At 46.8% G+C, this 132677-nt stretch overlaps 11 protein-coding genes and 4 long non-coding RNA genes across 23 annotated transcripts; 8 read left to right on the top strand and 7 right to left on the bottom strand.

The window, feature by feature from the left end:
* Positions 1-11286: 11286 nt before the first annotated feature.
* On the bottom strand, positions 11287-13363 carry LOC6896840 (transcription initiation factor TFIID subunit 5-like). 2 transcript variants are annotated; one of them, XM_015183365.2, is made up of 2 exons: positions 13206-13363; positions 11287-13150 (listed from the first exon to the last, which is right to left on the bottom strand). In XM_015183365.2, the coding sequence occupies exons 1-2, from the start codon at positions 13272-13274 to the stop codon at positions 11444-11446; spliced, it is 1776 nt and encodes a 591-aa protein (XP_015038851.2). In that variant the 5' UTR covers positions 13275-13363; the 3' UTR covers positions 11287-11443. The 2 variants fall into 2 exon arrangements, with proteins under 2 accessions (XP_015038851.2, XP_002137043.2); XM_002137007.3 differs by having other exon boundaries at positions 11287-13153; positions 13206-13359.
* Positions 13364-15004: 1641 nt separating this feature from the next.
* Positions 15005-15843, top strand: LOC6896839 (uncharacterized). Its single transcript, XM_033385974.1, has 3 exons — positions 15005-15347; positions 15411-15584; positions 15645-15843. Exons 1-3 carry the CDS (start codon positions 15078-15080, stop codon positions 15816-15818), a joined length of 618 nt encoding a protein of 205 aa, XP_033241865.1. The 5' UTR covers positions 15005-15077; the 3' UTR covers positions 15819-15843.
* Positions 15844-18780: 2937 nt separating this feature from the next.
* snu (ABC-type transporter snustorr) lies at positions 18781-41368 on the top strand. 4 transcript variants are annotated; one of them, XM_033383645.1, is made up of 11 exons: positions 26614-27326; positions 31830-32063; positions 35685-35894; positions 37856-38372; positions 38441-38589; positions 38794-38899; positions 38961-39242; positions 39300-39748; positions 39810-39870; positions 39932-40263; positions 40320-41368. In XM_033383645.1, the coding sequence occupies exons 2-11, from the start codon at positions 32050-32052 to the stop codon at positions 40492-40494; spliced, it is 2295 nt and encodes a 764-aa protein (XP_033239536.1). In that variant the 5' UTR covers positions 26614-27326; positions 31830-32049; the 3' UTR covers positions 40495-41368. The 4 variants fall into 4 exon arrangements, with proteins under 4 accessions (XP_003736278.3, XP_003736277.3, XP_033239536.1 ...); XM_033383642.1 differs by having other exon boundaries at positions 38758-38899; XM_003736230.3 differs by lacking the exons at positions 26614-27326; positions 31830-32063 and adding an exon at positions 18781-19584 and having other exon boundaries at positions 38758-38899.
* Positions 41369-41790: 422 nt separating this feature from the next.
* On the top strand, positions 41791-94527 carry htt (huntingtin). Of its 4 annotated transcripts, XM_002137004.3 has the most exons (29): positions 41791-41963; positions 42261-42518; positions 42579-42795; positions 42866-42995; positions 45818-46531; positions 47006-47602; positions 51886-52191; positions 52266-53182; positions 55323-56165; positions 57083-57727; positions 57877-58060; positions 61376-61686; positions 62115-62666; positions 62967-63124; positions 63178-63799; positions 65943-66686; positions 67213-67380; positions 67499-67794; positions 68022-68109; positions 68219-69106; positions 69176-69387; positions 71150-71401; positions 72369-72738; positions 73052-73189; positions 73255-73517; positions 74881-75055; positions 76478-76772; positions 80393-80661; positions 81530-82846. In XM_002137004.3, the coding sequence occupies exons 1-29, from the start codon at positions 41890-41892 to the stop codon at positions 81980-81982; spliced, it is 11139 nt and encodes a 3712-aa protein (XP_002137040.3). In that variant the 5' UTR covers positions 41791-41889; the 3' UTR covers positions 81983-82846. The 4 variants fall into 4 exon arrangements, with proteins under 4 accessions (XP_002137040.3, XP_033233175.1, XP_015038811.2 ...); XM_033377284.1 differs by lacking the exons at positions 80393-80661; positions 81530-82846 and adding an exon at positions 94455-94527 and having other exon boundaries at positions 76478-76773; XM_015183325.2 differs by lacking the exons at positions 71150-71401; positions 72369-72738; positions 73052-73189; ... (3 more) ...; positions 80393-80661; positions 81530-82846 and adding an exon at positions 70628-71000.
* On the bottom strand, positions 65590-66146 carry LOC117183406 (uncharacterized). The gene is made up of 2 exons (XR_004468564.1): positions 66062-66146; positions 65590-65999 (listed from the first exon to the last, which is right to left on the bottom strand). It is a non-coding gene; the product is annotated as an uncharacterized lncRNA (long non-coding RNA).
* On the bottom strand, positions 85810-94112 carry AstA-R2 (Allatostatin A receptor 2). Of its 2 annotated transcripts, XM_033377285.1 has the most exons (5): positions 92543-94112; positions 89509-89787; positions 89281-89439; positions 86937-87038; positions 85810-86183 (listed from the first exon to the last, which is right to left on the bottom strand). In XM_033377285.1, the coding sequence occupies exons 1-5, from the start codon at positions 93080-93082 to the stop codon at positions 86088-86090; spliced, it is 1176 nt and encodes a 391-aa protein (XP_033233176.1). In that variant the 5' UTR covers positions 93083-94112; the 3' UTR covers positions 85810-86087. The 2 variants fall into 2 exon arrangements, with proteins under 2 accessions (XP_033233176.1, XP_001357870.1); XM_001357833.4 differs by lacking the exon at positions 86937-87038 and having other exon boundaries at positions 92543-94111.
* A 4356-nt stretch (positions 94528-98883) lies between the features above and the next one.
* LOC6896836 (putative polypeptide N-acetylgalactosaminyltransferase 13) lies at positions 98884-101426 on the bottom strand. Its single transcript, XM_002137003.3, has 7 exons — positions 101103-101426; positions 100883-101043; positions 100646-100824; positions 100110-100573; positions 99744-99913; positions 99395-99583; positions 98884-99329 (listed from the first exon to the last, which is right to left on the bottom strand). Exons 1-7 carry the CDS (start codon positions 101232-101234, stop codon positions 98912-98914), a joined length of 1713 nt encoding a protein of 570 aa, XP_002137039.2. The 5' UTR covers positions 101235-101426; the 3' UTR covers positions 98884-98911.
* A 739-nt stretch (positions 101427-102165) lies between these two features.
* LOC26533473 (uncharacterized) lies at positions 102166-102537 on the top strand. Its single transcript, XR_001451556.2, has 2 exons — positions 102166-102321; positions 102400-102537. It is a non-coding gene; the product is annotated as an uncharacterized lncRNA (long non-coding RNA).
* A 3276-nt stretch (positions 102538-105813) lies between these two features.
* On the bottom strand, positions 105814-106548 carry LOC117183390 (uncharacterized). The gene has a single exon (XM_033377169.1). The coding sequence runs from the start codon at positions 106546-106548 to the stop codon at positions 105814-105816; it is 735 nt and encodes a 244-aa protein (XP_033233060.1).
* Positions 106549-106899: 351 nt separating this feature from the next.
* Positions 106900-107808, bottom strand: LOC4800629 (seminase-like). Its single transcript, XM_001357832.2, has one exon. The coding sequence runs from the start codon at positions 107806-107808 to the stop codon at positions 106900-106902; it is 909 nt and encodes a 302-aa protein (XP_001357869.2).
* Positions 107809-107854: 46 nt separating this feature from the next.
* aqrs (aquarius) lies at positions 107855-108963 on the bottom strand. Its single transcript, XM_002137001.3, has one exon. The coding sequence runs from the start codon at positions 108931-108933 to the stop codon at positions 107941-107943; it is 993 nt and encodes a 330-aa protein (XP_002137037.3). The 5' UTR covers positions 108934-108963; the 3' UTR covers positions 107855-107940.
* A 149-nt stretch (positions 108964-109112) lies between these two features.
* On the top strand, positions 109113-109732 carry LOC117183226 (uncharacterized). Its single transcript, XR_004468356.1, has 3 exons — positions 109113-109252; positions 109317-109396; positions 109481-109732. It is a non-coding gene; the product is annotated as an uncharacterized lncRNA (long non-coding RNA).
* Positions 109733-115359: 5627 nt separating this feature from the next.
* Positions 115360-116112, top strand: LOC26532757 (uncharacterized). The gene is made up of 2 exons (XR_001451554.2): positions 115360-115569; positions 115633-116112. It is a non-coding gene; the product is annotated as an uncharacterized lncRNA (long non-coding RNA).
* A 12064-nt stretch (positions 116113-128176) lies between these two features.
* LOC6896833 (uncharacterized) lies at positions 128177-128926 on the top strand. Its single transcript, XM_002137000.3, has one exon. It carries the CDS (start codon positions 128177-128179, stop codon positions 128924-128926), a length of 750 nt encoding a protein of 249 aa, XP_002137036.3.
* A 31-nt stretch (positions 128927-128957) lies between these two features.
* On the top strand, positions 128958-130032 carry intr (intrepid). The gene has a single exon (XM_001357831.4). It carries the CDS (start codon positions 129023-129025, stop codon positions 129968-129970), a length of 948 nt encoding a protein of 315 aa, XP_001357868.3. The 5' UTR covers positions 128958-129022; the 3' UTR covers positions 129971-130032.
* Positions 130033-132677: the final 2645 nt, after the last annotated feature.

The following is a 132677-nucleotide window of genomic DNA, read 5'->3' as shown; positions in this document are numbered from 1 at the left end:
ACTCAATAAAAGGAGATAAAAAGTTCTTCACACACAAACGAACCATATTTTTTGCCGGCAATTAAAATGCCAGTATTTCAATTTGATAGAATTAAAAAGGCTTTTGCTGTTGCATTTGTGTTGCGAAACCCCCACAGAATAAATGATTTTTACGTTGCAAAAATGCATTCTGGTTGACTTAATCGATGCGAAATCTCTTTCATGTAAAACATTTACAAATATGACCAACTTTTGGCTCATCTCGCAGTTGAATGCGCTTCTGTCTTTGTCTGTCCTTGCCAGTTGTTGCTCCCCATTCTCATTAGACAAACATGGGGCTCCCTCCACATACTCGTAATCGGAACCCCACAAATGTCAAACAATTTCTGACAAATTAGTTGAGGCGCAGCTGGCTGGCACGCACTAAAATTTATATTTCACATTTGACAGAACTTACTTACAGTCGGAGGAGAGAGCTGCTTCTGGAGCTGCTTTCTTGGGTGGCAAACAATGCGAAATGCGAATTGCGAAATGCAAATGAATATACTCTGGCAGCTGCAGCTGCAACTGGAGCTGGAGCTGATGCAAATGAAATGCAATCAGTTTGTGTATTTTTCATATGCATATCCCGTACCGTAGCTCGGCTCAAAGCAAGCTGAATTACAAAAATTCTTGTGCCATTCCATTCAAGATTCCCAAGGAACTGGCTTCAACTTTTTCGGTCAGTATTTGAATATTTAAATTCGATTAGAAGGCAGGAATTCCGTTCAGTTACGTTCACCATTTGTCCGCTGTCTGCCTTCCGCATGTCCAGCGTTTCTGGGATCCTTGTTCTTGTGGCAGCTACACACGTGTGCCCCCCCCCATATCCTTTTAGCATCGGCACCTCTTGGGCATTGCTCCGATTTGGTAATCCACTTTTGAGCTTGTTGTTTCCGTATACCAATCGACTTCTGATTTCACTTTGCTGCCATCCCTCGATGCCAGTATTCGTACCGTAAAGTGTTTCGTTTATGGCGTACAATCAACGAATACTTTTCAATATTTAACTTGTACATTTGCGGATTTCCGACCCAGAAGGCGTTCCCGACAGAGCAACTGCTTCTGTTTGACTTTTGTGCCGAAAACCCTTTGAAACTCTGGTTGAGTGGCTCTCATAAATTTCTCTTCAGCCCTCCTATTTACACGTGCCATATAATTTGGAGCCCAGGATTTATGGGCCATGTGCCACGAGTCGTTTTTCTTGCAACCATACGTACCAATTTGTTGTCATAATTCATTGACGAAATTATTAGGAAAATGCCGAACGCTTTGCATTTAATTGGCACTCTGGGCGAGTGTGGTCCCCTTGTTGGGTCTTGTTCCTGTTCCGTTCCTGTTCCCGGCCCGAGGGCTGTGTGTGGTGTGGTTCATAAGTGGCCTTTATCTTACATGCAACCAGAACTAAGGGGTGTAGTACAGAGCTTGTATAATCTGGCAAACAATAGCCAAACTTTAGCATAGAAGTCATTGGCCCGAAGGCAGTTTGCAAAAATGTTCCCCAGTCTGTGGCTGCCTCCTCTATCCAGTGCTCCAGTGCTCCAGTTCTCCATCTCTCTATCACAATTTCCGCTTCCTTTTTTTTGTGTTCCTTTAAACTGTTTTTGACTGTTGTTCTGAATAGATCAAAGACACAATGGAGGAGGACTTGAAGAATTTGGAGGACTTCTCTGCGATAAGCATTGGAACCTACTGCCGTTCCACTTGTAGATGAAATTAGTTGTCGCTGGGACGGGGACGAGGAGGGGAAAACTTTCAATTTATCAGGCTCACACAATGCTTTGAGAGATCCGAGATGGTGTCGTGTCTGTCGTAGCTGAATATTTGAGCTATTAGCCAGCTCGAGACAAGACAATGGCGGCAAGTCGGTAGAGACGTTCTGCAACTACGAGTATTTCTGCTTTACTTTTTCATAAATTATTCAAAAGGACAAAAGGACTTCCATCTACAGTCGGAATACGAACACTCGTAAATGCAAATAGTTGAGCATGTTTTATTACGACCAGCTAAAAAGATGGCGTACAAAAGAGCGCGCGAAACACGGAGACACTCCATTCGGCTGAATTCCTGCTGTTCTTTGTGGACAAACGCATCTTAAAGTGGACGAAATGGGAATCTATGTCGGGAAACTATATAAATCTTGAATGCAATCACGTAAATATAGCATTTATCCATTTGTATTCCAGTTTCGAGTCCCTTTCTGGACTTGATGCCTTGTCCACTCGTACTTATTCAAAGAATCTCATTGTGCACACCTTGCTAACCGAAGGAGTGCATTCAGGGACTCACTCACTCGCAAACATAGCTCATCCCATATGGTGCATAATGACCACAATAATGGGTGTTACACGTACCTGCCAAAGCCCACACCTGGGTTAGGGTCTGCTTCGCCACTTTGTTCCCCCACATTTTTCCCTGATAGTGTCCGCTCCCCCATTTTGCACTTATGTCTGGCATGCTTTGCTACTTTGTTGCTTCCTGGCTTATACCCTTTCAGAGGGTGCAATAAAAAGAATGGAGACACAGAAAGGAGGCGAGGATAAGGTAACCAAAATAAGTGTCCGACGGACAGCCATCTTCCTCTGTTCCTAAGATATTCTTGAGAAACTAAACGGACTATTAGTACCATTTATGACTCCACATAGGGGTGAACTATGGATCTAAAAGAGTATCAACTGTGTTTACCTGCAGATTTCCTTTCTCGTTTGGTCGGTTGCTCTGTATTTTCAAGTGGGTTAAGTGATTTTCAGCTCAATTAACAAAGAGCAGAGCTTGTCCAATGGGGCGTATGTGCACTCTTACCGTTGACCGTCAAACAAAGTTCTGTCATATTAACATACTCTAACTCGTACACCACCCCTAGTACTCTGGGCCGGGACGGACGAGGACTTAGAGGCTGACAATCTGACAGTCTGACAGGCTGTCAACCATAAAACACTAAAGGCCACTTGTGGGGTTGTTGCTGTTGCCCCGCTGCTCCGAGTCGACTCTCCTTGCAAACTTGAGCGAGAATTGCTACTAAATTGCAACATCAGAGTTAACTGCTCTAAACTTACGTGACATAATTATGCGTTTGACTAAGGAGGCACAACACAACGTAAGAGCCTAGAGGAGGTGAAGTGAAGTGAAGGCAGAGGCAAAGGCAAAGGCAGGAGCCGGGGCGGGCAGGCATATGGCCGCTTGGGAGTGTCTGTTGAGTGCTTTTGCCATCGTTGGAGTCCTGTTTACACATTTACTACGAAATGCATGCACCACGCAAAACCCAGAGCCCAGAACGTGCAGACAGTCGGCCAGACAAATAGACAAACAGTCAGTGGGGCAAACGAGGCACGCAGCAACAGCAACATCAAGAGCAGGAAATAACAAGAGAGAAGCAACCGCAACATTGAGTGACACGACAATGAGATATCCAGTATTCAAAGGAGACCATTGAATCATCTGAAATAATCGGTGTCTTCACTGACGAGAGTCTCTCAAAATTACGGATTTTTCTTCCTATCAATAGGCTGTTGATTTTAATCAAAAGTTACTTCATGGGGTCTTCTATAGGACCTAAACTGGTATACGTATACACCACACATCAGGCTAAATGCAGCCATAACATACCATACTCCATAATTACGGGGTACAAACAGCAGCAGGGCAACAGGAAAACCCCTTGGTTCGTGCCTGGCTACATTTACATAAGTGTGCGCCCTTCCTCCCCACACACACACACGCACACGCACACACACACCATACGCTCACACATGGCCAGCTGTTTGCTAGCGGAAGAAGCTTAATGAGCACACACATAGGCACAACCGTTTTGGAACCCATAAAACAGATTTTTATTGCGCTTAAATTAACTTGGGAACACGCACAGACAAATTTCAATGAACTGCTCTGCAAAACGGCCAAGCGGCAAGCGGCATGCGGCAAACGGCAAACCTTTTGACTTGGCCAAAAATCACTTCAAGGTCGCTTAAATGGGATTCCATTCCTGTACCCTGTCATATTGCCAGAGCTGTCTGGTCTGGTCCACAGCTATTCCGTTGAATCGGTGTGGGTGCAAAGTACACTGTGTGCCAGCCATCCAAGTGGGAGCCGGCGAATGTCGCCCAACCCCGCCCCGCAAACACACACAAACACACACATTGACATTAGACACATGCCAGCCAGGCATGGCTCGCTTGGACCCGAATCTGGGCCAGACCCGAAACCATTTTGATTAACGACATTGTGCACTAATGTCAAAAGTCATTCAATCAGCCTGATGCCAACAAACCAGAACAAACCAAGAGAGTAAGCCCAAGTCGACTCGAGTTCACTTGGGCGTAGTGGAGAGGAGTAGCAGCAGTAGCCGCAGGAGAACAGGAGTAAAAGGAGCCGAGTGTTAGTCCATGTTTCATTCATGGTTTCACTGGCAGCCGCATTGTATTCTGCGTTGACAGTATCGATTGATCATTGGCACGTGATTGAATTCAATTTGATGAAATACTTTAGCCAATATGTCGTTTCGTCACCGTGCTCGTAGCGGTGCTCAAATTTTTAACGATGTGAATTTTTTCGCCCTCCATAGCATAGCAAATAAATAAATAAAAGCATTCTAAACAGAAGCGATGATGTTCGGTTTTAATGGCTGACACTCTCAGCCATGATGACATTATAATAAAGCGATTTCAAAAAATTCCGCAGATGACAAATCTGTTTGCCAATTTGCACGACGATGGGTGGTGCCGTGTGGTTTAATGCCAGCAGAGAAGTTAAAATGTTGAAAGGATTTTGGGGAGGATCCCATCTAATCCTCATACGGTGCATTACCGTGCCTTCCGGCCAATCCATTCCAATTAGATGTCGTGCTCGTTATGCACCAGTTACGCGATTGATTAGAACAATGCCATCAGCTCAACTTTTCGGCTCGCTCTCATTTTGAGGTTTGCACATTCAGCAAATCAGCGAAAATGCACAGCCATCGCAAATTCAGATTGGGGGATGGGACGTGGGGCTAGCTTCAAACTAAAAACCAATGCCACAGAGCCGCACCACAGAGGCCACAGTGCCACACAGCCCACAGTCGTCCCACGCCCGCAGCCAGCCGAACCAGATGCCTTCAGAACGGTTCCATGCAAATCAATTAAAATGGACGGAGCGGAGCGGAGCGGTCGATGCTGACCAAAAGTTGACAGCCAGCCAGGACGAAATCCGCTTAAATGTTGTTACTGTTTGGCTCTCCTTGCTGCCGTTGTTGTTGTTTGTGTTTGTGTTGCTTTTGGCATTGCAAACAACCAACCAACAGACAAACAGACAAACAGACAAATGGATATTATCTTTTTATCTCCTGGGTTTGCCATTATTGTACTTCTTGTTGTTGCAAATGGGGCAAAGCTTTTAGAGGAGCAACAGCCGATAGCAAACAGAAGTAGCTGTAGATGGAGCTGGAGCTGTTAAAAATTCCCTAACTTTCGCAGAGAGCGGTGCGCGGAGAGAGGCAAGTTTTATGTTCGACCAACGTGGCGTATACGTAATGTGCTTAAGACTCGAAATTTAATTTGATTTTCCAATTAAACTTGCTCCCCGCTTTACGAGCCGGCATGTAAAATGCGAAATGTGCGAACCTGTATATCTATACTACATATATATATACAAGTGTACATCTGTCTGTGGATACATAGGATCTGTACAAAAATATGCAATTCTTAATTGAAAATTGATTTCGCCTGGAAGGCAAAGGCAGGCAGGCTGCCAGCCAGCCTCAAGTGCAAATTGCTTCATTTGTATGCAATTTGCGGGCTCTGCCAGTGCGTTTCGGTTTTGGTTTCGTTTCGGTTTGGTTTTTGGTTGCAGTTGCATTTACGGTTTGTTTGTTTTTGTCAGCCCGTCTGTCTGTCTGGCTGTGCAACATTTTTCCCGTGCTGCTCCTTCTCGCTTCCATTACCTGGCAACTGTGTTTGCCTTTGAAGTCGAGCATTTAATTTAATGAATTATTTAACTCAAACAATTTGATGCGATGAGGCATCCAGTGGGGGCCCTAATGCCCAATGACATGGCCTAATTCGGAACAGGTCCTGCTCTGCTCATGCTCCTGCCACAGCCTTGACCAACGATCATCTCCGATGGGCCTGTGCCAACAATAATATCAATCATTGCATACATTAGGGAGCATCCGCAGAATGCACGACAGGTTATGGGCTTTTAGCATTACCTATTATTATTATTGTTATTATGGGCTGTGACATGAGACCAGAGACCACCAAATGACAGGTCCCTCACTCTCTCTCTCTGTCTCTATCTCTTTCTCTATATACACATATGTATGTGCTTGTGCCGACACATCCATAGTTAAATGAGCAATGGCTGTGCATATAGAATGAGGAGAGACTCGAACTCCATGTTGACGTGGGGGATAAACATGTTGCGGCTTGTCGCATGTAATTTATTCAAGGAGCCTGTCGGGTTGGGTTGGGTCCGTATGCCCATGGACCACACCACAAAAGATGTTAATTAAGAAGCCAAAGTTAATCGATTTGCGGCCATCGCTGGCCAAACATGTTGATTGCTGCGGTCGTCTTTAATGTTGCTTGGGGCCAGGACCACTGCGGCTTTCGTTGGCTCTTTGGGGCATTCTGGGCATCCTGGGCATCCACATCCACATGGTTAGCAGATTTCTTATTTGATTGGAATAAAATGTGGCTTATCCCAGTCAAAGGAAAACTTTCTCTCCCTTCTTGTCCCTGAGCAGAGCATTGCTTTGGAAAAAAAAAAATCGAGGAAGTAAGGAAAATATCTGAAAAGACCAATGCACCGAAAGCACATGGAAAACTGCACAGTAAAAAGCAAACACTCAGGCGGATCTGCTTCTAATTTTATTCTTTTTTGGTTTTGGCAATTGTTGCATTGCATTTTCCCACAGATTGCAACAAAATTAAAACGTTTTAGTTACCGGAAATTCACTAATTCCAAGATGGCGACCTGCAAACTTTAACTTGCACTGTTTCCGCTTCCGCTGCTGCCACTGGAGGCCACCTCCGCCTCCGCCATCGCCGTCTCAGCCGCTGCTTTCTTTTCCGTTGCGCCATCGCTGTGCCATTTCTTTCGTGCCGTGCAGGGCCGTGCCGCCACTCGGGAGCTTTTAATGTTTTATGCCTGATTGAGTTTCGCTTTTGGTTTCTTTGCCTGCTTTTGTTTTGCCCGCCCGCCGCTTTTGGCTGGACATTTCTATGCGATTTCCGCCTTTGTGGTTTATGTTTTGAGCATTTCTGTTATTAAACTTTGGCAGCTCCTCCTCAGTCCTCAGTCGTCGTCCTCTCCAGCCACTTCATTTGGCTTTGTGCTCCGGCCCGTTGCTAAGTAATGAGATCGATTCGATGCTTTTTATTCCCGTTCCCACTCTGATTCTGATTCTCTTTCTCTTTTCATTTCATTTTGTTCTGCTGCCCACTTGTGCCACATTTTTAATTGTTTTTTAACGTTTGATTATTTGAAATTCAAAGTTGGTGGCTTTCGTTCAGTAATTGATTCGCGCACTTTTGTTGGTCATCGTTGGAAAGTGATTTTCCATGCCTAATGGTGGAAAATCGCATTCAATTTGCGTGAGTTTCTTTGAAGATTAATTAGTGGTTTGCAGAGAGTTCAACTTCCCCGTACATCCGTACGTCCAGTGTACATCCATACACTTGAGGTATCGCATGTGAACACATCATGTACTCAATTAGTCATTACATTAGTCGGCCACTATGTATCTAATTGATGTATTTGCCCGGCAACGTTTTGTTTTACTCCAAGTTGGACAGCTCTTCCTCCTCCGCCACCTTCCACCCACCCACCACACTAATTTGTTCGGGGCGCTCGCCTTTGGTTTATTCATGCTGCTGTGCTAAATAAATAAAGCAATTTGTAGCAGAGTCACGTAAATTGTAATCTGGCAAATAAATTGATTTGTTTGTTAAAATCGCTACCAGCGAAGCCAGCACGAAGGACTAACAATCCCGACTGCTTTGATGAAACTGGAGCACAGCCCCCGCTGGCGCATAACTGGCTCAAAAATATCATCATCCATTATGCACTGCCTGACACTGCCTTTGTATCCAAAGAGGTCATGGATTGGGGCATCACCATCGCCATCGCCATCGGCATCGGCATCGGCATAGATACTCCCTGGCTCTCTGGCCAAAGACAAACACAACAAAAGCCCCACAAAAAACTGTGCCCAGAGAAAACAAACAAACAGAGAGCTTCTCTAAGCCGCCTGTACCTCTGACACCGACATGCATGCTCGTCGGCCATACTGCCGGCGTATTGTATGGGCTTGGGGTTTTATTTTTATCGGATCTGCGGCACGAGGATGCAGCTGGAAATTGATTTGTTTGCCTCTAGACACCTGAGGGAATGCATTGGTACGAGTATGTTGCCAAAGCAAAATGCTACTCAGAATTCTCCCCAAATTGAAACTGGATTATTTATGGCCCGTACCCGCAACCGAAGTGTATTGCAATTAATATAATTTATGATTGTTAATTCGTTGCATACCATGTGCAAGCGTTTATCTCATTACGACTGCTGTCGCTTGAACTGCATTTGGATCCTGAATTATTCAATGAAAAATGCCAAGGCCTGGCAAATATTTGCCCATCAGATGTCGACGTGCCGTACGGTTGCTGCTGCCTAAAATGAAATTTATCTCGGGGAATTTGATTTTAATATTAAATGTGTCTGAGGGCAGGCATTCCTGGAGTACCTCACACAGATATAAATACATACATACATATAGCATCCATCCCATATCCCTATCCCTATTTCCGTATGGCACGGGCTGCCAGGTCGGTAATGCCCGACTGCACCGCAATCCCGGCTTTAGTTTATAATGCCTTGCTTTTGCTTACTTCTCGATGCGAACTTTTCGGTTCGGTTTGGTTTGGTTTGGTCCTGCCCAGCCCAGCCCAGCCCTTGCCTGTCTGTCTGGCTGCCTGTCTGTGGCTTGGACTGTGATTTACAAGCGTAAAATAGCAGAAGCATAAAATATTTAACTATTTTGTATCGACTATCCCGTGTCCGCCTCACTGTTTCAGTATCTGTCTGGCACATGTGTGTGTGTGTGTGTGTGTGTGTGTGTGTGTGTGTTTGAATTCTCGAAGCTGGCAGAATGTTTCTGTGGCTGTTGTGAGGAGGCTTCATGCCTGTGGGTTTGCGGGTTTTTCCATGCATACTCGTACTTTTGAGCGCTCTCCACTCCGTTTGCCTCTCAATTCGTATTTGCATAAATTGTTAATGAGTTGTTATTGTTGGTGGGCCCCAAACATCGCACGAATGTGCGTGTGTGTGTGTTCGTATCGAAAGTTTTGCTACACAAATATTATTTTAATCGAATGTCCCCCTTAAAGCCGCAACGAACCCAAACCACAGCCGTTTTCCAGTCGTCAAGTAATTACATATTTAAATTTCCACGACCATTGCAAAGGACCTGCCACAATGGCGGTGCGAACGCATTTATTAAATTTTCATTAAAATTTATAGTTACCTCATAAATCAGCAAATTAATATTAGGATGTGGGCAAAGCGCTGGAGCCGGCGAAAGGAAGGTCGCTGGCCCATTGTGCATGGCACATAGCACGTGGATAAGCATAACTCATGCTCCCCCCCCCCGTCTGGACGGGGGTCATTCATGGAGTCTGTGTAAAATTTGCGACACATTCAAACAGTCGAAAATATTTCGCCAGCCAGACCTTGGCATGTCACACATTGTACGAAATGTGCGGCATTTCGCTTTAATTTGAAGTAGACTTTTCCGCATCGACATGCGGTTTAAACTTTAAAGACCCGCCAGCTTCGGGGTTCCATTAGACGGCTGTTTCTGGTCTCTGCCCGGCCCTGGCCCTGCCCTGGATTGGCATGTAACGTGCAAATAACAAATAAATGGCCAACTAAAACCAACATCAATCAGGTCATGTTTATGCGGGCGTGCAGAGCTTGAGCCTGGACTCTCTGGACACAGACCCTGGCCCGTGTTCGGTGGCTGCCTTGGGAGACGAGTCGCCTCTCCACGCGATGCTGCGATGCTGCCACGCTGCAGAAGCCTGCGCTGTAATGCAATAAGTTTGCGTTATTGATGTCGCTGTCAAACAAACAGAACGACAACAACAACAACAACTGCAACAGCTTTAATAACATTAACACGGTCTCTACCAACACCAGACCAGACCAGACGTACTACTCGTAAGCTAAACTGACAAGTCACTCCTTTGTTAAGATTCGGAATGACCTCGTTGTGTGCGTACAGAGGAGTTGAAGGAGTACACAGTAGGAGTACGTAACTTGGCGAAATATTCCAGCTCGTATTATTTATGGTGCGACTAAGTCTAGCCAACATTCGGGAGCTATGCTACAGCTCCTTGGCGAAGACTTGAATAGCAAAAGTTCGAGTCCATTTAAGATTGTATGTATGTGTTTGTAAAAGGGCATGCATGAATCCTGCATGTCCTTAATACAAATTGAAACTTCTGCTGCTGCAGATAACTGGTATCCGAGCACCTTCACCTTCAAGATGCCAAAGCCCACAGGGTAGCAGCCGAAGAGTCACGGCGGGGGGGACATCAGCCAATGATAATGGCAACGACAATGATTCCGAACCAGAGGAGGAGGAAAATTTGGCATATTTTGCACAAGTAATCCCCATAGAGCTTGAGCAACACTTTGGGGACCAGCCTCTGCTGCCCACCCGTATCAGGTACAAAAAGAAGTGTTTAATATTGATGGAAAATATTGTAAGTCCCAGTAAGTACTCGCAGTACTCGAAGAGTTTAGGGATACTAGTTTAGTGGTGGGACCAAGAACGACTGGCCGATCCCCCCGAGTTTTCCCCATTTATTATCCGCATAATATAATATAAGCAAAATTTTCCACACAGGGCGGTATACAACCAAAGGTGACGTCTATCAAATTTCAGCTGAACTAAAGTACGGTACAATGTGCATTTATGGGTGGAAGAAAACCTCAATAGGTGGCGGCAGCGTTGTGGTGCTATCGACATTTACAGTCTTTAGATATGTAGAGTGTGAGCGAATACACTATATATACTGTGAGTGCAAGTGAATAGGCAACATTAACCATGTGAGACAACTATATGTACATGGGCGCGAACTTAGTTTTTAAAATTAGGGAAATTTTTGTATATCTGTTTTTTTAACAGAAATTCTTTTAAATTTTGCTGGCTAATGTTTTTATACACAATATACATTATAGCCGACACCCGACCTTCAGTTGCCCACAAGAAAAAAACTTATGGTAGAAGAGTTATGGGTAAATAGGTTAATTTTAATGTTTAACATCGATTTTAAGGATAGAGTTAAAGTGTCGACACAACCATCTTACTTGGCATTTAACCAAACCTTTTCTTATCGATTTCCTCGGTGACGACACCATCTTCAGCGTTCTTCTTGGCCTTCTCGTCCTACTCCGTTGGGAGTGAACAGATGGCCAATATGGAATTACGACAAACAAAGCGAAGACAGCGCAGCGATCCTTTAAAATTGTTAAATAAGCGGTAAAGCAGCTTCTTGTTGCTCGGCTTTGCAGATGACTCCTTATCGCCGGGGTTGGGGTTGTAGATTTTCACGAGGAGCTGAAGGTCCCAGAAGCTCAAATCGGTATCGTCACCCACCGCCAGAATATTGTTCTCCACGTTTACAGCAATCGAATTAATGACGGACGTGTGATATTTCAGGGTGCGGACCATCCGTCCGCTGTCCGTGTCCCACACAATTATGAGGCAATCGTGGCCCCCGGAGATCAGGTAACGGCCGCACTTTGAGAACGCCAGAGCAGTGATGTTGTACTTGTGGCCACGGAAGAGACGCACTTGAAGGCCCTTTTTAATGTCCCACATTCTCACCGTGCAGTCGGCGGAGCCTGTGACCAGGTACCGGCTGTTGGAATGGAACAGACACACCTCCATGTCTGCCAGATGACCGGCGAGCTGGAGAAAGGGCTTCTTCGTGCTGCTACCCCAGAGTCGTACAATGCCGTCGTCCGAGGTGCCGGCAAAGATGAAGCCCCGCGGGGCAAACGCCACGAAGGTGCAAAGATGGTTTGAATAGACGGTGGCACAGGTCCAGGAGATCACGCACCACAGACGCATCGTGAAGTCCCGCGAGCTGCTGAGCAGGAAGCGGTTCTGGGGAGCAAAGGCGAGGGACAAGACTGGCTCCTTGTGGCCGCTGAGTGTTTTCTCGTCCCTGCGGCAATTGGAGTCCGGACTAATCTTGTCCAAGCCTATAGTGACACGGATATTGTTGTTGCTCAAGCCAATTGCCACCATTGACAGGTCCCCCGATGGTGTGCAACAGAGAACTTTCGCATCGCCGCCGCCGGCTGCGAAGTTGAAGATCATGGGCCGATTGTCTTGATCCAGTGGAAGACAGTGCGGCAAGTCAACCGAACTGTTGACAAGTGGCTCAAGCTGAGGCAGCCCAGGCAAGGTCGACTCCTGGACCGGGTCCTCATCATTGTAGCTGCGAATGGCGAAATGGCGTAGCAGCTTCTCCTGCTGCCCACGCGTCCAGTCTGTCACGCAATTTATGTACAGAAGATAGGTCGGACGGACCATAGCGACCTCCACAGTGTCCGCACCAGCGAGCAGCTCCAGGGCCCTTCCCGGCAGGTCATCCGGCTTGCGAATCAGCTTGAGCTTGTCGATGCGCCGACTGTACGACTCGTCCAAGTACGTGGCAGCCTCCTTCAAGAAGGACGTGGCCCTCTCCAATTTTTCTCCCATAACCATTTGCAGGTACGCAAAGGTCATCATGGGATAGAGCATCAGGAATATTTCATATTTATGGTAGCTGGGAACAGCGTCGACGATCTTCTGGGTGCAAAGGAAGGCCTCTTCATATTCAAGAAGAATCTCTTCGTCCTTAATGCCGGCAAAGTATAAGAGTTCGCCTGCTGGGCGAATGACGATGGCATTGCCCTCATAGAAATCTTTGCCACGTTTGTACACTTCAATCCGCTCCATGGAAGTACCAGCATCACTATTGCCTGCGAAGCCATTGCTTGATTCTTTTTCTACGGTTGCCTTCACTGATAGTTCTACAGCGTTCTTTATATCATGGAGAACTTGGAAGAACTCCGACGAAAACACAGAAACCTGGTCGCGGTTCTGCTTAAAAAAGGTTTAATTATACATCTATGTATATTAAGCGTTAGAAACTTACTTCTGGATTGATCTTTCCTTTACCACCTATTTTTTCACTGGATGGGCGTTTCACTTTTGAATTTTTCATTTTAATTGCTTGGTTTTCAATTGTTGTTAAATTTTTCTTTAAATGCAAGCACGCTTTCTGATATTCGTGCAGGGCTGCTATGTCGATAGTAATCGAATTTGCATTCGATGTTTGCCAATTAGCACTGTTATTCATTAAATTTAATTTAAGGAATTTTATAATACAAATGGATTATTATCATTTAATACAATTTTAAAGAAATGCTGCAAAGAATGAAATTGCAAATTTTTTTCCCTCTGCTGGCATCAGTTTTTTGCGATATGCGACTAGTGTCGCAAAATCTTCGAAAACCGCGCAAGCGCAGCCAAGTTCACGTTCAGCCTCAAACATCTCAATGGCACACAATCGACTCATGAACTCGTTCCTTGCATGAGTGGTGGCCATCCGCCGAAGATGTTGCTCATATGTATAATTTAAACAGTGGCGGGAAGATAAGCAGCATGTCCCTCTGCCCACGCCCACAACCCTAACCGAAATCAGAGAGTCTATAAAGCTCAATAAAGTGTCAAATCGAAGGAAACCATCACCTGAGGATAATCATGCCGTTCTCGATATTCAGCAGCGAGTAGTTGCACGCTCGCTATGGAAGTGCCAGGCATGCACGGGGAAAGGACATCGCGCATCACATAGATCACTCCGAAGAGCTCTATCTGCAGGAAGTCCAGGTAGAAGAGCAGGAAGTCGTAGCACCCTAGATTCTTATCCAAATGTGTTATGATGCAGCCAAGAGAGCGCGCCTTGAACCATACGGCACTGCCACCGGCATTCAGTTTGTTGTCAGCCACAGATCCAGCAGAAATGTTGGCAGTTCTTAGACGATTTGATGCCTCCACATGTTGGTTGCTTAGTGATTTCATCCTTCTCTGGCATTTGGCTTCAAACTATGTGCCGCATTAGTAGAGTCGTTGGCAATGACTGCGGCGGTGCTTCTTGCAGGAGGAGATGCAACTAAAGCTGGACGATGAGCCGGAAGCAAGTAGGCGTGGCGTTATACGATGAACACGTAACTGGAGAGAGATAGAAATAGAGAGTTGGCAGCCATTAGACGGTTGTCGGTGGGCGGTGTTGACAAAATACGCCATAAAAGACCTAAGTGCTCGAGCCCGTACCAATAGGTGTACGAAGTACGGTGCACTGGAATTCCCCACTGCATTCCCTGCCGAAAAAAGTTTTGCTCATTTTCGTTGTCGCGCTTTTGTTGCCCCCCAAATGGAAAACAAAAATTGCGCCCGCGGTCAAGAGTCAGACGCCGTTTTTTTTTGTTTTCATTTTGTACCACCCTCTTTTTTATTTCATTCAACTTTTTTTTTACCAATATTTAAGTGGTGCTGGTCCCAGGTCTATGTCGGAGATCCCACCAAACGCACCGCTGCTGGACTCATCCAGTGACAGCCCAGCCCTGTGGCGCTTGTCGACAGTTGTCCAGCGCCCTGTACCCTATAGGGAGGGACATACGTACTAATGTGAGAGGGAAGTATACATCCATTCCAGCATCTAATATATAAAAAAAAAAACTTCATCTGGCTTGTGCCAGAGCCTGGAGGCCAGGCCAGACTTCTATGGTCAACTGGACAGGCGGCCAATGAGCAGTACTTAATATATATATATATATTCTTTACTAGAACATTCCCATCTGCAGTATTCTGTAAAGGGTATTATTAAAAATCTAATTGGGTGTGTTTTGTTTAAAACCCATAATTAGTACCACATGGCATTGGACATGGACACATGGACTATAAAATGCTGAATCCAGCGCTGCGACGCTTAATAAAATTATTTTAGTGATCGCGAATCGTAATTAAAATGTGCAAAAGCGAGTTTCAGCCCAGCCCCCGATTTATCAGCATCCTGTTAGTCCTGATCCTCATACTCGAAGTGAAAGGAGTAAAATATGAGTTCTTGATCGAAGATGAGAAAATATTCACTTCGTGCTCAAACCAATCACCTGGGGTATTTGGTTCGGATGGACTGTTCGATTTTTCAGAGTTCAAGGCGACCATTAATTATGATGTTATAACCATTGGAGGAAACATTACTTCAAAATGGGACATGGATCCGACGGACCTGGTCTCGGTAACTTATCCGTTGATCCAATAGCGCGGTGATCCTACAGCAATACAATACCTATGATTCCAGTTCCAAATCGCATTGTTCCACTATGATCGTGGTAATTGGCTGCCCACCATATACATCATCACCGTCAAGGACTTCTGCAAGGTCATGTACGACAAGAACTATTACTGGTACACCTATTGGACAAACTACGTGATCAATAAGAAGGATGTGGAAAGCCGTTGCTTCATGCGTGGTGTATATATATTCCTGTCGCCCTAAAACCGTAACCGCCGCTAATCCGCTTATAAATTACAGACAAAGCTACTTATGGAGGAATATAAATTGCATCTGGTGTTGAACATTGGCAGCGCCGTTTTTTCTGGACTTTATAAAGCCATATACACGATCGAGGCATACAGTGCGTTGGGCGTTAGGCGACCAACCAGTTTCTGTTTCGAGGTCAGAGGAGAATTCAAAAAGGTTAAATAAACTACAATTATTTAAAAAACTTCAACAATTGAATCATAATTTCTTTACACTTAATCAACACATTAGCGCTGTTACAAAAAATAAAAAAAATAATATGGTATCGCCTTTGAAGTGGCAGTAAATCAGCCATCGCTTTACATATTTGCACTTCCGACCGACAACCAACCAACTTCCACCATCATTAAACCTATTGCAATTTACTTATTGGCTTACTCTACATACCCTGTCTGCTCTGCCCATTTGGGCCATCTACACGCATTTTATTTTTCCCGGCCATGGCAAATTTATTCAACTAATTTTATGCTCTCGGCAACCATTTTTCCACTCGAGCGGGAGATGGAACGAACCATTTTCCTGCGACTTCCGTCAAGTCGGCTTTAAGCCAGGTTGTCTCTCGGCCGGCTCGGCCGCAGCGTAGCCTTACGTAACATTTGCAAATTGCAGTTTTACTTCTTCGCCTTTGCGGTATTGGCTTGCCTTCGCCTTCGTTGACTCGTTGCGCATACGCCGTGTGTGCAGCGCGGCTGGTTGCATAGGAGCGAGGCGAGGCGAGACAGCTCGAGAGTCGACTCTCGGGCGGCCGTTGTGCAAGCTCGTGACACAAATTCTTTGGCGCATTCGATCGTTTGGTTTTTGGTTTGGTAATTTCGGCTATTTGCTTGGTGTTGGCGCGAAAGGCAGCCGCCTGGCCAGGCAGCAGTCAGCAGTCAGCAGCCAGTGGTCGCTACCGGTTTTCTGATACATCGCGTCTATGGTACTTTTCGAATGCAGTACGAGTATTTCCATTTTGTCCAGCCCGGTCTGGGTCTGGGGCTGCTCTGGAAACAAATCAAACATCGAATTCAAAAACCGCCAACGAAACACGATCAAAGCGAAGGTGAAAAAAATGTGCTTCAAACTTTCTTTTTATGCGCCACTTTTAGCAGTCATTTCTTTGAGCAAACATTCGTAGTTGTCGCTATCGTTCCATTCCCTCCTCGTTCGTTAGCCGCTTCATTGATTTTCATTTACACCGCAGACACGCCGCTGCCGCTGCCACAGACACTGACACAGCCACAGCCACCACCACCAAAACCACCTCAGACTTCGCTGACATCCGTGCCGTGCCGCCCGTAATTGTTGCAATTTAACAACGGCCTCTCCGATGAGGTAACCCAGCAGCAGCAGCGCCCTGTCCCCAGAGTGAAAGAGCGACAGGGCGTCTGTTTTGGCCAGGAGAGTCGGTCTCTGATCGAACTTTTTTTTTGTTGCCCATTTGCATACCAATTGACTGCCACTTAAAATATATTCGATTAACCAGCCTATTGTAAATGATATAAATATTTAGATTTGCCTTTATTTCTCTATCAGCGGCATTGTCTCTGTCTCTCTCTCTCTCTGCTGCAATTTGCGCAAGACATGCAAACGCTTTCACTGACCCGAGCGGGGCCACCGGAAATTGACCTGCAACCTGGTAAATCACTTTGTTTTGATTCGACATTGATTTATTTTGATGGATCCTAATGGGATTCGATGCATGACACAAATGCATCGCCCAGCTCCGACATGTTTGGGGCAAAGTTCCAGCATTATCATGAGTAATTTTACCATTTTATCCGTATGCGATTCTCTAATTTTGCTTGATCTCTTCGCGGCACGTCACGTTGACGGAAATGTGTGAATTATACGGTGAGTAAATGGCAAAAGTTTTCACTCACCACACCACCAAGCAAAACTCTAGCTATTAACGTTAAAAGTTCATTGCGGTTTCGTTTCTAAATCTTTAGTTTCGCCGCTTTTTATTAGCTGTTCAAAATTACCATTACCTCACCTATAATATACAGGCGTACTGTACGGGGGCTTTCCTGTCGATGGGTACTCCATGCCCATGTATATGTACTTGTGTCCAACGGTCGATAATCGTCTCAAAAGTTCATCAGTCTCTCCAATAGTTCATCATTTGCTGTTGTGCTGTTGCTGGTAATGCGATTGTTAGACGTTGTTTTTGGCCTCTGTTTCGGTGTTACCCATAAGAGGCTTAGGGGACTCTTAACGGTATCGTGCAATGTCTTAATTAGGCCTCACAAAATGCCATGAAAAATTGTTAAATGAAACTCAGTGGGCGTGGCCAGAGCTACCGTAAATTAATGGTGTTTCCATTATCAAGGGGATTAGTTTGCGGGAGAAGTTTACGCTTACTAATCGATGGGGAATGCACATAAATTTGAAAAGATATTAGGCAGGTGTTGGCATCTAATATTAAGTAAAGTGGGAATTTATCAAACGATCATCAGATATTAGGAAAATTTTATAAATTATACTCCTAATTTGATAAAAATGTAATGCAGTGCCAGGAGGTCTTTAACCAGTTATTTATTCTCCTATAAACTAGGTGCGCAGTCTTAAAAATCGGTTTTTCCAAGCGAGTATTTTTAGTACGAGATGTACTTCTGTGAGAATGGAATGGATAAATGTTGAGATGGAATGAAAGTGAAAATCTTTTGGAAGTTAGTGGAAGAGAGATAGAACCGTATTATTGCACCAGCCAGAACTGTTATCCATTCTAAATGATTAAATAACCAAAACATATCCACTATTCATAGCACTGTAAAAACTTCAGCTAATTTCTGGGATATTATCAAGCCATTGCATTTATTTCCATTCCCCTTCCCCCCAACAAGTTCGTTGGCTTGGGCACTGCTTCACTTTTTTCCGACTCCAGTGCATGACTAGAGTCATGCATGTTTTTTATCTATACGAAAAATGGCAATATCAGATGGGAATACAGGCTCTCTCACAATCACCCTCTCTTTCTCGCACGCTCCCTCTCTCGCTACATATCTGCCTCTCTTTCTGTTTGTCTAACTGTCTCTTTCAGTTGAACGCTGCACAGTGCTCTCCACGCTCAGGTGTTGTCGCATTTTGGCAGCTCTTGGGCCTGCTGCGCTCGTCTTGGGGTTTCAGTTTCGTTCATGACTTCGGCGCGTTAGGAGGCAGCAGCAGCAGCAACAAAGACTGTAACATCCACATCTTTTACCACTACATCACAGCACTTTGAGGCTCGGCTCTTTTATTACGTGTGCATTATAAAAAAAGTAAAATTTATAAGTCCAATTACGTGTTTACCTGCGTGCGCTCATCGTCGTGTCGTTGGTGTTGTCGCTCTCGCCGTTGCCGTTGTCGTTGCCGTCTCAGTTGTCGTTAAAATCCACGTTTTGGTTAGCCAAAACCACAGCCAAAACCAATACCCAAAACCCGAATAAAGTTAAAACAGCTGTTTTCGCTACAGCTGGGCAAAAGGCCAGCGAAGACAAAAGCGAAGCTAAATAGCAACAATAATCGCGCGCGAGTCGCGACTAACATGAAGTTCGGTGCCTAAGTCTTTTGTTTCTCCCAGCATTGTGCACATTCGCACAAGAAGAACCAACTGACAGCAGAGCTGTACAGAAACACGAACAAATCGAATTAAACAAGACTGTTTTAGTAGCAAAGACAAAAAGCAAAAGGCCCAGTGGAAACCAGTTGTGCAACTACAAATCGCAATATTCCCAAGCCTTTTACTAGCCCGAGCCCGTGCCCGTGCCCTGCCCCCGTGCCGGATCCCCTGAATCCAGACCGCAGAATCCTGTCCCAGCAGCAGCAGCCGCCACTCTACAGAAATCGAAATGGCACCGAAGAAAGAGGTAACCTTGAGCCAACAGCAGCAGCATCAACATCAGCAGCAGCAGCCTGTCATGGACTTTGAAAGGATTAAGCGTCACTTCAGCTGGTCGGACCCCAGTGCCATGTGAGTCAGAGCTATGGGTATTATTCGTAGCTGTAGCCACAAGTTTTTACATCACCATAAACAGCTGCCTTAATGGTTCCATAAAGTAGTCGTTAAGCCGAGAAACCCCGAAACGGAACCGAGTCAACGAGTCAGCTAAAGCAATTCGTTCAAGAAGAGATCCAGCAGATCCAGCGATCGACGATAGCCATCTCTACTAATCTTATGAAGTTCGTTGCCAAAGTCTTTCGATTGTCTTTGGTTTGCTTTGTTTTAGCCTCAGGCCAGGCGGCCGAAAAGACAACAAAAACTGGTTGGCTTTGAGATCGTGTAGCTCAAGAACATTCGGTTTCCGTTTCGTTTCGATTCAATAGAGTTGTGTTTTACTGCCGATTGACCGATTTCTGAACAATACTCGTACTCAGAGCAAGCCAAACTTGTCTTGCATAACGCTAATCGCACGTGTATGCTGTCAACGGAATTGAAGTTATTTTTGGAAAACAGACAGATTTATTGATGATATTTATGTACAAAGACAGGGAGAAGGAGAAAGATGATAGCATTCATTAATTGAGGGAGCTTTAGAGAGTCCATATATATGGAGATGCAGCGACAGTGAATAACACTTGAATAGGGAGTGAAATATTCAGTGCATTGGCCAAGGGTTATATGATGATTGAGGCTGAGGCTGAGTGAAATGCAAATTTGGATAACTCATCGGTGATAATGACAATTGGAAATATTTGCACCGTCCAGCTCGGTGTGTCCTCGTGCAATTGTACTCATAAGTATTTGTTTTCGCTGTCTTACAACATTTTCTGCACAAATTCCTCGTCATGCTTATTAAGCGCTGGGCTTTAATTGCATTTACGCGGAGTATTCACATGCTAAGCAACAAAATCAGCTAAAGGTAAAAAGTGACGAGTGAAATTTGCCATTATATAAAATACGCTTACGCTAACGCTATAAAGTAACAAATTTATAACAAGTTGTGCACATGCGCTGCGCCGCTCTAGGCGAGCGATGAGCCACACCACTGAGGCCCCTACCCAAACGATTAAAAATAGAACCCCAGGGTCGCCACAAGAGGGTAGAAGGGTTCAGCTCTGCGTTGGGCAACGGCTGGCTGGCTTTCAGCACTTGGTAATTGCTAATTTCAATAATTTCCTAAAAGCAAATCCGCAGGCAGCTCACTTACCCATCATAAATAGCAAACAAATAATGGTTTTTGTGCGAATTAACATTCATCATCATCGCAATCGCATTCGGCGACAATTGGGCGCCGATCCCGGACTCCTGTTGCAGCAAAGTGGATTATAAAACATCCGGCAAGACGCACCGCTCGATTGAACACGATGTGTGAAAATCATTTGGCCATAATTCAAAATTCAATACAATTGTATTTCCTTTTTCAAATCGATGTATGCGAAACTCTCCGGTTTATGTAAATCAGATTTTTTGTCATTAATATATGCAGAGCTTCTTTTTTGATTTGGCTTAGTTTGTGAATGATATAATATTGGCAACACCCAAGATACATACGAGATATGCTGGACAAGGGTGTAGTCATGGCATTTGAGAAAGGGTGATTCGACATAGGTCGAGGCTTAGCAGAAAAGTAACCCTTAAAGTATCCATTAATAGTACTTTCCATTTCAAAGGAACCACTTTATAGCTCTTTTAACCCCCTTTTCGTACATCACTGTCAGGCATCAGAAATGTTTGCCAAAAGCCAACATCACATTAGCATCGAAATAGGGTTTTTTTTGGGTAAGGTCTTTAACCGAACGACTGCCTTGTCTAAATGAGTTAGTCTGTAGGTTTTAGCGGTTTCTCTCTTTTGATGGCCTTCATTATACAATATCCAATGCTCAATCGGCTGCGTCACTTCCGCATGAACTAGTTCAGTTGTGAATGGCAGGGAAATATTGGGAAATCACTATGGTTGTGTTGTGTTTTTCTTGAGGGACGGGACCCCCCACCGGCTGGCGTGCCATTAATTGTTATTATTGTACCTTTTGGCTGATTGCCGATGATGCATGTTGTATACCCGTATGCCAAGCACGCCCCCATACTGACCGAACGGGTGAAACTGTTTTCGCGCGCGTTTGGGATAAAAATTCTAATTGCTGTATAATTAAAATTCCACAATCATGAAACCAGAAATGAAACTGGACAACAGCGCATCTGGTGCTGGGCTGGAAGTACAATAAATTATTATTAATTAATATAGCTTTTTATTTTGTTACTTGGAAATCATTTACATATTTTTTATATCTTTTTACCATCAAAAATTTCCTGTGTTGATTGGTGTTTAAAGCTTGAAATAAAGCTTATATTAACGACGTCGATATATCACGTATACGATACGACTATGTATGTAATGTCGCAGACAACGTGTAGAGTAAAAAGCTTTTCGGCTCTGTTAACTTTGCAGCAAAGCGCGTCGTCTCTGTTATCTTAGAAGAATAGCTTTTTGAGTCTGTTAAAATTCGGCTCAAGCTTTAATTTTTTCAAATTATTTACGCACTTTGTAGACTCTACTGTCATTAGCCAAGTGAAGTGCGTCTTTGGCAAAGGAAATGGCAATTTTATTGCCCAGAGAGATCATTATACCTATAATATTTCTGCTGACTTCGGAGTACTCCGCTCTCTGTTCTGCCCTGCTCTCTAATTGACTTCAAAGTTCAAAAAGCAAATTCTGTTATTGTATGCTTTGGGGGAACACTTTTTTGATCATATTCTTGAAAAATGGTAGAATATTTTAGACAGAGCGTCTAGAACTTTTTGAACTTTAAGCGTACACATTAACGTAGGTACTATATTTAGAAATATTTGTTTGCCCGTATGTTCTGTGCCCTCAAAGGCCACAGAACTACGCGAGAAATGGCGATGTCATCCAAATAAAAAGAGACGTCTCTCGTAATGCCTGACAATGGAAGAATTTATATCCGCAATGTGAGAATGTCAGCGGCTTTTGATTTCCTGTATAATCTTTATGTTCCAGCCCTCGCCGCCGGCGGCAGACTTTAGAATGTAATTCTGAGTTATAATAAATGAACTCAATCACGTATGCTTCCCAGTTAATGTCCTGAATCGCCCCTGTCATATAAATTAATGCCGATTCTTAGGGCCTTTGTGCCGTGTTTTCTTTGGCAACTGGGGGACAATGACGTCATTTGCGGTATGAACTTTTGCCAATACTTTCACCGCTCCGCTCGGTTGCAAGAAGCCATATGCATTGTCTTAGAGCAGCAGCAGTTTTTGGAGTATTTGCTCATGGCATTAACAGCAATTTGGCCCGCCTGCTAATTGGCTCGAAATGTGGCTGGGCCACAGACCACCAGACCAACAAACAGCATTGCACAATGCGGGCCAATCAACCTGGCAGAAATCTGACTCAAATGCCGTGCATTGTGTGCCAAAAAGTTTTCCTCAGATAATTATAGACGGATACACATATATCCCAAACGTAGAGCCCACTCCGACGTTGCTCGGCCAGCTTTCGGTTTGCATTTTATTCGGCTTTAATGCTGCTTGTATCTTTTGCTCATTTGCCAGTTTACAAGAGACCTTGACACATTTGGGGCGTGTGTGTTTTTGTGGCTTTGGCCAAAAAATCTTCACAAATTATAAAAAACCAGCGACGATCTCCAGCCCAGCCTCATTCACATCAAAAGCCGAGTTCGTTTCAAATTCGAAATCTACCAAAAAGCATTACAAAAACCAAATGAAACGATTGCAGTTTCGTAGATCTCTCTCTGTTAATGGGGCGTCGACAGCGTCTAATTGTAATTAATTAAGCCAAGCCGCTTGCATTAGCAGCTCTTTTGCATTTGCCAGGCCAGACGCTAAACACCAGTCTAGAGTCTGAGCCGAGCTCCAGCTTCGTGCTGCGTTGCGTTGCAACAATTGCATAATATTTGGCGAGCACCAAAAAGAAACAACTTTTGAGTCACCGCAGCTCGGCTGCCGACCCTCCCAGCTCCAGCCCCAGAGCTGGAAACTGCAGCGGGCCCGGCACGCGAATGAATGCGCCAATCTAGAGAGGAGACAAAGTCGTGAGTGTAGTCGTGAGGAGAAGACGATCATTCGCTGGGAAAACTCAGACGTGAAACTTGATTTCTTCCTGATGTCTTTCGATTTTGGAATGATTTTCAATACTTTTTACTTCTCCTCACGACTCCATCGCCAGTTTAGGCGTAAAAGACATAAAAGAAATAGGTGATTAGGACACAGCACGAAGGCGAGACGAACCCGAGCGAGTGGCGAAAACGAGTTTCAAGCGAAAGGGAAATTTTATCGCAAAGTGCAATCCGTTTTATGAGCTTGAAATTACCGCCGCCGCCGTCTCGATGCAATTAATTTAAAGCCAGGCTGTGGCTGTGCCAGTGGCAGTAGCTTCTGTCACTCAGTCCAGGTCCAGTCCAGCGCCATTCCTCTGGCAGCTTCCCAGCCAACTTCCTCGTCCCAGTGGCGACCTTGTGCCCGTTTTCACAGCAGCATAAAAAAAAGTAAGAGAGCCGAAACAAAACCGAAATGAAATTGTCTGAATGAATGTCCATTGGCCACTGGACTGGGAATGGTTGGGGGCTATAAATGCGCAATGTAGCAGACAAAACAATACAACAAAGTGTAGATTTGAAATGTGCACATCGTGAAACAAAAGAGGCTGAAACAGAAACAGACACAGAAACGGAGACAGTAAGTGAAGCTGTCGCGAGTGAAATTGATGCCATGGCAAACCCTCAAAATGTTGTCAACCAATTTCTTTAATGCTTTTTGGACATTTGCGCTTTTTCGGGTTGTTCAGGTTCGGGCCAAATGCACTGGCCAGGCCGAGTGGAGTCAACAAACTCGTCCAAGGTATCGCTGCCGCAGCATGACTTGCCTAAATTCGACAGCCTCTGAAACAAAACAAAGACAAAGACAAAAACTTAGAAAATTGCAAGCAGACTCTTTTTGTTTGTTTGCTTTTTTATTGGTAACAAAATGTGTGTTGGCTGATCTTTGTGTCTCAAGTGCTGTTTCTCTGTGGGCGCATCAGATTAATATATGAACTAAAACATCAGCTATGTACGTTACGAAATTGGCAGACTACGTTTACAAGAGTCCCGTCTCGACTACACAAATTGGTACACCATGAGACGGCAGTTTGCTTGTAATATTAGCTGGAAAACCTATTTCAGGCATGCTTTTGATGATGAGCATTTTGAATCTTAAACTTTATCTAGACAGTTGAAAGTTGCATCATATCCAGGCCTGGTTAATGATGAGGAGCCGTCTGGCTGAATATCAGTTTTCAGGGCTCATTAGCACGTTGCCTGTCGTCTTCCGAAAACCATGTCAAGTGCGACGGCAACGCATTTTGTTTATTTTTTTATATTTATTTCTTGATACATATGCACGCGTACGGACGGATAAGCTGAATACATGCTTGTACAAATGCGTAAATTACTTGTATTTTAACAACAATTATGTCCATTGCGACGACAACGAGGATGTTTACAGGCACATCAGTCAGCCAGCCAGTCAGGTGCAAAATCGCCTTTATGCCAGCCATTAAATCTGACTGACAAGCCAGGTCGGATCAGGCCGGGCCGGGCCACGAGGCGTATGAGTAATCCCTCCCTGAAGGAAGCTCAGCAAAACAATACCCTTCATATGAAATACGTGTACTTACTGATTCGGCAGCTGGATAAGCCGCTGTTTTGGGTCTCGGGACCGCATATAGCAGGCGACCTTGTCACTTAATTGCCGTTTAATAGCACCAGGGCTATGCTCGAAGCCAGAAAAATGTAAAAATCCATACCAAATATCCAATTGGTCAGCGTATCGCGGTCTTTGCAGCATGTGCTGTGTCCATCGACCATCGACCATTGACCATTTACCATTTACCAGCTGCTTAAAATGTTCGAGCGCGTTTGGTTACAACACTCTTTCCGATCCGAACCGATGCGATCGGTAGATGGATGGATGGCACATTTGGCCAGCACTTTGGGGCCGGCAGACACCCACAGCACACAGCACGGTCGATCGGCCGATCGGTTAGCTGTGCATTTTCAATGTCAGTATTGCGCAAATGTGAATAGTTTTTTTTGGGTTTGTGGTCAGGTTTTTCGGTTTTTCTTACCCCAAACGGCAAACGCCCTTAGTCACGCCCTTAACGCCGGCTTGTTAATTTTTGGGATGACATTGAAATTGTGCAATGGGCAAACAACAACAAAATGTTTTAATATAGACATGTTTATTGATTTATTGTTGGACAGACAGCCGTCCATCACCCGTCGCGTCAATTCTTCGACCCAAAGCATTCTTTGGCACATTAATTATAGTAATTAAGGCATTTAATTTCGCCTTGAGGTAGCTGCGAAAATGTGTACGTATGTCTCCCTCTATTCGGGATGAACTTTGCTCTACTTGGGCTCTTTACATAAGCAAACCACATTTTTAATTAAAAGTGCATGGGAATTTCAATGAAATTGCAATAGCAATTACAATTTATGAAATGCGAAGCCAAATGAAGCCATTACCCCGATCCGAGAGAGTGAATGGTGAGTGGCGAGTGGCGGTGGCTGCTTTTGCAATTCTTGCCACTCACAAGAGCAAGAGCCAACAGAAGAAGAGCTTCCCCATGCGCCGCAACGCGTTGAACGATAGCCCGCCCTCAAGGTCGTCTCTCGGATTACATCAGACCCGATGCACAGAAAAACCCCAATAACCTGGGCCTGGGCCCGGGCCCGGGCCCTTTTGTGCCGCATGGTTCCCTTCCCCAAATAAACCCCTGCTCAAGCGCCGAAGGTGAACGAGCTGGAGCCAAAAAATGCTGCAGCGGAACGCCAGGAGCGAAGCCAACAAACTCTGCCTCGCCAAAAAGTCGCTCACTCGCAGTCGAGTCGCGTTGCGTCGCGTCTCGTCGCGCTCATTCCACAAGTTGCCACAAGCGACTCAATCGCGTACGAATGGAATGAGTGGAGTGGCCTTTTGAGTGGGTTTCGGCCGGGCACACAGGTGTTTTTTGCTTTTGCTTTTGCTTTGGCTTCGACTCGGGCTGAGACGTCGTCTAGCTTTCAGTTGAGTTTCTGGCAGCAAGGCAACCGCAAGTCCACAGTCTACCACGCGTCTAAAGTCGCGCATAAAACGCACGTGCAAAAGTGCAACAGCTTCGGTGTCCCCCACACGTCCGCTCTCTTTCACTCACGCTCTTGGCTGGCCTGGCCGACTGTCCGTCTCTTTCATTGGCAAAGTGTAAAGTGCAAAGCTAGCCCCCAAAGCTAGCAGCGTCGGCAGAGGCAGAGGCAGCATCAGTGAAGCGGGGCTCCAGCCACAGCTCGGCCACCGACTCGAAGTCAGTCTTAGTCGAACCTTTCAGAGCAACGCAAGTGTCTCCGAAGTCTGCTCTCTCGTTGTCGCGTGATTTTCTGTGTGTGCCCCGAAAGTGTCGGGTCCGACTAAAATATATATATATTTTGACGAGAATTGTTTAAGCGGAGGGCGCGTGTGAGCAAAAGCCAAAGGCGATCTAATCTATCATTAATTCGTGCGTTCGTGCCTTAAGTCTTTCGTTTGGCGAGAGCAATCAGCGCATCCTACGCCTTTGTGCCCACTGCTCGAAGTGGAAGAGAAGTGGATTATAGCCTCAACAAAAAACGACAAATTTTGTGCCAACATTTGCACAGTCCCCCCCCTAACCACCAAAATAAAGAGAAAAACTAAACGACGACGTTGACGAGAGCTTCGTAAATCTATTTAGAACGCGCATTGTAAGTGTAAATTTGCTCATCAAACAAATGCCTGGCACGGAGATTTGGAGTTTGTCGAGCTTGACTTGGGCACAAAGTGCTATATACACGTTTCAGGAAATCACTTCTCAAACATTCGCAAAAGGCAGGCAAACAACGGGCTGTGCCCATGGGGATAAGGCAGAATTCTATACAAAATAATACTCAAGCAAACAGAAACAGAAAAATAGAAAAACAGAAAAACAAAAATCAATTCTTCATAAAACAAATGGCTGCCGCTTTGTTGTTACTTCCACCACGATGATGATCATCATCATCAACGCTATTCGCAATCCTCAATAAGATTTCCACTCCCCCATTCCCATTCCCATTCCCATTCCCATTCCCATGCCTTCATCGGCTACTGTCCGTTTATAATGTTCAAACGCGTGCGTTCTGCGCCCGGCATACAAATGTCCGGAATGAATTGATATCGTCGTCATCGGCTACTCAAAACGCTGTTAGAATGCGGACTCCGATGAAGCCAGGGCCCAGCCAGCTATTGCTACATATTTTCGTACAGCAATTTGTGGTATCTGTGTCCATAACTTCAGTGGCATTCAGTGCATTCCACAGGGAATCGCATGGTGTGTCATTCGCTCAGTTGGCCATCAGTGCGGGTCCGTCGACTCCATCGCCGATGCACTTAGCTTAATTTTCATTTTATTGATTCAGTCCGTTGGCAGCGGCCTTAATCGGCTTAAATGCTTGCGCAGTGGGAAGCCTTTCAAATGTATCTGTTACACTTTTTGTACCCCACTTTTGTAGCTTGCGCTAAAAATAGTCAGTGCCAAGACCTAGCTTTTTTAGAGGCCTCGCACAGGCATGTAGCTATATGATTATCTTAGATAATCGCATCTATCATTCCCCATTCTGTGGCTTCAGTCTGCCCTTAGCAACACAATAAGTATCTGGACACACACACACAGAATGCAACGCAAACGTGCACTGAGAAGAGGTCATCGAGAAGCCGAGAGCCGTAAGAGAGTCTGCCAGTCTCTGTGCTAGCCAGTACTCGTATCCCTCTGTGCTGGCGTTTGCAATTTCGAGCAAAGTTCAGCGTAATTAAGTGTTGTGACTTTTTGCATTTTCATTGCACAAGTGCACAGAGAGTACAGCGATAGAGCGATACAGATAGACAGATACACAGATACTCTGATACTCTGATAGTAGTGAATCGTAATAATAACAATTATAGCAGAGCAGAGCAGAGCAGAGCAGAGCAGAGCAGAGTGGAGTGCTTATGTCTTATAATAAAATGCATTCATTGTCAGATTTTGTGCACCCCAGACCCAGAGACCTTCGCGCGGGCCCTGAAATTAGTTGTCAAGGTCTTCTCTCTTTCCACTCTTCACTCTCGCCATGTGCATTTCCGAACTGAGCCGATCCGAAACTGTGCAGCGATTTAAAGCTTAAACTTGAACTGGTATTTTTCGTCTTTGGGGGTTTTTCTGTTGTTTCTGTAGATGTGTTTTTTTTTGTTTTTTGTTTTTTTTTTTTGGGTCTTTCATTCTCTGTATATCACGTCGCGGCTATGCTTTGAGCAGAGTTCAAGGTGCCCCAACAAAAGTATGATGAAAACTGAAGTCGGATCTAGATGCGGCCATAAAAGCGGTGCGACATTTAATTAATATCAAGGCACTCGCTGCCATTAACATAAAGCTTTATATAAATGACTGTTCTGCCCAGTCTACTCTAGAAAGATCACTAAGTGATCCGATCCAATCCGATACGATACCGAGCCAAGCCGATTCGATACGATTCGATCGTGTAATGTAATGTTAGATAATTACGGACAATTTGCATTGCTTAAATCGATATTAAATGAACGGTTAATATTTCCCCCCAGTGACGGGGGGCATAACCAATTAAATTGAACTTAAACCGAACAGATCTCACGGCTGCAATGCAATTTGTTGGTCACATAACGCACTCGATAATTGAGGACTGGTCGACTGGTGGGTCACTTAATGACTAAATGCCAGGGCCTAATCGCTCAATAACGTCAACTTAGATGATTGAGCTAGCTGGTTAGACTTAGACACAGAGACCGACGACAGACAGACTTAAGAACAATGTATTTGCACTAATGGAGAGAGCACATATGTATTCATAAAGATGTCTATTAGAAAACGCCTCAGAAGGTGGCAACCTCCGGGGAAATTTGTAATTCAAACTCGTGGACATTAAATTTTCAGTTCATTTCATGACAGGCACAACATTTGTTGGGGTTCACGCGACCCAATTGGAATGCCGGCTATCACCATCATCCCCCTCGTCGTCCTACGAGTATCTGGAACTGATTGTGCAATAGCTACATGGGGGACATGGGAGGAGGAGGCAGAGGAGGAGGCATAAAACAATTGGGAAAATTAAGTATTAATTGAGGCAATCCAATCGGACATTCTCTTTCGAGTTTTGCAGGAATCGTTGTCGTGTTGTTAACTCAATTCGATTCAATTCGATTCGATCCGGCACTCCAGAGACTGGTTTATAGATTACCTAGACCAATCGATGGAATTGATTAGGTTCGGCACTGAGTGGCCTACCCTGCTGATGATTTCACACGAAACTCAAACTAATCAAACCAATCAATATCAATCCACCCATCGGGATGGGATTATCTAATGGCTGGCCATATGTGGCCGCCAGTGCGGGTGAGTGCTCGACTATTGATTTGGGCACTGAAATCAGCCAGAAAAGTCTTAAGACCTGTTGCAGAACCAGTTGCCCGACAACGGGTTTGCCATTTGCGGCACTCAACACTGGCCAAAAGACCAACTCGACTCGAAGAAGTTGCAGCCACAAAACTGTGTCGCACACAAGTGCAGCGGGCATAAACACACCGGCAGACAGACAGACAGACAGACGGACACGCAGACATGCATGCAATTATGTCATCGGAAAAGCCAGTCGAAGAAAATGAAAACGCTTCGGAAAACGCAGCACAAACTGGCCTGCTGCGATGAGATCGAAAGTACTCGGCACTCGGCCATAAAGCCGCACTTTGTACTCCCTGCCCAGACGGGAAAGGAGTTCCGTTGAGTGGCATACTGCCAAGGCAGTTCTAATGGGCTCTAGGCTTTGGGCCTACCTTTGGAGGCCGCTTTAATGTCTCGCACATGGCTGGCTTGCTTAATGCCACACACGTAGCCTAGCCATCGGCATTAAGCAGTCTCTTAAAATCACAAAACCATAATGGGTTTTCCTGTCTGCAAAAATAAAAACGAGTAATCTGTCCAGTCACAGCTGCTGCTGCTGCTGCTGAAAAGTCGTTCAGTGGTTGCATTGCCTCATTGAAATTTAAATTGTATTTAATAAATTTATTCATGCATTGTGTGTGCGACTGCCTGTCCATGCAGCTGGTGGAAGGAAGGCTTTCATGCTCAAGCGATTTGCTCATTGCTCAATATGCGGTGGAGCCTCAGAAAGATTTCAACTTGTTGATTCTGCTAATTCATTGAACCTCTTGAGACTCGCGAGTGAGTCACACCTGCCCGGTTGATGCTGGTTTTTTGTGTTTTCACAACTCAGACATTCGATGACGCACGTGGTAGAAAACTTTCCGTTGCATCGGAAAGGCCCCCGGAAAGCCATTGCATTGCATGCCACCACGACTGACCTTGTCACGGCAACGCACTCGGCATGCAAACTACAGATCAGCAAAACCTCAACGATCCGTAGTAGCGTTTTGCTAAGAACTTTGCTCGCTTTGAAAGCTGAAACTTCAACAATAAAAACCATTTGGAGAGCATCATGCAGCCAAGCAGGCAAGAGGCATAGTCAGTCATGTCCAACAGAATCAACAGAAACAACAGAATTCCAATGTCAAATGCGTACATTGCTTTTGGGCTCAATTATTATTATGATTATTATCATTGTTGTGCTGACTTAAGCGGCTTTTGGCCTGACTGACTGACTGCCCGACTGACAAAATAAATGCTCAACGTCGAGCCGTTCAAGAAATATTCACAGTTTTCTTTGAGCCATGGATCATATAATGCCGTAGTCATATAGCATGACTTGGCATAACTGCTCGCACAACAGAAGCAAACACCGCAAGGTGTTGATTGTATAATGATGTCTGGTGTATCGAATCGATATGACCGCATATCGAACGGGGACTTGGTGGGGAATTCCATTCAGTTAGTACGCGCAAAGCTACTTTTCTCTTTCCTCTTTCTAGAAGCTCGTTTCAAGGGCTTTTCTTCCCACATTCTCTCGGGTAGAATGGTAAGCGCTTTACAGAGTCATTGATGAACTCTCTACACCCTCTTACACTCTTACACCCGCCTCAACAATCATCATCTATGATGACTGATCGAAAAAATAAACAACCTGCGTACAACGTGACGTATGTGAAATGTGCGATGCGATTTGAAAGAAATTAAATGCCAGATGCCCAACTCGACAGACTCCCAGGTCCAGCCAATGCATAAATCAAACAATTTATGCTCAAACATGATTATTATTTATACATTTCAGCATTACATTGTGTGCCTGAAACACATGAAACACACAGACACCTCGCAGACACTCGAGCAACTGCAAGAGATTGGTCCGACTCTGGTGTAAAAGTAAAAGTAACTACCGGTTAAACAAAGGCAAATCAAAACATACGAAATAAAAACGTTGAACAAACGTTGGCAAATCAAACAAATAGCCACCCACCAGCAGCAGCGCACCACCAAAAACAAATACAAAAATGCTGATATCAACGTAAGTAAATCCCGCGGATGAACGTGCAGAGATTACGGCCATAAATCGCAATCAGTGTTTCAATTTTGACCCACTGATGTTGACCCACTTGGGTGCCAGTCAATCGCCCGCCGGTCTATCAGTCATTTCCAGTCTTCCCGTCGTCCAGTCATCCAGTTTCCTGCTGTCAACGCCCGATCTCTCGGCTTTAACACTTGTCGACCCATCAACATTGCATAATCCCTCAGCGAGACGGCTTTTGATTTGACTTTTCCATCGATTCGCTTTGCCCTTTTGTGTCTTTTCTGCTTTGGCCATATCTCTTGTGTTTTTTGTTTTTGTTTTGGTTTTGTAGTCGTCGTATCGTATGTATCTCCCTTTTGCATATTCGCCAGCGACCGCATTTCTCAGCGGGGCGAACAAGTTTGTAATTATGTCAAATACCAAAAGGCGTTGCTCTCATTGCATAATCCAAATAATCCCCATAGCCATCGCGAATTATGTACCTCTTCTGGCAGATACATCTTCCCATGATTTATGCTCTCATCCCATGAAGCTGAAACAATGCCCGGCCTTGGTTTTTGCACTTCTCTCCCGCTCGTTACTCAAAATAATGTGAGAGGCCATTGATTTATTTGGCAATTGACAAGTTTGCCATTTCAACGGCTGCTTCCTCGTTGGCCTGTCAGTGGGAGCTTGGGCTTAAGAATAGAAGCCCATAATTAAATGCCATTGACTGAAACACAACACTGGCGAAACAATTCGCTCAAGAGGCAGCTCAGGCCGACAACAAAAGTCAATTACACGATTTCATTTGCATCTTCCGCGTGTGGAGGCGACTTGTATGGAAATGCCTAAGAGATGTATTGCTTATCAATTCTCCGGCTTCTCCGAAGTGGATTGGAATTCCCCGCGAAGGCCCAACGAAAGAAAGAACCAATTGTACGTTCCTGTGGGATCGGCGTGCTTAAAATTCAGCTCATCATCGCAATTGCTGCGTGACAGACTCCAGAGTCAGAGCCAGAGCCATAGCATAGCCATAGCCCATAGCCAGGAACAGTTTAAATCCGAGTTTGTCTGTCTGTCTGTCTGCCTGTCTACTTTGCATGCCTCTCCATAGGCTGATTATATGCGATTACCCGGCTCAATCATCAATGAAATGGCAACACGAAAAGCCTTCTCCCTAACGTGTTATATAAGCAGAAGATTTAACAATCTTTATCTTGGGATGACCTCATTGGCACCTCTGTGGGAGTCGCACTGAACTTTGTCTGTCTGTCTCCGCTCGCGGCTCTCCTCTCTCTCTCAATTATATATGGGGTTTGAATTCTAAAGTCCGCTATTTGCTCAATGAGTAAAGTGCAAAAAAAAAATATAAAATCTGCCAGTTATGGCCCACGGAACGTTCAATTTATTGATTATTCGAGGAAATATACTCTGAGAAAATGACAACATAAAGATAATGGGTTTCATTTTTAAAAATATACTCATACATATCTTTGGGTTTGTCCCTTAAGTGCCTTTCCATGGAGATAACTCACAGATGTTGACTAATCTCTCACAAATTCTCACGCTCTATCTGTCGTCTGGGTTTGTCACAACGATGTTGCAAGCCAACGCCAACATCCACCAAAAAAAAAAAAAAAGACCAAAAATATGTGGCGACTCTGTGGACACATCGCTGCATGCATAAATAGCGCTCTAATAGTTAATTAAATTATCAATAAGCAGGCACAGACCAACAAACACTATCAACATGCCCACAAAACTCTTAGCCATAAATGTCAAACGCACCCAGCTCACAAAAAGAGAGGAGACAAAAATGTCGGTTTGTTTGTCATTATAAAAAACTACTTGGCCTGACCTTGTCCATTGTTGGCTTGACGGTGCGCGCGCACACACATTTACATTTACATTTACAGATACAGATACAGATGCAAATGCACACAGATACACTCTTGCACAGATAGACAGAAATTTACGCAACCTACGGGTGTTTGGCTTTTGGTCGCCAGTGACTAACTCCGACTACAATAGTACTCGTACGCAAATCGAAAGACTCCGACAACGAACTTGAAACACATTTCGTCAACGAAATTGCAGCATGACTATTTCTGAGTGCGCTTCGCATTCAGAATCCGTTGTGGCCCAGCCCCTCCCCAAATGTTGTCATGGGGGGACGCATTATGCAAATATTTGATAGGCCGCATAATAAAGCTGCTACTTAATTTTCACCGCAAACTCGGCATCGGTTGTCGAGGATGTTTGCTCGGCACTCGAGCGGTAGGCTGGCCATTGCCGGCCATTGGGCAACCATCATATCATCTCATCTCAGTTCGGATCGGATCGGATCGTCTGTCTCGTGCCTTATACAAAATGCAAATATTTGCGGTCGATTGAATATTTATTTTAACGAGAAGTAACGCAACGCAACGCAAGCGATTAGCAAAAATAACTTGGGGTTCGATTGTACCCAAAAATCCAAACGTTTTCGAAAGCGACAACAAAACTGATCGACTGCGCTCAATCAGTGACCTTGAACTAGTTTCCCCCCGTGTGTATTTTTTGGTGTGTGTATCTCGTTTCTCGTTTTTTTTCTTTTCTTATATGACTTGCTTTTTGGGCACTCCGAGCCCCAAAACGCCGAGAGAGTTCGTTAATGATACGAAAGGCCCGCAGTCAAAATATGTTAATGAGGTGCGAAAATGATTAATTGCAGGCAATTATGAACTTTCTTCGCGGAACCATGGCTAACAATGCAGCTAACCTTGACCCAAAAATTGGCTGAACAAAGTATTCCCCCACATGGTTCGGGCCTCCGATGTGCAGCAGTGTAATGCAGGCGAAAACTGCATGGAAAATTGCATAACGGCTCAGACCAGACCACTGCAAATGCAAACTACAAACAGTTTGCATATTTGCTTAACGGCTGGCCTGGCCAACTAGGTTCGCGGCTGTGGCTGAGGTGGTTAAGCAATCGGCCAAAGGCAGAGCTAGAGCTGGTCCGACCAGAAAGACCATTGAGGCTTTAACAAGTTTACTTTACTTACGAGTATAGCGATTTGCTTGGTAAGCATTCACTTCGGTGTCCGACTTTGTCTTGCCAACTTTGCCAAGCTTGCAAGCGATCACACACTGACCACCACTGAGCACTGGCCAAGTGGCCAAAAAGCGCGTTGGGCAAGAGAGACGAGTGTATCTGTTGGACCAACTATATGCTCGTAAATATTGAAATGAAAAGTGTTGCCAAGCCGGGCCCCATTGTTGCTACTTCTCTCTCTCGTTTCATGCTTTTTTGCAATGTGTGCCGCTGACATAGTTTTCAAAGCGCCAAACCACTGAAGCATACACCAGATACACGAGCTGATACACACTGAGATACTGAGATACAGATACTACTCATATGCGACCCCCCGATCGTTATGCAAATGCAAAAACCAGCAGCAGCAGCAGCAGCAGCAGGAAGCAGTCAATAGCCAATATAGAGAGACACAAATAACTAATAAAATATTCTAAAATACCGAAACGAATGACCTGAACGTAGAGTCGGAACAAGTTTGTAGTTTCGATGGTTATTATTAGAAACTATTTTGAGTAATATATAGCTGCAATTACTAATTACAACGATTTGTCTCCTTGCAGCATTCCCACAGACTCCGCGATGGCGGCCACAAACAACGATGGTGGCACACAGCCGCAGAATGCTGTTTCGGCCTGGGGCCAGCCCGCTGCCGGGCCACGCAACACACAGGCCGCCGTGTCCGTGCGACATGCCTTCAAGGCCTATGGCAAAAAGAAGAACGCCAACCAGGTGCTGAATAACCTGAATATGACAGTCCCCAAGGGAACAATGTAAGTAGCAGTCGTCAGTCCTCTGTCTCTGTCTTCTATAAAAGTGAAATGTTGACAGCTTCATTTAGCAACTAAATAAAATAGAAACGGCGAAAGTAATTAACACATCAGAGCATCTAAACATCACAGCATCAGAGCAGTGCCCATGGGATCCCGAATATATACTGTATACTGTATATTTGATCGACTCGAATTAGACGATCGAAGCAGACGATTTCCTTGTAACTAAGATTTGATTGCATGCCACGAGATTTTAGAGTCTCCGTCAGAGGTCATTTGGTTACGCTCGAGCTCGAGCTCGAACTCGAACCTCTACAAGTAATTGCGGCAATTATATGGCTAACCAGTCCAGTCCGGGCCAAGACTAGTTTGCGCGCTCGTACTGTACTCGTATCTATCTTGTAATTGAGACGGCATTTTTGCATGATAATTTGATGCGGCTAACGAGGGTCGTTAGAGCACTTCGCCACACAGATGCCCCAAAGAAGTGATCCCCATTAAGGCCTAAGAGGCTTCCTCTTCCACCCGGCTGACGTCAATATCTGGTCCCATTCTACACGTTTTCACAATTAAAAAACAAATGCCGTCCGCATGCAAAGACTGCCATTGATTCGCGATATCTGGAAATAAAACCAATATGCAAAGCAATATTGATCGATTATTGGCAGGAAAACGATACTCAGAGTTCGATTTGCTTTTGTTTGTTTGCCTTCTACATACATCTCTCCATCTCTGTCGCGGCACATGTGCTTAATTGTGCCCGCCCCTAAGATCCGACCCGCTTCATGAATTTTTTGGCAAACATTTAGGGGCCATAAATTTTCAATCGTAAATAATTCATTTTTTATTTTGATTTTTTTATTTCTGCCTTTGGCATTGATAGTGCCCGAAGCTAAAGCCCGAAGTATTGCTAAAGTGTTGGTGTGCCGTGTCACTGATTTCGGCATTCTTAATGATTTATAAGGCACACTTAACCATCCAGCTATCAGGGCTTGTGTGTATGTCGTAACGGAGTTTTATTCTACGACTAACAAAACGAGTATTATGCTGCAGTCTTGACCCAGTTAACAGTTTGGTTCGTTCAGCTTTGACCTAGGTCATGTCAGTTGTCGAGTCAACGAACTGCACGCAGCGGCAGCGACAACGGCCAGCAGGCCAGGTCCAAATGGCTTTTGGGCTTGTTTTCAAAGTCACTGAGGACTGACGATTATGCCAATTAAAGTCTGCCAGTCTGCGACTATCCTCCCTGGGGTTATATCAAATGTTGTTTATAGCCAAAGTTTAATTCGGTAAATGGCGCTGCGTGTTAATTATAATAATAAATCCAATAACAGGCCAAAACGTGCGACCTACGTGCCGCAACATTTTGTCAAAGGCCGAAAGTCCCAACGAAAACAGACGACAAAATAACAATCCGATAATCACGATAATCATCGCCTATGAACCTCATCATGATGATAGCCCGTCTGCTTCTGCCACTCCACAAAAAGAGGCGGAGTCGCGTATCTGGCTGGGGGAGGTGGGGAAATGCTACAACTATATTTCTTACTTTTCAAGGTGAACATTTCGAAATAATTCAACTTGAACTGCGGGAATTAGCATTGACATCGTCGCTGACATGCCACGAACGTTATACATAGGTTATATGTATGTACGATAATACGATTATATGTATATATCCCATGTTTGTGACGACAGTTTTCGTGCTGAATTTGCGAAAACAATGCTTTCTCGCTGTCGTTCTCTAAACGATTTAGTATCCATTAATAGTAGACTTAAAAGAGTGTATATAACTTCTCTACCGGCTGATGTTCGACCTATAGAAATCCAGAAAACTTAGAGAAGAATAGGTATAGATATGATCTACAAATCTACCAAATATAATACTGTTCGGATGCTTTCTTTAGCACCTCTGTTTTGGTTAATTTCTCATTAAAATATCTTTGTTCTTCCTCCCTTAGTTATGGCCTACTGGGTGCCTCTGGCTGTGGCAAGACCACACTTCTGTCCACTATTGTGGGACGCCGCTACTTGGACTCCGGCGAGATTTTCGTTTTGGGCGGCAAGCCAGGCACCCGGGGATCGGGTGTGCCTGGCAAGCGTGTGGGTTACATGCCCCAGGAGATTGCCCTCTACGCAGAGTTCTCCATTAAGGAGACCATGATGTACTTTGGCTGGATCTTTGGCATGGAGACCAAGGAGATTGTGGAGCGCTTGCAGTTCCTGCTCAACTTCCTCGATCTGCCATCGGAGAAGCGTCTGGTCAAGAATCTGAGTGGCGGGCAGCAGCGTCGCGTCAGCTTCGCTGTGGCTCTCATGCACGACCCGGAGCTGCTCATTCTCGATGAGCCAACTGTGGGTGTGGATCCCCTGCTGCGTCAGAGCATCTGGAATCACTTGGTGCACATCACAAAGGCTGGCCAGAAGACGGTCATCATTACCACACATTACATTGAGGAGGCGCGACAGGCGCACACGGTAAGGGATCTCTTAAGAGGTGTATGTGAAGATCTTCCTCTTATTTTTGCCTTTATTCCAATCCTTAGATCGGTCTTATGCGATCCGGACATTTGCTGGCGGAGGAGTCGCCCAGTGTCCTGCTTTCCATCTACAAGTGCATCAGTCTCGAGGAGGTTTTCCTGAAGCTCTCGCGCATCCAGAGCCAGAAGGGAGACGTGACCCATGTGAACTTCAGGTAAGTCCCAGCCGGTCAAAGTAAACGTGTTTAACCCCTCTAGCGTCGCACACTCTAATCCCCAAAACCGTAATCTTTTCCATTTGGCACTCCACTCGCATGCTCGCAATCTGTGTTCCACCATACACCATCCACCATCTCTGTGTGTTTTGTGATAATTTGGAGTAGTAACAACATCTCGTTGCACGCAATGGCCTTTGGCAGCAAGATGGACAAGCCCAGCTCCAGCCAAGAGGGCGGCGTTGTGGGCCTCAACTTCCACCAGAGCAAGGAGGTGCTGATCAATGACAGCAATGGCTCCATCTACACGGTTTGTTCTCCTCTTTTCGGCCGATCCCCTTGCTCATTTCTGTCTTTTGCCCCAATGTTAGCTCAACCAGGAACCGTATAGCCCACCGCCTTCCAGGCGCAACAACAACCCCAATGATGAGGAGAGCTGCCAGGACTGCTATGCCAATCTCTGCAAGGTCACCTCGAAGGGCAAGATCCGTGCTCTCTTGACCAAGAACATGCTGCGCATGTGGCGTAATGTGGGTGTGATGCTGTTCATCTTTGCCCTGCCCGTGATGCAGGTGATCCTCTTCTGTCTGGCCATTGGACGCGATCCACAAGGCCTCAATCTGGCCATAGTCAACGGAGAAATGAACAATACGGTATGCCAGAGCTACTAGAAGATCTCCCAGTTCGGAGTCACAATTCTGTTCTTTTAGGAGACCTGCTTCTGGGAAGACGGCTGTCACTTCGCCAACCTGGGATGTCGCTATCTGAATCACCTGAACACGAGCGTGGTCAAAACGTACTATACGGAACTAGAAGACGCCAAGGCGGCCGTGAGAAGAGGCGAGGCCTGGGGTGCTGTCTACATCACGGAGAACTTCACGGACGCCTTCACAGCACGCGCTGCCCTTGGCCGCGAGGCGGATGACGAGACGCTCGATCAGTCCGAGGTGAAGGTCTGGCTGGATATGTCCAATCAGCAGATCGGCGTCATGCTGAACCGCGACATACAGCTGGCATATCGTGACTTTGCCATGGGCCTGCTCGGACAGTGCGGCAACAATCCCAAGTTGGGCGATGTCCCGATTCAGTTCAGAGATCCCATCTATGGCACCATGAATCCCTCGTTTACCGATTTCGTAGCACCCGGCGTGATCTTGACGTAGGTTTTTGCTATAAAATATATGAGAATACAATTAATATTTTATTTTATTGTTTTATAGAATTGTCTTCTTTTTGGCTGTTGCTTTGACGTCATCTGCATTGATTATTGAGCGCACTGAGGTAATGAAGAGATGCATATATATATAGCACTGCATATACTAACTTCCTGGATTCATTTCAGGGCTTGTTGGACCGTTCTTGGGTGGCTGGTGTTTCCCCTGGCGAGATCCTCTTCTCCCATGTCATCACTCAGTTCGTGGTGATGTGTGGCCAGACCACGCTGGTGCTCATCTTCATGCTGGTGGTCTTCGGTGTGACCAACAATGGTGATCTGTTCTGGGTGATTGTGCTGACGCTGCTGCAGGGCATGTGCGGCATGTGCTTCGGCTTCCTCATCTCCTCCGTTTGCGAGCTGGAGCGCAATGCCATCCAATTGGCGCTGGGCTCCTTCTACCCCACCCTGCTGCTGTCTGGCGTGATCTGGCCCATCGAGGGTATGCCCGTGGTGCTGAGGTAAGCGTCTCTTCGAGAGTCACCGAGAATCCAAGTACAATCCTTCTCTCCGTTAGATATATTTCATTGTGCCTGCCCTTGACGCTGGCCACCTCATCGCTGCGCTCCATTCTCACCCGTGGCTGGGCGATATTCGAGTCTGATGTCTACATTGGCTACGTGAGCACGCTCTCCTGGATCCTGGGCTTCCTGATCCTCACGATGCTGGTTCTGCGGGCGAAACGCGGCTAGAAGAGTCGTCTGTAAACCGGAGTACATAATTTTAGATCGCGTTTAGTCGTCATTGTCGTCCCTTCATAGCTCTTAAGATAGTTTCCCTCCTGGTTGTTTATTTTTTTAAATTCTCAAACACTCTACCCCTCGACCTTTGCTCCTTTATATGTATCTCTCTTTTTCCGCCCAAATGTCATAAATTATTTAAGCACAAGCAGCTTTCCTTAGCTTCTACTTCGCACTGCACTCCGAGCCCTATAAGTAGTCGTTTAAGTCTGCACATTTCGTAGTTTAATTTGTAAGGTTTAGGTACCTAAATGAATTGTTGTTGCTGTAAATATGTTTTGTGTCACAAATTAGAAGAAAAAGTCCGTTTGTGAGCGACCTAACTAGACGTCCATTATTCGCAATCCTCTGTTCTAGACCTTCTCTTGATTCCAAAACGGGCAATTTATTACCAACACACACACACACACACAACACTAATTTTATATATTTTTCAATGGACTGTGATTGTTTTTTTTACATATTTCACGCGAAAGCCTAAAGAACAAAAAAAAAACAAGAAAAACAAACAAAAACAATATGGTGGGTTTTGTTAATAACATTAAGTAGTTTAAAGCATTTTTGTATGGGTTTAAGTTTTTTAAGTTAAAACATAATTAAATACAATAATGTACACACTACCCTAAAGAGTATATCCACATATACGAATACACATATTTCAGGAAATATTATGCTCAAGGCATAAGTATTTCACAACGAAAAAATCGTAAGATAAAGAACAAACAACGAACAAGTGAAGCAAAAGTCCTTATTTAAGCATGACCAATCATTAACTATGTGAGCGCAGTTATGTATAAATAACAATAAAAACGTGAATAAAAATCTATATATCAATCTTTTCATTGAATTGAGAATAGTTCTAAAAAACGTAAAAAGCTAGTCATTGATGCAAAATAATTTTTGAAAATCTAATTCAAATTTTGTTTTATCGATAGGCCGCGCGCATAACAGAACATAACAGATAACATGAGGATAACAGCAATATTTAAGAGTAACAGGCCAGCTGTGCCATCCTGTTACTTAACAAGACATTTTGAACTTTCATGACAGGACTGTATTATGGTGAAACTATTTTCATTGCACATCTGCAAGATGCAAGATAAATATCGCAGGAGACAAGGAATATATGTATTGCGATTCCATTTTCAATGCATTCTTTGATGATAGTTGTGGGAACAGCAGTGACTTAAAAATACTCGTGACAGATAACAGCTACCCAGCTGTTGCGCATCTTTGTTATGCGCGACTATCGAAACTTCCGTCGACTATTGTACATCCCTAGTTTCCGCAGCTAAAAGCAAAACAAAATGCAATTTTATTAAAAACAAACAAACAACTTTCAACGAAATGGACAAAGCGAGGTCCAGCGTTTACGAGAAGTTTACTGGATTTGTCGACCAACTACGCAACACAGAATGCAGGTGGGTTGTGGCTTTTGTTGCGTTGAATGTCTCTGTTGTGTGCTGCTGCATCGGATCGAATGCTTTGGGGGAGGGGACCGGCAACAGTTTGTTGTTCATTATGCCATCTATATATAAGCATATATTGATTCGATTCCACTGTCAAGGCCATGCCCGAAATGCGGCATCGCCCTCAGTTTAATGAACCAACAATTCCAGCAGCAAAAGCATTATCAATAATATCTTTATCGAGCGCATCCGATATGACGTCATCGCGCATACCTGTGCACTTTGTTAATCTTCCAAATCTTTTCACAGCCAAAAGCAGAAGATCACCTGCTTCCAGCAGATAGCAGAGTGCATCATGTCACCTGCACTGGCGGGGCACATCAACTATTCCGCCCACTGCGGCACGGCCACCAATGTGCTGCTGCTCTTCTGCGAGGATCTCGACTCGAAGGTGCGAATGAGTGCCGAGGAGAACCTCAACAAGATCTTTCGCGCCCTGGAGAAGACGCGGGTCAGCCGCATACTGATGGATTTGTATGGAGAAATCAAAAGGAATGGTAATCAAAGGTAGGAGGATACCTAAAACCCACAATCAGTGAATCCTATAACCATGTCCCTCTTTTTTAGATCGTTGCGCATTTGCTTGAATCTATTTTCCTACTACGCACCTCACATCAAAGAGAAGCATATCAAATGGTATGCAGTCCGGCTGCTGCAATGCATGTCCACCATATCGCAGCGCAAGGAGACCCTTCTCCAGGAGACGCTCTGTGATTTTGTGAAGCATTTTGGCCGCTATGTGCAGCAGGGACTAAGCGACAGCGAAACCTGCAAACTGTTGGAGGTGGAAAGCAGCTGCAAGCATCGGTCTATCCATGGAACTATTTACCCAACTGTCGTATTTATTTTTCTAGATATTTCTGGACAACATTGGCGCAGATTGTGCAGTCAAGCGCCGCTGTTCGGCCCAAAATTGCATCAGCCTGATCGAGCATGCACGCCACAGAAGCCTCATGGCCAGGCATGGACTCAACAAAGTGATGGGTAAGCGGAAATGAAGCGCCTGATGAGAATGCAATAATCCAACTGTAGGATAGCCTTATTTTAAGCCGGAATTGAATCCACTTGATGTGTATTGCATTCCCGCTAGGACTACTAATTTGCAAAAGTATTTTTTTTTCTAAAAAACTGCCTTCATTTACTATTCATGTTGGGTTAACTAATCCTTGATTTGGTGTCAAAGAGTTTTGCTTCTATTACTGGCCATTAAACGCCTCTTTTCTCCTCTAAAAACCTGTACTCTCATCAATAATGAAAAAGGTGTTTAAAAAGCGTGTAAAATTCAAAATTCTAAAGCCGAATCTACATATATGTGTACATATACATAAATACATACATATGTATATGGTTGGACGGTTGGCTGGAAAAATATTTTTAATATTCTAAAAAGCCGCAAATCCATGAAAAATACCATACCAACAATATACAAAGCAAAATACAGAAAAAGTGAGAATAGGAGTGGAGTCCATTCAAAAACTGGTATTGTGAATGCATTCCCCTCCATGAATATTCGTTTTGTCCATCGTCGGCGTCGGCGGCGGCGGCGGCTACGGCGGCGGTTGGTTTGTGCCACAATAAAAGGGTGTAGACAGTTGATATAAATTATATTTGTGGATGGCTCTTGGTTACCTTTTGCCATCATCCATCGATGGACGAGAGATGTACATCGGGTGTACATCTACTTTTATTGTTTTTTGCTGTGCGGAATTTGTTATGATTTTAGACAAAGATACTTGAATGGGTTTTATTTTAGCATTTGCTGACTGGCGGACTGCGGCAAATGCTCGTTTCCAACTGCAGCGAGCACAAACAAAAGTCATAGACATGTGAAAATGCTAAAAAATTGGGCACACAAATCATTTTTTATTGAATTTTCCTGCAAATATTATTGGCAAACCTTCGCCCAGAGATGCACCTTAGTTACAGCATTTATAGTTTTTTGTTTTGTTTTTATAGCGGACTAGAGGGCGCAAATAGAGCAACTAGAAATAGGAATTCGAGTGGCCAGTGCATCTGAAATATAGAGAACTACTATACCCAATATAGGTACATATAGTTTTTGAGTATTAATTGCTTACTCTGTTGCAAGAGTGTTTGCTTGGGTCTGACCTCACTGGGAGTTTCATATGAATTAAATTAGAAATTGACTTCACCTTTTGCTCTTTTCTTGTCCAAATGTTTACCTTCAAATCAACTCCTTCAACTCCTGGTGCTGCCTGGCGCTGCCTGGTGCTCCTGGTTCTAGTCCTGTGTCAACTGTATGCCACTTCTACGCAAAGGCAATGCCAGCACAATGCCCAGGCAACTCTTCAGCGCATCCTTATACAGTCTGGCGCCTCCTTTTATGGTCGCCCATCATAGCCGTGAGTACTTGTGCCCCGGCATGCCCCAACAAACAGACACAAAGTACGGCCCAGCCAGGGCCTTGCCCTCAGCCCTCCGCCTCCGCCGCCCATCTCTGCCATCTCCGTTTGTTTGTCTCTGGCTTTGCTCCATCTTCTGCTCCCTGCTCTTGCTTCCTGCTCCGTGCTCCCATATAACTGCCCTTAGACGAAATGAAATTTATGCACTTGGACACTTCCATGCAATAATTCATGCGAAATTGAATCAGATATTCATTCCTGTGCAGCTTTAAAGCGGATAATCAACGTTGTAAACAAATGCAGGGGCTCTTTGCAGCAAAGCCAGCAAAAAAGCAGAAATGCAGAATTTATGATGCGCAGCTAAACAAAAAGTGCAAATTATTTTTCATGTCAACTGTGGCAGCATAAATAGCCAAATGTCCAGGAATTTCCCTTTCGAAATGTATTTCATAGTATACCCCATGACAGGGCTAAGTGAAGCCCCCAAAGGAGAAGCTTGAAGCTTTCGATTCACTTGCAGATAGAAACCTCTAGAATGCGAGTAAGTAATGGCTTTTTCTGTCATTGGTCATCACAACTTCTGACTCCATTGTCGCTTATCCATCACCATTAAGCACCTGAGTGCGTGCGGGTGTGTGAGAAACTATTAATTGCAGTCCTTAAACGTGCCCGGCATGATCGTTCCGTTTTGCGGATGCCTCCTCCGCCAATTTTGAAGAAAGTTCTTGCGGCTTTTGCCGCAATTAATTGATACACATGAAAACAGGCCGCAAGTTGTGCTCTGGTGGCAAAGTCACTTGGCTGCCGATGCCGCTGCCGCTGCTGCCACCGAGGGCCATGTAAAAAGTTTCGCCAGCGAGCGGGAGAGAGTGAGAGAAGTGTTTTCAATTTTGCGCCCCAAAGGAAGAAAATGAAAACTAATTGAGTAACAAACTTCCAACATGGCGTTTTGTGATTGGTGGCGTATACGTAATGAAACGACAAATAAGGAGAGACAACACGAGAGCCAAGAGCCAAGAGATGGAGCAAGAACAGAACTCTTACTCCTACTTCTGGTGGTTCTGGGTTGTGGAGTCTATAAATATCAGATGGAAACTTTTCAACGAGATAAATTTAATTGGAGGCAATTTGTTGCAAAACATATGAGGGAAAACTTTGAAAAGAACACGAAAGAAAAGTATGAACTGCTATTGGCCAAACCGGCCAAACGCGCAAGTGGGTAAAGGTATCGTATCTATCTATCGACGGGGGTATCTTTGGCATCGCTTCAGTATGAGCATCTGTATCTGTTTCAGTGTCTTTGAGCAAATTGGAATTGCCAACGCATGCTGCGCAAAAAGAAAAGTTTGAAGAGCATTTTTAATTTGTAGCAGCAGCAGCCAACCCAGACTTAAGTTTTCTCTCCATTAACTAACTTATCTCCTCTCTCTGCTTCCATTATAGAGCTCCTTCTGACGGATCAGCAGAGCAACTGCGTGCTGGGCGCCTTGGGGCTGTTGCGTCTGCTGTTGCCGCAGCTAATACGCGGCTATTCTGCGGATAATCATGACGATGCCGAGTCCCTGGTCGGGCAGCAGCAGAAACAGCAACAACACCAGGCCACGACCTCCGACTGTCGGCAAATTATTGAAATTTATGATTATTGTCTGCACCTGCTGAGCACGCAGCCCACAACGAATCACGCCATTATAAATGCCACACTGGAGGTCATCAATGGCATACTCCAGGCCCTGGATGGGCCTGGGTCTGGGCCTGGTCGTGGGCCTGTGGCGGAGGGGCAGTTGAGTCTGGGCCAGAGTTTGCGCCAACTGTTGTGCAATCAACAATTGCAGCACAATGAGTATTTGCGGCGAAGGAAATCATTAAAAAATCAAATATTCCAATTGAAAAATTACGAACTAGCGACAAGTCAACAACAGGAGGAGCACCACCAGCAGAAGATTCTTAAGGATCAGCAGAATACGGAGACTGCAATGCAAATGGAAGGAAATTCAAATGCAAAACTGCAGCAGCATCCCCAGCAGCAGCCAAAGTGTCAACAGCAGGAGCAGGAGGAGGAGGAGGAGCGGCAGAGGAGCCACCACCAGAGCTCGTTGGGAATTAATGCTGGGGAAGATGCTGCCACGACCGAGGCAGCAAGTTCCGTTGCTGATGAAGGTATAGCAAATAAGGCAGAATGCAAGTCGGGACACACCAGCATGTGTGTGTGGGGATGTGTGGGTGTGCAGTCATGTGGAAATGTGACATGCTGACAGAGGGACGGACCAACAGACAGGCAGACAGACAGACAGGCATACGGATGGACAAACCAACAGACAGACCACGCCGAAATCAAGAAAATTGAGCAATTGCACTGCCGGAGAGACCGAAAGAGAGCGAGCGTGGGGGAAGCGGATGCACACCCACACAATGCACATATGAAAATTATTAGTGCATGCTTTTAGGCGGCGGCACATGCAGCAGCAACGAGGTCAAACCAAATTTGCATTTGCCGCCAGCGCAATCTTGCACAAATATTTACACAAATTGTAAGGCTAACCCATGTCTTCTGCCACTCTCTTTTCATGTCGTTTGCGTGTGTGTCTGTCTGTGTGTGTGTGTGTGGATGATGATGATCCTTTTGGCTATCAGCCGAAAAAACGACGCGCTGCCACATTAGAAATGCCGCACGCAGCATCAGCGAATGCGTTGCCAGCAGCAGTTTGGATGAGCAGCAGCGGAAGACGGAAGGCGGCGACGACGAGGATGATGATGATGATGATGACATGGAGCTGCTGAGCGCCGAGTGCGATGACTTTACAACTCTGTCGCAACTAAATGAACAACAACAGGCAATGTCAGCGGCATTCAAATTGTCCGCAACAGCAGCAGTAGAAGGAGGAGCAGGAGGAGGAGGAGGAGTTGCAGCAGCAGCGACAGAGGGGAACGATAAACTGATTGATGTTGATGCCGATGTCAGGGGGATGCCCAGACCGCAGCAGCATCAGTCATCTCTGCAGAATCTACTAGCCGGCAGCGATGACAAATCCCAGCATTTGAGTGACATCGACAATGAATCTTTCAACAGCATCGATTTCGAGGCCGAAATCACAATTGCTGGCAGCAAAGAGCACCGGCAGCAGCAGCAGCAGCCACCGGAGGGGACCACATCGGAGGATGCGATAGAAACCGGCGATGCAACAACAATTGGCACATTCTTTAACAATCTGTTGTCGCACTCCAACGCAGGTGAGGACTATACAGCGTATGACTATGCATTACCTGGATAAATATTTCATTAGACGTCGGGTGGATCGCTTCAAAGTCAGCGAGGCATCTGCGAAACTATTTCCATTCAATGTTATTGCATTTCACGGTTTGCCGCAGACGCGCCACCGAATTCTATTTACCTCTTTTTTCCCCCACCCGCCCCGTCCCCTGCTACTCTCGCATTGTGATGTACAATTCCACATTTATTTGCAATTTTTGGGCTATGAAATTATTTGCATAATTGCGGCAGCATCGGGTACCGGGAATCGAATCGAAGGACAGACGTGACTCGGAGGCAAAACCAATTTCCATGCCATGTTGCCTCTCTCGTCGAATTGCCAATTGCACTTGCGATTTAATGAAGCGTAATTGTCGTTCCTTCTGATGCTGCTGATGCTCCTGATGCTGATGCAAGTCTCCACGGCATCGGGGGTCGACTGAAATTAGGCAATTCGTGCAGCATTGGTTGCAGCTCCCACTTGGGGAGGCTGCCTGCATACATCATTTGTCGCTACATTGAATGCGTTGCGCCTTGCGTGCAACATTTTGTCTTTTCTGTTGACAAAAGAACAACAAAAAGAGGAGCAGCAGGAGCAGCATGGGAATAACAAGAAGAAGAAAGGGTATTCCCGCAAGGGCTATAGCTTTTGATACCCCTTGCAGCTACAAAGCACAAAGAATGGCCTTTGATTCATCTGTTGATCTTGTGGGATAGGTTTTAAACAGGAAGATCTTTTCATAGACGTTCTTTTGGGAATCAGAATACCTTTTGCAAGAGTATTGCCAGTTCGATTTGTGGTGCTACTATTTGCTCGAATTGCAGTTGACGTGTCTTCTGATTGCTTGTCCTTGACTTAATTTATTTTAATATTTAAAACGTTTACTTTTCTTTTCCAAACACAAGAGAAAATCAATTTTATTGTGAGGATGCTCCTCGCATGTGCATACATACATATGTATATGTATGTGTGCCACGCTTTTCGCCCTGACCCATAAACCAGCTGGAGGTGGTCCGCAGCAAAAAATGGAGGGGAGAGGAAGCCCAAGGAGAACCGAACTAAGAAATGCAGACATGATGCCAGACCCATGTCCTGTCGTTAGCGATGGGCTTGGTGCGGGGGGGTGGTGCGCTTGAGGAGGGGCTGGTAATAAACAAAGGAAATGTACTGCACTGAGCCGGAAGTACTAATTAAGCGAATGAGTTGTGGGCGGGGCGGGGCGAAGCGGCGGAGTGCTACCCATGTAAAGATAGTGAGAGCGGGCAAGGGGACGGGACGGGATGGGGTGGGATGCGGCAGGAGAGTGAGTGCATATAAAAACCCGCATCTACTTGACGTAAATGTTGGGCTTAAATCCGGCATTTCTTGTAAATGTGTGTGTGTGCGTCCGTCCGTCCGGGCGTCCGTGTGTGTGCGAAGGATGCGGATTAAGCTTGAAACATGGCAATGCATTTGCTCGTACTCCTCCTCCTTCTGTTCCTGCTGCTGCTCCGCCCACCCACTCGACTGCACCGCCAGGCCCAACCTTATTGCTGGTTTTCTTGCGCCGCTGCCGCTGCCGCCGCCGCCGCTGCCACTTGGCCAGAGCATCACACTGCAAGTTGGCAACAAAGTGGTTAAGACAAATGGGTTACGTGATAAAATGCGGTTACTCAAATTGCATGTATGCAAGCTTACATGTTGTGTCACAGTATACGTATACATATACGTATACGTATATACGTATACGTGTGGTATGGGGGTGTATCTATATCTGTATCTGTGGGGCATGGGTTTATTTAGCATTGCCAGAACCGTCAGCCAACCAGCCAGCCAGCCAGCCAGGCTGGAACGGGCCAAAACGAGAGGAGCCAGACCCAGAGCCAGAGCCAGCCATCAGTTGCTGCTGCACTTTGCCTGGTTCGCGTTTAGCTGTTTTTTTCTTAGGTTCTGTTGTTTCCTTTTGCCCCATGTTGCAGTTGTTGCAGCTACTGCTGTTGTTGTTATTGTTCTTGTTGCTGCTGTTGTGCACTTATGCGCTATCAGCCTTTTTGCGCTGCTTTGCTTGTCCGTCCGCGGTAGTTATTGCCGGTTGTTTGTTTTTGTTTTTTATTTTTTATAAATATGTACACATATGTATGTATGTATGTTTATCTATAGATATAGCGACAGTCGGAGCCGCAGCCGCCCATCTTCATCTACAACAGAGTGACGATCTTTAACCCCAACAATTTGAATACTCTACTGATGCGAGTGGGGGAAATAGAGCTTTTCAATTTTGTGTTTGAACTGTGATTTAATGAAGCAAATCTTGAAGAATGGGAGGCAGATCTTTTGCCACTCTCCAGGCTCCAAATATAGTCGAGCTTCAGGATCTCGCCAGGATCTCCATGCTACCGACGGCCTCCCCCTTTCGTTCGATCGAGTTGAGGATAGCAGCTTCCCAATCATGATCTTGGGTGCAGCTGAGAGGATGTTGCGCTCTTCAACAGTCAGCACTTCGTCCATCAATAAGGCGTTCTTCATGGCACCAGCCCTGTCTGTGTAGCCTTCGGCCTGGTCAGCCAATTTTGGCTTGTAGACTCTGTAGAAAATGATGAACGAATATAAACTATAAAAACTATAAACCTGTCCAACAAGATAATCAAAGTTGATCTGAGAAACTAGAAAGTGCATTCGGCTTTCCATATTGTCACCACTTTTCCACACGGATACCCTATTTTCATAAACAATTTTTTACGCCTCATGCTCCTGCTATTGTTTTTCCGCCTCTATGTGTGCCTGTGTGTGGAACTGTAAAAAACATTTGCATGTGTGGCTCCCCGTCTGTATGTCAAACATAAAGTAGCCGCCCTCTTCGCCCTCAATTACCCAGCAGCAACCAAAAGAGGGTGCCTCCCACGCCACCCCAAATCCTGTTGCCGCGCGTTTTCCGCTCTTTCCCAGCGCTTCCTACGCGGTTTTCGTTGTCGTCTAGTTTGGGGTTTTCTTTTTTTTTCTCCCTTCCTTTGCTTATGCGTTTCAAAGTTGTATTTCCCTTTTTCGTGTGGTGCCATTTTTGTTTTCATTTTAAACGTGATTCCCACAATGGAGGAAAAAACTACTCGACAGAAGTTGGAGAGCTGCCGCTGCCACTGCCGTTCCCGCTGTTGCTCTTGCTGTTTTCACTTTTGCGGAGGCGAAACTATTAAAGCATAAAATGGCAGGCAGCCCCCGTGGGAAGCCCCCTTGGAGCATAATTACATACATGCATGAAAGTTCCATAAAACTGCAGGGAAACACTCTCTGATTTTTGGCTGCGGTTTTATGAGCGCCACGCCACGGCGTTGCCACGGTATTGCTAATTTGAAGTGCACTTTGAGGGAGTAACATTTAGATCGGAATGAATTTGAGGGACTCTAAACTTTCAGAGATATGAAACTGATATGTTTATCAGTTTCCAAAGCTATCTGGCGGAAACTATCGCAAGAGAAGATCTGATAGCTTACTAGTCTTGAAACCAGGATCTGCAAGTTCATTGAAGCCTAGATCCAGCCCGTAGCTATCCTTCTTTTCTCTGTTACATGAGGCTACCGTCGCGGTTTTACTTACTGATCATATGTGTCTATGTCAGAGCCATGACCACAAAGTGCTCGTCTACTTCCGCTCGCCTCAGTTCCAGCTCGCATTTGGAGTTGGAATCGGTGGCTGTTCTAATTTTTACAGCGCTTGCATGCGGCCGGAACATCCATTAGAACAACAACAGCGGGTGGAAGAGAAAGCCACAACAAGTGCATCTAAAAGATGCAGCAATTTTTAACCCACTTAAGTGGTCAGTGGGGGAGCATGCACTCGGCACTCTACACTCCACGCTCCGCACTGCACACTCTGTTCTCTGTTCTCTGTGTACTTGCTATGGAATTGCAGTTTTCAATTAATTTCCAATACAGACGGAGAGAGAAGAGTTGCCCCGCGGCGGGGCAAGTTAATAGAACAACATAAAAAGCAGCTAAGGAAAATAGTTTTAGTGGTTTCAGGCACACACACACATAGACAGACACAGACATAGTACAGTGCAGCCTGTCCCTCCCCCAATTGTTTACGAAGTTTGCAATTTTCCAGCAGACGATGCGCCTGGTAATTGGCCCTCTTCGTCTCCGTCCCGAGAGGTGGGTGTAGGGTCTTGGGTGGAGGAACCGCAAATTAGCCAACGCCATCGCTGGCATTAGTGTCAAACCCGACTTATCTGCTAAACTTTCGACTGGACGCACTAACTCAGAGGCTTTTGTGCTCTTCTGCTTGCAGCCTCGGAGTCGGTCAGTAAGCTCTTTCGTCAATCAAGTGTTGGCTCTAAGTCCACGCCCTCCAAGTCGACGCCCGCTGATAAATCGGACGCCGTCTCGACGGCCTCACTGACGCTCTCGCTGAGCTCCTTGGCCAGCAGCAGCATCGGGCCACCGGAGCGCCACTCCTCGATTGCGGAGACACCCACGACTGCGGATGACTCCTGTTCGATTACCGCCTCCTACACGGCTTCCACGGCCCTGATGATGGATGCACCCGCCGTGGCCCATCAGCCAGAGACACCGCAACGCCGCAGCACGCCCAATGGTAAGTCGCTTGCTGTCGCACACAATGGAGTAGCTAATTAGGAGTCCTCTTCCCACCGCCTACCTTCCCGCCAGCTAATCCCTTTCTAGTGGAGAACTCGCCGCTCAAGCAGACCATTGTGGGACGTGCCCTGATCAGCGTGAAAATTGGCAGCATCCTGGAGCAGTCGCTGATTTACTACACAGCCCGCCTGGTGGCCGCACGATTCCTGCTCGGAGGCCAGGCAGCTGCTTTGCAGCAGGACAGCGTGAGTCGAGTGTCTATTAAGAGCCTCTCGCTGGCTGTGATCGCTCAGTGTGTGCGTCTGACGCCGCGTGTCCTCCAGCTAAGCCTGGAGATTACCGAACAGGAGCTGGAGCTCCTGGAAGATGCCAGCCAGGTGGGCAGTGGAGACAGCACGCAACTCTCTAGCCCCCAGAGCAGCAACACGTCTCAGGCAGAGGCGGACAAGAAGCCCTTGGACAGTTCTCTGATCCAAGCGGACACCGAGGACAACCAGCTCTTGCTGGACATCAAGGATGATCACTTTGGACCCAGTACTGGTCCGGCCTATCTACAGCAATTATCTGCGCCCACGCTCAGTCGCAGTGCCGATGCAGCGGTCCTACTTCGGAGCATCTCCGCGGCGGAGTCCAGCAAGAAACCCACCGGCGGGGACCACCTGTCGAAATCGGAGATCGTTGGCAGCGCCTATCGTCCCACAGTTGCCTCGCAGGATACGCCACCGATGAGCCTGCCGCCACGTCCGCCCAAGCGAACCAAATCCTTGCGCAGTCGGAAGGGAATTAGTTTCGACACGGAAGCACCACCACCAACCCCTGGCTGCCAGGCCCTATCGGATGTGCTGCTCTTCCACGACCACTGCGATCCGATCCTACGCGGTGGTGTGCAGCAGGTGGTGGGAAATTTCCTTCAATCCAGCGGAGCTGGTCTCTTTCTGGAGCTACAACGTGGTCTCAGCTTGCAACACTTGCTGGCCATTTTACTGAAGGTGAGTTGGCTTGAAAGTGCTCGCATCTTAAGCGATTGTCGAACAAAATGTACGACTAGCATCGCCCCACGGGCATTCGGAGAGAGTTCCTTTGATGGGGCTCCTCCTGCTCCGCCTTTGCCTAATGGTAAGCCACATTACATGTATGCTAACCCGCTTTTGTATATCTATCTGACTATATCTTTGTCAGAGTCCGCCCTTTACTGCTTTATCTCTCTGTCTTTTTCCTCTGGCTTGTGCCCCCACAGTATATGCATAACGCATACGCCACGTTGCACGATATGCAACATAAATGTTACTCTTGGAAGGGTATATCTATTCAGCTATGAAGTTGAAATTAGCTGGGGATTAGCTATATTCTTTGAACTGCAGAAACCTACGAGTAGGCGAGCAATATCAATTCTTGAGTCTTGACGAGTACTTCAGAACCAATCAAACCTTTGGAAAAGAAGAATTTATAATTAAATTTACACTCTATTTCGGTACTTCATGAGCGGAGTAAATAGTCTTAGTAATTTCCATATATTATAGCTTTAATAACTGTATTCTTCAATGCTACGCGCACAACTCCCTACAGATTAACCAATAATTATAATAATAACCAAATAATACCTAACTTCCAGCCTAATTATAAACATAAATTTATAGGTACTCATATGTAAAGTCCCTTATGTTTTCTAAGAGTATCCAAACGGCACCTGTGCGTTGCATATTTAGTTGCACATTTCTTTGCTCTCTTTTTTTTGCACCCCTTGCCGTGTGCAAACATTCTTCTATATCTATAAATATGTGTGCCCCCACCTTTTCGCTGTATGTACTTTTTTCTATGTTAAACCATCAAGCTAACATATTTTAACACATGCAGACAAACACACACACACACACACAGACAAACGGATACGGACACGGACCCGGACACGTGTCCATATCAATGGCTGTTGCCTTTTGAATATTTTTCCAGTGACTTCAACCTCAGTCGGTGGCTCCCCTCCCTCTCTGTTTCTCTGTTCTCGAAGTTGCAGTTGCAGTTGGAGCTTAGCCGAAGGCATTCTGTGTGTGGCTGTGTGGCGGTGTGGCCGGGCCGTATGGCTGGGTTGTTTTTCATTTGAAAATAAGAAAGAAAATTCTTATCGCCTTCGCAATGTGCAAGTGCAAATGCCCCTAAAGGGAGCAGCGCATAGTGTATCCGTTTCGCCATCTCACTTTCTACTTTCTACTCGTACGAGTAGCACATTCGGCTCCTGCTGCTGCCCCTTTTGGGGCATGGTATGCAGAATGTGCGCATAAGTTGCACATTGATTTCTGTCTGGGGATTGGTCGTGGCTGAGAAGTTGGGGTTCCGATCCGGGGACTTATTCCAGGGCTGGTTTCTTATTGAATTCAATAATTTAGTGGCCGGCACCGAACATTTAAATTGCTGCTGGCTGTGTGGGCTCTCCCCAAAAGTGCAATTTGATTATGCAATGTTGTTGCCCGAAAAGTATATGCAACCAAATGCACGCGCAGAACGGAGTTGGATTGGAGATGTGGAATGGGATGGGATGGGACGCAGGACGTGCCAGATGAAAATCACATTAGATGCCTGCCGTATAATGGCCGAAAATCCGTCTCAATGGCACTTGCCAGCATACAGAAGTCGGAGGCAGACCAGCGGCAGACCCGCTTTCGACCGCTGGAGATAGAGAGATAGAAAGATAGCAAGATGCTGAAAATAGGAATAGGAATAGCAATTGGGAAGATCTTCCCCAGAGCAGGCCAAAGGCGAAGTAACTTTGATAACAATAGCCCTTTGGCCCAGGACCGGGTCTGGTGCAAGGAAAAGCTTGTTAGAGATTCGTTAAAAATGCACACACTCTCAGATGGATGCCCGGATGGTGGATGGTGGATGGTGGATGGCGGATGGGGGTATGGGGAGTGCTGCTTTGGGGCAGCTGGGCAGCCACTGTGTGATTGTGGAAAACTTTTTGCTTGTGCAAACAATAAAACACAAATTCGCTTAGCCAACATCTCGTTTTGCTGCCACACAAAACCATCTTATGCCTGTTCTCGTTCTCGTTCTCGTTCTCGAGACCAATGTACTATAAAGAAATTTAGCCAAAAAGTTTTCTGCTTTTCTGCTTCTACCCCACTTATGTTGCAGGGCTTTGAGGACGAGATCCACACAGTGGTTATACAAGCGTTGAATGCATTCGATAAGATATTTCCGCATGTGGTGTCCAAATATTTGACAGCGCCGCCATGTCATTATCATGCTCATCAGCAGCAGGAGCAGCAGGAACTGTCCCAGGCAGAGTTCGAGCTGAGGCAGGAGCTGGAGCTGGAGCTGGAGCAGGAACAGGAGCTGCAGCGACATTCAAGTGGACAACAAAAGCGTCCGGGCCAGGCGCAAACATTTGGCCAACAAACTTTTGCAAAGGGCCTGGATAATGCCTTAAGCAGTCAGCCACAGCAACAAAGGATCCCTAACGATGGCACTGTCGATGCTGGGCAGCATCCCGTTGCTGCTGCTGCTGCTGTTGCTGGGACATGTGCCAACTCCAAGTCTTCGACCACTGATAATGATGAGCTACTGGCTGCTCTTTTGAATGATTTCCAATTGCAATCGACTGGGCTGCAAAAGAATAATGGCAGCTGCAACAGCCAGTTGGGTAATGAGCCTGGACCTGGAAGTGGACCTGAACCTGGACCTGGCCCCTTCTGCGTGTTTGCCATCTCACCCAAATTGCTCTTGAACAAACTCCGGCTCTGCCATCACAATAAATATTGGTTGGTCCAGAATAAATACGCCGAAGTTATTTCGAATTTAAATTACGTGCTGCTGCGCACTTACTACGCAAATGTCCGATGCGGTTTCGACAACGGCAGCAGCAGCAGCAGCCATCAGCATGAGAGGCAGAAGGAGGAGCAGTGCCCCCAGCCCCAGCAGGATGCCTGCCACTGGAGCAAGGACGCGCACGACGAGGACATTGTCTGCACTTATGAGGTAAGCAGCTAAATCGTCTTATTACAGCCAGGCACGCCGGCTTGTTTATTGTGCAGATTATTCGACGAGTACCTCGTCCTCGACTCGTACTCGTGTGTTTTCCCATGCTCCTGCCCTGAAAAGCAATTCAAGTGCTGGCCCCCCGGGGGGGGGGAGAGATTCCGGCTCCTCTGACAACTCTTATTGAACATTTGTGCACTCAAGTGTGTGGCCGGGCTCTTTGTGCATTCTGTCAGCGAGTGTGTAGCGCATTCTACTGCCGCTGGCTGACTGACTGGCCGACTGGCCGACTGACAGTTGGAGGGGGTTATTTGCGACCCTTACACATACATTTGTTTATTTATTATTTTGACAAAGCCAAGCAATTTGCTAAATGGCAAAAAGAGGGACACGATGCACAGAGAGTCGTCAAACAATTGAGGGAAAAAACGATTGACGAGGGATCAAATTGAATGTTGAAGCAGCTGTTAGACGATAGGGTCTCCCCGACAAGAAATGAGATCTCTCTGTATCCACAATGGAAGTTCCAATAATTATTGTCTAATCAATCAGAATTCCAAGATATATCCCATCGCAAGCCGCTACAACCAATGCAAAATATCGTATGCCATTAGTTTGAAATCCCATCAATGGAAAGCCACTTAAAGTTCATGGCAGAGCCTAAGGCAAAGGTATTTCCAACTACGAGTATGATTCACTTTTTCCGCACTTTCTTGTGGGTTGTTGGCCGCACCCGCACCTGCAGGTCTCTCCTCCCTCCGAGTCTCTAATGATGTCGAACCAAGAAGTGGGCGAACGCGAACCGCATCTGCAGGAGCGAACCAGAAACTGCCAAACTGCATAATGAAAACTTGGCTCACTTTTTGATTTACAACGTGCAGTCGACTAACTCAAAAACACTTTTGCGATCCTTGCAGGCGCTATTTCTGTCTGAACTTTTCCATCTGCTCGGCGACGATGATGCCCGGGTGCGGGAACATGCCGCCTGCTGTCTTTGCCGCTTTATAATGCAAACGGCGCGCCAGGAGCAGCAGCAGCAGCAGGAACCACCTACCGAACCGCCATCGAAGGATGTAACAGAGGAGGACATCAGCGGCACCGAAATCGATGACAACGTCAACGGCAACGCCGACGCCGACGCCGAAACTCAACAAACTAATTTCAATTTGCTTTGGGATTTTTTCGACTATCGCATATTTGGCAGCATGTCCGTGACGTTGCGTAATTTATTCCGGGCCAGTTCGACGATTGTGCCGCCGCTGGCGGAGCTGGATGCATTCGGATTGGTGGGCCACAGCCTCTCCAGCAGCACGGCCGGGTTCCCAGAAGTTGTGGCCACATCCATGCTGGGCCCATCGTCAGGCATGGCATCTGCCTCCGCATCGGCAACGGCATCTGGAGCGGCCGCCTCCGCGGCGACGGCCTACTTTGATGGCCTGGCCGAGGGGCATGTTTTTGCCCTGGCGATGCCACGTCAAATTGCGCAGGAGGAAAAAGTTTTGGCCAAAGTTTTGTATCGCATGACAAATAAATTGATGACGCTGAATGATAAAAATTTGCAGGTAAATATTTGTGTGCCACAGCCAATCGAACGGAATCGAAACGAATTGAATGGGAGTCGCAGAAGGCGATTCCCCACATCTCTTTCAACCTTAAACTTTAAACTTCTGCCGTTCTCCCGTTCGGCCGTTCTTGGTAATTCTCTCCACAGTTTGGCATAATTTACGCACTGCGGCTGCTGCTGAGGCACTTCAATTTTGTGGACTACCGAGGGGCCTGGCTGGAATTCAATTTCATTGAGATTTGCATTAGCTACGCCTACTACAACAATGCAACGGCTGCGGACTTGAGTTGCCAGAACGATTTGATTGATGTGATGGGCAAATTGGTGGCAGGTGAGTGCAGCACTCGAGTAATCACCGATCCGGAAGGGGTTACGTCTACTACTACTACTGCTATGTACGGCTCCGTAAGATGTTGTACTTCGTTGCGCACTCCCCCCGTAAAACATGTGAATTGTCAGACAGATACGAGTATGTGGATACATGTGAATACATGTGGATACATTTGCGTATGAATTGCTGACTGGCATGCCTGATGATTGCTTTTGCATGCCTCACTGCACCCTCGATATTTCCGATATTTATTCGAATTGTTCGACTGGGCGGACGACGACCCGGACCGGACCGAACCGGACCGGACCGTAGCACTTTGCGGCGGTCGGGCTCGATTGGCTAATTTAATTTTACTGAAATTACAAGAATTGTAATTTTTAGTTTTGCACTGGACTGCATATTTAATTGCATTATGCTGTAATGTATGCTGTGGAAACGTTTGCATAAATCATTTTAATTAATTGTTTGTCATTAAATAGATTTGCATAAATATTTTCATGCTGCGGTGTAAGTGACTGCCACGCCACGCCGTGGCACGCCACGCGTGCAGTATATATATTTTTTTTCTTCTATATTATTTTTAAATTTAATCAAGAAGAACGCGAAATTAGCATAAATATTTTTAAATTTCCGTTCTACTAAAAGTTTTTGTAGCACTCGCTTAAAAATACTTGATATATCGTTCAAAAAAATGTGCCACAGAAAAAACAGATGCATGTTTTATTTTGTTTTATCTGTTGTTTTTATTTTGATCGAATGGTGAATGCACTTTTCTGTATACAGATTTCAAAACAAACACTAGATAAAACAGAGAAAAAATTGATGCAATTTTTTAATATTAAAAAATAGAATCCATGAAAAAGTGTCATGACCCGAAAAGTGACAGACAAAAAGGGATCTCCCTTATTTGGTGTATCAAACTTTAGATGGGATTTAATCCTTAGATTAATAGAATATAAATTACCTTCCATTTATTTATAATTAATGATGAAGTTGGTGGCTTTTTGGACCATTTTTCAGACCATTCTTCACCACATGTGAATTGAACTTTACTTTATATCAAAATCAGTTACCATTACTACACTATTTGGGGGTAAAAAAAATTAGCAATGAAATTAGCACGAAAAAATGTTGCATTTAATTCAATTTTGCAATCAACAACAATAGCTGCATTCAGAGCCTACAATTTGCCCATAATGCAGAGCCACTTTTTAATTAAATAATTTTCAACAGCATCATTAACAAAGTGCGCCCCGGCAAATGCCGACAACTGTAACAACATCCACAGCAATAATGCAGATAGCGCGCTAATAAACATTTCAATTCAATTTACAAAAATTTCACATGCGAATAACAACAACCAACCAAAAAAAATACAGCAAAACACAAAACCAAACTTCAACTCAATTTCATTAGTGGCATTTCACACAGAACCCACCCCCCACACCCCCAGCACCTGCCCCACGCGGTGCGGTGGGGCAACCGACATGCATTACATGCATTAGAATGCTTTATTTTCGAGCCGGAATGGGGCACAATGTCTGCCGCTTTATTATTTATCATGCCAGCCGCGTATTTGCTATGCACTAATGTAATCCTCCATAATCAAAAAGTAATTAAATTATTAATAAACCATTAAATGTTAAACAATTTTTGTGTCAGGCGCCACTGCCTGAATGGAGGCCCAATCCCTGACCCTGTCCCCGTCCCCGTCCACGTTCCCGTGGCTCGCAATAATTTACATTTTTGTTGATTGCATGCCTTGCACATTGAACAATTCCGAATTTAAGCCATGATATGAGTCCTGAGTCCTGCTGTTTGTGTCCGCATTGATTTGAAAACTAAATCGCCAAATGTTTTGGCGACATTTTCGTGTGTCGTATGTCGTGTATAGCGTGTGTGTTTTGTGATAAGTTTTGACAGTTGCCAAAATGCTTGTAAACAGTTTTCAATTTCCCAGAAACATAACAGCAACAATTGTTGGGGCAGGGCGGGGCCGGGCCGGGCCGGACCGGGCCAGGCTTAAAGCCATCGCGACACACCTGCACACAGACAAAGCCATGCGGATTGTAAGCCATAATTCATTACGTATTATGTCCGGCTTAATTCCTTTGTTTTCAATGAGCTTTGGGCCCGTTTTTTCCCGTGTGTGGTTTTTAATTTAAAACACAAGCATTCGTGCACCGCCACCGTGTATCGGGTGTGCCCTCTTAATTGGCTAAATGATGGCCTCAAGGGTTGATTAAAGTAACATGAATATTATTACACATGGAAAGTCAAAGCAAACAGAGAGAAGGTATATTGAATTCCTTTTTATGCAGGGTTAATATAATATTAAATAATTCTTAATGCGTACTGTGCTACTAGAGTGATAAAATAAGATCACAGCTCTCCCATATAGACTACCGAGACTTGCAATGTTATTATTTCGATCATTGATCACCTTGTGGTGGTTTTTCATCCGCTTATAACCATTACATATTCACATTTCGTGACCGGGTCCAATCGGGCTTTGGCCCCCGGCGCCAAAGCGGAAATAAAAAACCAGGCAATCGTGCAATAAATAAATATAAATCGGCAACGGAAGAATGGCGTCGTCTCGTTGCAATTGTGTGTGCGATTTTCAATTAATTAGTAAATGTAATGCAAACGGCTATACCCCCAGCAATCCTCCCCAGACAGACCCCACGAGGGGCTGAGCAGTTGAGAGGTTGAGGGGCCCTTTAAATGGCTCCCTCAACACTTAATTTTTATAAATATTTATGCGCATACAGTTTAATTTATTTGTAAATAATCATTTTTTGCCACGGCACTTCCTTTGCACAATGCGAAAAATACAAAAATGTATACGGCATTGTTGACACATAAATTGAAATGTTGCGTGTCCCACAGATACACTCACAGTTACAGATACAGATGCACAGATACACAGACAGATGCAGACACATACATTAATTAATGCATATAAATCATGGCACACTTTGAAGCGTTTTCCGCTCGTTACCTATGCAATTTTTGCTTTAATTTCACATTATTCGCCCGCCGCCTCCTGGAAGCCTTCCTGGCGTCATGTCCTGGCCTGTCCCGGCCTGTCCTGGCATTGCCATAGCAATGGCAATCCCCTGGAATCGCATACACACTTTTCAATTGCAAATCCATTAATGCGTTTTTAATTTTGTGAGCTGCAATTACGCGGCATTTGTATAATTTTAAGTGCTCGTTTGCATTTTAACACAATTAGCCAGAGCGGGATCACTTTATTTGCCATTAATATGCCTCGAATCCACTTCCGTTCTTCCGCTCCTCCACTTCCAGGTGCCATGTTGAGCTCAGGCGAGCTCAAGGCCTCCCATCTGGACTTTCTGCTGCGTCACAGCACCAAGATGCTGAACATCTACTATCAGTTGGTCGCCAATCAGCGCGGTGGCGGTGGCGGCAGTGGTGGCGGCGGAGGGACCTCCTCCAAGACGCCCAAGAGCGAGCTCTTCTCCCTCGTCAGCAGCGGTGGGGGCGGCGGCAGCGGCAGCCGGGAGCCGGCAGTGCTCCAGGCTCTGGGTTACTTTGGTGGCGATTACGTTTACATGAAACTTTACAACATTTTAAGAGGTGCTAATGACAGCTACAAGGTAAGTCAAGCCACGGACCCAACTCGAGCCACTGCCATTAAGTCGCTGGTGGCGCTGAAATGGCAAAAGTTGCACGGCACGTGCACGTGCACTGCAGCTCCGAGATTTGCAGCTCCGCGCATCCACAGAGAGAGAGAGAGGAAGAGAGAGCCCTCGGTTGCACGTACAGCGCAATGCACCGTTTTATATGCAACACTTTTGCAGCACTGTGCCGCAGCAATGGCAATGGCAATGAGTTGTAAAAATTCAGCCCGCGACGAAATGCAGCTTGACTTTTGCCACTCGCAGACAGCACTCCCCCGCCACTGTGACTTAATGGGCGGGCTGCATTAGTGGCCCATTCCCACTCTTCCAAAGTCCCTCGGGGGTGGGGGGATACTAGATGGAAGAGGAAAACTAACCAACTCTTTCATTTCTTTTGCCTGCAGATAACCATAAATCACGAGGCAGGCAGCTTATTAATTTGTCTCCTCAAGACCTGCCTGAATTCATTGGGCCTGTGCCTTGAGGCGACGCCGACAGCCGCCGCGCCGGAGATAAAATTAATCGAAGAAATACTCCACTATTTGACCAAGCTCATAAATTATGCGCCCGCCGAGTGCGTTGCATGTCTGCGGCAACTGTTGAAATATTTATTTGCCCAAAATTATGGTAGCCAAGTGCGAGTGCAGCAGCAGCCACCGCCGGCCACCAGCGATGGCGGAGGCGGACACCACTCCACTTTCGTGCGGCCCTACTTTGCGGCCAAGGGCAGGGGCCATGGCGCAGGCTCCACATTTTGGCCAACAATAAATTCAAAGCCAGCCGGAGGAGCAGCAGGAGGTGGAGCAGGAGCTACAACTCAGCCACTAATTGATGCATCCCCACTCCAGGCACTGGGCATGCTGTTTGTGCAGGGCCTGCAGCCAGCCACTCCGCCGTCGGGCGACTGCGTTCGGCTTATAAAGCTATTCGAGCCACTGGTCATCTACTGTCTGACGGTGAGTACCATCAGCAAAAGCAAAAGCAGGAGCTGGGCAGGAGTAGGACCTCCAGCGATCCTGGCCAGCGATGGCTAATTAATTTTAGTTGTAACCAATTTGTTTGATTAAAAATGCACAGACACGAACACGAACCCTGCCCTGCCTCTGCAGCGGTCCCTTAATCTGCATGTGTGTGTGTGAGTGTGTCTGGTTCTCTCTGTGTCGGGGTCGGAGGGCATCCATTGATATTTTATTAATGGCAAACATTTGCCCAGCACTAGTATACCACATGTTCCTCTTTGTTCCCCTCTCCGACAGCTCTTCATGAAATCCAATGCGCTGATTCAGGCGCCCATTTTGATGCTCCTATCGCAGCTGCTGGAACTGAACGTTACCTACAGCATACTGGACTCGAAGAACGTGATATTCGATCAGATACTCAGCAATCTGGATTTGATTGAAAGCGGAATAGATAGGTGGGTAATCAGCATCATCTCCTAATTAGCTCTTAAACCTTATTTCTCTGCAGAAACGCCTTCATCATTGTTCCACCCATGCTGAGATTCCTAGTGCAACTGACCCACAAGAGTGATCGACCCCTGATCACGATCCCAAAGATCATCAGCATCACAAACAATTTGCTGGCCAACAGCGCTGTGCGCGATGTAGCCCTGCTGGCCCTGAAGACCCTCAGCTACGAGCTGTTCTTCATGCACAGCCACCTGGACGAGGCCCTGGACTGCGAGAGCAATAACTCAGGGCGAGCCGGGGGCCAGAGTCCGCTGACAGCGGCACCCACGCCGGAAACCCGAGAGGCGCTGCTGGCCCAGAGACGCGAGCTGGACACCCAGCGGGAGGTGGTGCTGGGCATGCTGGAGAAGTTTGTGGAGTCGCGACCCAGTCAACAGGTGCTGGCCCTGCTGCTGCTCTACGAGCGCAGCTTGCAGCAGCTGGAGAGTGCCTCCTATCGCACTGCCCAGGACGCAGATGCCGTTTATGGGCTGCTGTGTCGAGCTCTCTGCTCGCGCCACTGGCGCCTGCACTCGGCCGGGGATCTGCGGCTGCTGGAGAGCTGCTTCCGCAACAATGGCAACCATGTGCTGGCCGACAGCAAGGGATTCTTGCAGCTGCTGCAGCTCTTCATCGAGCAGGTGAGGTGCAATATTCATGCAGCTAAAACTTGACAAAGCACTCAGACAATCCACAGATGCCCGTCAATGCATCAATTACTGCATGCATTAAGACTTTGTCAGATATTCTTCTGCTGTGGCTCTGGCTCTGTCTGGCCTCCGTCTTTATTCCACAGTCTGTGCGAATGTCGGTGTCTCTCCGTGATGTGTGTGTGTGTCCTCGATTGAACTCATAAATATGCGTAATGCCTGCTTAAATATACATACAGGCCCACACTTTGAGGCGTCAGGCAATTTGTAATATTTATGAATGCAGACAGAAACTTAAAATCCAGTCCGACATGCAAATGAACAGAAAATTGTCTCTCAGCCGAGGCCAATCATCGATGTGGCACCTTGGCTGACTGGCTGACTGGCTGGCTGGCTGCCTGGCAAGCTGCCAATTTGTAATGACATGTGAGTGTCTCCGGGCCCCGAGTTCTGAGTTCTGGAGTCTGAGCACTGAGTCCTGAGTAGTCATGAAACAGGTGTCGTCTGGCATCCACTTAATAACATAATTGAAGTAATGCCACAAATTACAACACTTGTAGTTTGTACTCAAGGGCAGCATTGATCTCATTGACATGAAGTTGCTGTGTGCAAGTAGATGCTTACGTTAGGTGACAAGCTTTCTACTTCCGTTTCCGTTTTGCATCACACTTATCACCCAGGGTATTCCCCAGCGTCCGTTCTGTTCTGCCCATCCCATGGAATAAGTTTGTTACCCATAGACCCATACACCACCTGTACGGGAGGGGGGCACGACACTCATCATGCACCATACCAGCCCATGGCTACTAGCAGCCAGCTCATCAACGATTTGTCATTGCCTGTCCGCCCACGCCCACGCCCTCCGCACTATGCCCCACGCCCATCCAAGCGTCCAACTGGTCGCATTTACATACACACGAATGCACTTAGTTGCAGTTACGGGGCAATTTTTTATTTCGTTTTCGTTGGGTCTCTGTTGCTGCCTGCTTTGGCCTGCCTCTGCCCCTGCCCCCCCTGCAGGCTGCCTCTCTTCCTGCTGCTGATCCATGTGGCGTCGTAGTTAATGTGACACATGTCGTATACGTGACATTTTTAATACCTACGCTTCAACGCCGCACATTTTCAACTATTAATGCGCATTTAAGCTACACATGCATTAACTGTCGAGCTGCCATCCAGCCAGTCAGCCAGAGAGTCAGCTGCCTCATGGTTGGGGCATGCCTCAGGGCAGTGCAGCAACCAGCAACCATCATCCACGAAGCCACCATCTACCCTTCGGCCCAGTCAGCCGTTATGCTACAGTTAAAACCAACTTAATTACACAGTCTCACTCGCACAGGCTCTGGCTCTCGTTCCATGCATCCCTCTATGTATCCATGCATCCATGCATCCATGCGCGTGGTTGTAGGCAGTCGATTGTGGATGTGGAGCCCACGCCCACCCCACTTGACTCTCGTGGATCCACCTGTCTGTCTAACAGTTACACTGTTACCTTGCCTCCCCCGTTAGCCGCTGGTCAGAGAGAAGGAGTTCCAGCCTTCCTGTGTGCTGACGTTCCCCGGCCCTCCCGCCGGCTATTCAACTTCATTTAACTTGTAAATTATGCGCAAAGCTTAAAAAACTTTAACTAATTATCGTTTATTTAATTTGGACGCACTTACAAACAAGAGGCACAGGAGGCAGGACACAGTCGGGGCAGAAAAATTAACAGAGTTTCATGCAGTCTTTGCCGCTCAGGTGGCATGAGTAATTGAGTTTTTCCTCTTCTCACGATTTCTGAGTGCTAGTATGGGATATATGGCTATGCGGCGTTTTAATTGAAATTGAAAAAGCGCCACAACTTAAATAACATTCTGCGCGCAAACATTGACTGTGAGAAAAACCATTTAAAATGTGCCACAGCCTGCGAACGGGATGTGGCACATGTGGCGGACTGCACCAACCTTCTAATTACCACGAGGAAAATATGTTGATGTTGTTGCGCGGCAACATTGTCGCACAAATTTATGCAAAGTTTCACACTTTACTGCACTGGCGGTCAACAACGAAAGGAGTCATCAGCCGCCAGGGAACTTGCAAACACCTATCTCTCTCACTCACTCTGGCTATCCGATTCCCTCTCTGTCTCTTGCAGGACGTTGGCAACTTTGGTGATTTAGCTATGGCCATGGTTATGCTGGCAAATGTAATCCTTAAAACCGAGGAAATTTATTTAGTGAATCACATAAAACTTTATTTGAAAAATAATCCAACCGCCGAGCGTCGTCTGCAGGCAGCAGCCGTTGCTGCCGCCGCCGCCTCAGCCTCAGGAGCATCCCCATCAACAGCCATCCAGCAGTGGCAGGACGAAGCCCCATCGACATCTTCGGCGGCTGCAGCTGCCAGGGCCGCCGCCGCTACTGCCGCCTCGTCCCGTTCGGCCATAAGCGAAATTAACTATTTCGCCAAAGTTTTAAGCGAGAAACTGCTGGCCTGCCTGGATGCCCTGCTCGGAATGGGCACACACACCGATCCTCCTCCATCCTCCGGCGTGGCCGGGCACGCCTACTGCCAGTTGGCCGGGCGCTTCGTTAACGCCCTGCACAATGTTTGCTGCCGCTCACGGCACAAGGATGCACTTCAATCAGTTTTCCGTTTGGTTTTGGCCGAATCTGAATTTCTCTGCAAATACTACAACCTGCTGCTGATGAGTGCCGCCGGGGGGCAGGGGGGTGGCGGTGGCTCCGCATCGCTGGAATCGGTGCTATTGGCCTGCCTGAAACTCGCACTGGCCATGCGTCTGGAGGAGCCGCTGGTCCTGCTGGAGCAGGCCGCCCATCTGCCACTGAAATGGAACCTGCAGCGTGCCGTGCTGCGCGAAGTTTGTCGTGCAAATGTGGTAAGTAGGGGGCAGTGGCGGGTTTGGAGAGTAAAGTGAGTTGCAAGTGGAAAGAGTGGAAAGAGTTGTTCACCCCGGATGAGTGTGGAGGGGGGACACACATTAGTTTAATTTGAATTTGGCAGACGACAGGGTGTCTGTCTGCCTGTCTGTCTGTCTGGCTGCCTGTACGCCTCAGTGGGGGGAGGAACTCGGAATAACTCCCCCACAAACACTGGCAGTTTTTCCGGCTGACAGTTGTCGCACTCGCAATTTTGCGGTTCACCGCGTCGGGTTTTTGGTTTCGAGGTCGGCTTCCGTGTCCTGCCAATGACAATTGGCCTTTAAACCGTAGGCTTACTTTAAGCCCGACCCGGTCCCGGTCCCAGGCGCAATGCTGTGCATAATTTTAATTGATTGCCACTCGAACATGCGCCACTTGTTGGCGCCATTAGCCAATGGACCGACAACCAGGCACCCAGAGGAGCGTCAGCCTGCCTCCCATGGCCATCGTCAAATCAACTTTCCAATTGTCCACTAATTGCAGGCCCGCGATTGGAGTCCGCAACAAGTGCGCTGCCTGTTCGCCGGCAAGTATCTGAATTTCCTAATTGCTGACCACTTGGAATTCCTTTGCGAGCTGTGCCAAGTGCGTCGCGAGTGCGGCTCGTTACTGCAGGTGCTTCTGCTCCGGAACGCGCACCGATTGAACCGGGTAAGTTCTTCTTCTGGATGTTTTTGCATCATTGCATAATGAAGCCATCTCAATGGCATTGTGTGCGGTGGGGACACCCCACTTCCCATTCCCATTCTTCCCATTTCGATTCACTCAGCCATCAATTCGGATCGTTCTTCGTTTGCTGGCGCGCCTTTGTGAGCCCGATGTGGAGGAGCAGGACGCCTCGGGAGACGCTGGCGGCGATGCAGCTCCCACGCTGCAGGCCCTGCAACTGCTGAGTCGCCTCCACCAGCTGCACGACGGAGAACGGGCCCAGCAGCTCCCCATGGAGCGACTGGCCCGCCGCCTCACCGCCCAGAGTGGCCCGGCCGCCCGCGCCATCATCTATGAGCGGCTCCTGGACGGGGATCTGGCCGGGGGCGAGGACCAGGATGCAATGCGAACCCTGCTGTAAGTAATTTCCCCCATTATTCATCAAGAGCAAGTGCTGCTGTTGCTGCTGTGGATCCTGCGGAGCCATTTAAATTCAGTTCAATATACACTCGTACAAAGGCCGGGGTCCTTTTGATCCGAGCCCTTGGCGGGAGAAGTGCTGGGAAGAGTACTCAGCGTTCGTTGAAAGCTACTGCCATTATCCCAGCGTGCTTTTATTTATGTTTCATTGCATCTCATCGCAGTCTGAAGGACCTCGAGTGCCAGCAGGACAATGAGACGACAACGGCGACGTCGTCGCGCATAATTGATGAGAGCTGGCTCTTCGCGCAGGTAAATGGGACAAGCTCTTGGCCATTATGCCACTGCCACAGCTAATTTGTTGTACTCTCTTCCGTCTCTTCCGTCGCCTCCTTTTGACAACATTTTCCGCCCCCAACAGCTAATCAAATTTGCCACCCAGCATGCGGATGCTCCTCAGCAGCAGAAGCAACTGATGCTCCTGCTGCTGGAGATCCAGTCGGAGCCGAAGCTGAATCGCCTGCTGCGTAGCCTGGGCCCCGAGCAGGAGGCTCGTCTCCTGCGCCACTCCCTGGCCGGCTCCCTGTTCGCCATGCTGTCCGTCTTCCGGCAGAAGTGCATCCAACATGCCCCACACATCAACTACATGCAACTACCGCCGCTGGCGCGTGTGTCCTGCTCCCTGCTGATGGGGCGGGTGGCCAACACTAGGCCTACGTGCCCCGCGGCGCCACCCACTGCCGAGCAGCTGGATGTGGCCCGGGCTGTGGCCACACTGATGGACTGCCTACGCAGCATCGAACACACGGCCCTCATCTACATCGATGCGAGGGTGATGGAGAAGTTTGTGGGCGAGAATCTGCTGCATCAGGAGCAGGTGCCGGTGCTTCTCGAATACCTAAAGTGGCTGGCGAGGGTGGCCAAACAAATTCTGCGGAAGCCAACACGACAAGAGATGGAACAAGATGCCCTGGGCGTGCTGCTGGCCACCATGGATGCGTTGCTGCAACAGCCACGCGTCTGGCGAGACCTCAACGCCAGCACGGATGCTGCCCTTCGCTGCGAACTGCTTGAGGTTCTCTGCCACTCAGCCCGTTGCATGCTGCAGGAGACCATTTTCTATCAACGGCATCGTCTGACGGCAACCAAGGCCCCAGACCCAGCACCGCAGGCCATCTTCTTGGCCAAATTGATTGAAACGCAAATTGATATTGAGTCCCTCGACAGCGGCAGGGTTTTGGCAGTCGGTTGCGAGGATGCACGCCTGCAGTTCGCCGGCCATGAGCTGGCCCCGGTCCAAGTTCCATTGGTAAGTGACATTCTCTTCTGCTCATTTATCAGTCTGACCCGACTCTGCCCATCTCGTTCTTTCCTGCAGACGCTGCTGGCCTCCATTGGCATCGCTCTGCTACGCACGCACCAGTTTTATGCCTACGCGGTGACTCCGCACGAGCTCATCCAGCAACCGGAGGAGTCACAGAAGCAGCAGACGCAGCAGCAGCTGCAGAAGCAACAGGCCGATGGCAAGCTCTCCACCATTCCAGTGGACAGTCTGAGCGATGTGGATATTCTACGTCAATTTGTCAAGCGGTGAGTGTGTTGCAATCAGAATGAGCTCTGACTTAAGTGGACCCTGGGCCAGGCTTCACTGTAGCTACTGTAGCTAATTAAATCAGCTTGTGGCTTGGATCTCACCTTAAGCCATTCCAGTTATGATTTTGTCACCATGCCCCCGGCATGTTTTGTGGTCCATTGTCCATTGTCCGACGACTGGTCAACTGTCTGTCCGTCCGTACACTCTCTTATCAACGGACTAGGAGGCTCTGTGGCATAGAAGATGGTGTTGGGGTTGTCGTTGTCATTGTGTTTGACAGGAGCAGCAGGAGCACGAGCAGGAGTAGGAGGAGCAGAAGCAACGCAAACTTGCTGACAATGCTCTGACAGCAATGACGAGCGCATGGCAGCTACTACATGGAGCGATGATGAGGACAACGACGACGACGACGACGACGACTACGGCTAAACCGCAACTGGAAACATCAACATCCTGTTGTTCTATTACAAACACAGGCACAGAGCAGAGCATTGCACACAGGACACACATGTGCTCATATGTGTTGGCCGTAAGACTTCATTGTCATCGTCATTGTCCTTGGCTGGGCTTTGCTTGTTTTGCCTCGTCCTTGTGTCGCCTGACAGCTTCCACACTGCCGTTACTACCGCCACTACCGCCACAGCGATTGTTTCGATGCCAGTCGTCATCATTACGCTGTCAGCAGCGGAATCGTCATCAGCCAGGAATTGGGCGGAATAATTGTCCATGGGATAGATGGATGGTTGTCGCTGTTCGCTGTTCGCTGGTCGGTTGTCGGTTTCCCCAGACCCTAGAGCCTAGACCCCAAAGTTGACTCCCTTTAAAGTATGCATACTCCAAAGCCAATCCATTTTTGGATGCCTGACAAAAGCACAAACATCAAAACCACATCAACATCAGGAAAGCAGCAGAAGCAGCAGGAGCAGCGGCGGCGACATCATCGGTGCCGAGGATGATAACGACAAAATCCCCCAAAGGGCTGACAGAGCGGAACATCAACAACTCTATTAGATGGAACTCTGCGAGAAGCAGCGTAGACAGCATGCATTTTGGCCTCCACAGAGGGGCTAAAAGCTTGGCTAAAAGACATCATAGCACAGTGCCAGGCACCGGTACTAGGCACCAGGAAGAGATGCCATCACCATGGAGGACAGAGGCTGGGGACGAGGACGAGGCAGCGAGCGATATAAACAAATTATGAGCAAAGTGAGATAAATGCATGTGTGCGTGTTTCAGATGGCTGCCAACAAAAGGCACGTCGGGGAAAGGCAGGATGCGGATGCGGATGCGGATACGGATGCGGATGCGGACGGCTGCCTTTGCTCTAGAAACATTGTTGCTAATTGCACTGAAACCGCCACACAGTCAGCAGCCAAGAGGGAGCAGGGAGCAGCACCATCAGCACTCCAGGCGAAGGACCTGCCTGCATTAGACATGCCTGGCATATTGGATGAAGTTTCCAGCCATCAAGCCTGCAGCCGTCCAAAATAATCGAAGATTAATTGACATTTTAGGCCTTCTACTACCATTTTATATCAGAGTATTTTAAATATTTCAAGAGCTCGGGCTAATTGAATTAAAATTTCAAGCATTTGCTGAAAACATTTTATGCAGAAATTTTCAATTAATTACATACACACTCGTACGCATACTCAGACGCATATATTTACGTTGTATATGTGTGCACACACGTATTGGTAATTAAATTGACACTTATGTATGGCAACTTTCCCCCGTGATTTGTACCCCCCTTTGCAGGCTCTCAATCTTTGGCTTTACCACACGGCAGCAGTTCGAGGAGTACTTTATGACTTTCCTGCTGCTGATCAACAAGGTGTACGACGAGCACATGGTCGATCAGCAGGAGCAGTTCCAGATCAAGCAGGTCTGCCTGCAGGCCATCATGGAACTTTTAATGACGTACAAAACTTTTCCCATTGTGGGCCAGGCGGCCACCGGCCAGTTCCATCACACGACGCGCTGGCAGCGCATCACTTGTGACAGCATTAGGTGAGTCCCAGTCCCAGTCCTGGTCCCTGTTGTTGCCACATGCCCCATGCCACATGGTGAGGAGAGGCGAAGCGGAAATTTATGAAAATTAAAATTCAGAACGCAGTGGGGAAAAGTTTTAAATGTGTAAATGGCAAAAAGTACAAATTAAATGCGAACGACAAAAGTTTAGAGTCTGTTGATTTCGCCTCACTTCCGATTTTTCGGTGTTCCTGTTGCTGTTGCTGTTCCTGTTTTGTGGCGCTTATTATTTCGTCCCAAATGAGAGCGAGTATTGCGAACAAAAATCCCTCAACTTCAACTTTAAATGCGCAACTAATTTGTTAACATGGAAGCGGCCCGAAACAATTTGGGTAACAAGTTTTCAGATGCTTTTACAATGTCTGCGCTTTTAATTAAAAGCGAAAAAAGCGTCTTTGTGCCGGGACGAGCATTACGGCTATGCCATATGATGGCATGTGTCGTGTCGGGAGCACATGAATTATGAAAATAATTTTAAAAGTTAACGAGTGCCAAAAGCTCCCCTTTTTTTGTTTCGAGCACATATACTCGTATGTATGTATGTCTCGTGGTCAACGGGATTCAATTGCCTTTGGGGGAGACGCTGCAACAGCAGAGCAAAAAAAAACAGAAAGTAAGCTAAAAATATCAGAAATTTGTCCGGTAAACCCTCAGGAAATTTGTGACATATATATTTTCCGTATTAGCCAGCAGAAATTGCTCCTGTTTGTTGGTGTTTTGTTGGGTTTGTTGCTTTGTTTTGTGTAACAGAACACTGTCGCCTGCTGTTGACTTTATAAATTAGTTTTTAATTACAAGCAAATAGTTTTTACTCGGATGGGCCTGGCTTTGACTTTTCCCCTCTGTCGGCGTACGCGTTTGCGCGTCTGGGCTATTTAATCGATGGCATGTGGCAATAACTGGTGTGCCACACGCATCCCTCAATTTATTTAAATGCCTTTCACAGCCTGAAGAAACTGCACAAAGTGCAGCTCCTGGTGGACGCATGCAACGTCTTCTATCAGGCCAATCTGGAGCGGCAGCTGGCCCGGGACAATGTGATTGGCACACGCAACTTTGCGGCCAATCAATACGATCTCAATTTCAGCTGGGCCCAGATGGAGGCCTATGTGGGAGGAGACGCGGATACATTGGGGGCAGCCCCTTCCACGGCCTCGGCGGACATTAAGCCCGCCGCCTCCTCGTCGGCCGCCTCCTTTGATGCGGATGTGCCTGACATTGCAATGCGCAACTATCGCCATTTTACACAACTGTCGGGAATTGACTTTCGCAGCAGCACGCAGATGGTCTTTGACGTACTGCAGCAGATGATCGAGGTGAGTCCTGCGTCCGAATGAATGTCAGCCAGAGTCGGGCGACTGTCACGTCCCGCGCATTGGCAGCAACTGCCACAGCGGCCGCTGCGTTCCGTGGAGTATAATTTGATTATGCAAGACATTACAGCGGCATGCCAGACCGAGGGCCAGTGCCAGTGCCAGTCTATTTTGAGTGATCCTTTGGGGTCTGCCATGGTCCGTGCTCGCTGTCCGTGATTCTGCTGTAATTTAATTTGTGTGCAAAATGTCTATGTCCATGTCTAACTATTGCTTTCTCCTTGCGGCATTGTGTTGCATGCATTTCCTTTGACAGCTCAACCACATCCTGGTGCTGCCAAATTTGGTAAAGTTTTGCGAGATCTGCGAGAGTCGCGACCAAGTCAAATGGATCAAGGACCGCGCCCTCCGACTCCAGGAGCAAGTTGCAATGGATGATACGATTTCGCATCAGGTGAGATTACCCGTACCGTGTATTTCCATTGCTGCCACCTCTAATGGCACTACCGTTCTTTGCAGCACATAATCTACTTATTGTGCCGCAGCCAGGCGCTCCTTATACCCAGCCTGAGCGAGCTGCAGGCCCTGTGCTCTTTGATTGGCAACGTCTACCTGAAGAGCACGCACTGCTTCATACGCATCGCCACGCTGCAGGGCCTGATCTGTCTGCTGGAGTGCTGCAGCAAGACCAACACGGCCATGGGCAAGCTCAGCGAGGAGCTGGCATTGTTGCGGGCTCTAATTGTGGGCTACATCAATCGCCATGGCATTATTGACGAGAGGTGAGTTCTTGGAAAACGGGGATATGGTATACTTTTGGTCTCCTTGCCGTATTAACGGCCGCAGACGGGGCGAGAACCAGGATGCTTTGGATGCACTGCATGCCCAGAAAGGGATTTACCTAAAGCCGCCACCGCTCATCGGATTGCCTTTAAGCGGACGACCCTATCCGAGCCCACATTCTGGCGCTTCCACCATGTCTATATGTGCTCCACAGATCCACTCACTAATGGCAAAAGTTCTCATCTCGCATTAGTTACCTCTGCTCATCGGCATCTGGGTTTTTGTGGTCTTTGCTGTCTGCCACTTCTACCTGGCAGCCTCTGCAGCCTGGCTGCCTGTTTAGGGTGTTATCAAAAACTTTTCAAGGACTGCGCCGGAAGCTGGCAGCCCCAATACCATCCCTCCTCTCGCCTGTAAAGGATATGTCAGAAGTGGAAGTTGCAATAGCTCGACAACGTGCAGAACATCGATGAACCATGGCCCCATTGAAACTTTGGTGCGGCTGCTGCTCCTCCGATTCCTCCGACTCCTGCCGGCTCTGTTCCTGTTCCAAAGTCAAGCACAGCTTCTGATCAATGGCACTATAGTGCTGTTATTCTTGTTGTAGTTTATGTTCGCCAACGAATTCTAATTATTGGCTCAGTGGCGCAGCAGCTCCGGGAGCCTCTGCTTCCGCGGCTTCTGATGGAATTTCCTATATACAGCACTTCAGTTGCTTTGTTTCCAATCCATTACGTTGTTGTTATTGTGCGGCAGAAAGTTCTACATGCAACTTCCACATGCAGCATGCATCCTTGAAAGAAACAAACTCAAAATTCCAAGCCCCGAAAATCATAAAACTTAAATTGCGTATATGCACAAGCACACGTATACGCAGCGTATGCCAAACCAATATGGCCAAAACCTCAACGAAACGAAAATTGTTGACCGGCAGCAGCAGCAGCAGCGGCAGCATCAATGTATTGCCTACCCGTGAAAACCGGAGCCGCAGGAACAAAGCAGCGACGTCAGTGGCAGCAACCACGGCAGCTAATCATCAGGGCCGTTCCGTTCCTGGCCTAATTATTTTGTAATTTTCAGCGCCAATAAGAAACGGAGGGGGGGCAAAAGCTTTCCTGGTCATTGAGTAAAGCCCAATAGCCGGAGCCGAAGCCAGAGAGCCGGAGAGCAGCAGCGGATGCAATTCTGCGGTAGTCAGCCTTGTAATTAATTTAAATGAAAACATGCAGTGGGCCAGGCCAGAGTCGAGAACCAGGGCCCAGGGCCTTCTGCATTGATTGCTGTCTGGGGCCAGGGCCCCGGTAGGCTATCGTTTTGCAATCGCCCCAAGGACTAAACGGTTTCCTGTCTTCCCCATTTCAGCCCCCTGCAGCTCAGCGATGAGCACACGAAGCTGGTCTGGACGCTCAATTACAGCCTGATCGAGTGGACATCGAAATTCGTGCCGCAATGTCATCTATTGTCAAATACAATCATTGCGGCCAATAATTTCCTGAAGACGACCAACAACGAGGAGCTCTATCTGTGTGTTCTGCATGTGAGTATTCCGTGGACATAAGATTGTAGATTGTAGAGTGTGGATAGTAGTACAGCAGAGCAAAATGACTTAGCATGCCACTTAAACGGTTGTCAGCCTTGTCTAGCCGGCACCAAGCCACTTACTAGCAGTCAGCCAGCGGGGCAGCCGCGGCAGTCATGCAACAAATCTCACTGCCATTGACCGAGCTAAACGCTCGAGCTCGACCATTTCCCCCGGCGACGACGCCATCCACCATCCGCCATCCGCCATCCATGACTTGTTCAACTAAGCCGGTGACGGGGTCGGGGTCGGGGTTGGGGACAGGGACAGGGCAACCCACGTTGCGCTTAATTGGTTTTTTGATTGACAATTTTGAAAAGGCACGGCAACCAAAGCGGACCAAGCTGTCAGGCAGGAACATAGGGAAAAAACCAAACCAAACCGAACTGAGAACCAAAAACCAACGCTGTCATAACTGACAGAGCAGAGCAGAGCAGGATCGGAGCAGGAGCTCAGAGCAGTGGGTCGCACAGCGATTGGCAGGAGCAACAGCCAAATGTTTATTGGCCAGACCGGAACTCGCACATGTGTGCCATATAGACAGAGAATGGGGAATGGAATGGGGTGTTGCACAGGGCTTTTGGTCAACTGAAGCGTTCTCCAAATTGAGCGTAATGAAAAAGAGTAGAAAATGTTGTTTTAAACGTTGCGTAGTCGTCCTTTCCTCTCCATTCCTTCCCATTCCACTCCACTCCGTTGTCTGCCTGCCGCGAAAATATAGAGCGAGAATGGGGAATGCATATAAAAATTCCTCAGTAATTTGCCAGCATTTAATATAGAGCTGGGATTTTAATTGCAGTTTACGAGTGGGTGGGGCCGTATCCTACTGAACGACAAGTAATTAAAAACTGTTTTTTGCACTGCATACTTCCGGTCGGTCCGATGTTCGGGACGAAAATTAAATTCGACTTTTTAAGCAACTTATGAAATTTGCACGCAATTCAATTGTTCCATTTGCTGTTGCTCGTTGTTGCTTGTTGTTGCTGGTGCTGTTACTGCTGATGGTCGGAGTGGTGTCCTTGTTGCTGCCGCTGGCTTTTGCTTTGATGGCCACCGAGAGTGAGCCAGGATGAAAGTGGCCAAAAAGTGCGGCGGTGGCGGCGGCGGCGATGGCGAGAAAGCTCAATGGCGCGCAGCGACAACAGAGGCAATAACAATAACAATTTGCCACTCAATTAGCGTGGCCATTACTGAAAAACCCACTTAAGTATGCAATGATAAAAATTCAAAAGCGAACCGAGCAGAGCAGAGCCGCATTGGTATTTCTATGAGATGCTCGCCCCAGCCCCACCCATCGCCCCATGATGTACACACAAATAAATGTACATATGTATTGCTTACTGTATTTATTTATCTCTTTGTTGTATTGCTATGCCCCAGGGCCTAGAGCGCATCGTGGTCAATAGTGGAATACCGTCGCCTCCTGCAACGCTGCCTACTCCGAGCGAGGCCATCGGGAGAGGAGGTGTAGGAGCAAAGGGAGGAGCCATTGCTGGAGGAGGAGGAGCACCAGTTGGAGCTGGAGCTGGAGCAGCCATCGATTCTGGAGTCGGAGTCGTGGTCACACCACAGATGCGACATAAAATTGAAAAACTTGCACTCGAATTGCTGAAAATGGAAAATGAGAAATTTTCGATTCCGGCATTGAAATTGCTTTTGTCCTGCATGTATATGGGTAAGTCCCGATACAAACAGAAAAACAACATAAAGAAAATAACAATAATAATACCAAGATCAAATAAGTGGGCGCGTAGTGGGGGGAGGACCTTTGGGGGGCCCTTTTGGGGAAAAACAAAAGCAAACCCAAGAGGGGAGAAAAAATATTTTGTAATTTCATTTAATGCCGTTTCGGCCGCGAAAGGGTTCGGTTTCATAAGGAACCATTCTGCCAAAAGACTTGGGGGTGCACAAATTGTCTCCGCATGTGAATTTTTGGGGGGTGGAAAATACTCTATAGAAAAGAAAAGATTTTCGTTTACTTAATTCTGGAAAGACTGCGTTGATTGGAAACCCAAATTTAAAGAGAGAGAGAGAGAATCTCCCACACACGAAGTGGGCGGGGACTTGGCGAAATGTTTAGAGTGCCCTTCATTTGGCAGTTGTCTCTGTTTCGAGGATTTTAAAACTATTTCCCGTCCCTGGAGCACTTTGTGTGTGTCCCTCTGTGTGTGTTTGTTTGCGGGTCAACAGTTTGGCGCTGATGATTATGGGCCCCCGAATACGATGTGTGTGTGTGTGTCCTTGCAGGACGAGGCACGGGGTAATTGCCGCTGCCCACTAACTGCCGCAACACAGTGTCGCCCTGTTGCACTACTCCTGGCTGTACGTACGCGTACGTATGAGTATGAGTATGAGTAGGAGTATATCTGCTGGTGCCCGACCAGCAATTATCCCTGTTGCTGTTATTAGCGCAATTCCAGGACAATTATTATCGTTTCAACTGTCGCACACAGGCGTTCAAGCGTCCAGGCGCACACACGCCTGCCAGCTCCCGTCATGCGGACCGATATGGCTCGTTTCTTAATGCTAAAATGTTAGCCGGCCAAATTTTGGGGGTCAAAAGTTTAGTTTTTGTGCAGAAAATAGAGTGGAGTGCACAGCACATTTTTGGTTAAATTTTTACTGCATATATCCGGTGGAGGTTCTTTAAAAGAGTAGTAGTCAGTAGTAGTAGAGTAGTAGTCACTAAACGCTCTAACTCGCAGAAATACTGAGGAAATTAAAAATCAATAACAAAACTCCAACGTTCTATTAGTTAAAGACGCAGTGCGTTTTTGCATTGTTTATTCCATTGGAGATGCAAAGAGATGCCTATAGAAAGCCGCTTAGAATCGTTTCATTAAACTATCCAGGCCAATCGACCCTTATCATACCTCTCCTCCTACTCCTACTCCATCCCTATCTCGCTGTAAGTTCTATTTGTGGAAAAATCCCAACGTTGAACCATTTTAAAGCTAGACAAAAAAGAGAATGTCGATTTGCTTTTGTTGTTCCTTATATTCGCCCATGGATCGTGGCAGAAGGAGGACCTGTGCAGGCCCTAACTGATGGCCATTCAACGTCCTATGCGTGGCAACTTAGCGCAGCTTTCGGTGCGGAGGAGGGCCGCGGCCATCGGTCCTGGCCAGAAATTATGCAAGCCGTTCGCACAAATATGTCGAAGGATGCCCGCGGCTGGATGCAGGCACGTTGTGTATTTGCCGTGCACTTTGTCAGTCCGCAGGATTGCCGACTCCCTAGTCCCGGTCGCCGTGGCCACACCACGCAAATCCTTTGAGAAATGTCAATGTTTGTGTAGTAGACCATTCGCGATTCCTGCTTCACTCCCTAAATGGCGGCAACTGCTCCCTCGATTTCTAGGCCCTGCCAACACACAAATTTCAAATATGGCCACGGCGGAGGCCCGAGCCTGAGCTCGAGCCCGGCACCGAGCGAACGCATCCTACCGGAAGTTGGCCATTGCTGGGCGTAGACGGAGGACGCTGGCGGGGAGCACTCTTTTTTCGCTCTTTTTCCGCCTGCCTGGTTGGTTTTTTTTTTAAAGCGTTTTGTGCTTCACGCGAAAATAAACAAAAGACCGCGTCGCTGAAGACAATACAGGTCGCACTGCAAAGAGAACGAAGGAAAAGCTGGAAAAATGGGGAAAATGGGTAAAAACGGAAAAATGGCGGGAAAGCAAAACAGGGAAAGTCGAAGAAAAAACCCCGTATATATATTTGCCCCCAAAGTTGCAAAACGCAATAATAAATATTTGCGGCAATATTGGTCACTCGGTTGGGGGCAACTTTTTTCGACACCGCTTTCTGGTTTTACAGACTAGAAGAGAACCTTTCTTATGACCCATACCCATTGTTGGATGGATGTTACTATCGATAGCAAAGCAGATTTCTTTCACGTTTGAAGCAATTTACAAAAGCAATTAGCGTTTTCTTTTCAAACAAAAGAATGCTGAACCAGGACGATGCATATACAGATGCTGAAATACCCATCTGTAGTCTTTCACATTCGTTGCAGTTTTACAATACTGAGACATTCTCCAACCCATCCGAAAGAGTACAAATTACTCCGAACTTTCAGTATTTTGGTGTCTTAGAAAACATAACACAAAGGATCTTCATTATGAAGACCTTATAGAGGCTGGAACAGCACCTTGGGATCGCAGGAACAGATCTATCTTTCAGTTAGGAATGGAGCCTTCCTCTCCCACTAAATTACTGAGTATCAATAAGTCCTCATTGATGGACTCGTTGGTCTAGGTTTACCACAGTCTTTTTTTTTGCTATTGTTTCACTGTACCTTTTTTTTGTTGTACCCCATTGTTTTTTGTTGGTTTTTTTTGTGCTGCCGCTGCCCGCGCTTGCTTAAACGAATTTTAGAGTTTGTTAGGTTTTTCCGTGTATTTTTTTCATGCATTGCCAGCGGCATTTGTGGCGCGCATAATTGTGGCCAGGCGCCGGACGATACCGTGCCGCTCCTCGTGGGCTCAGCCACTTGGCCATACTTCATCCTTATTCAAAGCCTGCAACAACAAAGCCAAAATTGGCAACAGCCAGCCAAACAAGCTGCCCGCAGGCCAACAGCCACGGACCAACAATGTTAAGCTGCAAAACAAAGGCCAAAAGTTGCTGCGGCCAATATGGGGTGGGGGATGAGCGGTGCGGGTAAGGTGGCAAGGTGGCTTTTAGGTGGGGGAAGGTGTGCTCTGCGCTGCGGTAGTTTGGGGGCGTTGCTCCCATTGTAAATAATTCGATGCCGCTAAACCACACTAAGCAGCACACACGGATCCTGGCACCCCATCTGAAGTTTGGCATCATTTTTCACCTGTCTGAAAGGTACGCAGCACATTCATTTGGTGACCTTCCTCCCGACGTACGGGAGGGGGGGGGGGGGGGGGGGGGGGGTTTAATCGAACAACTCTAATCAATGGCTGTGGCTGGATTTGGCCTTGGTTCCCGCCGAATGCTACCCGAACATTCTCTGTTCAATTTTCGATTCGATGGCCATGAAACAAAGTTTGGCGCAATCCACACGAGTATATCAAAAAGCGTTCCTTTTTACGCTGAAAAATCCATAAAATTTAAATGCAAATTTATGTATGTGTGTGTCCTGGGGAATCACTGAAAAGGAGAGAGGTGTGCACCAGCAACAGCAGCAGCAGCAATGGCGTGTGAAATACCGCAAGCATGTGAATAATGGCCATCGGCATGTGCCTTGAAGGCTGCTTTGTTAATTAGAAACTTTCACTTTCACGTTGGCACTTTCTACATTTTTGTGTTCTGTTTTGCGTGCCTTTAGGGTCTGCGGCACAGCTGGAGAATACGGAGCTGTCGAACGGGATTGTCCAGGACGATCCGGAGATAATCGCCCAGCAAAACGATAAAGTCGATATACTTTTGCATTGTATTAAATCATCGACTCGAGATGCCGCCTGGATTTATGGACAAGTGCTGTGCCAAATTATTCGTGATTTAGTGCCACCGAATGAAATATTGACGAAGGTCATAAAGGAGTTTCTGGCCATAAATCAACCGCACGGCGATGTTATTGCCATGATTGTATATCAGGTGAGTAGTAGCCAGACGTCTTCCCCCATTCCCACTCCATTTTAAGCTCTAGCAAAAGGTAAAGACGTTTCGCCCAGCAGCCATTCGTGCGTAGTGGCCTCGCACACATCGCCACAGGCCAGTGCCACCGCCACCGCCACAGGCCACTGCCACTGCCACTGCCAGTCTCCGATATGTGGATGTAGGGTTCATTTTATGAGTCCTCCTCGACCAGTGCCCTGTGCCTGGAGACCGGAACGGAATGGGGCCAATGCAGCGCTAATGCCTCCTCCGGCCGCAAGTCGAAAGGGTAAAATGATTGCCGCCAGATGCCAACTGCCACTGCCGCTGCCACTGCCACTGCCACTACCACATGTGTGGGAGTGCGTGTGCGTCTGTGGAATTTTTGGTAGCTTGAAAATTAATGGAATTCATGGCTACAGCTTGGCCCCTGTCCAGCCGGTACAGTCGGGCAGGTATGTGGGTCAATACTGCGAATGCGAGGCGCCTCCGACTGCGACCACTGTGGTGCCATAAAATTTTTTCATTAGGTTCAAGGTTGCCTTGTCTTGTGGGTGCGTGCATGGAAATTAATAAAAGCAAGCTCGGCTCTCGGCCTGCCCTGGATCCCGGATCGGCAAAAATTCGCACTGTCACTGGCAGGCAGTCGGCCAGCAGGGAAACCGAATCCCAGGCTGCGGAATTTCATTAGCCAACTTTTCGCCACAAAGTATGCTGAAGACTTTTGCTGCCTAACGCACCTTTTGAGCCGCACAATAAAATTTAATTTCCGTATTGTAGGGGGAGGGGTGCTGGCTTTTACTTCTATTTAACCATGTTGTTGTCAGCCACTAACCCGTTCTCCCTTCTGCCGTCTCTCGTCTTGCAGGTCTTTCGGTCCGCCATCGACTCGTCGTACCTGCAAATGCTCCAGGACTGGCTGATCTGCACGCTGCCAACGTTCCTCGCCCAGCCGGAGCAGCAAGGTGTCTGGGGCCTCAGCGTCATCTTTTTATCCGCTTCCATAAATCTGCATTTGATTAAACTATTTCCGCTGGTGCTCGGCGTCGGGGCAGGCAACTCCTCCTCGCAGGCGGCCGTGTCTACAGCGGGAACGGTGGTGGGAGTGGGAGTGGGCGTGGGAGCGATGGAGTCGGCGAGGGGCATGTCGGGCTCATCCACAGCGCCCCGTAAATTGGGTCAGCACGAAATTGCATTGTTCGTGACAGCTGCACAAGATTTCCATGCGAAATTGAGTGGCGAGCAGAGGCAACGCTTCCGCGAGGCCTTCAGCAGCTTCGAGCACAGTCAAGTCTATGGCCGGATGCTGCAGCGCCTGTGATAGGGGACCGACAGCGCCGACAGCCGACAGGCACAGCCACAGCTACAGCACAGGCACAGGCACAGCGATAGCGATAGCATATAATCATCCTGGACTATTTGCCAGGCTATTTATCTTACGTTTAATTCCAATCGCAGCATCGAAATGAATTGCAGCGGATACGGATTTGGCAGCGACCAACTCAGCGGCTGCAAAACTTGCTCCAAAGACAAGCGCAAGCGTGAATAACTAATTGCCCCAAGGAGGACAAAGTCCCTGAGAAAGTTTAGCCGGATGCCCTCCCTGGCCAGAGCCGGATATGCAGCCCTTCTTGGGTCTTCTGCTGGGGCTGCTTCTGCTGAGCGCAAAAGTTTTTTAATAGTTGGCGAATACAAAATTAATTTATGCTTTACATTATGTGTAACTAATATTTAAATTATTGCAAACGAATGCACGGCCCGCACCATCCGTAATCTGGCCGAAAGTTTAACGAGGCCACTAGCGAGAGCGACCCGCAATTAATTCCTGTGGTCGCGGCTTCGACAAGGACCCCGGACCCCGGACGCCGGTTCCAGGACGCGCACGGAAATTATGTTCTTGTCAGTTTTTGGGCAAAGTTTATCATTTATTTATCATGACGTTGCTTGTTAGGCAAGAAAGAAGTTGGCCGGCGGACGCGGACCGGCTAGTGGCCATTAGTATGCGGGCCCAAACCAATTCCTGGTTAATTCCTAATCAAAATTACTTAAAAATTCCATTATGCAAACAGCTCTACCCCTCGACACTGATCTTAACCAACCACTTGTTTGTCTCTTGTCTATTCCAATTGTAATCAATATGATATCTTTTCTTGTTTAATAAAATACTAAAATGACAAAATTCCAACCTGTGTCGAATTATAATTTATCAAATGGAAACCCGGTTAGACTTGTGCCATATCTGATTCATGAAATGCATTTCAGCTTAGCCAAACTTCATCGCCAAGTACTTTGCCAACTAACCGAGAAATTTGGATTGCGTATTTGGATGCCATTCCGCACTGTATGCAAATCTGCTTGAACTTTGTACTTTTACCTGGTGGAGTATGTAACGATGCTCCGAAGAGTTTTCCGCTCAGCGTATCGTCTGCTCCACAACAAAGAGCATTCAAGTTGACAAAATGTTGCACCGAAAGTATCGAAAAAGAAGCTCGGTACATGGCAAAGAGCAAAAAAACCGAAAACTTTTTAGGAATGACTTAACGTGTAGATGACTATGTAGTAACGTGACTAGACTATGTAGTAATTTCGAGTCTTTAAAATAGATCTTAACTTAACTTATTGCGTCCTAGAGAAAACAATTAGTCGAGTTTCTCGCAAGCTCCCCAATGTAAGGCATTCTGCAATTTCTGTCTGATCTGCAATAGAAATGTGGCTTTGGTTGAATGTTGCATCCTCTGATAGATCCTTAGAATCGAAACAAGCACGTTTTACTTAATATTGCTATATATCATTGCCCTATTGTGAAGCTCCCCCAAAATAGTTAAGAATCGATTGGTTGATGGCTCTACCAGTTCCACTGCAAATATCATATGAAACCTCAATAAGCCGTGTAGTGTACTCTACGATAGTTCTGTTACTTGGTTACCGATGGCTAAAACCCTTCACTACCCCCCCTGCACACTATCTGGATATACCCTCCCGCCTAGTGGGTATCCCTTGAAGAAAATCCGCTGCATGTGTTTTGCCCTCTGCCGCTTTCCGCCTTTCGTCCTCGTACGGCTTGTGCACTGAAATTGACAGATAAACTTTTGTGAGTGCGTGGGTTCCTCGTACAATATGTGTTTGTTGCGGTGGGACAAAGCACGAAGATGGCTTTGTGTGGATGTAAAGCTTGCCGGAAATTTGCCAGTTCAACGCGAATTGACAAAAAAACCGGTTAAAAAGGAAGTTGCAGTACACCGAAATGAACTGCAAAGCTGTTCAAAGTTGTTTTTCTGTTTTGGCGCGACCGCATTATGCAATCGAGCAGAGCACACGGTGGGTGTGTCTGGGCCTGTCTCTGTCTCTTTCTTTTTCTCTCTCGTTGTCTCTTTCCGTTCTGTTGTTTCTCTGATTCCAAGTGAGTGTCAAGACAATGTCCCCCTTGTCGCCATTATGCCGCACGCCAAGAGGCAATTTGGCCAATGCTCTGGCCATAAACTGCAACATTCCGGCTATCAGCATTTGGTTACGCTTCATTTGGCCAAATAACCGTAACGGGCCAAGGCACAGATTGCGGCCCCGGCCCCGGCCCTGGCCACGGCTTGGCAGCCGTTCGAGCCGCGTGCGACTGACCGAGCACAGGTGGGCCCGGCACTCGGGCTCTCCGGGGCTCCCAGTTGCCATGACCTACGCACAGAAGTCCAATGACTCAAATGGAGGTCCTGCGAAGTATCGAGCTTAGAGCGTGTGTTCCATTGCTCAACGTTCCGCTCTCGCAGGACGCGCTCTCTGCTGCTGTTAACCGGAAATTCACCACCTTTCGGAGTCGCTCTCTTCGATGGGGCTCTCTTAAGTCCTGGGAGCGGCTCTCTCGGCTGCCAGGAGTAGGTCAGTAGTGTAACAGTACCGTTTCGTTTCGTTCCATTTGGTCTATGGACTGGTACCCGACACCCACGTAGATTCCTCCGTCGGAGGAGTGTGGCTGCTTTGTATGCAGGCGGCATACACGGATATCCCACAATTTCTTAATACTCGGATGGCTTTAAACAGAACAGAGAGCGGAGGATGTGGGAGTGTGGGAGTGCGAGGAGGCGCCCAACGACAACTGTTACACTCACAGTTATGATTATTGTTATTATGATAATGTCAGCAGTGGTTGTTGTAATTCCAGACTTGTTTGGCTATTTGCTCGGTGTGGCAATGACTTATCCAAACTTTTGCCCGGCCAAGTGTGCGCTTTTATGGCGCGGCCAAGCAGAATCGATCCATTGATTTTCCTGGTTTTCCATTTGCCCACCGAATGTTGACACCTGTTCCCCCAGTCCTGCTCCCAGTCCTGCTCCCAGTCCTGCTCCCAGTCCTGCTCGGTTCTGTTCTGCTCTGTTCTGTTTCTGTTTGCCAGCCACACCTTGGAGCTCATTTGAAATTTTGATTACATTGCCATCAAGCCGAAGAGGAACCTGTCAGCGACTGATACGCATTAATTACGTTACTCTCGTACTCTCGTTCTGTCGTACCTGGTGTAAAAAGCAACGCCTCGACACTAGACGGAGCCGCTTATTAAAATTGAATAAATTATGCAAAAGTGCGCGTGGCAGGCGGTGGCTGAGACTGAGACTGAGACTGGGGCAGAGGCAGAAACTCAAGCCAATACACGACGCGATCCACTAGATGGACACGGCATAATTAATTCAGCTCACACGCCGCCACCCGCGCCGTCGCCATCGTTGTGTCGCCTCAAGGAACCAAATGCAATCAACGTCTTGAGCCTGCTTCCTTGGCCAAAGTCAAGGTTTCGTAGCCATAACATAATGTGGGCGTCAAGTGCTGTTGGCTTAAGCTGAGCAAACCGCACATCTTCGAGTCAGTAGTCCGCAGTCACAGACCAAGGGGGCCAGGTGGTTCTCAGAGGGAGCAGTTTATTTCAATCTTTATCGATGGTTAGCCAGTATTTTTGAATTGAATATCCGTTACAATTACTCTCGATTTTTCGTATCACCAAATGAACATTCAAATGCCAGTGGATAAACATTTATTTTGGCTCTTAAATGCAATAAATTAACACGCGATTGGGGTTGTTAAATGACTAACATATTTCCTTACACATATAGCTGCATCGAGGATTATATATGGGGGAGATACACATATAAGCTTGTGTGCTTTGTGCACCGAATATTCCTGTGCCATAAGTATAATATCCTTCTAGGACACGAATACAATCTACTAAGCTACGGTGCTATGTACAAGAATGGACTTAACTCTAGCCAATCGAAGAGCGCTCATAATACTGTGCCCGATGATAGCTTTGGTCCCTTGGTCGCTAATTAAGGGCACATGTGTCCAGATCAACAATCGACTTCATCAAGAAGCCGATTCCACTGGCCTCACTCAATTGTCAGCCGTCGGTCAATCATATCGCAGGATACTGCTTTCCTCGGTGTCGCTTACATTCCCGTAGTGGAGGTCCTGCCACAGGACGTCTTGCGAGGCGGCGGCAAATCAGATGTGTAGTTCTGATATCGGGGCGAACAGTTAATGGCCTGCGGAAACAAAAATATCAGAAATGGACAGAGACATGGGAGGAAATGATGGAAAATTGGCAAAACTTAATGCTTAAAATACATAAAATACTGAACCAACTGAACGGCAGATTCTGGGAACTCTGGGACCAAGTTATTTGATTAATGATCTGTTTTGATGCACAGTCATAGTCACTGCAATGGGGACGAGGCCGGGACGAAGGCTATTCCCTTGTCAAGGCCTCGCTTTGCATTTGAATTATTAGATTTGATTCAATATTCAATTATTTAAGTGGTTTGAGGTGTCGAAGTGCCAGCAGACAAACGGCGAATGGCCTAGCAACCAGAACAGAACTGGTACCCAGACCCGTTCTGGGACCCGGACTGGGCGATTGGGATTTTGGATTGGATTGAGAGCGTTGGGTGGGGGGTGAGAGTTTGCATATAAATGATTTATGAATTTGCGCTTTGATTGAACTGCCTGAAATTGTTGATTAGTGCCTCGTCATAGGAACAACAACAGCAGCCATCAGCCATCGGAGGTCTGTGGAGTCTCCATTTGTACGTAGAATGCCTCCAGGGAAATGAGGCCGCCCCGGCAGTGGGCGGTGTCTGGTATGGGTTCAGTTTAGCTCATTATTTGATTATATCAAATGGGGTTCAAAATTATAAGGGAATACATTAAACTCAAATCTAAGAACTACAAAGGTGCAATAGGTATTTGAGGGTGAGTTTAGCTAAAACATATGTACAAAATATCCAACTATGTCTTACTGTAATAGATTCGAAAGTGTTTTCTCCTTGCTGGTGCTCTCCTGATGCTGCATTATTCAGGGGTTTTTGGATGAGGAAGGACAGCCAGCTCGAGCCGACCATCTGGAAAGCAGACACAGACACACGCTGACATATGAATGGAGATTTGACTAATGGACGTGCCGGGCAGATGGGCAATTAGTCAGATTGACACTCTGCCCACCGACCACGTGGATCTGGAAAATCTAAAAAGTTCAGGCTCCTAGCTGATAGCCGCTAGCGCCAGGAGCGATGGCATGGCAAACAACAGTGTGCCAATTTAATTAATGTAATTAATCTAATTTAATGACTTGACAAACACATCAATTAGCGAAAGGCAAAACCAGCCCGGCCCAGCCCCATGACCGGAACACAATTTATATGCAAAGTGCCAAAAGCTTTGCACAAAATGAAGAATTTTTCCCCGAATAGCAGACTCACGCACCGTAGCAGCGAGGAAACAAATTAAAATATTAAAATTAAGCCGCAAAATGATTGAAAGGAAATGTTGTATAAGTCTCGCTCGCCAGCGGACAACCGACAACCGACAGCCGACAGTCTTGACGGCCATCGATGACTCCAATGCCGCAAACAGGACCAACTCCTGTGGCTCCTGCGGCTCCTGGCTCCTGTTTTGTGTCTTGTGTTTGTCCCTAAAGTAATTAAAAGTAAGTAAAGCAAAATCAGGCCCTTAGCGCGGGTGGAGTACAGTGTGTCTGCCCAGTGATTTGCGTCCCGCAACGTTTTTTGTGTTTATGCAAATGGCCGCTGACCAAAAGAATTAATGCGTCCCGAAAGTGAGTTGAATTGGAATGAGCCCAGAACTGAACTGAACCGAACTGAACAGAGCTGTGGTCCAGGTCCCTGCTGTCTCTGAGCGGAACATCACCGGATGCCAATGTCGGCCCACAGACGTCAATGAATTTGCATAGAATGCCATGAAAAAAAACCCCCCCAAAGAAAATAGAAAACCAAAATAGAAATGGAAATGGAAAGCCTGTAATTTCGTTTTCGTTCAATGTGTTGCTAATTTGAGACAGTATTTAAGTGAATTTAGGGGAATTTCGGCATGTATCACGGACATTTTTTCTCTCAAGAATATACGTACATACATATGTATGTTCCTTGGAGTGTGCAATCGTTTTTCAAACAATGCAGATATTTGCCTTGTATGCCACTTCGATGCATTTCACTAAACGCACGAAATTAATGATTTCAAATTCAAAGAATACCAGTTGTTTTGTTGCTAATTGGATGCTCGCCTTAAATGGAAGACTAATGTAGGAGAGCTTTCGAAGACGGAAAATATATGAGTTTAATAAAGGAAATTTTGTAGTGAATTTTTAAAGAATATATCGAAGAAGTAAATGTGAGAAATGTGTTTTTCTCGACACCACTACGATGGACTTCATTAAATGAATAGAATGAAAGATTTTCTATATTTCCAGACTGCAATTACACGGAATTCTTTTCTGTTCACGACATGCCCGGCCGACGTAGGGAGCCCGGGAGATCTCTTTGTCTTAATGCACAGCAGCTGCGAAATGTTCTCGAATGGAATGGCTCGCCCTGTTGCCGGGTCTTTATAAATAGAGATGGACGGTCAAATGATGATCTGCGTTGATCCATCCAGTTTGACGGCCATGCTTGACTGCTGGTTTCGAGAATTTCGCTATAAATTTCACCTATTTATAACGTAATTTTCCGATGGTGATTCCGTTGCCGTTGATGATACTACAGCCAATGATGCTGCGATAAAGGCCAAACAGAACTCGGCCCACGCGGCGTATGCGCGTTTTTCGCACTTAACTCATTAAAACGGCCGCCTGCTCGCCGAAAATTAATGGGGAAACGCGCCTCCAGTCTTGTTACGGATTCTCGCTGCTTTTGTTTCTTTTGTCTGCTGTTACCGTAAATTATTTAATTGCATTTTAGATTTTTGATTTCGAATTAAAACTTTGCCACATTTAAAATCTCATTAGGATGGGAAATGGGGGAATGGCGAAGAATGGAAATGCGCTTGGGCGGAAATGAATTAAAATGCTTCGGTTCGGTCTCTTATGGAGCAATTCGCAGCGGCATTTCTCTCGACCACTTAATAAATCAATATAAAAATGCAAACTGGGTTGAGTGCGATGGCTCTCTTAAAAATTATGACAAATAAAAAGTGGCATAAAATGAAAGTGCAACTGGGAAACAATGCTCTGAAAGTGCCGCATTCAATTCATCAATATATTGACCGAGCACTCAAATGCCAGTCAATTGAAGAGCCCTCCAGTGGGGGCGGTGCAGTGTCCGTGTCCGTGTCCGTGTCCTCGCTACTCACCTTGTAGAAGGCCTTGCGGAAATTCTCTGAGAGAAAGGCGTAGAGCAACGGATTGATGCAGGAGCTGCTGTACGCCAATGTCTGGGCACAAATCTGGATGATGATGGAGAGCAGGCTATCGGCCTCATAGACATCCAATGCCTTGAGCAGCAATATGAGCTACCAAATGGAAGAGAATATATATTTAATGATTGATATTAGGGGGGTAATTTTAACTATAAATCGTACTTGCACAGGCAGCCAGAGCGAGGCAAAGGCTATGACCACCACCACGACGAGCCGGGTGACCCGCTTGCGGCCTCGCTGCGACTCCTTGGACATGCGCACGCCGCTGCCCTGTCGCCAGAGACGCGTGATCATGCGCACATACAGTCCGCTGATGATCATCAGGGGCAGCAGATACGTGCTGATGAAGAAGCTCAGCTGGAAGGTGCTGGCATCCAGCAGATCGTTATCCTTAAACCGGCACAGGGCATAGGTGATGTTGGAAGTGTTATCGTAGTGAACCTGCAAAGGGCAATCGTCGTGTAAGCATGTATCGAATATTGCGCATACGTCATGTTGCCTGTGACAGTTGCATGGGAGACAACAGGCAGCCAGACAACAACCCCCGCAGCCAGACGTCATAAATAAAACTACGAGTAAACTGTCAAACGAATAGTTCGGACAACGACAACTAACTCGCAATCTGACTTTGTTGCTCTGTCGCTGACATTTGCCTGACAAATTGTACTCGTACGTTAGCTATGGCAAAAGGGAAGTTGAACCGAGAATGGTAATACGACTGGCTCTGGTGATGGCACTGGTACTAGTACTGGTACTCGGATTGGGAATGGGATTGTTCCAATGGCTGGGCTAGACAGCCGTGCTGACGCTTAGGAGAGTCATAAACTGCCTGGCGTATCGTAAAAATATTTTGCAGCTTTTGTATACAGCTTTTGTTTACAATCTCTGCTGATTTCTCTTCGCTCGTTGTATGCAAACATATAGAAAATTGTATTTAAAAAATCTTTGCCTTAATTTAATGCTGAAAATGCTTACAAAAATGTTTGTTTATTACCACACTATTGTTGTTGTTAGACTGCACAAGATGTTGGCCCACAAATTGAGTTCAAATCTGCGCAGCGTCAAGTGCCCAAGGCTGCCCGTCCGGCAGAAGACAAATCATCAGCATCAGCCCCGCAAAAGCTGATTTATGAGTTTATCTTTGGCCTCTTTGTATTTCAGATTGATTGACTTTAGATATTTGACAATGGTTTTTAATGCATTAATGTGGTTCTTTGGGAGATCTCTTCCCAGAACAGCTGTCAGTCCAATGGGACGTACATAGGCAGACATATGCGTTTATGATTATTAGCTATTGATTTCTAATAAAAAGATAATGACACACGCAGTCAGACCCACACAATGGCCATAAGTATCTCCATATCTGTGTACTGCAGACCAACAAATGTAATATGGAAATAATTAATAGCAAACTGTTAATTAACATGTTGATCAAACATGACTTAATTATGCCTTTTTATCGGAGGCCTTCTTTGTATGTGTACGAGTTGTACGAGTATGGATGGATACCATACCCGTGTGTATCTGTATGGGGAGCGATAACAAAGCAGAGCACACATGAGTATTCGATTTGAGCAGATATTTTTCCAGCTTAATCCTTATACAAAGGCCAACACATAAGCAAACAATACAGCGACCCAATGGAGGTTTTCTGGGGGGTACGGGCATACGTAAACAAAGACAAACAGAAGGAAGCGTGAAATGCCATTTAATAAAATATTAGGTTACAATAACAGCCTCTTCTCCGCATCGGTATCTAGAGCAGCCAATGGACCATTTCGTAGATAAAATAGCTCATCGCCAAAACGACGATAAGATCCGTTTAATTAGCCACGACTCTTTCACTATAGAAAAGAGATTGGCCCAGTCTGATGCGTGCGTGTGGCAAAATAAACCACACAAAAAAGAAAGAAAATCGAACTTCTAAGTCGAAACAGTAGATACCCTATCCAGAATATGGAAATATGGAAGCTATGTGATACATACACGGCTGTGCTGCATAGCTCTGAGTATTTGCATTTGACCAAAACGCAAACACCCCCCACTGCAAGAGTATACAAAAGTTGGTCGCGTGTGATATGGGATTTGGTTTATGGGCAGTGCGGGAATGGGAGGATGGGTGGGTAAAGATAACTTGATATTTGAATGGGTGAAGAGGTGAAGAGGTGAGCATGGAAATGGTATTGGGAATGGGAATGGAATGTGGCCCGCATGTGACGTCAACAGGAAAATACCCAAGTGCAAAGCTTTGATTATGTGATGTGGCATATTGAATGCTAGCCCAACTGGAGGAATCGAATACACATAGAGAGCCGAGCTACTATAATTATGATAATTTGGCGGCCTCTCGCTGCGAATTTAATGAAATAATAATTGATATGATGACGGACGGAGAGCAACCATATGCAAACAGAGCAAAATGTATATTTGGCTCATAAAAGTGTGGCGTTTATTTAACAATTAAGTTGTTCTTCGCACTCTCCACATTGATCATAAAGCCATTAGGGTCCGGAGGTTGAAAACTGCGCATCGGCCGCGTCAAGGTCGCGGCCATGGAAGACATTTATCATACGCAGTGTGCAACCAAAGTTTCCAAGTGCAAAGTTCTCATAATGGCCACTTGTTACGACCTGCCCTGCAATGATTTATGAACATTTGAATGGGCGAAAGCCACACAATGCCTTACAAACAGCAACAGTTGAAATTGTACAGCCCCCGAAGAGATTTGGGATCTTCGGGACTGCCTGCCTACGCCTTGCCAGTTGGCAAGTGTTTCTCGCTGGCTATCTGCTCTATAATTAAAAATTTATGAATTTAAAATAGCGAACTAGTAACAAAAACAATTCGGGCGCCCATCTCGCGCACTGTAGCAAAATGTTCAATATAAACACACAAAGCACAAAGCAACATAAAAAGAGGCGAGCAACTTTAATAGAAGGCAAGTAAAAGCAAATGATTTGCATCAGGATTTGATCAGGAAAGGGGGGGATTCGGAATCGGAATCGGAATCGGCAGACCATCTATGTATATGTATCTGTATCTGTATCTGTAGTACAGCGGCATTGACGTGTAGCTCTAAGAATCTAACGAGGTGACGATGATGGAAAGCAATAAATTTGCCTGGCCTGTGTTCTTCACAGCAAATTTAGGCACAGCAGGCCCCCAATCGAGTATTCCGCTTTGGAATTGTACCTACCATCACATCGTGGGCAAAGGTGACCGGCATGGAGATGGTCAGCACCACAGTCCAAAGGGTAAAGATGGCTATCATGGTGATGTGCTCCGTGCGCAGCATCCGGGAGCGTATGGGATGTACGACGGCCAGGAAGCGATCGATGGACATCAGGACCAGCGTGTAGATCGAGGCGAAGGCCGTCACCACAATCAGATACTGGGTGGTGCGGCACCAGAAGTTGCCAAACGGCCAACGCTGGGTGATGTAATCGGTGGCCGTGAACGGGATGCAGATGATCACGAAGAGGAGATCCGATACGGCCAGATTTAGGATCAGTAGATTGGTGGTCGAGCGCATGTTCTTGTTGACCACCACCACCATGATGACCAGCAGATTTCCAAAGAAACCTGTCACGGCGATGATCCCAAAGAAGAACGGCACCAGCCAGCGGACAGTGTCCTCGATGGATTTCCGATCCTCCTCGGAGAAGAAGGGCGCCGGGGTGACACTCCCGGCACTGCCGTTCGTGATATTCGATAATGATATCGTTATGTTCTCCATTTTGCAATTGTAGGTCCTTTGGTGTTTCTAAAGATTTTTACATTTCACTTTGATGGCACTTTGATGGAATGACAGAAGTTGGAGGACATTTTCAATTTTCCATAGCCTTTGTGCTGCGGCAATTTCAATTTGAAGTTTTTGTTTCGTTTTCACAGTTCATCGAATTCAAATAACAAATTTCCAATTAGGAGATTTTCACAAAAGCAGCCGCAAAGAAAATTCAATTATCATCCGCAGTATTCCCACGACACGAGCAGCCTGGAACCTTCAGAGCCCTACTGCTGCACGGAGCACCCGCACGGCGACCGGGTCGGAATCGTTCATTCGTTTCGAGGTGGACAAAGGCAATCACACTCGCCCCACCCCACACTGGGAGGGAGAGCAGAGAGCAAGCGATAACGGTAATTGTAACAAGGTAAGACAACAACCAAAGGACACGAGCACACAAGCAAGGAGATGGCGATTGAGAAGGCAAAAGCAAAGGCCACGGCAAAGGCAATGGCAAAGGCAAAGGCAAAGGCAACGGCAACGGCGAAAGGTAGACGGCACTGCCACGTGCAAGTCGGCGCCGACGCAGCCCAAAACTGTGTCGTGTCACACCCTGACAACGGGCACCGGCACGGGCCCCTCGATACGACACAATACGATATATATCCGCACAGTCCCCAATGCCGAGTGGGGGGACAGCGACACGCTGCACCTATACCATAAATTCAATATGATGTCTTTCTCCGTTTCGGCCCGGTTTCGGTTCGGTTTTCTGTTTTCTGTTTACGGTTTTCGCTTTTTATGGACAAAACTAATGGCATAAATTTTCGTGTTGCCAAACAACACGTTCCACCGGCGGTCCTCTCCTCAGTAGAATTGGCAAAGAGATACTATCATTTCACTGTGGCAAACACTATGGATAGAAGAATCTACAATTTAATTTGGATTTTTTGTTTCGTTTGATTGATTCCACTATTTGGGCCAAAAATCAAAAATCCAAACTGCACGCGTTCGTTTCCAGCGCTCTACTGATTGTTGGATGGTCTGTGCCACAGATGACTACAACGACGCTGCCGCCGCTGGCAGCCGGAGCAGCAGCGGCAGAAGCAGCGACGCCAGGAACACACGGCGTATGCTTTATATGGAAAGAGTACTTTGGGTGGCCATTGCTCTCCGCCGCAGCTGGATGGTTGGATTGTTTGCTCTCCACTGCCCCAGCAGTTGGCCTGGGGATCGTTAAGAGCTACAACAAATGGTCGCCAATCTCGACTGGTTCTGGATTCCCGCTTCACGCTGACACTGTTGCCATTGTGTTGCACAGCTTGAGGTCCGCGTCCGCGTCGATGTCGTCAGCTTCAGCTTCAACGTCAACGCCTACGCCTACGTCTGCCGCACAGCTGGCGTCTCGGCGAGCGTCGCTGCTCTGCGTAGCAGTTCTTTAGTACTTTGCTTAATTTCTCTGATTAACTGGCAGAGGGGGAAAAAAAGTAAATAAAAAGCAGAGGCACGCGTTCGGTTCACGCCCCTAGGAGGCACTTTCTCCGCCCCATGGCTTACATAATGTCTGCTGGGGCTTATCGGCCTGCTCTTATCGTCCCACTGGCGGTGGGTGGTGGCAGGCTCTGGCCCAGAAGCGACTGGGTTAACACCGTTTACACCGTTGGACGGACGCCGGGGACGTCATGTCACAACATTATATAACCGCAGAGCAGAACCGAACAGAGATACAGACTCTGTGTCTTGTCCTAGCTCGAAGCCTCATTTACATGCTTTTTATTGCCACTGCCAGCACACTCACCTGTCACCTGCAGACGCCGAAGCCAGCGCAGACGCCAGAGTTAGCGTCACCGTCACCGTCGCCGTCAGCGGCAGCTGTGGCCCCATCAAATCTGCGGCCGAGCTGCTGTCTCCCGGCATTTGTCTTGATGTGGGGCATGCCTCGGTGCGCCCCTGACGAGGACGTCGCCAACCTGATGAGATTAAAAGCGAATTAAGCGCCATGAACAGCAACAGCAACGGCAACAAAATGGTAAAAAAAGTAAACGAAGTCTTGGCAAACAGCAAGCGGCAAGCGGCATTATGTTTATTTAATGCCTGCGACTGTGAACTTAATGAAGTCTTTAATTCTTAATGCAAGTTCATTGCTTATTTGAATGGCCAGCGAGGTGTGTGGGCATGGCCGTGTTCATGCGGAAGTAGGATGGGGATGGAGATGGTGATGGTGAGGCCGACATCTTGATTCATTGCATACTTTGCGGGTGCGAAAAATTGAACCGGAAATGCCGGAACAGCAGACCAAAAAACTGGTTGAAGAGCTGTTTATTGTGTGTGCCAAAACACACAATTTAAGCTTATTTCAGATCAATAAATACCATGCATAATTTCCACTTTTAATGCTCGTACTTTTAAAATTTATTTTTGGTCTAAAGATTACGCACAACAGGTGTGCTTCAGCAGCGTTCCCACACATCTGCAGCTGGATTGGGATTAAAATCCTCTCAGCTCATCATATGACGACCAGCAACAACAGCAGCTTGTTGTACATGAGCATGAACATTCCACACAAAATTGAAAGCATTCTTCCAGGCGCACACTTAAATTAGCATCTGAATAAACTGTATGGCAACCAGACATAAGCGCTTCAAACTCTCGAAACTCGTACTTAGAAAACTTGCTCCCCTCCCCAACATCCAACAGGAGCAACAATTTTTGTGATGTCAGAAAACTTTCGACGTGATTGAAATGCTTTTTAATTTATCATCAAAATCATTTCATTGCGTCAAAAATGTTTGGGTGCCGTCGAAGTGCACAAAAGGCTTCCACATCCATCCATCCATCCATCCATCCACCTACATATATGTACATATATTCGTATAAAGGGAAAAGCAGCGAACGACACGCCCAATCTTACGGGGACATTGCGCTTAACCTTTTTGCGTGGGTTTGGTTCATTTTTGGCATAATCATGCGACAGGGATTACAAGGCTCACCCAGGGACGCAAACAGTGGATCAACAGTGGAGAAAACTTGTCAAAATTGGTGCGGCTACAACTGATTTCGACCCCATTCTGACAGTTTAACGTTCCCATCAGCATTGGGCTTCAGTAAAGTTTTAAAAGTAGCCTCAACTTTTGGTCTGAGGGACGAGAAAGGTCCCACGGTTTCGCAGTCAACTTGTGCCGAAAATGATGGATTATCGCCTTTTTGTGCTAACGTTCACATGTTTTTATTTACCAGTAAGTATACGTATGTATGTGTGTGTGTAGGATATAACACACACATACATACGTATACAGCTTTCAGTTTTGGGTGCAGTTTCCATTCCCCAGAAGCCTGACCCTTTTTGGGGGAAGCTGTCGCCACTGAGGGACGGCGCACAAGAATTAATAAATGTAAATCCGCATGAGAGTGCCCGAAAAAAATAAGCAACGGCGATACTTAAGCCACACAAAAGACCACACTAATCGCTTTTTTCTGTTGTTGCTGTTGCTCTTAGCTGTTAGCTGTAGGGTGGGGTCCGGTCCGGGCCGGTCCGGTCCGGTCCGGTCAGGTCCGGATCCAGATTCATCCGGAAAAGGGAATGGAAATGGGATTTGGATCCCTGCACCAGAAACAGAACCGAGAAGAACCAATGGAGAGCCGGCGACATAACTTTTACACAGCTTTCGCTATTTAATCATTCAAATTGACTTTTTTCTTGCCTTGCCTGATGGACGTTAATTTTGAAATCCCTTTTTAAATGGCGCTCCCTCTGAAGCACCCACGTCCCCCACATTCACCCTTTGGCTGTTCCGCCTCCGTGGGCCGGTTAGTCCGTAACTTCGCTTTACGCTTGCGGCTTATAAGTTTTTTAGCCTTCGCTCATTTCATTTTTTCACGAATATTCTTTTTGTTTTGTCCGCTGGCTCACTTAGAATGCGCTGAGTTTGCATTTGGCTTTCATTTTAGCATTTCACCATTTCACCGAGCGCGCCTTTCCACCGTTCGACTCTCCATTTTTTTAGTTTTTTAATCAAGATGTTTTAAATGCGGCCACCCACGCCAGTCCAGTGAATGATGGATTCTTTTTTGTCTTCGTTGCCGCCCTCTGGTGAGTGGGTTGCCGTGGGGATGGGGCTAAAGTAAACAGAAAGTTGGTTCGTGGGTTCGGCAAAGATTTATGCAGATAATAAAATGAGTCTTCAAATGAATAATCAAGTTTTCCATGGCCCAGGCCCAACCACAGGCACAGGGACTGGCTCGGACTGGGCCTGGGCCTGGGACTAGGGCGTATCCCTGCTGCCGTTCATCTGTTCATAATTAAGGTCCGTCCTTGAGCCGAGCTCTGGCCACTCAATGATAGCGCAACTTTTTGAAAGCAATACAAAATTCCTGAACCAAACATGGCCAAAGCATTCGAGTCAAGGACTGCACCATTTTAGCCACCCGCCGACGCTGACGGGCATCTTAAAGTGGTCTAGGAATTTAAGCAATTACCTGGTGAAACTTTATAGAAAATGAAATTTTCTAGTGCCTCACCGTTTTATTACCATCGCCAGAGTCAGAGTCCAGTCCTGAGTCCGAGCTATTGTGTCCTGCAGGTGCAGGTGCAGGACAATAAAACGCCGCAAACTGCGGGGCGGCCATAACTTTACAATAACTAAACGTCGCTTCCGCGAAAGTGAAGCCTGTTGTTGGTACGGCGGTGCGGAGGGTCGGTGGGGCGGTGGGGCGGTGGTCATGGCCACAGTCAAAGCTGCAACTTGTTAGACCTCCTCAGACTGGAGAGGTGGGGTTTTTTTTGTTTTCCTTTTATTAAGTTCCATGAAAAATGTGATTTTTACGCGCCGCTGCAGCTGCCACAGCAAAATCCATTGTGAGGGAAATAGTACTCGGCAGTCGCAGGCCCAGTCCCAGCCCCAGTCCCGAACTTGTCAGTCCTCTGGACACACTTGTTGCCTTTGTTGAGATACAAAATTAACTTTTACGCTTTATTACCACAAGAATGGTGAAACAAAACAAATCTCAAGTTGCAAGTTGCACTACCACTCTCTCTCTTTCGCCTCCTGCAACTGCCACACCATAGACTTCTGTTTTGTTTCTATTTTGTTTGGTTTTGCCTTTTTGTCGACTGCATCCGGAGGCCATCAAAATTGCCGGAAGCGCGCGCCGGGCAGTCAGTGGCATTGTCATCAACTCAATTACATTTGCGACTCCTTGCCCCGGCAACAATTGCAGAGAAGGAAACCCAGTCGCGGCCCCAGGCCCGGTCCCGGTCCCGGTCCCGTTCTCGGCCCCGGTCGCAGTCCCCGTCCATTGTTCCCTGACTGATGACAGAGCCTTCTAAACAAGCCGCACAATACGCACAGCGTCGCTGGCTTTTATCTGGCCGTTCCTCTGCTCCTTTGTGTCCCGACTCGTGTGACGAATGCGACAGGAAGCACCCGGAGTCTTGATAGTCGTCAGTCCCCGGCACAGAAAAAAGCCATCCAGCAAGGGAAGAGTTCTGCACCTTTCCGTGCACATATCTATGGCGCCATAATTTACTGCTTCCCCCCGTCTGCTGGTAATCTATGGCTGCCGTTGCCGCTGCCACTGCTGCTGCCGCTGGCGCTGCTGCTGCCGCTGCGGTTGCTGCTGCTGCTGCGGCGGAAATGTTTCACAGAGATTAGCACAACATGTCAGCATTTTGATTTACCTGCATGCCACGAGATTTGCCTTGCCCCAACCCCAATCCCAAGGAACATTCAACCCCCCGAGCTAAGCTCTTCCCGTGAGAGGATGAGGAGGCTCATGCTCCTGCTACTTCTCATCGAATCAGTATCGGTATCGGAATCGGTATCTCGGTATCATTAGCCAAGTTTATGTTTGCTTCTCCATTTCCAATGCAAATTGAAACGACTGCGATGCTGCGAGGGAGCGGCAAGGGCTCAGCACCAATTGATTCTTGAGCGGATTATCCAGGCAGAGATATGTACCGGTATGCACCAGATGTGTGCCCCGTCGCAGCCATCGTTGTGCCTTCATCTTGTTTTGATGCCTGCTGCAGGGCGTCATGGTGAGTCGAGGTGGCATTGAGCCCCTCTCCACTCCGAGGCATCGTTCGGTTGCAGTGCTCAGCTGTCCGCTTTTGCGAAGGAGTCTCCACTGCGTGATGTCGTTGAGGTAGCAGCTGTCCAGGATCACTTCCAGCTGGGACACATTGTCCGTGCGTCTGGCATGCAGACAGCGATAGCCATTCTTCAGAGTGCCCATCGCCGAGAGCTCGTTAAAGTGCGCCCTGATATGAAGGATTCTTTTGATGAAGAGTCACGAATACCGAATATCTGTCGGCAAACAACTCACTTTAGTTCGGGGCTCACATGCCGCAGATACCAATCGAAGCGTTGACACCGGAGCTCCAGCTTCAGCTGTCGGAGCAGGTCCTCGTCCTGGTTGGTGTGAAACAATGGAATCTGCCTGGCCGCCGGCTTGAGTACGTAGAACATATTTTTGTACTCGTCCAGCCAGGAGTCGGCTATGATTTTTGAATTGCTGCGGGACAAGGAAGACGAAGGGGGAATGGGCGATTCAATCAGCATGCGATAGGAATGTTCATATTAAACGGATGCTGCGATGAAATAAATTGAAAAATACCAATCGTCGGTGCGCTCATTTCACACCTAAACCCCAATCCCATAACCCCACAACCTACTGTAGATAGGTGGCATGGGCGGTGCTCGATTCGTGGTTAAACTGCGGCGGGAAGTCGAAGGCATGTCGAGGGCGAAAGATGTGTCCGATTCGACTGCAGGGCACGATCTCAATTTGTCCACCGCAAAGCCACAATTTAATGGCCAGCTCGATGGATTCGCCGCCCCAGATCTGCAAGAGAGACAAAAAGCCAGCTAGCTAGAGAGGAATTGTTGTGGCTGCAAGCGTCACTCAGGGTCACTCAGGGTGGAGCAGTGAAGCTGAGCACTCTGCCATGCCGTCTTACTGCCATGGCCTGACATTAGCAATTAGCGCAGTTGGCACAAGTTAATTAGGTCTGCGCCCTCAACCCTTGCCTCGAGCTCACCTTCAAGTTTGGGTTGAAGCACCGCAGCTTAAGGAACCAGTCGCGTGAGATCATCAGCACGCCCCCGGAAAAGGCTGGACTCTTGAACGGCTGCTCTGGGGCCTCCTTCGCGGACAGCTCGCGCTTCAGCCAGTGGAAGTGCAGGTTCCAGTCGAAGCCCCCCTTGACCATGTCGTTGCCACTTCTGTAGCTCAAGGTCGCGGGGTCAATGTGGTCAAGCAACGGGCTGACCGCCAGCGTCGCGTTCAGCGACAGTCGATCCAGCAGAGGCTCCAGCCAGTCCTCGTTGACCTCGCAATGACTGTCCAGAAAGAGGAGGTAATGGCCGCTGGCCGCCTCGGCTCCCCTATTGCGGGACCAAATCATGCCCTGGCGCTGCAAATTACGAAGGAATATGAACGACAGGCGAGCCCGGGTGGCATACATTTTTTCCATCAGCTTCTGGAGCTCCTCCAGCAGAGACACTGAAATGGAAGAGTGGAGGAATACTCGTATTCACAGATTCGATTGAAGACGTGGCGACAGGGAAGACGTACCATCCTGACTGGCATCATCTATGAGGATAAGCTCGTGCAGATAGTCCTCCGGCGTGCGGCTAACCAGGGATATGATCGTTCTCAGAAGCATGGAACGGGCTTCGTTGTAGAAACTGATTACCACGCTCACTTTGGCACGAGAGGAGTGTGGCAGGTTGTAGGTGCGTTTGGAATCACAGCTGTCCAGGGGAAAATAAAAATGTGAATACTCTGGGGGTCCCCCAATCCATTACTCACCTTTCGTGTCGTGTCCTGGGCAGGCTTCGTATTGCCCCCACTGTATCACTCAGCTGGAGATTGTACTGGTAATTCGCGCCCGGTTGTTCGGGTGTGTGCGAAATGAACTCTCGCCATCCGAAGAGACGATTCTCTTTGCCAGTACCTCGATGTAGTAGCAGCTAATAGAAAACAGTATTCTGAATAAGACCAAAATATATCCCTTCTTAAGTCTACTCACTCTGCCAGTGATGGTATCCTCGAGGACCCCATTCCGCAGGAAAACTATGAGAAACACAAACTGACAGATCACAAAGCACAAGGCACAGATCATGCACACTTGCAGCCGGTGATGGGGTATGCAGCCGGACATGGCCTATATGGAGAACTAAAGCGACTACACATCGCGCCGTCACCACTCGACGCGGAAATCAGACCGAAACTAAACCGTGTACAATTAAGCTCTCACGGTTCGCCTCGAATGAAGTTCCACTGCCTGTGGCACCGCTTTCTTGTTTAGCTTCCAATGTCTTCACATGTGTGGTTTTCTGTTGTATTTTTCGATAGCACTGATTATGTCGTCACATGCAGAGAGTTGAGCGATTGTATCGAATGCCACATTCGTGACCTGCTCTTCAGCCACCCCCACCCCACACAGTCGTATCGACCGTGTTCTGTCACACTTGTCATTGATAAATGCTCGATAAGTTTGGCAAATATTTGTGTGCAGCTCGCAAGGTGTTAATTGCAGCACACGGCAACAATCTATTACCCATGGGCTGTCATGTCCATGGATGGGGCTAGACAGGGGGATTGCCAGGGCGCTTCAGACACCTCAGCAAACGCATGTTGCCGATAGCCATTGGCATTAGTTTCCATCAAACATTTACAGGTTTTTTTCTAACCAAGTGATAAACGAACTGCGAGTGAATGATATTGATACATGTATGAGCAAAATTTGTCCGCGCAGGGTACGTGCGGGATAAAAGGTATATTCGGCTACTAAATACTAGATCAAGTTTAATTCAAATTTTTCTGCATCTAAAATCGAGTAAAACTTGACCTTGAGTCTTGTAAAGCTCTTTTGTTACAACGTAAACGATTCGTAATAGTATGATCCGCTTCGAATCGAGACTTGTGTGGATAGAGCTGTACAGATCTGTTTCCAGGCCGGGCGGAACAATTTTAAGGAGACACTGCGTCAAATAAGTTCTCCAACAATTGTTGTTCCTTATACACCAATATATAGTATACCGATTTCCAGTCAACATATCATCTAACTCAGTAATTTTCAAATGATGGTGTGAGAGTAAAAGGCAAAAATTTGGATTAACATTAATGCTAATGGACTCTTCAAGGGTATTTTCAGGCAGGGACTGAGAGGCAGAGGCAACACCTCTCATTTGATTACATTATTTTTGCATTATAATTGCATTATTTGCCCTCTGCCCGGAATAAATGTATGTATGAATATTTTGCAATTCATATTTTGCTGGGCAAAAATTAATCGACTGTAATGATTTGCGCTATTTTCCCAGATCCACCTTCACCAAACTGCCCACCCATTAGCGTTCTGATTTGTTTTATTTGCCTTTCATGAAAGTAATTGCTGTTGACTCGAATGCGGAACATAATAATGTGATAGACCTGCAAATATACATTGACTATAGACTATAGACTATAGACTATAGACTGTTCCGTGGCAATCAGTTTATGGCAAATAAATTGATGCATCGAGGATTTATATGGAGATGGAGGCTGTACATCCAAAGAGAAGTCAGTGTCAGATCGGAGTGAATTAAATTGGCTACCAAATGGCCAGCACTTTCATTGAGTTGAGATTCAGTGGTCAGGGCTCAATGGTCGCCGGGCAGTGACTGAACCCGTCGTTGCCTCTGACTCCACCACTCGCGCATATTGGCATTCCCTCTTTATGGCCTTTTGCTGCTGCCATAAATATTTCAAAGCCCAACGTCGCTTTGGTTGCCATGCACACAGCACAGCACAGAGCACAAAGAGGAGAAAAGGCAATGGTAACAACTGCTATCCACACACTAGACCATTGTCCATATTGGTCAGTGTCTGTCCGTGCTCCGTGCTCCGTGCTCTGTTGTTTGTTCCTTTTCTGACCCTCTCGGGCTATCCTTTTGCGGGTGTGCTCTCGCTCTGATGTGATTTTATTTAAAATTGTTAGGCAAAGCGGAAGTAACTCATTCAGTTAGCAACAAAATCAGGCGCCCTGTTTTGTGCCCCTACCCTGCCTCCATTCTTCTCCCATCCTGCTCGGCTAAATTGGAGTGTGACTTCCGCATTGCATTAGGGCTATACTTAGTTGTTACTGCTGTAGCTGTGGCTGTGGCTGTAACTATAGCTGGAGCTGGAGCTGTGGCTGCCGTCCAGTTGCTGATTGACTTACGTGCCTCTCGTTTTCCTCTCCGTTTTCGGTTTGCCGTGGTAGATTTTTTGCCCAGTTTTTACGTGCAGCGGAAATGCATTTTTCCAGTCACGTTTCCTCGGGCCCAGACAGACTCCGCGCCAGAGCTCCAGCTGCTGTTGTTGGAGCTCATCCAACCCACGCCGGCAGTGGCTGCAGGTAAGACATACACCTCCACTGAGTGGCAACGACATCCAAAGATTCTTTTGTTTTCGGTTGCCTGGCAGGGGAATTTATTAAGCCGGGCGTGATCTATGCTCTCTGGCTGTGTGAACTAAAGTGCCTTGTAATGGAGGTGGATCTTCCTTCCGCAGCCGTCTACCTAATTGTATGCCAGGTCGCGTATGCAGCTTAGCAATTAATGGAGGCAGACGAGCCAATTCAAGGGCTCCCAGGGAGACAAAATTCGATATTCAATATGTTTTCAATTTGCCGTTTTTCTCGTCCTTTGGTTTTTTTTCTGTTGCCTTGCCTTTGGTCGTATCAAAGGCAATCGCAAAAGCCGTAAAACAAATAAAAATAAAACGAAATTATGCCAATAAATGAATTATAAGGCACACGCACAGCGCTCCACGCACTACGCACCACGAGGCGTATACGCAACGCTAGTCAAAGAAGCGGGGCGACAATGCCTAAGTGGCATGTAAATGCCTGCCAGAGTCTATATAAGCGTGTGTAGCAGCGCGGGTGTGTGGCCATGATTATTATATGGCCACTCACACATATGCGTGTTTCTGTGTGCGTTATGATAATGTTAACAGCCTCCGACAGAGGCACGGGAACAGGAACAGGCTCACTGGCACTGCCAGGCTCAGGCTTCTAAAATTTTATTAGCAAGCGGCTTATGGAACTTTGAAAATAATAACAAAAGCATCCCAAAACCAGCAACAGCGAGAGAGAGTGCCCCTCTCCCCACCTCTCCCATTCCCACTCTGTCTTACTCTCTCGCTTTCACTCTCTCTCTCTCTCTTGGTGGCCATAAAGAATATTGAGGAAATTGCTTTCTTTGCACTCGAAATGCTCCACAGACCCAGACCCAGAGCCGGCCAGAGTCTGCCGCTTAGCAGGGTGCACTCATTTCGAAATTGTTGCGTATTATCGTAAAATTTTACGCACACTCAGCCAACCCACACACACTACACACTCACAGACTCTCACGCTCACACGCGCTCCAAGGACGTGCGCACACATACAAATGCGTTCTGTGGGTAACAGTTTTTCCCGCTTTTCTTTTGTTTTCGGCTCTCTTTTTTTTCATTTTGCAGACGACCGCATTTTTCTTGCCAAATATTTCCATATCTGGCTGCAGTTCCATGTGTGTGCGAGCCGTGCGTATGTGTTGGTTAAAAATATTTACAAAAACAAAACAAAAGATTGCGATTTGTTTATTGTGCCGCCATTTTATGAACTGTGGTCGCGCTCTTGAATTATTTAGTTTAATTTAACAAAGTGCTCTTGCCATAAAGTGATATGTGGCTAATTCGCCCGGGCCTGCGTCTCGCCAGTCCACAAACTTTAGGGGAGAAACATTCCTTTCAGCATGAAAAAAAGCCTAGAAAGGAAGACTTATTTTGGGGGCCAAGGCTTTAGATTCCCTGAACAATCGACGTTCGTTGCTATACCAGGTCTCTAATATAGTGAATCGAAAAAGCTGTCCTTCTGGTCCAAGCCATGACACCCTCTTTGAGTGTACAAAAAGAAAGAAAAAAAAGAACTCTGCACATGGATGGAAATATAATTTCAATGATTTTCCATTTCGATTTTAGTAGTGGAGACAGGAGGTAGATGGCCAAAGCGAAAAACCATTTTAATGATGTTTACACAGCTCCCATGCACCTGTCAACATCTCCCACTCCCCTCTCTCACTCTCTCTCTTTCTGTCACTGTACATGTATATGCCTGCCTCTCTTGCAAACCCACTAAGCCCCACCGTCTGTCGCTGCCTGTGTAACATTTTGCGCTTTATTGCGATTGACTAGAACTTTTCACTATGCCCGACGGAGTACTTTAGTTGATGACATTATCGCTGCAATACAAAAGGTTTTTTCCTGCTGCCACTTCATTTCTGTGTCCTGTGTTTGTCAAGTTTTTCTTTTATTTTTCTTCTTTTTGTCGGGGGGCCTTGGTTTTCTCAATGAAGCTGGGAAGGAATCCCCTGTCTGCGCCTGTGCCTAAGCGTCTGCGCGTTTAATGCTTCTTTTGGGGAACTTTGATTCAACGGCGCGCGGCTGTAGCAATTTTTCATTAATTTGATTGAACATCAGCCGAGCAGGCGAAACGGAAATGAGGCTGAACAATTTAATGTCATATTTTCATTTGATCTTCAGGAACTTGAACTTGGTTTGGGGAATCGGAATCATTTACAAAAACGAGGCAACGACCCCTCATGAAATCCAAATAAATTGGAATGCTCTAAAGATGAACCTCATTGATACACAAACCTGCACCATGTAATGCCATAGAAGGCATGTTCTAAGAATCATTTCAATTTATTAAACTTATATATGCATTGAAATTATTAGAATATCTCTTTGTCGATTCCCGAAAGTCGAACCGAATTCAGCTTCTCGCTAATGAACCGCTTCTGATCGATCAGCCGCACATAGACATCGGCAATGCTGGCACTCGGACAGTTGTGCCCCAGAATATTCATGCCACAGAAGCTGCCCTCATGGACATAGGGCAGGCCAAAGCTACGGATACATTTCTTGGAAGTCTGGGTATTGACAATGCAACTGGTGTAGTTCTTGATGACAAGGCCGTTGGGATCCTGGACCTTGCCCTTGCACTCATCATCCATTAACTGGGCGACTCGACTTTTCCTTATGTGGGTCTTGCGGCTATTCCACGCCCACAACTGGACAGGATCCGTCGACTTGACGTGCTGTGGGCATATTGGCGGTGGTTTCGAGAACTCGTCCGTGAGCTCCGCTCCCAGCTTGATGAGAGTAAGCAGCTGCTCAGCCTCTTTCATCGTGTAGTCACTTGCCGGACGGTTGCTTGTCGCATTGTGGCTAGAGCCATCTAACAGTTTTATGGATATTGAAGGTAACGGAGCGTCCATGAGGCAGGTGCTGACCGTGAGCACCTCGTTCTTGTTGACAAGGATCCCATTGCAGACAACCTTCCCACCGGCTATTATTCGCACCACATAGTCATCGAGCGAATCTTTATCATGGTCTGCCTTCACGGTGGTCGATCTGTGTACATGCTCAAAGCCATAATGTCCTTTATTGTAGCCGAAGTGGGGCATCCAGTCCTTCCCGTGGTAATTAAACACGTGTATCTTCCTATTGCCCGCTTTTACTATTTTGTCAGACTTGCATACTATGATCAAGGCATTGAACAGGAGAAGCACCTTCCAAGGCAACATCGCTGCACTCTTTATCTGCATCTGCTGGGCAATAATAGAAATACTTTTCCCTAGTTACGAGACCAGACCAGATTGAAATGGACAATTGATTCGCTTTGCTTTACATCAAGGGGTCTAGAACGAAAGAGCCAAGTGTTTCCAAGGTAAAAACCCCACCAAAGTAAAAACTCTACCACTGAATACCCATTAGAGTATATTTGTACCCACTTTGGGAGTAATGTTTCGCAATTCTCAGATTATATCCTTTTCCAAGTCGGCGTCAATAATGAACTTCATTTTTTCGCCCACAAAGTCTGCTGAATTGAAGACAATGTCATACACGTCGACCCCAAGGGGCCGGGGACAGTTGTGACCCATAACATTGATGCCACAGATCATGCCATTATAGATCAGCGGATTGCCATAGGTTTTCTGGCACTTGGACGAGTGCTTGGTGTTCTTTATGCAGATCATGGTGTCGCGGATCACTTTGCCGCCGGGGTCATTCATGGCCTTCCGGCACTCGGCCAAGGGCAGGACCTCAGTGGTCTGCGTGTGGATGCTGTGCCGGGTGCGTATGTAGGTGGTCAGCTGCACGACGAAGCGGGGCTGCAGCGTGGTGTCGCACAGCTGGGCCGGGCTGAGGGTGACACTTGAGTTGCCGGCAGGATTGCTCAGCTCCAGGACGCTCAAACTCGTCTCACTATCTACATTGAAAAACTCGCTGGAGTTCTTTTGGATTACTGGCATCACCTCGTTCGCGTTGTGAAAGGTCTTGGCAGTGAGATCCTGTACCTTCACATCGACGAAGCAGGTGTTCACCGTGGCGATCAGCCTCTCGGTTATGAGGGTGCCCACGCACAGGAACTGTCCATTGTTGTAGATGCGGACGAGCAGCTTGTGCAGCGGCACCGTCATTCCCATTGTACCCAATTTGATCTTGGGCTCCTCGGATGTGCCAAATACCGGCGTATCCTTCACCTTCGGGTAAAAAGGAATTATGGGCTTGTAGTCGTCCTGTATCCGGTGAGTATGCTGGGGTGAATATTTGTAGAACAGAGAGCGGTGTAAGTGGTACGTGGGCTTCTTTGGCTTTGACCACACCGTCAAGACGGCGAGCATCAGCAGAAATTGCACCAGCAAGAAACGGGACATGGCCATGGCTTGAGGAGTGTCCAATAACTGGTACAAAAACAATGGTCTCTGCCCCTGTTTGTCTAACCAATCACTTGGACACGCTTTTATTCGTTTCGAAATGCTTGGTTAACTTTTTTACAGCAATCAACCAAATATTCATAGCTGCTCCTTCTGCATGGCCAGGGCAATAGCCGAAAGGGTTGTCGTCTGGACAGACTCATTGAAGGGACCCGTGCCCGTGAAGGCCCGCAGTGCATCCGTGGCCAGCTGGATGAACTTGATGGTGTGCTTGATGGGGAAGTATATGTCCATGGTGTCGGTGTCCTCCACCTCATCGCAGTTCTCGCCAAAGATGTTGATGGCGGCCAGCTGATTTTCTATGATCAGGGGATCGCCGGGTCGGGTGCTGCAGGCCGTATTTAGATTGTGCTTCAGATTGCTCACACAGTAGTATTCTGGCTCCATGATGAACTCGTTCAAGCCCATCATCTCGTAGGTGGTCTTGCAGCGATCCATATCCACCACCTTGGTGTCGTAGAGTGTGATTTCGTACTCGCTGGGATCCAGGAAGGCCATTTTGACGCGGTCTCCCGCTTTGGGTATTCCACGGTAGAGCTTGATATACTGATATGTATCGCGGGGCAACTTCTTCGCCAGGGAGATCAAGGCGATGTCGTTTGAGGTGCCGTTTTCCTTGTGGCCGGGCATGTAAAAGGCGTTCACCGCGTGAGGCGTCGTCGTTGTTGCGTGCCCAATGTCCACGCCTGTCAGAACGTACATATATCTGGCCTTGTACTCGCGCACCGGCTCCGTCGTTGGGGGCATGAAGCAGCGTGCCGAGGTGATGATCATTCGGCGCGATATCAATGCCCCGGGACAGAACACCGTACCTTTGTAGTAGATGTGCATGTAGTAGGTTTTGTCCACACTCGCATCAAATTCGACTGTCCTCTCTACTGCCTCCTTATCGAGCTTATCGCGCGCATCCAGGGCCTCGCGATTGTAGTCCACATGATTCGCCTTGCTGTGACTAGGATTGTAGTAGACGGGTCGGTGGTAGTTCTCCTTGTACTGCTTCAACCTTGTGGCATTGATTTGCAGGCATTGCAGGCCCAGTAGCAGCAACAGGTAAATGCTTTTACACCACATGTCCGACCAAGATTGATATGCTTTCAGCTCTGCAGATCTCCGGCCGCATGCCATCAGCCATCAGGCATGGATAAAGAGATTTGTGGAACTAACAAAATTAGTTTCAATGGCAACGGCGGGGGGAATACTGATGCGGAAGCAGCACCAGCAGCAATATTAATTAAAATCTTTGATGAAAGCCATGTCTCGCCTCTGGCAACTCGTTTCTTTTCCTTTTTTGAAGTCTGGCATTGTTGTGGCATTTGCATTTTTTCAAGCATTCTTTGGGCGCCGTAAGGACAAAGAACATCGATGGTCGTCATTGCATATATCACAAATTGTAGCTGCACATTGAATTATAAGCCAGGCATCAATGGCTGTCATTTAACTCTTGCCTTTTGCAGACATCCTGGATCCTGGATCCTGGAACCTGGATCCTGGATTCCGACAGTGGAGGACCGACCGGACATGAAAGGCTTGAAAGGTATACGCAAGATGAGAAAAACCAGGGAAAAAAGCGACCGCCGTACAACGAAGGACATAGATAATTAATTTGCTTTGATTACAGTTGTCTGGGAATGGGATCGGGGCAAAAACTGATTCGGAGTCTCTGGCTATGAAGTGGACTCGACTGGCAGACGGAAATTGAAGTGTTTCTAATGTATGCGGGGGGTGGAGGGAACGGAGGGAACGGAGGAAAGAGAAAACGGATGGGCCAAAGGCTTTTCCATCTGGCCGTGACGCCGACAGCAAAAACTGACAGCAGAACCAGCCCGTCGGCGGCATCAGCGGCAACGAGTGCGTCTAATTGATGGGCATCCAAAGCCAAAGGAGCTGGCTTCCATGCAAATGTGGCTCTGCATTTTCGAGGCCTGTTTCTGCCACTGCCACTGTCGGTTCGGGTCGGATCGGATCGGGTTCGCTCATCAATTATTTAAAATATGTTACACTTGGCACATAACTTGACTGACAAGCATATGTTCACGGGCCTGCCTGTAAGCCGAGTCAGTGGCCATAATAGCTGGTCATTATGTTTATGGGCTGACGCACGGGGGACACGGCGGAACAGGAGCCAGCAATGAAACTGGAGTCTGCCCACGCGCCCACCCACCACACACCTGCCTGACTCGGAAAAAAGGTCTGGGCCCCAACACATGCTGCAGGTCCACTGTCCTGGGCCTTATCCTTGTCGAAATTTATGCGTACATGCCCGGTTGAAAAACGTGGCCGACGACAACCCCTCCTCGGGTCATTTATTATTAGCTGTAAAATGCGTGCCGGCCCCTGTTTTGGCACCGACTTTAGTTTGGACTTTAGTGCTCCTGCGAGCCGAGAGCCCCCCCTAATAAATAATCTTCATTTGCAGAGCAGAGAGGCGAGGACACACAGAGGTGTGAAATCTAATACGAAACCTACTGATAGGGATGGCTTTGCAGACTGTTTGTTTCTCTCTCCTTAAGTAGCTGAAAATACAGTCTATGATGCCCCAGTCCAAGGGCTCATCCATGGGAGGGCTTACTGTTCGTAACTGTTTTATTCTGTACTGTCGACGGCAAATTAAATGTCACTCACACGCCATGTAAGCCGAGCAAAGATTTTGCAGCTCATTATGCAGCATGACGCAATCAAAAACACAAGCCTTGCCACACGGGGGGCTAGTATGGCGAGTATGCAGTGTGGGATGCTGAGCTTATTTGAATTTACAAGTTTGCCAACGACTAATGGCAAATTCAATTTCGAGCAGAGAGAACGCTTTAAAAGCAATCAAAGGCAGAGCAGGAGCTGCTCCATGGCTCCATGGTTCCATGGCTGCATCTCAGGCTCAGATTTGGCTGCAGGGTCAGCTGTGCATTCGTCTTACGGTCTTTGGACATGGACTCGGCAAAGAGTGAGTTGCAATGGACACGAACTGCCGCCGGGTGGAATGTGGCAGGAGCAGCAGTAGCAGCAGCAGCAGCAGCATCAGCAGCAGCGGGAGGAGCATCTAGAGCTTCAGTAGCGGTAGCGGTAGCGTCTTTGATTGCACTGCAGCCTCTCCTCGTGGTGGATGGTGGTGAATGGAGGTGGTGTGTGTTCTTCTCCTGGCTGTCTTCTACTCAAGCACAGTTCGTTGCACATTTGAACATACCCTCGGAAAATAAATGCAAATTTAGCCATGGCAAACACACAGCCACAGCCACACATCCGAGCACATTGGCCATAGACATGCGCTGTTCCTTTTGTTGCCGCCGCTGCACATTTCCCGAACGCGTTCGATCCCCTACACTCCACTCCACTCCACTCCACTCCAATCCACTCTACTTCAGCTTCACTGCTGTATTCCACTATATTCCGCTTTGGTCTGGTACTGGTCGTCTGCCCTGCTCTTTCAACATATTTGTATAAATTTTCGATTTTCTGCTTCAATAGTCTCCCGGAGTTGTACTGCTGCTCCTCCTCAACATCCTCTTCCTTCACTAACCCCTCCTATTTCTCGCTCCTCTTCACTTTGTTTATGTCTCAAGAATTCAATATTTTTTCAAACTATTTCTCCTGTTTTTCTCGCACATGCTTTGTTATAGCTCTATACATATATATGTATATATGTATGTATATATAGAGTATTACTGGCAGAGGATTGAGTACCGACAAACACACACTTTGTCCGCAGCTGGATTGTCTGGATGCTTCTTTCTTATCTGTGGTGCATTTGATAATCCTGACGCACCTTTAAGCTGTATATTTTTCTGTGTTCGATTGGCAGACGCCAGGGAAGCTGAATTTACTTGCCATTCTCACATTTTATATGCTCATTAAATTTTATTGCCCAGATATACATAGTTCCAAGTCCCTCACACAACATAGAACTCGTTTGTGTTTTGGCATCTACGTGCTTAAACGCTGCCTGCCTCCCGCTTGCTACTTAATGGCTAATTAGTGGTATAATTTACACCTTAATGACTCTACAACAATGCCCAGGCTGCTCTTTAAGCACGAGGAGAAGGAGCAGGCGAAGGAACAGCACCAGCCAAGAAGCCACAAGCCAGAGGCACCCTAGCAACAAGGAGCTAGCTATCTGCTCGTAGTTTAATCCCAGCACCTTGTATGCCACACCCCCACTCCAGGCTCCCGAGGAGCCTTCAGCCCAGACCGTTCCATGCCTACATTTTATCGTAGAGCTCATATGGATGTGTTTTGCTTTATGTGCAAATCAGCGTCCATTAATAAAGACAGCCAGCGAAATGTTACGCATACGCCGCGTTGCATTAATCACAGCAAACGATATACATGCGAGTATGCCTCTGTGTTTCTATCTGTATATGTGAGAGTGTGGCTCTGCGTGTGTGTGTGTGTGTATGTATGCATTGTGTGCGTAGTCCTGCTCCGGAGCGTGTTAATTTCATCGCAAATGCCTTTTTCAGTATGAAAATTTATGTATGCCATTTTAGACACTTTGATTTATGACCTTAACTCCGAAATGAATCGAGTTTTGTTGGATTATTCCCACCTCCGCTAGACTTTGGCTTTAGATGGTAAGCGAAAATTTCAGGGGTTTAATTTGGTATCCAAAGAGTAGGAGCATATATTCGTTGCAGTAGATCCATCAATTAGTTAAATATCAAAAGGAAGTTTCAATGCATTCAAAAGAATAAAATCTTGTGAATATGCAAACTTAAATATTATTCTTTGCAATTAATCCAACTTTCGCAAGGCGCAAGGTCTTCAATAAGAAAGTTTGGTGGGTTCTCAGACCTTTTTGTAATAAAAGATCAACTAAAATTCTTATGCACATTCCTGATCAATGTTTTCTCAAAAATTGTGCATTTTCTCTAAACCTCTAGAACATATAGAATTTACAAGGTTTTGTATTTCATGTAGATATGCAGATATACATATGTATATATATTTTTCAGTGGATCAATCAATTATGCCAAAATATATTCAAACATTTTCAGACATTTTGCAATACATTTTAAATCTTGAAATCTTATGCACATGCAAAATGAAATTCCTTTTCAATATCCCACCCAAAAGCGTAACTATATCTGATTGACTTGCATGCGAGACGAGGCGAGGCAGCAAAATGTTGTCACGCACTGTCAAATACGAAATTATGGAAAATGACACAGCTCGCACAATGAAAACACACCTGACAACCTGCGTGCACCTGGCAAAGCCCTCCTCGCCGACCCGGGGATGAACTGTGGCTCAGAGAAGCACCGTGGGTCGCCGTGCAATTTGCAAATTGCCATAAAGCTTGCAATTGTGTCAAATATTTTAATGCAATAAGAGTCACAGCGTGACAAAATTCGCATGGTGAATGGTGAATGGCAGAGGGTGAATGCTGAATGGGTGCATTGAAAGCACTACTCTTTACTCTCCTGGTACCACGCTGCGTCAGCGCTAGTGATGACATCAGCAGTCGCCTGACCAGCTACATGATTGGTGGGCTTTAAAGCCAAGTAGCTATCGCAGAACTTATCGCCTCGGCAATTTCGGCAAACAGATCAATTACGGGGGAGCATAAATCCGTTTAGAACCACAAAATCTAAACGGCAGCCACAAAAATAAAATAAAATCTCCAACCAAAACTAAGGCAACCAGCGGCTGCTGTCGCGACGGGCAATTCAATTTTTTATTTTCTATTTCTTATTTATGGCTCTTCAAAATATATATACATATCCGGCTATATCCCAGGAACGGGGACAATCGGCAAAGCGTTAAAAAACAAGCGAAAATATTACAACATTTTAATAGCGAAAATGAAGATTTATTGCCCACGACGACGACGAGGACGGATGACGGCGCGACGCTGCCAAAATGTGCCGCAAAAAAGTGGAGCGCTACTAAAAAGCGCTCGAAAAAAAGTAGCAGCTGACCAGCAAAATACAGCAACAATCAAACGTGGAAAACTTTAAAGTAGTCGACTAAAGAAAAGGATCTTTAATCTAAAAATATATGCCAATTTAGGCCAAGAACGGGATGAAATGGATTTTTTGATGTTCCAAGAGGTGGAATTGTACTTAAAACCTGGCCATAATAATCAGGTAGATATACCTTTGCTGCCGTAAAATGCCCAGGGTATCATGAGATGTGGAAAAAAGTGCAAAGTGTAAAAATCGCTGCCGCGTCACGTCACGTCAGCCGCATGATAGACCAGTCAGGGAGTTGGCCATCGCTTCCCGGTCTCCGGACTCGGACAGTGGGCGTGCTCAGCCTCTGTGTCCCTTATCGCCATCGTAGTTGTTGCCCCATTGTATTGTTGCCGCCATGTGGCACAGCCTGTTGTTGTTGCTATGGTCTGTGTCTGAGCCAAGCGCACGTCGCACTTTGTTAGCTGCATGCCAAACCCTGCTACCAAGAGCGATCCCAGGAGCGGAGCGGGTGCCGTTGCCAGTGCCCCATTGTTTGCTCGCCCACTAGGCACACACAACTGGGCGTGTCCAATCAAAATATGCAAATGTTTTATCCGTAAAACGTCGCTTTGATGGAATTTCGGCACATTTCGCCAGCTTTCCTCCCAGTTGCTGCCGACTGCCGACTGGCGACTGTCGGCTGCTGCTGCTGCTGCTGCTGTTGTTTGCTTTGGTTTGGCTTGGCTTGGTTTGCCTTGTTTTGGCTGTTTTGAATACCTCTCTTTTTCCGTCTCGCAGTGGCAGTGGCAGTGTGTTGGCCTCCAACAAATTAGCAGTAGTTTGCCGGGCCAGGCGCTAGCTGCCTGCCGCCTGCCCGCCAGCCTGCCTGCCACACGTCAATCAGCGAACGGGCCACGTTGCCTGATTTATATGCATAAATTTTCGCGTGCGGTTTGAGCCACGTTTACGACGCTTTAATTTAATGTTGCCAACATTTGCGCGTCATTTTTGGTCAACCGTTTTTCAATAGTCATTCCCGGTAATGGGGGTGTGGCAGGAGCAGGAGCAGGAGCAGATGTGGAAGCTCATTACAGAGGAGCATGATGACAAGGGTGGGGTGGGTCTTTGGGGGATATGAATAGCTGCTGCCTCAGTCATAATGAATGGGTGATACTTGGCCGTGCCTTTTGAGGACTACGCAAAAAAGACTTGCCAGCCGATTACAACTAATTTCGAATAGCAGCTTCTGGCTTTTGAATTGTTAGTCGAATTTGCGGTTTTTGTGTTGATTTCCTGGCACATTCGTGCACATTCGAACTATAGACCATTGCCCATTGATTGCACTTCCAGGAGCCGTAGGACGGCCATAGGACCGTGTACGGTCGCCACGTCCTACCCCTTGGGGGCCCTGGACCAAAAATTATAACAATGTTTGGGATGGTGCGGCATGGCCATTGTAATTACGAAGTAACTCAATAAACAGTTGTGTGTTTTGCTGTTACTGTTGTACATACATGCAAATTGCAATTAGTTTCTGTATTGCATTTGGTATTATTATTGAATTTGGACTAATACGCAAATACGAACAACCAACCTCGTGATTATCGTCATATACATCATCATAGCCGTCATAGCCGTCAAAGCCGTCAAACCCGTCATCTGCACTGACCTATGACTCCGTCGACTGGTCGAAGGTGGTGAAATTATGGCATTCACGCTACAATCGTTTCTTCATGGGCTTACTTAAATACATTATTGATTTGCAAATAGTACGTGGGTAGGCCCTGCCACCAGAACTACCATTATCACCTCATTAAAACTGGTAAGCCCGCCCACGCAGACACACAGACTTCCGTTCTGGCTGAAATGAAATTTATAATGACAGCTACAGCAAACAAACAGACCAACAAACCCCAGCAGAACGGAGCCCTCCTACAATTATGGCCAAAAGTTGTACGATGCGGCTGAAATATAATCAGTCCTGGCTTCTATGCTGCACATATTATATACCATACCACACATAAATACATATATATGTATACATGTGTAAGCACCGATCATGCAGTTCTCACCATAGTATATTTGTTCGTTTGTTTGTTTTAATTAAAATTACACAACCATGTCCGTGTCCGTCTCGGTGTCCGTGTCCCTGTTTCAGTCTTTGTTGTGTTCCCTGGCATCCCGTCCTCCGTCTGGCTCTCTGTCCGTTTATTTTCCTGCTGTTTTAATGCTTTTTTAGTAAATAATTTATATTCAATTTTCAAATAAATTACAAACAAAAATAGTTAGCAAACAATCTCCAACGACAATGGGCTGCATCACATTCAATTGAGATGCAAAAATAAACCATTAAAACACAATGCAATATTTAATGTCGTTAATCTCTGATGATTTGGTTTTTGCAAATATAAACAATTGATGTTTGAAGACTTGTAAATAGAGTTGACAGCTTTAACAGCAAGACCATTAAAATGAACGACCATTGTTCACAATTTAGAGACCACACTGAGGGAAAACTGACTACGAATAGAATAGGTACAGTCTCGCAGGTCTTTGATAATGATGGAAGTATGAGAGAGAGCACCGAACTCCACCCACCGCTTGGCCTTCTGCACTGCTCTTCTCGCACTGCTTTTCTCTCAGTGTTAAAATAAAACAAAAAAAAAAGGAAAATTTGTGTCTGCTCCATGGGACAGTGGCAGTGGCAGTGGCAGTGTCCGCAGTTTGGCTCCATTTGGTGGCTGGCTGAATGCACGGCAGGATTATTATAATTGTGTAAGCCATTTAAGCATGACAAACACACAGTGTCACACACACATTAGCATCCCGGAAAAGTGGAGGGAAAATCCCTACAAAAGCATTACTTGGGTTAGCCCGGGGCTTCCCCTCACGACTCTCGCTGTGTGAAAATGGGCAGAGTGCAAGTGTGATTGTGATGTGTGGCTGGCTCTGATATTGGATTTCCATGTCTGTGGGTCGCCTCAAACCACCGAAACCACCGAAACCACGGGCCAAATAGAACCTCCAACTGAAAATGTTTACAGAGCTTTCAGGTGCAGTGTCCAAGCTGGCGAATTCAAGTGTCAAATTAGCAAAACTTGGCCCGCACTTAAATATTAACTCTTACTTAAAAATGTACACAATCCGCCTGGTTACCAATTAAACTAAAGTGTTGCGTTTTTGCCAAGCACCGGGCAGTGAGCTCTGAGCTCCGAGCTCAATCCTTGGCCGCAGCATGCACAAAACTTCAAACTGCTGCTAGATAAACAGTCTGAGAGCCACGGAACAAGGAATGGATGTTGGCCATCCATCGCCCCATAGCCCACACAGGCGCAAATATTGATAGTCTAACACAAAAGTTTTATGCACTAAAAGAACGCCTAGGATAGTGGTTGTAGGTGGAGATGGAGATCCCATCTCCCATCACCCATCTCCCATTTCCCAGTTCGCAGTTCGCACCAAAGTCAATTTTCACCCAAGTCGACGTTAGTTGAAAAGTTAGCAACACAAAGTGCCGAGGCAGAGGAGCAAAAAAAAATCACCAGGAGCAGCAGGAGCAGCAGCTGAAAAAGAAAATGAAAGCCGAAACGAAACGTAAATTTTTATCTGTGCGCGGTGCAGTGCAAAAAGGTTTCGAGTGCAAAATAAAGTTACTTTGGCAATGCGATGCATCAAACCGCAAAACAAGATAATTTCAACGGTAAATAAATCACAGCCACGAGTGGTGCAGGGCGGTTAAGGTGGGTATACTCGCAGTGTGCCACAGGATAGTGTTAAGGGTAGGTAGGTACACCCCCCCTCTAAATGGTTCAGTGCCCTACCTCTTTCGAGGCAAGGCGAGGCCAGTCGGTGAGTCGGTGAGTCGGCACAAGTATGCACCACTGCGCTCTACTCCCCGAAGTGAAACAACTGAAAAGTTTCAGGGAGAATGGCAGGCAAATCCAGACCCGAATCATTCCATTACCCCCGGAGGCAACGGCAACACGCGCATGTTTCGCAAAAAGCTGATTAGTTGCCATTGTGGCACCGGCAACATTGTGTTGTATTTGCATTCCTGGAGAAGATCCCGAGCTCCCAGCAGGGAGCGGTCCCTGAATGTGGCCTAGGTGTTGGTAATGCCTGCATATTCAGGGCACGTCAGAGGGATGGACGGGACTACATTTCTGCACTCTATACCAGTTGTGCCTGTGCCTGAGGCTGGCTTAAATTGAACTACAGATTGTTCGTTGCAAAGAAAACAGCGATTTTTATCGAATATTTAATGTAAAGATCGTGCTAAATTTTGTCGTCGTTGCAGCCTGCTAATTTGTGCCATCTCTGATCGGAGAAACTTTGATTTAACTTCAGTTCGAATCGGAAATGTCCGCAGGCCGCCCACTAAACGCCCCAACCATTTAATCCGATTAACTATGTCACGCGCGGACCTAAGCTGCTTAAATTGCGAATCGCCATTCTCATTGAATATTAACCAAAGGTGACCGGGACTGATTATTATCTGTAAAGTTTGCAGTTAGTGGGGTATTATGCAGGTCCGAGGAAAAACTGAGCCACTGGCTGAGGCTAAGCACTTGAGTGGAAGCAATGCCCTGTGGCACCAAGAAGTGCCGGCCTGGCAGGGCAATAAATAAAATGGCCTTGCCAGCGAAGGTGTGTGTCACACCCACAACCAAAGCCAGCCCACTCACATGAAATTGCAACTGCAGCAGTGGCAGTGGCAGTGGCAGCTTAAGCCAAAGTTGAACTTTAAGTAGATGCCACCTTAAGTCCGCTGCAGCTGCTGCACAAAACAGAGAAGCGTAGCATATTACTCGTAGTCTATATAGACTCTCGACTCCCGACCCAGCCCTTGCCCTGCCCTGCCCTGTCCCAAAAAAAAAGCAAGCAAAACTTTTCCATTATTTTTATCTGCTTCACATTTTCAAGTAGCAAAAACTTTGATGCTGTATGCAAAAATGAAATCCGAAAAACAAGACCAAAAATTAAGTAACATTCTCTCTTTTTTTTGTGCACATGCAAAGCCAAAGCTGATTTTCATATAGCCCTGACTAAGACCCATCTCTGCTGCTCCCCAAACCGTTATTGCTGTTGGCCGGGCCAATTCAAGGCCCCCTCGGGCTGGTGTCTCTGGCATTTTATTTAGTTTGTTATTTGTCCATACTTAAGTGTGTCGCCCCCGCCCTCTCCCTGGTTCTGGTCCTGTATTGGTTTTATTTGAAAAACTTGTCGCTTGTCGTATGTCGTCCTCGAATCGAAGAAGCCAGTCAGCGATGCCCAAGACAATAACCAAGACACAGATACACACAAACACACTTACACTGATTTCTGGTGCCCATCCTTGGGGGCTGTCTCCGCATCCTCCTCCTCCTCCTCGGTTCGATCCGTGTAAGCAAAGTAAGTTGTTGAGTAGATTACGTTTTTGTTACGTTCGCCTGCCATTGTCTTTAAGTTTTTGCTGTCTTTTATGGGCGAGCAGGAGGAGCAGGTCCTCAGGTCCCCAGGTCCCCAGTGACCCTGTAAACTTCAAATTGCTACAAGTGACAAGCCATGGTCCTTTTCACTACCATATCCCACCTCTCTCTCTCTCTATCTCTCTCGGCAGGACAATGGTCAGGTGAGTGTGTGTGCGAGTCTACAATCCCACAAAGAAATTCACAGATAAACAAATCCCAGCCATGTCTTGAGTAATTTAACAACTTGCTTTCAAGCTTTTGTGGGTTGACAATGACACGGTTGCCTCTGTTTTGGCCTTCACTTTCTACGGCAAACGATACCTATTGTTTGGAAAAACCTGATCTGTTAGATCTGGCAAATCCGAAGGTAAATAGTGTTTCCATTGATTCAAGCAGATTGCTTTTTGGACGTGCGTAGTCCATCAGACCATTAGAAGATCATCTAAATGAGGTCTCCATCTAGCACTCCTCTGTCCAACTCTCTCTCCCTCTAGCATATGGGTTTTCTGGTCTGTTGCACTCATCGCAAATATTATGTGGGTTTTTCCCCGTTGCAAAATGAGGGACCTTAATCCCTTGGGGCATGCACAGGCCGTGCCCTGCCTAAACCATATTTTATGCCACAGTCATGTAAGTACATAATTCAACAAAATGTTAATTTAATTAAATTATGAATATGAAATTTTTGGTGGCTGCCTGGCAGTGCGCTGCCCTGCCCTGCCATGCCGAACCTTGCAGCAGGACCAAAGAACAGGACCATATTTTGAATGGCACCAAAAACTCAACGCGCTTCGACTAAACAAATTCATTTATATTTCGCACACGGTGTATGGCTGGATACGCTCTCTGTCCCCTCCCCCCGCCCCTCTTTATATGGCATTTCCGAATATGCAAACACACAAACATGAACTCAATAACCGAGCCGTGCGATATGCTATGCCATACAAAATGTTTCCCACAGCCGCATGTGGCAGAGGCAGCCATGACCAGCAGGAGCAGGAGCAGGAGCAAGCAGCCAGTGCCGGAGCCAGTACCAGTGCCACATGTTGATTTTTCAAACTCAAATTATATAATGCAATGCATGGTAAACAAGCCGCGGCACACATACACACATGGCTGCATAAATAAACTGGAACTGGAGCTGGAGCTGGAACCGAAAATTCGAAGAAAACAACATCATTAAAGTAGTAGTCTCTGGTCTGGGCACGGCTCATGGCAATACAGTCGTCGACCAGTAAACAAACCCACAAACCGAAACCCCAAAAATATATATTGAGGGAGCCCCTCAGAGGGTGAGAGAGAGGGAGAGGGAACGCACTGGCTAATAGCCGGGGAAATCCGAAATTACTAAAAACCAAATGTACAGCCGCATTATAAACATGCAGCGAGGCAACTACTAAAAATAATGAGCCAGTTGACTGAGTGTTTGGTCAGCACAGCGGGTGCTCCCTACCCTACCTACCTCCTGGTTGCAGTCCCTGATCCAGTGTTCAGAATTAATGAAATTTTAGATTGAAAAATGCGAAATTCACTTGAAATTTGGATAGCGTGGCAGGATAGCAGCAGCGGAGAGGAGTTACCATGGAATTGAGTTGCTGAGCCAGGCCAAAAGCTATCGGTGCGAAATCTGCGTGGCCAGCACAAAAGCGAAAACACCCAGAGACCAAAAGACCAAAAGACTGAAAGGACCTATCATAAATTCAATTTTTTTATGTGGCAACTAAGACAAAATGCCAAGAGTTGACATTAAGCAGCAAGATGACGACGACTGCTCGGACTCGGACTCAGACTCGGAAGCCTTCTGCTCCTGCGACTGCTCCTCCAACTGCAATGACAGCGATGACGACAAGTGGGAGAGGACCATCAAGTGAAATGCAACCGAGTCTTCAGATTCAATGCGCGTGACAGAAACCACAGGGCTGTCAGCAGGCAGCTCCTCCACCGCTACATCCTTGCGATGGCGATGGCGATGGCCATTACCAGGCGGCAGTCGCAGTCATCCTCCTTTGATATGGAACTCTGGTCGGGTTGGGGTTTGGGCTTGCGCTTGGGGTTGACAACTGCTGTAGCTGTAGCTGTAGCTCTAGCTGTAACTGTATATGGCAGCGTCCTTATTGTGGGCTCGCTGCCTCCTCAGTGGCTCCTACCGCTCCTCCACTGTGCATTTGTAACAGAGCTTTTCGTAAATTGATCCAATTTATGCTTATTTTATGGCAAATTACGAGTGAAGTTGCCCAGGGACTACCGACACCGCCGGGACTCTTGGTGGACCGACTGCCTGCCTGCCTGCCTGATTAAAGCAGTCCGTAAAATATCCATATCGTCAGCTAAATGTTGTCATATTAATTCAAAATTGAAGTGCTTCTGCTGTGCATTGATTTTCCAATGAATTAACTTTTAAAAACTGCATGAGACAGCGACCCCTCAGGCTATGCATATATTCAGCGCGAAATGAACTAAACCAAACTCCTAAAAATATAAATAAAAATCTCTGGCCAATATATGTATATTCTAGAATTCAATAACTCTCAGAACTGACAGCGTACATCATGTTTTATTGGAAAAAATCCAATGGATATGCAGCTGCCACAGCCAAGCTTGAAAATTATTCAAAGAATCAGAAGTTTATGCCACGATTGTAGGGTTTCCGTGCTGCAGCATTGAGGGTGATGGAATCCGTGTACATACCCCATCGATTCCAGCAGCCACTCGAGTCGTCGTCAGGCGTCAACTGCTGATTGTTCAGCTACTTTTATCCACACACACAATTTGCCTGCTAACTTCTTTTTATTGGCTTCTAAATGCATCGCTAAATCCTTTGTGCAAATTGCCATATTGTTGGCAGCTGCCTTTTGCATCGCTCCATGGTATGTCCTTGCTTGTTGCATTGTTTTCGTATAATAAAATTAAACTTATGCACTCTCTCTTTCTCATTCACTGGGGCGATGTTTTCCAGCCCCACTCTCAACCCCTTGGGGGGCTCACTGGCGTGAGCATTTGTTAAGTGGCAAAAGATTGAAATGAAGGCAAACACATGTGCACTCCGAGAAAATAGAAACCAATTTATCTGCCAATGGAGAAAATGATGATGGAGGTTGCATGTATTCCATTAAAAAAAGGTTTAAATATTTAAAGAGACCGCGTTTCTTATCGAAGGGGTCATTCAAGAATCATCTTCTTTCCAATCCAGGCAAAATTCATTAATTATAATTATACGTATTTCAACTGTTAAACCATCCCTTTGATCTTCAAAAACTATTGCTCTTTTTCTCAGTGTACATATTCGTGTGGAAGCTGACGTGCAGATTATAGGTTGTCCGTACGTATACGTTTGTCCGAGGGTGTGTAAGTGAAATGAAATGGAACGAATTGGTTGGAAAAGGGGTCCTGGCCACTTGGCAGTGGGTTCTGGGCGGCAGGGGGTGCTGGGGGATGCATGGGGCTTTCCGAATGCAAGATAAAGTTAAAAGGGGCGCCAACGCAATTTGCTCGGGGTCAGAGCTTTACTGCAATTTCGTTGATAACTTATGCCATTCAACAAATGAAGTTGACATGCCCCATCTCCCATGCATCCATCCCATCCCCGTACCCGTCCCCCCTTCCCCCTTTGGCGTGCATTTAATTTGAGAATATAACTTTGACCATATTAAATGGGCCCCCGCTTACACATGACACAGCATCAGCATGTACTTGGTTTACATTTCAGCCACGTGCACTCTGGACCTTCATCTTGGTAAGAGTACTTCCCGTGCCCGTACTCGTGCTCGTACTCGGACGGCCACCGCCTCCCAATTACCTAATTGAAAGCCAAGTCAACGAGTAAAAGCCTGGCTCTAAGTCTGATTCTGATTCTGATTCTGAATCATGATCCCGTGCCGACTCTGGTCTCCTCAAGGCTCTCCGTGTGAGTGCATGCTGCATACGATTATAAGTTTCTGTTCGGTTCGGTTCAGTTCAGTTGTGCTCTCGGCACACAGCACAGACTTTTGCCATTTCAATTTAGTCTTTGACATTCCCGCTCTGTGTTAAATGCAAATTGAAAAATCATCGAACGGCCCTGGCTGGCTGCAGAGGCGAAGCTCGAAGCTCGTCCAACAACAGCATTTGGCTGCCGGAAGCGTTTTGCAGCCGCCCCAAACTAATATTGAGGCAGGCGCGCAGCAAACTGTTTCCGTTCAAGGGATGGGGCATGGGGCCACGGCATGGGGGAGCAGCCGTAAGAACTGGAGCAGGAACTGGGAGATTGGTGATGGGCGATGGGATTCCGGAGCAAGTGCCTTGAGCGGCATCAAGCGCCGCAGTTTTTGGCACGCAAGAGCGTACACGGTTTTGGCAGAGTGATGCTCCCTCCCGTTCCTTTTGCCGCTGCTGCTGCTGCTGTTGTTGTTGCCAAAAGTCACTTGTTAAACAGCGGAAACGGAAATGCCAACAGTCGCACAAAGGCAGCACAGGACTCAGGGCACAGCGGATAGACGGAGAAGCGCGGGAGGTACGGCTGGCTGAGTGGCAACATTTTGAAAAGTGTAAATCAAACTAATTGAATGTTTTTGCTGAGCGCACAGCCGGTGCCAAAGCTATGGAAGCGACACGCCCCGCTAAACATGCAGGACAACAAAAAAAACAAGATGATAATCCTCAAGTCCAATGCTGTGCTGATAAGAAATGTTGCCATTACATTTGCTGCACAGGCTCCAGGGCGCTCTAGTCCGTGCCCTTTGACACATTCCACATCCACAAAAAAGAGCACATACGCCATGTGTGCGACTCTAATTAGCCATGGAGGAGTGCCATTGAGCGTCCCTTTCAAATGAGATTGAAGGGAGATTTGTTTTGTGGCCCTAAACCATCCTTAAACTCTATTGGCAGGTGAATAAATAAACGCAAAACTCTTTCAATCTGGCGGTGCAATCAGAAAAACAAATGATGCTAAAGGGTGCATTCCGTTTCGAGGACGCCGCAGAGGATGCCAGCTTCCTTGCTGCCCCGTTGCACCTTGCAGCTTGTCGGGGGCAGCAAATTGCCGTTAATTTAATGAGCATTTTAGCCATAAAATCACTTGGCACGGCTCAATAGCCACGATGCTGGCAGCTGGCACAATTTATTTGACTGTTAATTAGAAATTTAAATTATGCGCTTAGCCTCTGCCCCACAGGCAGACCCTCTCCACGGCTTCAGGGCCCCACTCTCTACTCTCCACACTCCACACTCCACTTTCCACTCCCTACTCCAGACCTCCTTCGCCATTCTCCATTCGCCATTCAATTGGCGCTGCACAAAATTAATTGCAGGCAATGGCGGGTCGTATCCCCTTTCATCCTTGGAGCCTCCGGAGCCCCGTTTGCTCCATGGCAAATTCGAAATAATTTATAATTTGGCACAATTACGCTCAGCCGCAGGCTGGCAAGCTACTTGCCTGCTCCTTGCCGCAGGCCTGGGCCATGGACTGGTCTGGTTATCCGCCATGGCTGCACTGTGCACTCTGGACTTGGGGGACTGAGAGCTGAGAGAGCTGAGGGTTATATGGGTCATTTGCCTTCCAATTGTATTTTATTGATTTTCGTTTGTCTGAGGATGCGTTCTCTGGAGCGGCGAGGCGGCGAGGTGGGGTGCTGGCCAAGATGTAATAAACTTTCACTTGTTTTGTCGCCTGTCGCCCTGCCAATGGGAGAGCGGAAATCAGTGGGCGCCGTGGGGCGTCGGAGGCGACTCTACTCTGGCCAGTGGTAAACACACATTGCTCATAGCCAAGCATTTGGCACACTGCCCCAGCGACAGAGTCCAGAGACCAGCGACCAGAGACCAGAGTCCTGGCCGGGATTGTCAAGTGGTTTTTGGCTCGGGCCCGAGATTTGGCTCGGCTTTTGTGATTTCTTTTGTACGGGTCCATTGTTTGTCCCAAAAATTGGGTCAATAGCCCTTGGGTGGGGGAGGGCAGTGTCGATGGTGTTGTTGGTCTTGCTGGTGTTGCTTCTCCTCCTGCTGATGATGATGATGATGACAATGATGATGAGCAGCCTGTGCCAGCAGACTCTCCAGCTATTGTTTCAACTCCTGTGCATGTAATTTCCTCTCTATGCAACTCCGCCTGCTACAGGCGACTCTCCTCAACTTTTGTTGCTGCCACACTGATTACTGCTGCTTGTTAGTGCGTTTGGCTGTGCGGTTTTTATGCTCGTTTACATGCATGTATTTGTATCTGTTTCCCACTCTCCCACTCTTGCACATTTGCCAAAATACATAGCATTCCCTGGCGGCAGAGGGTATTACGCTTTGGATCACAATTTTGCAACGCCACGAAGGAAGCTTCTCCGATCCTGTATGGCTTTAATATCAAAGGTTGGTCGAAGACCATTAATTTAAAGAGGGATCAAGGCTTTAAAGTCAGTTGAATAAATCCCATTGATGCCATGGCAACATCAAACCTAAAAGGGTATCAAAACCTTCGTTCCCTATGCCACAGTCTCCCCCCTTGTTTTAGCTTAATTTGCAACTTGTTAGCTGCCAGCAAAACCGTCTCATCCCCCCCTCCCCGGCCAGCAGCTTCGTTCCCGTCAAAAGCTCATGTGCAAACAAATCAAACTTGAAACTAAAGCTTGGCCCAAAACATTTCACAATAATGAGCAGGGCTCCAGGGGCCGAAAAGGAAACTTCCCCGTAACAAGGCAACAAGTGGGAGCACCATACCAGCCCGTGCTATGCCCCTTTGTGGCATGGTTTCAGCTTTAAGCTGCAGCTATCTGCAGCCTTCACAATCTGTTTAGCCTGCCTAAGATAAGGATAGGGCCAGTGTTTGCCAATTCTTTTCATCTGGATGAGAGAGACAAAGATCTGCTGGCAGACACCGACACCCCACTCGAAACCCAATTCAATTCTGTGGCACAAGCAGGAGCACGAGCACGAGGAGCAGGAGCTGGAGCTAAAGGAAGCGTTGTTTAAAATGCGTAACCATATCCCATGAATTTATGCAGTCAACTGTATAAAAGGCGTAAAAATGTCCAAAGGCCATCAGGAAGCGGGTTCTGGCTTTGGTTTCGAGACCTTGGGAGGTTGGGTGTCTGTCCTGGCATGGCCTCTTCATTTATTTCATGCTCCATTGCACTGCGATATGTGTCAGAGAGCGGACAATCAAACGCAGTGAAACCACAGAGGGTATACAGTATCAGTATTATATAAAACTGGAGCTCCGTCCTCCCTCGGCGTCTCCATTGGAGACTTGTTTGGTCCGTCGCATCATTGCCCGTTGTTTTTATTCAATTACCAATTCGAATTTCGTCTCTGTCTCTGTCCCTGTCCAGTGGGTCTCCGTCTCCGACTTCGAGCAGCTGCAGCAGTTTATCTTGCCAATTGGCCGACGACTCTTCTCTCGTTTCGCATTATTGTAATTCAGCCAGCTCTCAGTTTTAAATTGTTTGGAAGCAATAAAAAGTTTATCAAGTGTAAGGCTGAAAAATAGCGAAGGCTGCGCAGGCAGCCCTTGACTTTTGGCACTCAGTGTTAATTGTTTTGGGTCAAGCTTTAAGTTTTTGGGAAATACACGAACACACACAAAAAGAGAGAGCGAGGTCGGAAATGGTGCCACATTTCAAAGACCTGCCAGCGTAAGCTCTTAGGGCTTTATTCAAGGCAAAAGTAATACAAAACAATAGTGTTTCCCACACAGACACACCCAAGCAAATACGCACACAATCGCACACCAGAGAAAGAGAGAAAGAGAGTCACACAACAAATAAATCAATTGGCTTTGCCTAAAACGTTTGAAATTGATTTCAAGTTCTTCGGCCCCATTGTTTTTATATGCAACAAAGGGACAATTTTTCATTTCGAACGACAACAATAAAAGCAACAGCAAGGTCTCATTCACATCGACACACACACACACACAGCCCCACACACAGATACACAATACAGAGAACGACACACACATGCGGTCGATCCCTGGGCATGTAAATTGGCCGCATTGTTTATGAGCTCTGTCCCTGGCCAGGCTCTTGGTCTGGGTCCTTCTCTACTCTAGGCCAAAGCACATGGACCATCTCCCAGAGACCATTGATTGTCAATTCAGTTTAAGCGCCAGCCATAAATTCTGCAAATGAGCAGAGCCGGCCAGCGGTCCATAGGTCCATCGGCCCATCGGTCCAGCAGTAGACGCAGCCACCACCATTCTTCTTAATTTAGTGAAATGCACAAAAACAATTTTCAAATTGCCGGAAAGACACCCACAGTTTGGGAGAAACTAGGGATATAGATTGAAAACCTCGAAGTGCAGTAAGGCTCAGAAATTCCTTACCGAATCAAGATTGTGAATAGATTTCTTTACCGGTCGTAGAATTTCTACATTTCCCGAAAGTCCTTGAAATTCCGGTAGAGTAGTATTAATTCAAATACAAATTAAAGCAAAACTTACGATCCTACAAAGAACGAAAGACTTAAAATACTTCAAAAATGAGCCCTTTAATTTTTATATATAGCACTTTATAGCTCTGTGACTCTCCTTCTCCTCTATTATTGACTGAAGATTTGTTCTGTGTTGTGTTTTAAGTGTTTTGTTTTGACGGTATAAAAGTTGATCAAACTTTTTTCTAGAGTTCCCGTTCTGTTCTCCCAAACACTTTCCCAACTTCCAATGAAGTGGCGTCAAAAGCTATCGCATTGCATTTGCCCTGTTTATTTGTTTGGCGCGTGTTTGGTCATTAGATCTGACACCTGGTCAACGGGCAGAGGCAGTTGGAAAACTGTCAACTGCCTGTCGTTTGTGTTTGCAGTTTGCTTGGCACAACATTTTGATTACGCATACGTCGTGTGGACCGAAGCGTAGCTTCCGGCTTTGACAGGCGCATCAAATGTGCCATAAATAAAAGTAAGCTGGCAGCCATCACCAGTCGATGTCGATGGACGATGCATTCGTTGGTTGTTTGTCTTCTGGGGCTTTGGCTGTGCGGCGGATGGGGTTCTGGGATTCCGAACTGCAAGGATTGCAGGATGCATGTGATATACCCAACAGTGGCAGGTGAAGCACGGCATCAGATTCCCCCCAATCAGCAGATCGTGCGCATTATCAACCACTACAAACGGCTTAGCTTGGAGCAACTGCAGCAACGCGCTGCCAAGAGGAAGCATGACTCTCAAGTAAAGGATTACAGCTTCATAGTCAAGCTAAAGGTTCGGAACTCCGTTCGATGCAGTGGGGCCCTGTTGGCGCCACGCCTGGTGATCAGCTCCAGCAGCTGCTTGAGTGGAGTTCCTTCTAGTCAAGTGCATATCCTCACCAGAGGAGGGAGCACTCTCCCAGTGGCTAAGCTTGAGTGGTTCCGATCCAGCCCCGAGGTAATCCTAATCACCCTGGTGACAGCAGCCCCGGGACAGCCGATTGGACTGTGCTCCACGACCCTAAAGATGGGCGACAATGCCTCCATGCTGATGGCCAGCAACGACCTCAGCTTCTTTGGACGTAGACACAGCCAGGTCGTGTCTAACCAGGCCTGCAAGATGACCTTTCTGCAGGAAGAGAGCGTCTACATCACTCCCAATATGCTGTGCCTGCAGAACTCCCAGAGCCCAGAGAAGTGCGTCACACAGCAGGGAGATGCCTTATTGGTTGACCGTCAACTGTGCGGCTTGAATGTCTACGGATCCCGCTGTCGGGCACGCTCCCTAAATGCCGATCTCTATATTGATCTGGAAAAACTGCGAACTCTGATTAGCCATTTCATACAGAAGCTGCTAGGTTGAGATGTTGAGGCGTGAGAAATTGAAATTTGAATGCCATAAAATAATTTTGTATGCCCCTAGTCGTTGGGTTAGGAATGGGCCAGTACTCTCATCATTATGCTGCCAATGCGCCTGCTGCTCGTACTCTGCTGGACCTCAGTGACAACCAACCAGGCGGCCAAGCAGCCCATTCCCCAGTTGATGGTAGGAGAGATGCCGGCCAGCGGACAGCCCTACCAGATAGTGCGTATCATCGAGTACGTGGTGCCGCATCCCTACAGGCCCCAAGATGGACAGATTGAGAACACAACGGCGGCGGACAGCCTCGAGATCTTTGCCCCCCACCCGGAGAGCCAGTTCAACAAGAACCCCAACACAAACACAGCTAACCACGCGGAGCAGACGCTCGCCAAAACTTTCCACATCATAGCCAGGGCCAGCCCAATAGTAGCCACTAAATTCCTAATTAAGATATACGCGATGGGTTCGAACACCCCCTGCACTGGAGCCCTGATCTCCTACCGCCTGGTCCTGACCTCTTCGCAGTGCTTTCCGCCCAATCAGACTCCAGTGCCAAGGGATTATAAGGTACAGGTCACCCAGAATGCACTGTATGAGGTGAGCAGCATAATTCTCGGCCCCTCCTCGGGTCTGGACCGGTATATGGCTTTGATGGTGCTAAAAACATTCGTCGTGGAGCCTGAAGTGCAGACAGTCGCCCTTTGTGATGCTCCCCCCAGGCGGGCGGACACTATCATCATGCACATGTCGAAGGGGTCTCCGCACTTTCTACGCACCCAAATTATCTCCAATCGGGCCTGTAAGAGCAGCTTTGCCAAGGTAGAGAACGCCTACATCACAGAGTCCATGTTTTGTGCCCACAACTCGAACAAGCGTATGGACTGCCAGACGACCAAGGGGGATCCGTTGGTGCACCGCGAGCGGTTGTGTGGCATCAACATCTACGGACCGAGCTGCGTGGATGGGGCGACTAACGGGGATCTCTATGTAAATGTTTTCAAGGCCAAGGCCTATCTGCAGACCATGATCGCGCGCTACAATTAAAGAGCTTTAAGGATGGCAAATCAGAAATAAATCTATTGAGCACGTCCCCTGTGCACTCTGCATTTGGTTGGCCAAATCAAATCAATCTCACTAAACAAACATGGAAAGGCGAATGGGAAAAAAGCTGGAAAATTGAGAGGGTAAAACGCCGCCTTTTGTCAGTCGCTGGCAAAATTGAAAGTCGCTGCCCACAAAAATCAGAAATTTTTTTTTACATTTTATTTTCTTTCAATTTGCGGCTAGCAAAAAATTTAAACTGCAGCCATCAAAATGCCCTGAACTCCAATGACTATGATGTATGTAAATTTGCGCGAAAAAAACGTCAGGAAAAATAGGGGAAAAAGGGGTTTGTGTCTGCACAAACAATACCAAAAGCACTAAAAACATCATGACAGGAAAAAGGTGTTACTCTTGGCTTGAAATTTACACCAAACACGAGTAGTAGAAGCAGGAGGAGCAGAGCAGGAACAGAGCAGGGAAAGGCAGGGAACGAAAGCTGGGGAAAACCACCCGAAGCTTCACCATCGGCTTCTGCGCTAAAATATACAATTTTGTCATGAAATATGCACATGTCCGGCGCCGGGCAAGGACGAAGAACCACCTCCTCCACCCACATGACTAGCACCACTTTCAGGGGACAGCAGCAAAATATATTTAAAAAGCAACATGCATAAATAAATTAAACATTTAAAAAACCAAACGGGAAATAATGAAAGGAGTGAAATCTCTGGGGCTCTACGGATCTGCAAATGCGCTTCTAGGAGTGTTTGATTAAAGGATATTTTTGATGCCCCTTTTATCTTATCCACCGATGTATTTTATATCTGTATATCCCTATGCATATTATTTGTCAGTTTTGGTTGCATTTGTCTTACGTTTCATAAGTTTTCAATACCAACAAAACTATCCAAATATTCCAATTAGCATTCTCTGTCAGAAGAATCACCTATTATTTGACAGTGATCTCGAACTGCAGAGTATTTAAGCCAGCATCCTGGCTAGGTCCCCAATCGGCTCCTGACTTTTCCAACAGCCGCGCCCACCGTTTGACATTAAAATGCAGCGATGCCTGTCGAAAATGTTGCCGGCAACGTCAACGCGAACAACTAAATTTATGTACATAGAAATTAATATTAAAGAAAAACCAAACAACATGGTTTTGCACAAAAAAAAAGGATTCGCTCTCTATGTTGTTTAAATATTATTAAAACTTTAGACTTTCGGATTCGTCTGATGATAAAACATAAAAAACAATAAAACAAATGTTTTCCATTTGAGTCGAAAATGAATTCCCCAGAGCTATGGATGCACACCACACCATCCCTTCCGCAAAACCACCCCCTGCGACCCACCCACCACAAATATTTATTTGTTTGACAATTTTTATTGCCTCCTTTCAGGCGCTTCGGACGCTTCCGCCTCTGCGGGAAAAAGTTATCGTGAAAAAATTCAAAAGGCGTTAAAATGATTTCGTGAAACTTTCGCCTTACGTGACTTTCTTTATCCCGAACGGCGGCCGGCGACCAGCGACCGGCGACCACTCGCCGGGCCTACATATTGCGCCATTTCCGAGGCAGGCGAATAGGTGGCCTAAACAGCAGCAACAGCGGCAGCCACAATAGCATTTGGGTCAGAAGATGAGGAAGAAGAGGGACTGCGGCAGCGACAGAGGCAGAGGCTGGTATAAAATAAAAGTTTTCCACTTAAGGTTTATGAAAAGTTTAAACCCACACGCACGCGGGGTCTGTGGCGGGTCTGGGAGGGCTCGCACACACATTCACACCTACCGGAGGGAAATCGTCAAGAGAGAGGGCCACGAAATACGGAAACGGAAACTACGGTCGAAAAATGATGGATACGCGTGGCCCGAGCCACGCGCTCCGTCTCTTCGATCCCTCGCCAATACAAAACAGACTCCAGAGAACAGCCGGCCGGCAATGGCCATAATACCCTCGGACTCTGTCGAAGATTTTTCTCAATAAGAAAGCGGCCACGTCTCTCAGCCGCTCGCCCCAGCCCCAAACCCAATCCCAGCCAAGCCATAACCACTTAGGGCACTCGAAGTTTTGCTTGAGGCTCGGGGGGACACTCCCCGAATGCAAATAATAATGTAATTGCCAGCAATTTTCCTCAAGTCTGTTTACCTTTCGCTTCAGCTTTGTTAAACTTTTATGAGATTTTGACTGAATTTTAAAGCATTTACACCTGCCCTGCCCCAGCCCCTGCCGTCGCAAATGACAAATGAGCAAATGAATTGAACGGAGGCCCCGAATTGAGGTTGGGGGTGGGGCAGAGGCAGAGGCAGAGACTGAGACTGAGACTAAGACCCAATTTAAAATCCCTTTGGCTAATTGCATGTCGGCGGGAATGGATGCGGATGCGGATGCGGACACGGAGGCGGCCCTCTAATTGAGTGCAAGTCAGGCAAATCGCTTAATTAGCACTGACAATCTAAGCGGACGAGCACCACTGAAAAGGATATGCAATTTGCACGGACTGAACAGGACAGAACAGGACACTTGATATAGGTCTGGACAGGGTAATGGCAGTGGTCGTACGGCTTAATGCGTTATTAATTAGCTGCAGTCGAGTGGCATGCCTCGTGGCCTTATGATGAGTGCACCACGAGAAAAAGAGGATACTTCTCACTGTCTAAAAACATTTACATAAAAGAAATGAATGCCCATAGGTACAATAATATTGCATA

The sequence above is a fragment of the Drosophila pseudoobscura genome, chromosome 2, assembly GCF_009870125.1.
Source record: "Drosophila pseudoobscura strain MV-25-SWS-2005 chromosome 2, UCI_Dpse_MV25, whole genome shotgun sequence".
Classification (NCBI taxonomy): Eukaryota; Metazoa; Arthropoda; class Insecta; order Diptera; family Drosophilidae; genus Drosophila; species Drosophila pseudoobscura.
The sequence above is the reverse complement of the archived record's forward strand: the minus strand, read 5'-3'. Positions and strand labels throughout refer to the sequence as shown.

What these genes read in the sequence shown, in the direction of transcription:
- LOC117183390 (XM_033377169.1), bottom strand. Translation starts at nt 106,548, where the DNA reads ATGCCCCACTTCGGCTACAATAAAGGACATTATGGCTTTGAGCATGTA.
- AstA-R2 (XM_033377285.1), bottom strand. Translation starts at nt 93,082, where the DNA reads ATGGAGAACATAACGATATCATTATCGAATATCACGAACGGCAGTGCC. An exon ending in CGCTCTGGCTGCCTGTGCAA is followed by an intron (nt 89,440 to 89,508) that starts GTACGATTTATA and finishes TCCATTTGGTAG; the next exon opens with CTCATATTGCTGCTCAAGGC. An exon ending in TCCGCAAGGCCTTCTACAAG is followed by an intron (nt 87,039 to 89,280) that starts GTGAGTAGCGAG and finishes TCTGCTTTCCAG; the next exon opens with ATGGTCGGCTCGAGCTGGCT.
- LOC6896833 (XM_002137000.3), top strand. Translation starts at nt 128,177, where the DNA reads ATGCATGTGATATACCCAACAGTGGCAGGTGAAGCACGGCATCAGATT.
- LOC6896836 (XM_002137003.3), bottom strand. Translation starts at nt 101,234, where the DNA reads ATGTCCGGCTGCATACCCCATCACCGGCTGCAAGTGTGCATGATCTGT. An exon ending in CCCAGGACACGACACGAAAG is followed by an intron (nt 100,825 to 100,882) that starts GTGAGTAATGGA and finishes TCCCCTGGACAG; the next exon opens with CTGTGATTCCAAACGCACCT. An exon ending in AGATGATGCCAGTCAGGATG is followed by an intron (nt 100,574 to 100,645) that starts GTACGTCTTCCC and finishes CTTCCATTTCAG; the next exon opens with TGTCTCTGCTGGAGGAGCTC.
- htt (XM_002137004.3), top strand. Translation starts at nt 41,890, where the DNA reads ATGGACAAAGCGAGGTCCAGCGTTTACGAGAAGTTTACTGGATTTGTC. An exon ending in TACTGCAGCAGATGATCGAG is followed by an intron (nt 72,739 to 73,051) that starts GTGAGTCCTGCG and finishes TTCCTTTGACAG; the next exon opens with CTCAACCACATCCTGGTGCT. An exon ending in TTTGTCCTGCATGTATATGG is followed by an intron (nt 76,773 to 80,392) that starts GTAAGTCCCGAT and finishes GCGTGCCTTTAG; the next exon opens with GGTCTGCGGCACAGCTGGAG.
- LOC4800629 (XM_001357832.2), bottom strand. Translation starts at nt 107,808, where the DNA reads ATGGCCATGTCCCGTTTCTTGCTGGTGCAATTTCTGCTGATGCTCGCC.
- aqrs (XM_002137001.3), bottom strand. Translation starts at nt 108,933, where the DNA reads ATGTGGTGTAAAAGCATTTACCTGTTGCTGCTACTGGGCCTGCAATGC.
- LOC6896839 (XM_033385974.1), top strand. Translation starts at nt 15,078, where the DNA reads ATGTGCAAAAGCGAGTTTCAGCCCAGCCCCCGATTTATCAGCATCCTG. An exon ending in ATCCGACGGACCTGGTCTCG is followed by an intron (nt 15,348 to 15,410) that starts GTAACTTATCCG and finishes CTATGATTCCAG; the next exon opens with TTCCAAATCGCATTGTTCCA. An exon ending in GCCGTTGCTTCATGCGTGGT is followed by an intron (nt 15,585 to 15,644) that starts GTATATATATTC and finishes TATAAATTACAG; the next exon opens with ACAAAGCTACTTATGGAGGA.
- intr (XM_001357831.4), top strand. Translation starts at nt 129,023, where the DNA reads ATGCTGCCAATGCGCCTGCTGCTCGTACTCTGCTGGACCTCAGTGACA.
- snu (XM_003736230.3), top strand. Translation starts at nt 19,463, where the DNA reads ATGGCACCGAAGAAAGAGGTAACCTTGAGCCAACAGCAGCAGCATCAA. An exon ending in AGGCGCGACAGGCGCACACG is followed by an intron (nt 38,373 to 38,440) that starts GTAAGGGATCTC and finishes TCCAATCCTTAG; the next exon opens with ATCGGTCTTATGCGATCCGG. An exon ending in GCAATGGCTCCATCTACACG is followed by an intron (nt 38,900 to 38,960) that starts GTTTGTTCTCCT and finishes CCCCAATGTTAG; the next exon opens with CTCAACCAGGAACCGTATAG.
- LOC6896840 (XM_002137007.3), bottom strand. Translation starts at nt 13,274, where the DNA reads ATGAAAAATTCAAAAGTGAAACGCCCATCCAGTGAAAAAATAGGTGGT. An exon ending in AAGGAAAGATCAATCCAGAA is followed by an intron (nt 13,154 to 13,205) that starts GTAAGTTTCTAA and finishes ACCTTTTTTAAG; the next exon opens with CAGAACCGCGACCAGGTTTC.